Here is a 121896-nt window from a genome sequence, read left to right as displayed (position 1 = left end):
ATTAGTGAGGCAGAAATCTGCTTTAGAGGAAAGTATATGTAGTATTCAAATAGATGGAAAACTTCTGGTGTGTGTGTGTGTGTGTGTGTGTGTGTGTGTGTGTGTGTGTGTGTGTGTGTGTGTGTGTGTGTGTGTGTGTGTGTGTGTGTGTGTGTGTGTGTGCGTCTGCATGCGTGCGTGCGCGTGCGTGCGTCTGCGTGCGTGCGTGTGTCTGCGTGCGTCTGCATGCGTGCGTGCGCGTGCGTGCGTCTGCGTGCGTGCGTGTGTCTGCGTGCGTGCTTGCTTGCCAGACAAAAATAGTAAATTACATCAGTTATTTGGCTCTAGAAATAATTGCAGGCCGGTGGGCCCTTATTGCGTATCATAATTTTCTAGATACTGCAAGGCCCCATTTGTCAATCATTTCACCCTGAAAACAAATGTCTGGAGAACATCTTACAAACGTCCTAACATGGTCCTCAATTATGTCCTTTTAACTTGCAGGGAACTAGACAAAGGTCCAACAGAGAACGTTCCCTTGGGACCATCACGTCCTGACATGGTCCTCAGTGATATCCTGGTAACTTACAGGGAACTAGGCAAAGGTCCCCCAAAGAACGTTTCCCAAGGACCATCAAACCACGTCCTGAAGAGTAGTAAAATGAAAGTCCTGAGAACGTCCTAAAAAGGTCCTAACATGGTGCTCAGTGACTGACATCCTGGTAACTTACAGGGAACTAGACAACAGTCCCCCAGAGAACGTTCTCCCCATACACTTAACCTAGCACCTCGCCCATGCTAAGCTTAAAGCCTACCTAACCCTCTACACATCGTTGTTTCCACATAAGCTACTGTAAGCTTGCTTCATAACTAAGTAACTTTGCAACATCACCAGGTACTATAGCCTATGAGTATGCCTTTATAAAATCTCAGCGTTAGGCATGGCCATTTAACTATGGGTTTCACCTCTATAATTTTATTTTGGCTAATGATATAGGCCTACATTTTAACCTGTGGACTAACATTGTTTTCATTCGAAGAAATCTATTCAGAGATGCCAGACATCTCCAAACTGTGCATGTCTGTCTGATGCACACTGGTGCACCTGTAACTCTGAAACCGAGGTCACAAAATTAAAAGGGCGACATAGACTCAATACTATGCCCATTCTATGTGGACTGAATTAGGCGCCTTTATTCTCTCCTCCCATCCCTGGCTAAATTCCTCTCCACTCTCTCACCGTGCGTCAGTCTCAGTTTCCAATGCTCCGCGCAGGGAGCGCAAGCCTACCTCCGTTTGCCGGTATTGCAGTGTTGCAGCGGGGATATTAATTGAACGGATTCATTTTCTTTGCCCCGTGGGTATCTTGCACATTCTGAGATAAATAGCCTACATACTCCTATGCCGGGAAATATAAGTTATATGTCTTTGTAAATAATTGTCGGCGTAATGTGGTCCACTGAGGAACAGCAATAGCCTATGACTGAAATGTTTTTTCAGGACGCGGATCTTGGTGGAAACTAACTGCAAAATTCCTCAATGTTTTTTATTGGCATCTTCGGCTCTGTGTGATATGTGTTTCATGTGTTTACGCGCAACAGTGAGGTAGACTTCTCTTCCATTCCGTTTTGGAAACGGATGCGAGGGATCCGGACCTGGGTGATTTATTTGGTGGTGCGGGGGCAGGGACCCGTGTCTGAGCGCTGCATGAGCAGCGAGTGGCAGGGCATGATGTGTCAATTTTTTCGTAAATGGAAGTCCGTGCGGCGCGTTTGGATTATTTCCCCAGAGATGCTCCTGCTGCCTATGTTTTGGTTTTTATCTCAGGCTCGAGCGGCACCCTCTCTGACGGCTGAGCAGATGGACATGGGGGTGGTAAGAGCCTATAGTCTTTCGACACTTTTACAATGAATCTTTGAACCTAGGCAACTGCAGTGGACACACATTTTTATGGGTTAAAAACGTAGCCTACGCAGTTTCTGGAATAATATAGCTGAACTTTTATCCACATAGGCCTACATGTAGGGCTGTTGAAATTAACTACCTCATAGTTCATCATCAGCATATCAACATGATGCCATCTTTGGTGTGTAATTGTAAACTAACTCCTGCGCATTCAGTAAACATTGAGAAATCAAATAGGTTGCTTTATAGTCCATGGCATGGCAGTGATGGGGAAACGTCGCATTTAGTTGTAACCTAGTTATTGTCTTCAATCATTTAGAAACAGAAGTAGGGAAGATAATGCATAATTGGGAGTGAGTAGACTATCGTGTGTCCTGTAGTTTCTCCGGTGCGTTTGCCTAATATATACTAAATAAATGTTCTGTGAAACCAGTCTCACTTTGGGTACATATTTTATGGTAGGCTTATGATAATTATTTGGGCATACTTCATGGGCTATTCTATGTGAGCGATTGCTCCCTTAATGTCTGTCAGTGGTCAATGTATAGGCTAGATGCCAAGCTCGTTTGAGAGAAAATAGCTCTGCATGGTTCTCTATAGCACTGTACAGTTTGTAATAAATCTTAAAGTAAGGATAAATACAGGAATTACGTATAAATCCATCCCAGTATTTATCCGTGTCCACTTGCACAATGTGATGTATCCTACAATTCCTGTGTCATAATTATATGTAACCTGGTCTCAGAGCATTTTGTTTCACTCTGTATGTAATTTCGAGTATGAAATGTACCTTTGTATGGGGTTTATTCATTTGTGTATGTCCATCATCCATTCCGTATCATATGTGAAGAATAACAATTCATATGATATGGTACGAATTTGCAAAACATACAATATGTTCCTATTTGCAAAACATATGATAGGTTACGAATTCCCATTTGTTGTGGCTAACGTTAGCTAGGTGGCTAAAGCTAAAGTTTGCTAGCTGGCTAAAGTTAGCTAGGTTAGGGGTTAGGGTTAAGGTTAGGCATTAGGATAAAGGGGAAGGGTTAGCTAAAAGGGTTAAGCTTTTCCCAAACTCGTTCCTTGGGACCCCAAGGGGTGCATGTTTTGGTTTTTGCCTTAATGCTACACAGCTGATTCAAATTATCAAAGCTTGATGATTAGTTGATTATTTTAATCAGCTGTATAGTGCTAGGGCAAAAACCAAATCGTGCACCGAGTTTGGGAAACCCTGGGTTAGGGGAAGGGTTAACTAAAATGCTAAGTAGTTGCAAAGTCGCTAAAAAGTAGTAAGTTGTTGAAAAGTTGCTAAAATGCTAAAGTTGTCCTTGATGATATTCAAACATGCAACCTTTGGGTTGCTAGACGTTCGCATTATACGCCCACACATCTGTCTTATGTAACTATACCAAGCGTAGCATATCATACTAATTTGAGTGTCCCGGATGTAGTTTTATATGTTACGTCTAGTCTATGAGACCCTGCTGTGTGGACACATTTATGCACATGCCACATAACCTTGTATGAATGCTTTGAAGATTTAAAGACACAAATCAGAATCATGACTGTCACATCGCCTTAGGGTGGAGAGGTGAGAGAAGAATTTGCTACCAAAATGTTAGCAGATTTCAAACACAATATCGCCCAAGTGTGTAATCATGGAACCATAGGCTTTTGGGGCTCATGGAGAAGTGACCCCTGAAGACATGTCTTACTGTGTGAAATTGCATTTTAGTGAGTGGTTCAATATTTCTGCTCGCCAGAGGAGCCACGGATGATGGTGAAACGATGGCGAGGATGCTCATGCCTCTCAGGTAGTTGACAAAAAATCAACCAAATAATCTGTTTATAGGTCATTTACACTAATAATCAAAGCATTGAATTAGTTGAGAGTTGAGAAATTCTCTAAATGGCCCTCATTTACCCATTAAAGAAGTTGCCCAAAGCTATTTGATTTAGACTGTATTATCAGAGTAAAATCTATATTTTCTCATTCAGGCTTGTATTCAATAAACACTATCCAAGCTTTATAATGATTGCCCATTCTATGAGAGGATTATTATCATCCCCAAAATACTTTTGTACAGCATTACAGTAATCTGTCCTGCTCCTACCCTACCCTACCCTACCCACCCCACCCCACCCCAAACACCTCTCTCTCTCTCTCAATTCAATTCAATTCAAGGGCTTTATTGGCATGGGAAACGTGTTAACATTGCCAAAGCAAGTGAAATAGATAATAGACAAAGGTGAAATAAACAATAAAAACGAACAGTAATCTCTTTCTCTCTCTCTCTCTCTCTGTCTCTATCACTCTCTCTACCTCATGTAAACTCACAACACACAATATGTAGCTGTTCCTCCCTAGTTTTCAAAGTTAATTCTCTAATATGGAGGCTGTAGGGGCAGAATATGATATTTTCTCAGGGATAGCCCATAAACAAGGGTCACACAAAGGTTTTTTCTTGTGCTGACCTCCACATGACCCTCTTGGAGCCCAGTGAGTGGTGTAGGTGCTGTAAGATCGCACATTTAGCAAAGCTGCTCCGTGTAGCTGACACATTAAACACAGTGGAAACTCTAATTGCTCAGGTGTTACTGTGTGGACCAGGGCCTGCTGGCACCATTGCTGGGATGTGTCAGTGCAGAAGTTGACCAGCTCAGCGGGTAATAGGTTGGCAAATGACTGAACCTTATCAGTGTGGCACAGCAAGGAAGCAGAGGGTTTAGAGAGGGGATCAATCTGCACAACCAGTCCATCCACAACACATGCTTTACAGCAGAGATGTGATCAGGTGATTACACAGACGATTTAACGTACAATACGTAGACGTTCCCACTACAGGAGGATGTTGGTCAATACCCTGACAGACAGTTTGAAAGACTTCTGTCCCCTGGAATGCCACCCCATCTCGCCTCCTTCTGTGGCCGGCTGGGTTTAAAGTAAGGTTTGCATGGGGCAGGTGGGTGTGTTGCTCACTGAGAGGCCATTTCCCCTGCTCAGCAGAACCATGTCTGAGACTACAATGCACCAGGGGCTTGGGGTGAGCCCCCCTTCAGACAGCCCCCCTTCAGACAGCCCACCAGAGACACACTGTCTCGATGTCGGGATTATTGTAATTGTACATCACATGCACAGTCCAATATGCAATTTCACAACATACTTCAAATGGACACATAAAAGGTCTAATCAGCACTATATGCTTTCTGCCCATCATATAATTTTTCCAATATGGTTTTCAGTCTGCTGGTACTGAGAGCCCTAGCTCCCCAGGGGACAACTCTCACAGCTCTCAGACTTCTCTTTAGATGGCATATAGTCCAGTTGAGGGAGCACTGCATTTCTAATCAGCCAGCAAATCACTATTGTATAGGACATGTATTCACAATGAATTGCAGTAGAGAGAAAACAACCTCTTTTGCAAAACTGGAGTTGTTATCACACCCTAAATTTAGTCACAGCTCTTATGAGAAACAGTGTGAAATGGTTCTGGCTGAAATGAGTGAAATGTGTGAAGATATGAAGTGATACTGTTTGACTCTTTTATCCTGTTTGGAGATAGGCAGGATGGTAACGACCATACCTCACCAGCTTGTCTCTGTCCTAAAGTGGAGAATCTCATTTTGCTGAAATTTCTTTAATATGACAGCACCATCTGGTCCCATCTTCAATGGAGTGGAGAGGATAGGAGGATACCACTCCCAGAAATATCTCACACAGCCCCGCCAGGCACACCAGCACAGCCACCCTCATTAGGACACTCCCCCCTTGAGCACCACACAGTCCAGCCGTGTCACTTTCTCTCAGCTCACTCTGTCCCACCTATAGTGCTTCTCCTCTGGAACTCTATAGATAGGATGCATTCCTTCACCAACACCTGGCTGTTCCAATTAACCAGAGATGCGTCGTCAAGAGAGGGATGGAAAATAGGGATTGATTGACGGGTTAAGGAAAATGGGTAGGAGTTAGTGTGGCTCTGAAAGGAGCAATCAAACAGAGGCACAACAAAGTGCACACCAAACAAAAAAAGCTGTCTCACCACTTAGACAAGGGGCCCACATGAAATCAAAATTGTCTCTGCATCTGGGAAGGAACTGTCTCTCTGGACTAATGCTTTGGGGAGAGATTTGCACCTGTGGAGAGGAGAGAGAAGTTTTTATTTAATTGTCCTCGTCAGCTGTAGTCGTGACCAACATCAAATCAAATCAAACTTTATTTGCCACAAGCGCCGAAAACAACAAGTGTAGACTTTACCGTGAAATGCTTACTTACACGCCCTTAACCAACAGTGCAGTTCAAGGAGAAGAAAGTATTTACCAAGTAGACTAAAATAAAAAAGTTATAATAAAAAGAAACAAAATAACAATAACGAGGCTATATACAGGGCCTACCGGTACCAGGTCAGTGTGCAGGGGTACAGGCTAGTTGATGTCATCTGTACATGTAGGTGAGGGTGAAGTGACTATGCATAGGTAACAAACAAACAGCGAGTAGCAGCAGTGTACAAGGGGGGGGTGTTGATGTAAATTGTCCGGAGGCGATTTTTATAAATTGTTCAGCTGTCTAATGGCTTGGGGGTAGAAGCTGTTGAGGAGCCTTTTGGTCTTAGACTTGGTTCTCCGGTACCGCTTGCCGTGCTGTATCAGAGAAAACAGTCATTAACTTGGGTGACTGGAGTCTCTGACAATTTTATGGGCTTTCCTCTGACACCGCCTATTATATAGGTCCTGGATGGCAGGAAGCTTGGCCCCAGTGATGTACTGGGCCGTTCGCACTACCCTCTGTAGCGCTTTGCGGTCAGATGCCAAGCAGTTGTCATACCAGGTGGTGATGCAACCGGTCAGGATGCTCTCGATGGTGCAGCTGTAGAACCTTTTGAGGATCTGGGTGCCCATGCCAAATCTTTTCAGACTCCTGAGGGGGAAACATTTTTGTCGTGCCCTCTTGGTATGTTTGGACCATGATAGTTCGTTGGTGATGTGGACACCAAGGAACTTGAAACTCTCAACCCACTCTGCTACAGCCCCATTGATGTTAATGGGGGCATGTTTGGCCCTCCTTTTCCTGTAGTCCACGTACAGCACCTTTGTCTTGCTCACATTGAGGGAGAGGTTGTTGTCCTGGCACTACACTGCCAGTTCTCTGACTGTATACACAACATGTAATTGATGGGATTGGAACCAGGTGTGATGGAAGACAAGACAAAACCAATGGAAAATGAAAAATGGATCAGCGATGGCTAGAAGGTCGGTGACGTCGACCGCCGAACACCGCCCGAACAAGGAGAGGGAACAACTTCGGCGGATGTCGTGACATTAACACTATTAACGTTTCCCTTTACTGTGGGAATTGTGATCGAATCAACGCAAAATTAGCCACTTTTAATGCAACATACCGAAACAAAACAAACAATGCAAGAGATTTTGTTGTATGCAGAACGCATCAGAGTAGGATTCTGTTGCATTGACACACAGTCGTCCGTGTCAATGCAATAGAATACTACTCCGATTCGTTCAGCCCATACTCTACAGACCGGTGCGGCATAACCAATCAGAGCTGCAGTAGGCCTACAGTATTTGGAAATAGACCATTGCCCAGTGGTGGAAATAGAACCCAATTGTCAAACTTGAGTGAAAGTAAAGATACCTTAATAGAAAATGACTCAAGCAAAAGTGAAAGTCACCCAATACAAGTAATTGGTTTTAAATATACCTAAGTATCAAAAGTAAAAGTTTGAATAATAAAAAAATCCTTATATTAAGAAAACCAGATGGCACAATTTTCTTGTTTTTTAAATTACGGATAGCCAGGGGCACACTCCAACAATCAGACATCATTTACAAACAAAGCATTTGTGTTTAGTGAGTCTGCCAGATCAGGGGCAGTGGGGATGACACCCTGGTCAGGGAAAATGTATGGAGTAAACATTATTTTCTTTAGGAATGTAGTGAAATAAAAGTACAAGTTTATAAATAGTAAAGTAAAGTACAGACACCCCCAAAAAATACTTAAGTAGTACTTTAAAGTATTTTTACTTAAGTACTTTACACTACTGCCATTGTCATATATACATCTGTGCCATTCACAGTGCCATCTGGGCAAGAGAGGTCGTGAGTAGATGCACTTGTTTTGAGATAAAAGCGAGAGCTGCATGTAGCCATGTGTGCACATTTTATTCATATCCTTTACTAGTTAGTGAGTTATTAGCCCAGTTATAAATAATTTGTAGTCAGCAATGGGGGAGTGATTGCTTCCTACAAGAGCACAAACATGTACGTTTGTAGACATCTTTGAAAAGTGAGTCGGATAAAGAGCTTTTTTTCATCTTAAAGGGGCAGTGTTGTATTTTGAATCAGGCTTGAATAAGCTAAGTAGCAATAGGCAGAGGGTAGCATAATTTGTCTGATTCTCTGTAATAATGGTATGGGAATAATAATGCATTTTATTTTGTAAAGTGGTTTCTTGCATCAAACAGCACAACATTTTCAGTCACCTTCTTGTCGGAAGGACAAGTAGATAAACAGGTTAATGTCAAGCCCTGCGTGTTTTTTCAGAAGTCTCATGGAATGTAGGCCTACATTGAACACTACACATTGGCTGCTACTGTAGGCTGAATGATAGAACAGCTATTTCCATGTTGAAATGTTATGGGATGCATTTTCTCCATCGTTTTTTGATGGTAGGCCCCTCTGGTAGGCCTACATTATGATCAAATAGCCACAGTAGCCTACTAGGCCACTGTTAAAACTGTAACTTAAGCACGTACAGCCTCCGTGTTCACAGTAAACTCATGCCGGATGTTGCAAAGGAATTTTCACAAGTTTGCTCTCAGCAAACCTGAAATTTGCTGTGTCGATCAGAATTTGAGGGAACATTGGTCTTGACTAAAGTGTGTTGAGTTATGTGACTAGGTCAAAATTGTGTGGCATTTTAATAATAATAGTCTGGTCTGCCTTTTCTTTCTCACAATCCTCTGGTTCCAATGCAGTCCACTTTTAGCACCTCTGTCCTACTTTCAGGAGGCACTGTGGATGCCTGTGACCTCACATCCATTGCACGGTAACGTGGGGGCTCAGATTTGGGGAATGGAGATTATTTCAGGAACAATGTCTAGGGGGAGGAGGCCACAGTGCAAGAGAGAATATTACGGTACGGAGAAAGAGGGAGAGAAAGAGAGAGAGGCACTCAGATGTGTGATATAGTACAGCCATACCCACTCAGAAAGAAAGTGAGATCTAAGACAGCCCTCCAATCCCTCCATATCCAACCTGTCATCCCTTCCTTGTTCAAGTGTATTACGGTGCCGACTGTAGGTTCTTGAGGATATTGTCAGATTTGCTGAAGGGTTTAGGACAGCATTAAAGGTCCTATCCGTGAGGTTTTGCAGATCCTGACACCTCATTGGCAGGAATCCCAGCTCTGCCTTCTGGGATTCCTGCTTGGCGGCTGTGCTGACCTCATCCTGACCCTGTCAATCAACATGAAGACAGACATATACAGACCCTTGGTAGATCAAGATACTTTGCAGTATAAGATAACAAAATCAAGAAGTTTGTTCTTGTGAAGCGACCACACGCCGAACAGCCACATAAGCATACATACATTTACACCCACCAAATTGGATTATCTCATAATATTCCGAGCAACATTGACTATGATCAGAGAAACAATACTTCACTGGCCAGAAAGCTGTTGCAATCTCTAGATTTATTGCAAGCCATTGTAATCTTGAATGCATCAAAAAAAGAGATGTTCAAGGAAATTCCAAATTCCAGAAAGGATGGCAGACAGTAGTAATGGATCACATTGTGTGGGTGATGGAACGGGATTTACTTTTCTCTGCAACAGAGCTGCAATCAATCTCTGTTTTCTCCATTCGCTCACAAGGATTTTTTAAACTGAGGTTTACGAACAAAGCTGCTCCACTCCAAGGCAACCATATTGAAAACCCCAAATCACCTCCATATGCTACCCTGTCTTATGTTATCCAAAGGGGTCCCCCCTCTCCCTGTCCCATCTCAGATCAAAGGAATAGTCACCATCACCATCCAAAGGACCACGGAACTCTTGTAATTACTGTGGTTTCTGGTGTTGCGCTGGCTTGCCTGTCGCAGCTCAAAATAACCCAGAGGCCAGCCAGCCATTCTGGCAATGCATAACCTTAAAGCACTATCAAGGAAATGCCAAAGCAACAACAGAGGTCCTCTTAGATTGCTTGCAGAAATTAGCAGAATAAAGAAACTGTGTGTATTTGGAGTATATGCACATGTCCGGGTGTGTATATGTGTGGTATGCATGCATAATACGTTCATGTGAAGTCAGAACAGTCAGTAAAGCAGTCACTTCCCACTCTGAGGAAGCAGGCCAAATGAATGTAAAAGCCAACCAGTTGTGGATGTGGTTGACAGCCCCCTTTGGCTTTTAATACGTTTGTTCATTTTCCATGTTGTTCTGAGCCACGCAGCAGGTTATCCTGCCGTTTGGCTCTCATTAGCATTTGTCAGTTATTAACAAGATGAAGGAGAGGAGATAAAAAATGGAAGGGAAAAAGCTTCTTCAGATGCAAGGAACGTCAGAGAAATCATTTTGGTGAGTTTGATGTGCACGTCTTCCGTTTAATGTTCTCATGACGAGACCCCATTCCTCTGCTGGTCGTTACGGAAGAATGAAGGAAGGACCAGGCTGGGTTAGCTAGCAGCTTGTTTTCAGAGGTCTTCTAGTGCTAATGGAATTATGTTTCATTTACAAACGTGAGAGGCTGATGGGATCAGGGAATGGAATTGTATTGAGTTATTAGGTGAGAGTAATCAGTCTGTGATGAAAATCATCTTAACCACACATACAGTATTGGAGAGTAATTGTTACATTCAAGGTTGCATCTATAGGTCCTCATTAGTGCAACAATTAGTTATTGACAGGATTTTCTCTCAGCAGAGCCCGTGGGAGACAAAGAGAGGTGAGTCTATTCTCTGTATGAATGTCTTAATGAAAACGTAATGAATTAAAGTGCTGTGTAAAAGAAGTTCAGAAGAAAATAAGTTACTCCTTGATTGACACTGCTTCTCTAGATTTCTCACAGCCCATTCAAAGTGCAAAACCACCACGTCACAAACCTGTATCAGTCTATGAGAAATGTTCTAGGTGGAGAAGGCAGGCAGGATCCCTGTGTGGACTGGGTTGGCTCAGTAGGGAGCCAACTAAAGGTAATGCCCCTCGCTGTGTCCTTGATATGGACTCCTCACCTCACTGGCTTCAGTCAAAATGGATTTTCAATAAATGGATTACTGCCTCTGAGTAAGACAACAACATTGTAAGTCACACTGGAAAATGTAATCTGCTCAGAGAATAGTGTATATCAGCAGGGATAGAAATGGGCTTATGCTTTAACCTCTTCGCTGCTTGTGGCTTTTAGGTATTCCTGTACTCACATACATTTCACTGGCTTTGTAGAAAAGTCCACAGATCTGCTAAAGAGCTCTTCCCTTCAGATGGAATGGGATGGTTAGTTCCCAAAAGCCAGAGCCGAAGCTGAAGATGAGCTTATTCACAGCGACAGAAGCGGCATGATTTTTGTTTCCTGATTGGTTCATTCTCTGATCTTTATAACAGTGTTGCAGTCGATTATAGCCCTATACAGGGGGTCGGTATAAAATGTTTGATGTAGACACTATGTTATGTTGTGATACAAGAGGTGCTCAATATCTTACTCTCATTCTCTCTTTGCCATCTCGTTCTTCTCCCACTCTTTCTCAACTCCCTATGACTTTCATTTAAATAACCTGCACTTCCCTTTTTCTTCTTCTCTCCCATTCTCCCCACCCTCTTTCTCTCAATCCCCTCTATGGCTTTGGCACAGAAACTCATCCCTGGGAAGATGCATAGTGATGCAACTGGAAGCCGGTTGGCATTTAATAACCCAACAAGTCAATATGACCTCTATGGTTGGCCGCTCATTAAGTAATGTGCCGCGTCATCAGTTCCATAATTTTTTTTGCGCCATTATTAATTTGATTTCAGCCTGGCGCTGATCTCAGGGGCCGTTATTGGTACATCGACCAGGCGTAATGGGCCGAGCCCAGCTAGAATGAAGCTGGTGCACTTTATAGCAGGGTCACAGTAGGGTGTCTTCTATGTTTATATACAGCCGTGGTTCCCAAACTTTTTATAGTCCCGTACCCCTTCAAGCATTCAATCTCCAGGTGCGTACCCCCTCTAGCACCAGGGGCAGCGCACTCTCTAATGTTTGTTTTTTTTGACACCACACACACACTATACAATACATTTATTAAACATAAGAATGAGTGTGTTTTTGTCACAACCCGGCTCGTGGGAAGTGACAAAGAGGTCTTATAGGACCAGGGCACAAATAATAATATAATAATAATCAATCATTTTGCTCTTTATTTTGCCATCTTACATATTGAACCTTATTTGTTCATTAAAAAATGGAATAACTCACCACAGGTTAATGAGAAGGGTGTGCTTGAAAGGATGCACATAACCCATAATGGGTTGTATTGGAGAGAGTCTCAGTCTTAAATCATTTCCCACACACAGTCTGTGCCTGTATTTAGTTTTCATGCTAGTGAGGGCCGAGAATCCACTCTCACATTAGGTACGTAGTTGCAAAGGGCATCAGTGTCTAAACAGTGCGATTTGCCAAGGCAGGATACTCTGAGCGCAGCCCTATCCAGAAATCTGGCAGTGGCTTCTGATTAAAGAAAATTTTCACAGAACCGCTTGTTGCAATTTCGATGAGGTTCTCTTGTTCAGATATCGGTAAGTGGACTGGAGGCAGGGCATGAAAGGCATAACGAATCCAGTTGTTTGTGTCATCCGTTTCGGGAAAGTACCTGCGTAATTGTGCACCCAACTCACTCAGGTGCTTCAATATATCACATTTGACATTGTCCGTAAGCTTGAGTTCATTTGCACACAAAAAATCATACAATGATGGAAATACCTGTGTGTTGTCCTTGTTAATGCAGACAGAGAAGAACTCCAACTTCTGATTCATAGCCTCAATTTTGTCCCACACATTGAGTATAGTTGCGGAGAGTCCCTGTAATCCTCGATTCAGATCATTCAGGAAAGACAAAACATCACCCAGATAGGCCAGTCGTGAGAGAAACTCGTCATCATGCAAGCGGTCAGACAATTGAAAATTATGGTCAGTAAAGAAAACTTTAAGCTCGTCTCTCAATTCAAAAAAACGTGTCAATACTTTGTAAAAGCGTTATGGTCGCTGCCCATATTGCAGAAAATACACAAGAGTTCAGGGGCCTTGCTTTGACAAAGTTAACCATTTTCACTGTAGTGTGAATCACATTTTTATTTGGCGTACCCCAGTTTGGGAATAGCCCATGTGCAGTATAGGAACGGAAATATGAGCAGCACAATAATGCCCTTAAAGTGACCAAGAGTCCTTCCTTACACAAAGACACCTTAAGAGCATGTTTTTATTTATTTATTTTGCAAGGCAAGTCAGTTCAGAACAAATGTTTATTTTTAATGATGAACTAGGAACAGTGGGTTAACTGCCTTGTCAGATTTTTACCTTGTCAGCTCGGAGTTTCGATCTTGCAACCTTTCGGTTACTAGTCCAGCACTCTAACCACTAGGCTACCTGCCGCCCCAAAGAGATCCTATTAAATGACTATTATGTAATTCCAGGATGTAACCTATGTTCAGTATTTTGTTCCTGTATTCATGCATGCACTGTTCCATTTGGTAAACAAGTAAAACCTTGCCATGTTCAGCTCTGCAATATCCAATTTTCCTATCTATTACTGAACAAAAATCTAAACGCAACATGTACAATTTTGGTCCCATGTTTCATGAACTGAAATAAAAGATTCCAGAATTTGTTATCCATCCAGCTGACAGGTGTGTCATATCAAGAAGTGCATGTGCACCTTGTGCTGCGGACAATAAAGGCCACTCTAAATGGTGCAGTTTTGTCACACAACACAATGCCATAGATGTGTTACGTTTTGAGGGAGCATGCAAATGGCATGCTGACTGCAGGAATGTCCACCAGAGCTGTTGCCAGATAATTGAATGTTAATTTCTCTACCATAAGCCGCCTCCAACGTCATTTTATATCATTTGGTAGTACTTCCAACCGGCCTCACAACCACAGATCACTTGTAACCATGCCAGCTCCGGACCTCCACATCCGGCTTCTTGACCTGTGGGATCATCTGAGACCAGCCACCCGGACAGCTGATGAAACTGAGGAGTATTTCTGTCTGTAAAGCCCTTTCATGGGGGAAAACTGATTCTGATTGGCTGGGCCTGGCTCCCAAGTGGATGGGGCTATGCCCTCCCAAGCCCAACCATGGCTGCGCTCCTGCTCAGTCATGTAAAATCCTTTCATTAAGTCTTAAGGAATTTACTTCAATTGACTTATTTCCTTATATGAACGGTAACTCAGTAAAATCATTGAAATTGTTACATGTTGCGTTTTTGTTCAGTATAATTACCTCTGCATCTAAAAAGAAGAGTTCGGAGAAAGAGAGAGAGGTTCTGTTCTTCCGTGTCTTTTGTGGCATGACTGTTCCTTTTCCTTCCCCAGTCCAAGAATATGGGGACCCAGCTGAATCCTCTACTTTTGTGTGCTCTCTCTCATTGTTCAGTAGAATCTTATGATGGACTAAGTCAGGATTTTCAGCGCAAGGTGAAGATAATAGAGAACAGGCTTACTGTGCTCTGCGTCGTGTTATTCTCAATTTCTCCAGATCAATTGTCTCCTCCATCTGCCTGTGGTTTGCATCCCGCAGCCCTAACCACCTTTTCCACTTTACCAATACACTGCTTTAATGAAATGGTTCTGTTTCACCATGTGCCAATATGTCAGACTATAAATACATTTGACCGGGAGACAGTCCCACAAAAAAATCCTCCGGATTCACACGAAAATAAACACTCAAGATTTTCCCTGTTTTTGTGGAACGATCTGAAGTCGATGAATATGGTTTGCGATAACTTATGGAAGTGTGTAAACAGGCCGTGTGAAGTGTTAAATTATATATTTATAATTGAACACATAAGCAGACATTCTATTAATTTGCTAGTCGCATTTGTCATAGAGTCCCGTAGCCCACTGCTTTCTGCTGCCAGACTGCCATTCATGAATGTTACATTCATGTTTCTGTCCTCTTAGATCTCCCTGCTCTGCCTAGGGGTAAGTGTCTGGGGCTGGGGTTTGACAGCAGGCCCTGCAATAAGGCGAGCCCCATGGTCCCAGTGTGGCGTCACAGACTCATATACATGAAGACGGGATTTAGGGAGAGAGGAGACTGAATAGCTAATTAACAGTCATTAGTCTCATTAGTGAGATGGCTACTGTGATCAGTGGGTGCTGCTGTGTGGGGTGGTATCACTACCCACCCTTCCTACCATGCCAGCTAAGCTCTATATGGGCACTCCTCCTCACCATCCAGCATGGCAAATGAGATCTAATTTAGCATGAGCCAAGCAAGAGGAACTCACAGGCCACTGCATACATTGGATCACTGACACACACGCACGCACACATACACACACGCACACTTTCACACACGCACACATACCCACACTCACACATGCACACAGTGCTGTAATGCCACAGTATGTGGGTTATTTGAGTCCAGACCATTTTATTAATGGGAGTGTTGGTGGAGTTTGAACTTTGGCACAATTTCTAAGAACAATCCTGTCTAGGGGTGCCAGGTAGCAGCTAGTGTCCCCTCATTCTCCAACCAAAACACAATCTCCTGCCTCACCTTATTTCTTCAGAATTGGTTGTCCATTTTCAATTTAAGAGTTTTTTGCTTCAGCAGTACTTGTTTTAACTTTGTTCATTCAAAAGTCTTTGGTGAAGTCTTTGCCTCTGAAAATAGCCTTTTCTCCATCACTGGTTGACGGTGATTCACAGTGGGACATTGTTGTGCTGTTTCATGGCCATAGGTGTTGTGTTCTCTCCATTTCTCTCCATGAACAAGACACACACTATCTAGACTATGTAGACTGTCTTCGGCCCTGCCATTCTAGCGCCCCCTGGCATTCCACCCACTCTGAAAGCTGCTGGCACAGTCCCTGTACTCAGGTAACACAGGAAAACTTTATGTCACAGTAAGTCCTCGTCACCCAACACTGTGATGCACTTTTCACCACCCGGGGCAATTCTGAAATGTTGTTTTCATTGTGTTATTGTGATGTTCCACTTCCTACCTTTTCTGGGGAAACTGCTAGTGTGTCTAATGCAGTTTGTTGCAGCTAGGGGTTGTAACATCCTTGCGTGTGAAAATAGCAGTAGAAACTTTCACACTGTCTGCCTTGCAGGATGAAAAGTTTGTTTATCCTGTGGCATGATGGGGCTTGTAATATCCATTGTCAGGATTTTTTTGTATGTGGTTTAAGTGTGTGTGGGTTCAAGGCCAGTTGGTTGTGTTACTCAATGTGTTGTCAAGGAGGCTCACAGCTTAAACTATGCCACTAGTCTTTACCTTCCTGGCCATGAATTACATACAGACACATACATAAATACTCACACACATAGTTGTACATACACATACACACCAAAATATAAGCACAACATGTAAAGTGTTGGCACCATGTCTCATGAGCTGAAATAAAAGATTACACAAATGTTCCATACAAGCTTATTTCTCTCAAATTTTGTGCACAAATTTGATTACTTCCCTGTTAGTGAGCATTTCTCCTTTACCAAGATAACTCATCCACCTGACAGGTTTGACATATCAAGAAGCTGATTAAACAGCATGATTATTACACAGGTGCACCTTGTGCTGTGGAAAATAAAAGGCCACTCTAAAATGTGCAGTTTTGTCACACAACACAATGCCATAGATGTCTCAAGTTTTGAGGGAGCGTGCAATTGGCATGCTAATTTGCCAGATAATTGAATGTTAATTTCTCTACCATAAGCCCCCTCCAACGTCATTTTAGAGAATTTGGCAGTACGTTCAACCGGCCTCACAATCGCAGACCTTGTGTATTCACGCCAGCCCAGGACCTCCACATCCGGCTTCTTCACCTGCGGGATCGTCTGAGAACCAGCCACCCAGACAGCTGATGAAACTGAGTTTTTCTGTCTGTAATAAACCCCTTTTGTGGGGAAAAACTAATTCTGATTGGATGTGGGTGGGCCTATGCCCTCCCAGGCCCATCCATGGCTGTGCCCCTGCTCAGTAATGTGAAATCCATACATTAGGGCTTAAGGAATGTATTTCAATTGACTCATTTCCTTATATGAACTGTAACACAGTAAAATCATTGAAATTGTTGCATGTTGCGTTTATTTTTTTGTTCAGTATATATACACATACTGACACTCAACCTCATTCATTTAAATAGTAACAATAACACTTAGACCTACACAAATAAATGCATATGCATACAGTCACACTAACACACCCTGGCTAGTACACACAGTAATAACTCACAGACAAACACAAACCACTCACCTATTCAACCAGCCTGAGGATTTGCATTCTCCCCGGCACGCACACACAATTTCATAGTGTCCACACACACACACACACACACACTTAGGGATTCTCCATAACACTGGATGGCGTTTAACAGTTATGCAGGTGTTCCTTGGCAGGTCTGGTGGATGGCAGTCAGTCTATGTGTGTCACTGTGCATGTCTTTCTCTTCCCTCAGTGACATATGGAATAAATATCACAGTAGGGCACCAGGCCAGCTTTATTCAATCCTTTAGTGTGTGGCGTTTGGCACGGCACCATGTCAAATTGGTACCCAAAAGAGATCCAACATCAAATGGTTCTAGAGGTTTGGACCCACTTTGGCAGTTAAATAAAACTACTGTTTTAGAGGGTCTCCAAATTGGCTCCGACATCACAGTTTGTTTATTTTCTAACTTGAGCTGACTTACTTACCGTGCGTGTTCTCCCTGGCGGGGTTTAATTCAGAAGTACACATATAAACCGCTGACTAACTGAGAGCCTCTGATGTGGGATTTGGTCTTTATTTTCAGTGTAAATACTTGCCAAGGGGTGATGGGGCCAGAAATGGGTACTTCCTCCACCACAGTGAAAAGGTGCCAATGATGGGATGGATTATATCTGTTATCAGAAGCTGTATTTAGGTGCGCCTTCGCCTCCATCACTGTCACGTTACCACTGGGAATCAGTCTACAGCTAGGCCTCCTTCGAAAAAATAGCACGCCAGAGAAACAGCTGCCCTCCGGAACAGCCCCATCGCTCCCCCTTCACACACAGACGCACACTTGACCGGTCCAATGCAGATCGCTCTCATCGAGCTGACAACAGTTACCATTAACCGGTCGAGGTAAGCCCCACACAGAGGGCCAGTGTGAGGGATCTGCCATATTGATCCCCCCCTTCTCTCTCTCTATCCGTCCCGGTAGGTTTGAATGAATCACCTGTCCTGTGTCTATGAGGGGTGACTTGCCTGTTCAATAGAGTCTGATACCCATTAGCCTCGTGTCACTGATGTACCTGCTGGGACCATGCTGACTGTCTCTTGATTTCCCTCGGTCTCTCTCTCCGTCTCTGTGTCCTTGTCTCTCCATTTCTCTTTTTCTATCTCATTTTCTGTCTCTCCCCCTCTATTTCCTCCCTCTCCCTTCCACCCCCTCTCTCTCTCCACCCAAACCCTCTCGCTCTCCTTCCTCCCTCTCGCCATCTCTGTCAGCAGCCAGTCCCTCATCATCAATTCAAATTAAATCAGATTATATTTGTCACATGTTACCTTACAATGAAATGTTTACTTATTTGCAACAATGCAATTTAAGAGTTAAGAAAATATTTACTAAATAGACTAAAGTAAATAATCGAATAAAAAGTAACACAATAAAATTACATAACAATAACGAGGCTTTACAGGGGATACCGGTACCGAGTCAATGTGAGGGGGTACAGGTTAGTCGAGGTCATTTGTAGGTAGGGGTAAAGTGACTTTGATTGGATAATAAACATTGAGTAGCAGCAGTGTAAAAACAAAGGGTGAGTGTCAATGTAAATAATCTGCTGAACAATTAATAAAATGGTCACCCAATCTTATAGCTTTCCAGCAGGTCAGTTCATCAAATTTCTGTCCTGCTTGAGCTGCCCCGGTCAACTGTAAGTGCTGTTATTGTGAAGTGGAAACGTCTATGAGCAACAATGGCTCAGCCTCGAAGTGGTAGGCCACACAAGCTCTCAGAATGGGGACCGCCGAATGCTGAAGAGCGTAGCACATAAAAATTGTCTGTCCTCAAGTTGCAACACTCACTACCGAGTTCCAAACTGCGTCTGCAAGCAATGTCAGCACAATAACTTTTCGTTGGGAACTTCATGAAATTAGTTTCCTTGTGGCTGAGTGGAAGCAAGAAGAGTGGAGGCTGTTATAGCAGCAAAGGGGGGTCCAATTCCATATTAATTCCAATGATTTTACAATCAGATGTTCGACGAGTAGGTGTCCACATACTTTTGGTAACTTAGTGTATACTGTGCAGTACCCTGTCCTTTGTGCACTTCTACAGTAGTACTCTAATGAAGATGGCATGGATGAAGACACAAGCTACTGCAGCAGAAACATTGTATTGAAGTAGTGAGATATATTGAAGCACTTGGGAGAAGCATTATACAGTGTTTTCTTTCCTTCTTGACTCCCTGTGTAGAGAAACCCCTAGTCATATGAATGTAGTCATTTATCATCAGGTCTCTCTCTCTCTCATAGTGCGGTAGATGATATATAGTGAGGAAGCAGTGGGCTTTAATCCTCTCATTATCTACAAAGCCCATTGGAATGATTAAGTGTGTAAATATCCCCTGTACCTGTTTTTCCTCCATGTTAAAAGCTCTTATAAAGAGGATGTCTCTGCTTCGTGTGCATATTATCGCTGCGTCCCAAATGGCACCCTATTGCCTATACAGTGCACTACTTTTAACTAGGCCCATCTCTGGTCAAAAGTAGTGCCCTAAATAGTGAATAGGGTGCCAATTGGGACGAAACCTGTGTGTGTGCTGTGCATAAACATGCCGATGTAATGTAATGTAGGGCCTTCGTCTGGATGGGCACACTTAATGGACATGTTATCGCAATTTATTATGCATCCTCTTCTAACATCCACATTATACGCACCTCCGAAGATGCATAAATTGTGTTCTCCATTATGCACCATGCAGCAGCATACCTTTCAGTGGTGTTCTCCATTATGCGCCATGCAGCAGCATACCTTTCAGTGGTGTTCTCCATTATGCACCATGCAGCAGCATACCTTTCAGTGGTGTTCTCCATTATGCGCCATGCAGCAACATACCTTTCAGTGGTGTTCTCCATTATGCACCATGCAGCAGCATACCTTTCAGTGGTGTTCTTCATTATGCACCATGCAGCAGCATACCTTTCAGTGGTGTTCTTCATTATGCGCCATGCAGCAGCATACCTTTCAGTGGTGTTCTTCATTATGCACCATGCAGCAGCATACCTTTCAGTGGTGTTCTCCATTATGCACCATGCAGCAGCATACCTTTCAGTGGTGTTCTCCATTATGCACCATGCAGCAGCATACCTTTCAGTGGTGTTCTCCATTATGCACCGTGCAGCAGCATACCTTTCAGTGGTGTTCACCATTATGCACCATGCAGCAGCATACCTTTCAGTGGTGTTCTCCATTATGCACCATGCAGCAGCATACCTTTCAGTGGTGTTCTCCATTATGCACCGTGCAGCAGCATACCTTTCAGTGGTGTTCTCCATTATGCACCATGCAGCAGCATACCTTTCAGTGGTGTTCTCCATTATGCACCATGCAGCAGCATACCTTTCAGTGGTGTTCTCCATTATGCACCATGCAGCAGCATACCTTTCAGTGGTGTTCACCATTATGCGCCATGCAGCAGCATACCTTTCAGTGGTGTTCACCATTATGCGCCATGCAGCAGCATACCTTTCAGTGGTGTTCTTCATTATGCACCATGCAGCAGCATACCTTTCAGTGGTGTTCACCATTATGCGCCATGCAGCAGCATACCTTTCAGTGGTGTTCTCCAAGTGACTGCATTGTCTATGTGCTTGTTGTTGTACTGCATTATTAATAGATAAAGGGAAAAAGTGTGGTGGTGTAATGATTTCTATATAATCTGACTGTTTGAACATCTAAAAGCAATGTTCTTGTTCATAGCAGACAACCTTTGACTAAGCTGCCTCCCAGTGTAGAAAGTGTCCTCTGGTAATACCACATTTTGGGAGAAGTTTGACTGGGATGCATTGGAGATCTGTTTGAACAGACACGGAAGGCAGGAGGATAAGAAAAGGTAAAAGTATTTTCACAAAGTGTTTGCATGTGGACATGCATATGTTTAAATGCATTTGTATTTGATAAAGTGTGTGTGTGTGTGTGTGTGTGTGTGTGTGCGCGTGTGTGTGTGTGCGTGTGTGTACTCTCCAGTAGTGGATGGCTTTCGTCTGCTAGATGATCGATCCCCCTCCTGTGGTGTGTATTAATGTAATTCTGTGTTGAATGCTAAGAGGTGCCATTGTATTGATCGACCTAGACCTGTTTGTTTGTGCTGCCACCAGCTTCCTGAATATGGATGTACTGGAACAATGGAACTGGCAGCAAGGAACACCCTCTCTTCTCTTGTTCTTCCGCTCTTTCTCTCTCCCTCTCTCTTTCTGTCTCTCTCTCTGTCTCTCTCTCTTTCTCTCTCCCTCACTCTTTCTGTCTCTCTCTCTTTCTCTCTCTCTTTCTCTCTCCCTCTCTCTTTCTGTCTCTCTCTCTTTCTGTCTCTCTCTCTTTCTCTCTCCCTCTCCCTTTCTGTCTCTCTCTCTTTCTCTCTTTCTCTCTCTCTTTCTCTCTCCCTCTCTCTTTCTGTCTCTCTCAATCTCTTCATGCGGTTTATTGTTTTCTCAGTTGAATGTTTTATGGTTAAGTTTGATAGGAACATAAAGCATAATCCTGCATCTATCTTGGCTTGTGGTCCCCTGGAGAACTTTGCTACTTTGATGGAAGTTACATATAAAGCACATCTACTTTAAGTACCCCCTCTTTATTTTAAGTACACCTATTTTATGTCACTTCTCTATCTGTCACTTTCCTCCACCCTTCGCTAGTCAGTACTTTGTCCATCCGATGGTGTTAGATGGAGTTGAGCGTTTGGACTGCTCGCTAGCTGGGTTTCCATTCCCTGCTTCACTTGTTTTGATGGTTAAATCCCCTCTTTCCCTTTATCTCCTGTAGCTGTTTGTGTGTGTGTGTGTGTGTGTGTGTGTGTGTGTGTGTGTGTGTGTGTGTGTGTGTGTGTGTGTGTGTGTGTGGGTGTGGGTGCGTCAGTCTCGCTGGTGATTGTTATGGCCCAGGTCCAAAGTATGCCCTCCACAGACTGCACACAGCACAATATGGGAATGAACCAGCTGTCAGTCAGTTGATGTCTAGCATACAGTATATACGCTCCATAGCCTTAGTTAAAGCTGTAGGGTCATGTTTGGTCCTTTATTATTTATTCAGAACTTGACAGGACATGCATTTTTTTACATTGAAGCTGATCTTAGATGTGTTTTTACTGGCAACTTTTAGCCAGAGCCGACAGCTGCAGTCAGCATTTCATAAGTGTTTACTGTTTTTTCCAGTTATCAGCCTAAGAGACAATTACATCTTTCCTGGGAATTTGTTCAACTGAGCGAGTTGTGTTTGATAAGGAAACTTTTGATTAACACCAGGATGATATGGGAACAGAGACCGTTGGAGACCTAACCTCCCCCTAACAACCCCCAGTCCCCAGAAACACAACTCCTTCTGTATTTTGAGAGAAGAGAAGATAGAAAAAAGCATCAAAGACGCAAGATAGCATCAAGACAGGGATTCATTTAGCTCACTCATAATCCACAGCACATCTGGTGTTGGATAAAATGTCTGTAAGATTCTGAAACCCTCCAAGCGTCGCCTGCACCTCTCTTCTCCATCTACTTCTCTTATTCTCCTCCCTTGCTCCACTCGTCTATTTCCACAGGTGAGCTCATCCCTCACTAAACTCTGTTTACTCTCAAAGACAGTGTTTTGCTTCTCGACTCCTCTCCTCAGCCAAGCTCAGAGCACATTAATGTTCAGAATTCCCCCGTCGATATATCACAGACACAAAGAAAGCCACATAAATCGTTTCTCTGAGATTATAGGGCTTTTGATCGGAAATGGGGAGATGTAACTGCTTTGGCGAACGATAAGAAGTTTTTGGCTGTAATGTAAAAGGATCTTGACAGTTTTTGAAACTACCCGGCTTCGTTATTTAAAAAAAAAAGTTGATGCTGTGATGTAATCTCTCGATCAGGAACAAAGAGCCTCTCTGAATATTATGAACAGGAACAGTTGTGACTATGTGTGTAAGTGTGTGTGTGTCTCCGTAGGAGTGTTTTTTGTTGTTGGCCTTCTCACAAAATATGCTAAGTAAAATCAGCCTTTCTTCGATATCAGATGTGCTACTTTTCTGTTTACACTATCCTTTAATTAGCATTGGATGTGGTGTGGCCAAAGCCACGTTCACACTTCATTAGACTTCATATCGTGGAGGAGCATGGTATCAGCTCATCTGATCTAATCTGACCTGGCCCTGCCATGAAATAGCTGTGTAAACACTATTTGGCCAACCCGGGTACTGAGGGCTAGGAAGTACTATGAGAGACAGAGGGGTCAGGGGTTGAGTCTGGATTGATGATTCACTTCCTGTCAATAAGGCAGATGAGGGAGCCCTGGTCTGCAGCTGGTCCTGAGGGCCCCACAGAGAGGAGCATTGTGGGATGGAGAAGGTCATCAGAGGGGGACACAACAGGTCCCGCTGTTCGTGGCGGGTGTGGTGGCATGGTGAGTAGGACCAGCTGACTAGTTACAGTGGGATGGCAGGACGGAGGAGGAAGGGGCAGGGTTGTGCACTTTGACCTCTCGGAGCTCAATGTGAGAGTCCTCCCTTGTTGTCCAATGGAATCTCCCTGCCTCATCTGACAACGTGTTAAATGTGATCCTGTCAGTGTCCGAATCCACACCAGGAGGGACTGGAACTAACTTTCTTTCTCTCTCCTCCTCCCCTTTTCTATATATCTCTCTGTCTTTCCCTCTGTCTCTGTCTCTCTTTATTTATCTCTCTATTGCCTCTACCTCTCTCCCTCTTCTCTATTTACTCTCATTTCTTCTAAATGTTCCCTTCCCTCTCTCATGGGGAGCGTCACTAATTATGACATCACTCTTGTTTATCAGAGCATGCCAATATACATGAGACATCCAGCAGATGTGCAGCTGGATAGAGGGATAAAGAGAAAGAAACAAGCACTTTTCCTTTTCCTTGTCTGTTTTGGGTCCCTACTGTATCATGCTCCGCTGCATGTTTTTAGACGATTAGGATTACTGTTGGTGACTGGTGAGATTAGGGATTACACAGAGAAAAGAGGGAAAGTAGTTTTATTTTACTCTCACAGTGGAATAAAGGAAAAACCTATAACTCCAAATATTACATTCTGTGGATACTAATCTGGTGACTGAAACTCCACATGGGAGTGTGTGCGGGGATGTGTGTGTGTGTGTGTGTGTGTGTGTGTGTGTGTGTGTGTGTGTGTGTGTGTGTGTGTGTGTGTGTGTGTGTGTGTGTGTGTGTGTGTGTGTGTGTGTGTGTGTGTGTGTGTGTGTGTGTGAGAGTGAGAGTGTTCTCACAGCCAGGTGCTAGTCTGTGTCCCCTGCCTGCTCTGAAGCCCACTCTGACTCTGTGGTCTAAAGCATGTCCAAGGTCTCAGAACAACCCGGGGGAGCACAGTATCCACCAGTATTCTCTACAGACCTTCTTGGTGTCCCTTTAAGCCATATGCTCCCCTAATCTGACCCTGAAAGTGAAAGGGTCCAGCAGTGTCGAGCCTAGCTGGCTCTCGGGGGGATTGGGAGTTTAGAGGGAACAGGGAAGTGTTTCCTCTCCAGTGTGTGACTGGAAGTCTGAGACGTGATCAGAGAGCTAGGACAGCAAGACATGCTCTACCAGCCCTGCCTCTGCCTCACTATACTGCTTCTCAACACCTGTTTTATACATACTCTACCAGCCCTACCTCTGCCTCACTATACTGCTTCTCACCTCCTGTTTTATACATACTCTACCAGTACTGCCTCTGCCTCACTATACTGCTTCTCACCACCTGTTTTATACATACTCTACCAGTACTGCATCTGCCTCACTATACTGCTTCTCACCTCCTGTTTTATACATACTCTACCAGTACTGCCTCTGCCTCACTATACTGCTTCTCACCTCCTGTTTTATACATACTCTACCAGCCCTGCCTCTGCCTCACGATACTGCTTCTCACCTCCTGTTTTATACATACTCTACCAGTACTGCCTCTGCCTCACTATACTGCTTCTCACCTCCTGTTTTATACATACTCTACCAGTACTGCCTCTGCCTCACTATACTGCTTCTCACCTCCTGTTTTATACATACTCTACCAGTACTGCCTCTGCCTCACTATACTGCTTCTCACCTCCTGTTTTATACATACTCTACCAGCCCTGCCTCTGCCTCACTATACTGCTTCTCACCTCCTGTTTTATACATACTCTACCAGCCCTACCTCTGCCTCACTATACTGCTTCTCACCTCCTGTTTTATACATACTCTACCAGCCCTGCCTCTGCCTCACTATACTGCTTCTCACCTCCTGTTTTATACATACTCTACCAGTACTGCCTCTGCCTCACTATACTGCTTCTCACCTTCTGTTTTATACATACTCTACCAGTACTGCCTCTGCCTCACTATACTGCTTCTCACCTCCTGTTTTATACATACTCTACCAGCCCTACCTCTGCCTCACTATACTGCTTCTCACCTGTTTTATACATACTCTACCAGCCCTGCCTCTGCCTCACTATACTGCTTCTCACCACCTGTTTTATACATACTCTACCAGCCCTGCCTCTGCCTCACTATACTGCTTCTCACCTCCTGTTTTATATATGCTCTACTTTATCTGGTCTTGTATGACAAATAACATGAACAAATAGTATGTAAAAACACACACATGTTGCCAAGGGGCTGGAAAAAGACAAACAAATAGGCAGTAGGCAGGTCCTGCACAGTTACAGTACAGCATCCGATATCTCCATAGACATGGAAGACATGGACCGGTTCCCCCAGAGGGCTCAGAAAACTTCCCCATCTCACTCTCCTTTTCCCCTTCCCTCCTTCCCCCTGCTCCTCTCATGGCTGCTAGGCATCTCTGCCAGGAAAGAGGGGGGCCAGGGGAGCGAGGGGGGTATAAGGGGGACGAAGGAGGTTGCTCAGGACAGACTAACTGTTTCTGAGATAAGGTCTGAGGCCTAGCTGGTAGACTGACAGTGTTGCCACTGGAGCTCATCACCGGGATCAGCTGAGATGCTGAGATGGGATTTTTGGAATTCTGGCCAATGTCTCCTCTCTCTCTCTGGGTTCTTTACATTAGTGAATCATACAGACCTGAAAAAGGAAGAGGTGTGTTTCAGAGGTGTGTTTCTGCAGCCAGGACTTATTACTCTGAGACTGTAACAGGGTTTGGTGTTGTTAGCACCTCCTCGCTTGCCCATCTCCTTTCAGTGTCAAACCTCAGGGGTGCTCTTTCACTCTACATGCAGTAGGCTGATGGATGGATGATGCTCTCTGTGTCTCTCCCCCATATCCAATCTGCATATTAACCTTTTACTGCATCAGGTGGCACAGAGCCAGACATCATGCCAGGTACAAGTGGCAGACAGAGAAGACAGTGGGAAGGGAGATATTGTAGGATAGTGAGAGAGAGAGAAAGGGAGAGAGAGAGAGAGAGAAGAGAGAGAGAGAGAGAGAAGAGAGAGAGAGCGAAAGAAGAGAGAGAGAGAAGAGAGAGAGAGAGAGAGAGAAGAGAGAGAGAGAGAGAAGAGAGAGAGAGAAGAGCGAGAGAGAGAGAGAGAGAGAGAGAGATAGAGAGAGATAGAGGGATGTAAGGGAATGGTAAAATAGTGGAAGACAGATGCAGAAGGTAGGATAGATCCCAGAGGTCAAATGAGATTCCATAAGGCAACAGCAGCAGCCAGGTCTGAATAAAATACTGTACACACTAATCACACAAGGACAAAGACACACACACATCTTTTTGTTTTGGCCTACAGCTAAACGCTTTTTAAGTCCAATCAATTATAAACAACCATCAAAATTGCTGTTGGTTTTTGATGCGTTGTCTACAAGGTTGTCTGGGGGTCAGGCTCCCTCTCTCTCCACCTCTGATCTGGCTTTTGTGCTTATTAGTGAAGACATACCCATCACTTTCTGAGATTTTGTGCGCACACACACACACACACACACACAGGTAATCACAGTCACCCATACGCCTCACTACCACCTGACAGTTAGATAGATTACATCGTTCAGGATTCCTGACACTGCACAACACTGACCTTCCTCTCTGCCCACACACACCCACAGACACACACACACACACACACACACAAACACACAAACACTTGGACTGCTGGTATCTTACTGTAAGTAACCCAAGGAAAGTGGTTATTGGGCAAAGTGCCTGTCTGTCCCTTACACTGATTTGTTGGAAGATGGTTTTCTCATTGCTTGACTGATGGACTGATGATATAAGGTGAAATCATCTGTGCTGTGATTGAGTCAAATCCCATATCCAGACAGGCATTATATTCGTATTCCCTTTATCAGTCCAGTGGTGTATAACTCTGATTCTCAAGGGTGTATGCTGGTGTTTGTCCTAGCCTTTCAATCATAGGCTTTTTTAGAGCTGAATAAGCAGGTGTGAGGACTGTTGCAGGGTAGGTGGTCTGGTATTGTGTGTGTGTGTGTGTGTGTGTGTGTGTGTGTGTGTGTGTGTGTGTGTGGGTGTGGGTGTGGGTGTGTGTGTGTGTGTGTGTGTGTGTGTGGCTGTATTGTGTTGTAGCTGGTGAGAGGGATCTCATCTTCCACTTCTTAAAGAGCCACACTGGAGTTGATAACTGTGCCAGGGCAATGCCACGGAGTGTGCTATAACTCGTCATGCATCGATTTCCAAGCCAGCGGGAGGTGGAGAGCTCACATGCACACACACACACACACACATGCAAACACATGCACAGGATTCAGCAGGTGTAAAACAGTACAGTGAAATGTTTATCTTGCGAGCTTTTCCCAAACAATGCACAATAGAAGGTAGTAATACAGATAAAACACATTAAATAAAATGTGTGAAATAAATGCGAGAGTAGAAAATATGAAATAAAAAGAAACAGGAGAATGCAGTTACTGTATGTACAGGTCTTATATGCAGTGCACTGCCAGATCCATTACTTCAATGTGCTACTGGAGTGATTGAGGAAGGAATGTACATGCCAACAGGGGTTGAAGTGGCTTGACCAGGATAACTACTTATGGTGATAATAATCGTAATAAAAATATAGCATAATCGAATGGTAATATTAATCACTATAATCAATCTAGAGTGAATTAGAATATAATCAATTACTCACATAGAAACACGAACATATGTGCACACACACAAAGAGAGTGAGCTCTCTCTCCATACAGAGACACAGCTGAAAGCTCAGTTAACACACAAACAGTGTAAGCAGGGAGTGGAGCCCAGAACAGTCAACATGAGACTGGGATGAGAGAAGAGGAGAGGAGAGTTGTCACTCTATCAGTCCTGCTGGTTTGTTAATATGTCAACATAACCAGGAAAGGTGACCTGCCATGGAAAACATCTTGACCCTAACGTGACATCCGTCCTGATATCAGTATGTCTCCACAGATGGTAACATATGTCCAGTCGTTGTTCATAACAGTGTGGTTTAACTGTTGTATGATCATGTCCTCCTCTGAGACTGTTGTGTTGATGGTCAGTGATTAAAGAGTCGTGCCTCCACTATCTATACCAGGCCTGGGCAACTCCAGTCCTCGGGGGCCTGATTGGTGTCACACTTTTCCCTCATCCCTAGCAAACACACCTGATTTAAACTAATTGCATTTTTAACTGAAGATGTTGATTATTGGAGTCAGGTGTGTTAGCTGGAGCTGGGGCAAAAGTGTGACACCAATCAGGCCTCCGAGGACTGGAGTTGCCCAGGCCTGATCTATACTGTCCTCCTGCTGCGTCATCAAAGATTTATACACAGTGTACTCTCACACACACACACACACACACACACACACACACACACACACACACACACACACACACACTCTCACACACACACACACAAACCCCTGTCACGAACTCGGATACCTCCTGCGCCTCGACCTGTTGCTTCCTAAGTTTTATTTTGTTCATAAGTGTTTGTGTCAAAACCTGTTGCTAGCTAGGTTGCAGTAGAGCCCATTTTGCCTGCAATAGCTCCTGAAAGTTTCCAGCGCTGTATAATCTGTGTTTATTACTCTCTTGTGACAATATTGACAATCTGTAGTTCCAGTGCAGCTTGCGTAGGATTACAGGAATGAGGTGGCTATCCTTAGCAAGCAATTCTGTGTGAACTTACAGGGAAAATGCAAATTGGAACTTTCTTTGTTCTCAACTCCTGTGGCCGGACAGCACTCGGGCTTGATGGATGTATCCCGCCTTATCATCTGTCCCTATCCGAATGGCCTGTGCTACCTGGAATTTGCCTGCCAAGGAAGTCGAAGCTGATGTACCTGTGCCTTCATTGCTGGGACTGCCTCCAACTACGCTGACTCCAGCAGCAGCTTCGTCTATTTTCGTCTCCTTTCCCTCTCTCTGGATCTGACAGGGCTCTGCCTGCTGTGGGAGGACTGGACCTATTGTCAGGAGCTGCATGTGCACGCTACCCTGCTTCTCTTGGGCTCGTGAAAGGTTCCACAAACTGTGTGAGGGGTAGGAATGGGCGGATTTCTCCATCCCCTTCTCCGGCCATTGTATTGGGCAGTTCAATGGTGAGAAATGTCTCAGTCCCTGGAGCAAAAACGTATCCAAGAGCATGAGTACAGGTCATCAATAAGCTGCTCCCAAACATTTTAAACCTGCATCAGGAAAGTGAGTCTATCATAGTTCATGTGGTATTCAATGACATTATGAAGGTCAACTCAGAACAGTTGAAGATGGATTTTAATGAACTAATTGGGCCTCTGCTTGACACCAACAAAGGCCCATAATATCTGGCCCTGTGCCATCTCTAAATTGTGGCATTGAACGTTTCAGCAGACCTTTAGCCCTTTATAACTGGCTACTTGACTATTGCAGCTCTGTAACATTTATTGACCATTTTGATACCTTCTGGAAACAAAGCTCATTTTATAAGGAGGATGGGATCCACCCAAATTATTTGGGTTCCTGGATCCTTTCACAGCATTATAAGGCTGCATTGAAACAATGACTTATCAATGACCCAAGCCCAGCTCAGTTAATCACAACTATTGGGTTGCTGAGTTGTCATAATGCTTCAGCAAATGTACATTATCCCAGGGGCTTTGGTAGACACAATGTAAGTAACCAAATGTATGTCCCTCTAAATGCCCTAAATGCCTCTGCTGATCCTACAGCTATTGAATGCAGTAATCATGTGTATGAACCAGAGTTATGCTGTTAGCACTGAGGTGGTGTGCCCTAGTAGGAAGTCCACTGTGTGCAGCTCACCCTGCACTATCAGCTCAAACATAAATAACATGAGAATATCTACTTCTGCTAAGCTTCCAAGTAAAGTAATGAAAACAATCAAGCATCCCAGAAAAGTGCTAAAAATAGCCCGCATTAACATATGTAGCAAGGTTCATGAAATCAATAATTTGCTAGTAACAGATCACATTCATATTCTGACAATCTCTGAAACTCAGATAATACCTTTGAGGATACAGTGGTAGCAATACATGGTTGTAACATCTATAGAAAAGACAGAAGTGCCAATGGTGGAGGTCTTGTTGTTTATATTCCGAACCACATTCCTGTAATATGACTACAGTTTCATCTGTCTCACCTTAAGCCCATTCTTGTGTGAAGCTGCTATACACCACCAAGTGCTAACAGTCAGTATCTGGATAACGTGTGAAATGCTTGATAATGTATGTGACATCAACAGAGATCTATGTTTTCTGAGTGATGTAAATATTGACTGGCTTTCATCAAGCTTCCCACTCAAGAAAAAGCTTCAAACTGTCACTAGTGCCTGCAACCTGGCTCAGGTCAACCTATACGGGTAGTTATAAACAGAACCACATCACGGACACCGACATCTTACTTCCAGACAAACTAAACACCTTCTTTGCCCACTTTGAGGATAACACAGTGCTATCTAACCGGCCCGCTACCAAGGTCTGTGGGCTCTCCTTCTCCGTGGCCGACACGAGTAAGACATTTAAACGTGTTAACCTTCGCAAGGCTGCCAGCCCAGACTGCATCCCTAGCCGCGTCCTCAGAGCATGCACAGACCAGCTGGCTGGTGTGTTTACGGACATATTCAATCTCTCCCTATCCCAGTCTGCTGTCCCCATATGCTTCAAGATGGCCACCATTGTTCCTGTACCCAAGAAGGCAAAGGTAGCTGAACTGAATAACTATCACCTCGTAGCACTCACTTCTGTCATCATGAAGTGCTTTGAAAGACTAGTCAGGGATCATATCACCTCCACCTTACCTGTCACCTTAGACCTCAACCCTGCCCTGTGCGATTGGGTCCTGGACTTCCTGACGGGCCACCCCCAGGTGGTGAAGGTAGGAAACAACATCTCCACTTCGCTGATCCTCATCACTGGGGCCCCACAAGGGTGCATGCTCAGCCCCCTCCTGTACTCCCTGTTCACCCATGACTGTGTGGCGATGCACACCTCTAACTCGATCATCAGGTTTACAGATGACACAACAGCAGTAGGCTTGATCACCAACGAAGATGAGACAGCTTATAGGGAGGAGATGAGGGCACTCGGAGTGTGGTCTCAGGAAAACAACCTCTCACTCAACGTCAACAAAACAAAGGAGATGATCGTGGACTTCAGGAAACAGCAGAGGGAGTACCCCCCTATCCACATTGACGGGACACCAGTGGAGAAGGTGGAAAGTTTCAAGTTCCTCTGCATACACATCACGAACAAACTGAAATGGTCCATCCACTCAGACAGTGTGGTGAAGAAGGTGATCAGGAGGTGATAGAAATCTGGCTTGTCACCTAAAACCCTGACAAACCTCTACAGATGCACAATTGAGAGCATCCGGTCGGGCTGTATCATCGCCTGGTACGGCAACTGCACCGCCTACAACTGCAGGGCTCGCCAGAGGGTGGTGTGGTCTGCAAAACACATCACCTGGGGAGACTACCTGTCCTACAGGACACCTACAGTACCCAATGTCACAGGAAGGCCAAAAAGATCATCAAGGACAACAACCACCTGAGCCACTGCCTGTTTACCCCACTATCATCCAGAAGGCGAGGTCAGTACCGGTGCATCAAAGCTGGGACTGAGAGACTGAAGAATATCTTCTATCTCATGGCCATCAGACTGTTTAACAGCCATCACACACACAGAGAGGCTGCTACATACATACTTGAAATCATTGGCCACTCTAACAAATGGATCACTAATCACTTTATTAATGCCACTTTAATAATGATGTTTACATATCTTGTCCCAGATGTATATACTATATTTTATTAACTATCAAAATAAAGAAAGTGGTAGATACCCATTAAATTGCTGGGAGATTATACATGGAGGGTGCAACTTTCTTTATTTTGATAGTTTATAGTTTATTCGCCGTTAGTCAGCACCTCCACACAAACTATTATTCTGGGTGTGCGCCAGCTCATGTTTAAAAGAAAAATGTATATAATATATTTTATATAATCTATCTCGTCTATGCCGGTGGGTCATGGCCCATCCATATATTTATATGTGCATATTCTTATTCTATCCCTTTACTTAGATTTGTGTGTATTAAGTAGTTGCTGTGGAATTGTTAGATTACTTGTTAGATATTGCTGCACTGTCGAAACTAGAAGGACAAGCATTTCACTACACTTGCAATGACATCTGCTTACCATGCGTATGTGACCAATACAATTTGATTTGATTTGACAGCACAGGAATGAAATCATCAACATGTTTATTTGTTTTATTTATTTATTTCACCTTTATTTAACCAGGTAGGCTAGTTGAGAACAAGTTATCATTTGCAACGGTGACCTGGCCAAGATAAAGCAAAGCAGTTCGACACATACAACAACACAGAGTTACACATGGAATAAACAAAACATAGTCAATAATACAGTAGAACAAAAGAGAACAAAAAGTCTATATACAGTGAGTGCAAATGAGGTAAGATAAGGGAGTTAAGGCAATAAATAGGCCATGGTGGCGAAGTAATTACAATATAGCAATTAAACACTGGAATGGTAGATGTGCAGAAGATGAATGTGCAAGTAGAGATACTGCGGTGCAAAGGAGTAAGATAAATAAATAAATACTGTATGGGGATGAGGTAGGTAGATAGATGGGCTGTTTACAGATGGGCTATGTACAGGTGCAGTGATCTGTGAGCTGCTCTGACAGCTGGTGCTTAAAGCTAGTGAGGGAGATATGAGTCTCCAGCTTCAGAGATTTTTGCAGTTCGTTCCAGTCATTGGCAGCAGAGAACTGGAAGGAAAGACGACCAAAGGAGGAATTGGCTTTGGGGGTGACCAGTGAGATATACCTGCTGGAGCGCGTGCTACGAGTGGGTGCTGCTATGGTGACCAGTGAGCTGAGATGAGGTGGGGCTTTACCTAGCAGAGGTTTGTAGATAACCTGTAGCCAGTGGGTTTGGCGACGAGTATGAAGCGAGGGCCAACCAACGAGAGCTTACAGGTCGCAATGGTAGGTAGTGTATGGGGCTTTGGTGACAAAACGGATGGCATTGTGATAGACTGCATCCAGTTTTTTGAGTAGAGTGTTGGAGGCAATTTTATAGATGACATCACCGAAGTCGAGGATCGGTAGGATAGTCAGTTTTATGTGGGTATGTTTGGCAGCATGAGTGAAGGATGCTTTGTTGCGATATAGGTAGCCAATTCTAGATTTAATTTTGGATTGGAGATGCTTAATGTGAGTCTGGAAGGAGAGTTGACAGTCTAACCAGACACCTAGGTATTTGTAGTTGTCCACGTATTCTAAGTCAGAGCCGTCCAGAGTAGTGATGCTGGACGGGCGAGCAGGTGCGGGCAGTGATCGGTTGAATAGCATGCATTTAGTTTTACTTGCGTTTAAGAGCAGTTGGAGGCCACGGGAGGAGAGTTGTTTGGCATTGAAGCTCGTCTGGAGGTTAGTTAACACAGTGTCCAAAGAGGGGCCAGAAGTATACAGAATGGTGTTGTCTGCGTAGAGGTGTACCAGAGAATTACCAGCAGCAAGTGCAACATCATTGATGTATACAGAGAAGAGAGTCGGCCCGAGGATTGAACCCTATAGCACCCCCATAGAGACTGCCAGAGGTCCGGACAACAGGCCCTCCGATTTGACACACTCAACTCTATCAGAGAAGTAGTTGATAAACCAGGCGAGGCAATCATTTGAGAAACCAAGGCTGTCGAGTCTGCCAATAAGAATGTGGTGATTGACAGAGTCGAAGGTCTTGGCCAGGTCAATGAATAAGGCTGCACAGTAATGTCTCTTATCGATGGTGGTTATTATGTTGTTTAGGACCTTGAGCGTGGCTGAGGTGCACCCATGACCAGCTCTGAAACCAGATTGCATAGCGGAGAAGGTAGGGTGGGATTCAAAATAGTCGGTAATCTGTTTGTTAACTTGGCTTTCGAAGACCTTAGAAAGACAGGCTAGGATAGATATAGGTCTGTAGCAGTTTGGGTCTAGAGTGTCGCCCCCTTTGAAGAGGGGTGTGACCGCGGCAGCTTTCCAATCTTTGGGAATCTCAGACGATACGAAAGAGAGGTTCAACGTGCTAGTAATAGGGGTGCAACAATTTTGGCAGATCATTTTAGAAAGAGAAGGTCCAGATTGTCTATCCCGGCTGATTTGTAGGGGTCCAGATTTTGCAGCTCTTTCAGGACATCAGCTATCTGGATTTGGGTAAAGGAGAAATGGTGGGGGCTTTGGCGGGTGGCTGTGGAAGGTGCCAGGCAGTTGACCGGGGTAGGGGTAGCCAGGTGGAAAGCATGGCCAGCCGTAGAGAGAAATGCTTCTTGAAATTCTTAATTATAGTGGATTTATCGGTGGCGACAGTGTTTCCTAGCCTCAGAGCAGTGGGCAGCTGGGAGGAGGTGATCTTATTCTCCATGGACTTTACAGTGTCCCAGAACTTTTTTGAGTTAGTACTACAGGATGCAAACTTCTGTTTGAAAAAGCTAGCCTTAGCTTTCCTAACTGTGTCATGACGTTGGCCTGGGGGTAGGTTTATGACAGTCATAAATACCTCTTCCCCTCTTTTTCCTCTCTCTACCCTACTGATGTTACATTTGCAATTGCTTGGTTAACATAGAGATTCTGGGAACATCAGAAGGTGGGGGGAAATGAACTATATTCTGGTAATGCGACCAATTGAACATATGCAGTGGTACTTAATGAATATGATGTCAGTTCGGTTGTCATCTGAGACATTCTCATCAATGATAAGATGACAGAAACTCTACAGTGGAAAGTCTACACATCAGAGTTATAGGATTCACATGGAATTGTTGTTCAATTTAAATGTTTGAATATAAAATTATTCGTGATGGGATGAAATGTGATTTTAGCTTCTAAAATGTGAGATTTGGGTTTTCATAAGATAGGGCTCTGCTCAATCAGTGGCCCGCCCCTGTGAAGGGACATGGGCTATAAAACTTTTCAGACACGCAATCCTCTCCCTTCCTATATAAAGTCTTGACGACAATGTAACCTCCTGTTCCAAGGACGTGAGGACGAATGGTTCAGATAATAACTACAGAACGAAGCCAACATCAGCGTGAGCTTTGGTTGCGAATGGTATGAACTTTGAACTCTTATTCACTACAGAAGTGATACCTCCTAGCTGTTGAGTTAGCCACCGCAGCTGCAAACGCGGGCTAGGAAAGAACAGACAGAGTATCCTGTCTACCACACAACGACGTTACTACAACGTATTCAATTTACCAGCAGAGACATTCTTCAAAGGACGAAGGACTCGGTTGGGCAACGCGGCCTTCCATCTACCACCAACCTACCGAAGCGCAGCTCAGAGTAAATATTTATTGCATTTTCCTTTTCCAAATGGGCGGTAATTTAGAATGCATAAGATACTGTATTTACGATAGCACAGTTTCGCCCTTTGTTCCTCAGTCTTCCCGCTCTTTCACTCAAACCCAGCCCCTTTTCTTTTGTGTAACAAGCTGTCATATATTTTTCGCCCGCTAGGGACGTTTTCCTTTATGACGTAATTTGTAATTAAGTTATGATTTAGTTATGTGTATATGTAATTCTGTGTGATTAGTTAGGTATTTAGTAAATAAATAATTAAACCCAATTTTGTATTGCTGGTTCAACTTGTTAGCCAGGGTTCGTGCAGATAACCAAGAATTTACAACTTTCAGATGAGACTGAATTAAGATGACAATTAATATTGACTGCTATTGATGTCAAATATTACTCGGCCTTTAAGAGTTTATTCGGAAGATAACAGCTCTATAAATATTATTTTGTGGTGCCCGACTCTCTAGTTAATTACATTTACATGATTAGCTCAATCAGGTAATATTGATGACGGATAAATTATTTTATAGAATAGCATGTCATATCACTTAATCCGGCATAGCCAAAGACACGACAACTGCCTGTGTATATTTGTTCCTACCTTCCCTGAAAAGTTGCATATCACGGGGGCTATTCGATGCTAATGCAGAACGCCACAGGATGTTTTTGTGCTGGTCAAGGGCAGACAGGTCTGGAGTGAACCAAGGACAATATCTATTCCTAGTTCTACATTTTTTGAAAGGGGCATGCTTATTTTTATTTATTTATTTATTTTTTGTTGAATTTTACCCCTTTTTCTCCCCAATTTCGTGGTATCCAATTGTTGTAGTAGCTACTATCTTGTCTCATCGCTACAACTCCCGTACGGGCTCAGGAGAGATGAAGGTTGAATGTCATGCGTCCTCCGATATACAACCCAACCAAGCCGCACTGCTTCTTAACACAGCGCGCATCCAACCCGGAAGCCAGCCGCACCAACGTGTCGGAGGAAACACCGTGCACCCGGCAACCTTGGTTAGCGCGCACTGCGCCCGGCCCGCCACAGGAGTCGCTGATGCGCGATGAGACAAGGACATCCCTACCGACCAAGCCCTCCCTAACCCGGACAACACTAGGCCAATTGTGCGTCGCCCCACGGACCTCCAGGTCGCGCCCGGTTACGACAGAGCCTGGCGCGAACCCAGAGTCTCTGATAGCACAGCTGGCGCTGCAGTACAGCGCCCTTAACCACTGTGCCACCCAGGAGGCCCGGGGCATGCTTATTTAAGATGGTGAGGAAGGCACTTTTAAAGAATAGCCAGGCATCATGTACTGACGGGATGAGGTCAATGTCATTCCAGGATACCCCGGCCAAGTCAATTAGAAATGCCTGCTCGCAGAAGTGTTTTAGGGAGCATTGAGTAATGATGAGAGAGATATAGTCTCTAGAGACGCTTAAACCAGGTTTAAACCAGGTGATGTCATCGCATTTGTAGGAGGTGGAACAACATGGTTGGTTAAGGCATATTTAGCAGGGCTAGAGGCTCTACAGTGAAATAAGACACTAACCAGGACAGTAATGGACGAGGCATATTGATATTAGAGAGAGGCATGCGTAGCCAAGTGAACATATGGGTCCAGTGAGTGGTTGGGCTGACTGGGGACACGGCAATTCAGACAGTTAGCAGGCCGATGCTAACACGCTAACAGTTGTTTGGCCAGGGCTAAACGAGCTAGCAGTTAGCAGACCGGGTTAGCAAGCAAGCAGTTAGTAGGGGCTAGCAGTTAGCAGACCGAGGCAGGCAAGCTAGCAGTTAGCAGATCGGGGCAGGCAAGCTAGCAGTTAGCAGACCAGGGCAGGCAAGCCAGCAGTTAGCAGACCGGGGCTAGCAAGTTAGCCTATGGGGGACGTCGCGAAGGGAGGTAAGTATTTTTTTGCCTCTTCGTGCGGTGACGTCGATAGACCAGTCGTGGAGTTAGTAGGGTTCCAAGTAGCTCTAAGTAGCTGGCCTAGCAGGTTAGCAGAGTGGGCCTTCAGCGGGCATCGAACCTGAGGGGCCTGTTGGAATCCTCGGGCAGATTATGTCGGTATTCCAGTCGTAGAGGATCGGTGGGGTTCCGTGCCTCGTACCGGCAGTAGAAGGGGTCCAGATATTGTAGCCCAGGAGTGAGCCGGGAGATGGGTCTAGCATGGGCTAGCCCCAGGCTAGTTGGTGCTAGCTCCAGGACGGAAACGTTAGCTAGGAGTTGTTAACCCGGGTTGCGGTTAGCTAGCTGGGATGATCCAGATGAAAAGGTTCAGAGTTTGTGGTAGGAATTTGGGGATATGGAGAGAAAAATAGGTCCGGTTTGCTCTGGTTTGAAACGCGTTGTACGAACTGGCGAGAGCTTTCCGAGCTAAAGGTTAGCTGATGACTGCTAGCAGTGGTTAGCTGACTGATAGCTGGTAGCTAGTTAGCTAGCTAGCTTCAGTTGAGGTATTCCAGTTCGGAGGTAAATGGAAATACTTTAGGGGAGAAAACAGATCTACACCACATTGGGTGAGGCGGGTTGCAGGAGAGTATTTTGAAGTTGAGGTTTAGGAAACATATTAAAAAGAACGCAGAGAAGAAAAAGATATACACATGGGACGAGACAAGACAAAGACTTCTGACTGCTACGCCATCTTGGATTATAGAGTCCTAATGTATTGATCACATCTTTACTAGTTCTGCAGAAATTTGCTTTAAAGCAATATTTAAAGCTATTGGATATAGTAATCACAATATTGTAGCCATATCTAGGAAAACCAAAGTTCCGAAGGCTGGGCCTAATAGTGTGTAAGAGGTCACACAATAAGTTTTGTGGTGATTCCTATGTTGCTGATGTAAAAAATATTTGTTGGTCTGTGGAGCAACCAGAGGCTAAACTTGACACATTTATGAAATTGCTTATTGCAGTTACTAATAAGCATGCACCCATTAAGATGATGACTGTAAAAATTGATAAATCCCTGTGGATTGATGAGGAATTGAACAATTGTATGGTTGAGAGGGATGAGGCAAAAGGAATGGCAAACGTACTGACTGCACATCTGATTGGCAAACGTACTGCAAATTGACAAATCATGTGACTAAAATGAATGAAAAGAATAAGAAACTTTACTATGAAACAAAGATAAATGGTGTAAAGAATTATAGTAATAATCTTTGGAGCACCTTAAATGAAATTTTGTGCAAAAAGGCAAACTCAGCTCCATCATTATTGAATAAGATGGCTCATTCATCACAAAGCCCACTGATATTGCCAATGACTTTAATGATTTTCTTTATTTGGGAAGATTAGCAAACTTAGGCATGACATGCCACTAACACTACACATCCAAGTATAACTGATCTCATTATGAAATAAATATTTTGAATTCTGTAAAGTGAGTGTGGAAGAGGTGAAAAAATTATTGTTGTCTATCTAAGCCTTCTAGAAAGTGTGTGCCTTCTGCCCTGGAGTGAAGCAAAAGTAATTCCGCTACCCAAGAATAGTAAAGCCCCCTTTATTGGCTCAAATAGCCGACCAATCAGCCTGGTACCAACCCTTAGTTAACTTTTGGGGGAAAAAATTGTGTTTGATCTGATACAATGCTATTTTACTGTAAACAAATTGACAACAGACTTTCAGCACGCTTATAGGGAAGGTCATTCAACAAGCACAGCACTTACACAAATGACTGAGAGAAATTGATGATAAAAAGGAGCTGTTTTGTTAGACTTCAGTGCTGCTTTTGACATTATTGATCATAGTCTGCCGATGGAAAAACGTATGTGTTATGGCTTTACACCCCCTGCTATATTGTGGATAAAGAGTTACCTGTCTAACAGAACACAGAGGGTGTTATTTCATGGAAGCCGCTCCAACATCATCCAGGTAGAATCAGGAAGTCCCCAGGGCAGTGACATGCCATTGGCTTTGAGTAAAATAAGTGTGTCTATGTATGCAGGTGACTCAACACTATACACGTAAGCTACTACAGCGAGTGAAATCACTGAAACACTTAACAAAGAGCTGCAGTTAGTTTCAGAATGGGTGGCAAGGAATAAATATTTCAAAAACCTAAAGCATTGTATTTAGGACAAATCATTCACTAAACCATAAACCTCAACATAATCTTGTAAATAATTATGTAGAAATTGAGCAAGTTGAGGTGACTAAACTGCTTGAGTAACCCTGGATTGTAAACTGTCATGGTCAAAACATATTGATGCAACAGTAGCTAAAATGGAGAGAAGTCTGTCCATAATAAAGCTCTGCTCTACCTTCTTAACAGCACTATCAAGAAGGCAGGTCCTACAAGCTCTAGTTTTCTCGCACCTGGACTACTGTTCAGTTGTGTGGTCAGGTGCCACAAAGAGGAACTTTGGAAAATTACAATTGGCTCAGAACAGGTTAGCACGGCTGGCCCTTAAATGTACCCGAGAGCTAACATTACTAATATGCATGTAAACCTTTCATGGCTCAAAGTGGAAGAGAGATTGACTTCATCACTTCTTGTGTTGAAATGGGTGAATGCACCAAGGTGTCTGTTTAAACTACTAGCACACAGCTCGGACACCCATGCATACCCCACAAGACATGCCACCCATAGTCAAGAACAGACTATGGGAGGTGCACAGTACTACATAGAGCCATGACTCCATGGAACTCTATTCTACATCAGGTAACTGATAAAAGCATTAGAATCAGATTTTAAAAAACAGATACAAATACACCTTATGGAACAGCGGGGACTGTGAAGCATCACTAACATAGGCACAGAGACATGTACACCTGATAAGACACACAGTCTACACACATGTACACATGGATATTGTATTGTAGATATGTGATAGTAGAGCAATGACCTGAGGGAACACACTTAATGTTGTGACTGTGCCTTTAAACAGCTTGGAAAATTCCAGAAAATTATGTCATGGCTTTTGAAGCTTCTGATAGGCTAATGGACATAATTTGAGTCAATAGAAGGTGTACCTGTGGATGTATTTCAAGGCCTACCTTCAAACTCAGTACCTCTTTGCTTGACATCATAGGAAAATCAAAAGAAACCTCAGACCTCAGAAAAACAATTGTAGACCTCCACAAGTCTGGTTCATCCTTGGGAGCAATTTCCAAATGACTGAAGGTACCACGTTCATCTGTACAAACAATAGTACGCAAGTATAAACACCATGGGACCACGCAGCCGTCATACCTTTCAGGAAGACGCATTCTGTCTCCTAGAGATGCGAAAGGTCAAATCAATCCCAGAACAACATCAAATGACCTTGTGAAGATGCTGAAGGAAACAGGTACAAAATGATCAATATCCATAGTAAAACGAGTCCTATATCGACATAACTTGAAATGCCGCTCAGCAAGGAAGAAGCCAGTGCTCCAAACCTGCCATAAAAAAGCCAGACTATGGTTTGCAACTGCACATGGGGTCAAAGATCGTACTTTTTGGAGAAATGTCATCTGGTCTGATGAAACAAAAATAGAACTGTTTTGCCATAATGACCATCGTTATGTTTGGAGGAAAAAGGGGGAGGCTTGCAAGCCGAAGAACACCATCTCAACCGTGAAGCATGGGGGTGGCAGCATCATGTTGTGGGGGTGCTTTGCTGCTGGAGGGACTGGTGCACTTCACAAAATAGATGGCATCATGAGGACGGAAAATTATGTGGATATATTGAAGCAACATCTCAAGACATCAGTCAGGAAGTTAAAGCTTGGTTGCAAATGGGTCTTCCAAATGGACAATGACCCCAAGCAAACTTCCAAAGTTGTGGCAAAATGGCTTAAGGACAACAAAGTCAAGATATTGGAGTGGCCATCACAAATCCCTGACCGCAATCCTACAGAATATTTGTGGGCAGAACTGAAAAAGCGTCTGCGTGAAAGGAGGCCTACAAACCTGACTCAATTACACCAGCTGTGTCGGGAGGAATGGGCCAAAATTCACCCAATCTATTGTGGGAAGCTTGTGGAAGGCTACCCGAAACGTTTGACCCAAGTTTAACAATTTAAAGGCAATGCTTCCAAATACTAATTGAGTGTATGTACACTTTTGACCCACTGGGAATGTGATGAAAGAAATAAAAGCTGAAATAAATCATTCTCTCTACTATTATTCTGACATTTCACATTCTTAAAATAAAGTGGTGATCCTAACTGAACTATGACAGTACATTTTTACTATGATTATGTAATGGTCTGGATGTAGCTGGTGCAGAGGAGTCAGGCGCAGGACAGCAGAGATGAGTAACAAGAGTAACTTTACTCAAATATTCCAATAACATATACATAAAACAATCACGCACAAAAACCATGGGGAAAACAGAGGGTTAAATAAATAAAAATGTAATTGGGGAATTGAAACCATGTGTGTAAGACAAAACAAATGGAAAATGAAAAGTGGATCGCGATGGCTAGAAGGCCGGTGACGTCGACCGCCGAACGAACAAGGAGAGGGACCGACTTCAGCGGAAGTCGTGACAGGTTAAATGTAAGGATTTGTGAAAAACTGAGTTTAAATGTATTTGGCTAAGGTGCATGTAAACTTCCAACTTCAACTGTAACTGCCTTAATGTTGCTGGACCTCAGCAAGAGTAGCTGCTGCCTTGGGGATCCTTAATAAATACACATTGTTGCATCTGTCTCTCTCACTATGCTTTCACTTTCCTTTTTCTCTCGCCCCCTCACTCTGACTTTCCCTTTCTCTTATTACCTCTTTCCTTACTTAATCCCTCACTCTGTTTTCTCTCTGATGACGTGTTGTCCTCCTTTAGGGTCTGTTCTCTCAGTACTGAGCACTGTCCTCTCTCCATCTCTCTCTCACCATCTCTCTCTCTGGGTATTAGGAGTCTCTTAGAGGCAGAATGATGAATGCCCAAGCCAGTGTACAGTATGAACAGACTTATATAACAGGCACTCATAGTTCACCGAATGCGTTATTCTACTGAATCCAATCCATTAAAAAACTGGGGAGTGTGGTGGCAGTTGGACTATTGGGCGACACAGGACCTACCAGCTCAGCAGAACCGCCCCGAATCATAACAAAACCCCTCGGCCCACAATCTTCCATTCTCTCCACTCTCCAGTCAGTAGACGACTGAAATGCTGATGTCTTCATTTTTCTAAATCAGCTGCTATAGATGTCAAATTTCCCCATTTCAGTTCTTTCTCTAGTAGCTTTTGCAGCTATCAGATGTGTTAGATTGGCTTCCATAAATCAGACAGTAAACAGAATCTCTGGGCCAGTGGCTGTGTGTGAATGTCCACATGTGGTAAGAGTGATGAGTTTTCAGCTAGCTGCTGAGTTAAGCAAGCAGGAAGTCAGAGTGCTTTGGTTTGGTTTGACAGAACTGTTAAGGTGCAAACACACTGCTTACAGCTGCCTCCTTCGCAGAATCAATGCTTTCAGAAGTGTCACTTTTCTCTTTCACACTCCAGGATTTGAGATGTCAAACATACACTTACGCACAGACACACACAGACACACACAAACACTCACACTGATTAGTGTAGTCCAGGCGACTCACTTTATAGTTTTGTTCATTCGGGGTAGTTGGTTTGAATCTGATTCATTTAGTTTTTTTACAAGGTAGGAGGAGTTGTACATTTTGATAAAAAAAACGTAACTTGATGTGTTTCTAGTGCAAGTTAGAGTCCCTAAAACTTAGCCAGAAAGTTTTTGCAGTTTGGAGCACTGAACTCTAATAATTCCATGGACGGGGAGGCACACATCATCGGTAGAATTGTGGTGTCAGCACAAAGCAATTTGACTAATGGAATATGTGGAGTGTTGTCAATAGAAGGGGGGGGTTCCTGGCTATCGATCCAAGTAATTTATCACTCAACGCTGATCAAAAACCCATTTAAACCCAAACCAGCTCTGACTGCATGCTCAGAGATGAAGGAGAAAATGCTTGAGTGGATCTGACTGTTTAAGAGAGGAGGTCAGAACTCTCATTAGAGCCAGACATGATTAACTCTCTGGAGATTTATCTCTCTAGTCATCAGTGTTAGGTGCGAGTAGTGTGCATTTACTGGAAACACACGCACACACATATGCAAGCTCAAACACAGGGACGCACAAACACACACACTCATTGTGGGCCGCAGATACGTTTATACTTTGGTTATCTGTTCATAGCCACCTTTTCCACACATACACGTACACACCAGGGTTAGCTGGCAATAAATAAAAGACTATAAATAAATGGGAAAGAAATCCCATTGCAAAATAATGCTTTTTATTTATTTTTATCTATTTATTTAAATACATTTGATCGTCATGCTTATCGGTCTATAGGTTAATTAGTGGAATTAAATTGGCCTATGTGTATTTTTGTTAGTCATCATGTAGCCTATCTTATTTATCCAACAAAACTATCACGTGCACAGCAGATAGAACCTATGTTGAGTGGGATTTCTCCTGCAACTCCTCAGCTGTTTGATGCTAGAGCAGGGGTGTCAAACTCAAATACCCAGTGGGCCAAAATGTAAAACCTGAACAAAGTCACGGGCCAACATTGAACAAATTAACCTTTTAATATGGACCCAAACAAGTTTTGCTTTAACATTGAATATGGAACAAGCATCGCTTATTACCATACAATATATAATTTAATAGTGGAGACATGCAAAATCGAATTTCAAATGAAAAAACACATCAATGGCATTCATTTATTAAATAAATAAAATTTAAATAAAAATTGTATGCCTCTTTTCTATTTGCAGCCTTCTGATTTAAATACCAAAATACACTTTTTCCACTGGCTAATAATTTTACAAATAAAATGATAATAAATCAATCAACCATTCAAGCCCATGCCTTGTAGCAAGAAAAAGTGCATAAAGAAAACGTTAATTATTGCACACTGGTCTAATCTGATGTGCCCAAGCCAGATACCTGGCATCTCTTCTTGGATGCTAGTTCATCAATGTCTGGGCTCAAGCTCTGAGCTGAAGAAATCCTCAGTATCGAGCGAAGATGTTCATCAGTCAGACGTCTCCTGTGAGTTGTTTTGGTCATCTTCATCGAGGAGAAAAGTTGCTCGCATAGATAAGTGCTGCCGAACATGGAGAGCATCTGAGCAGCTTGGGTGCGGAGCTGAGGCATTGTGTCAGGGATGAACCGTGGAAACTGTGCGGCGCCCACAGCATCATACTTTGACTTCAGCGTGTCGTTGCACTGGAGTTCAATCAGCTCCATTTGGATGTTGGTTGGTGCATTTTCCACATCAACTGCAAAGGGATTACTAAGCAGTTCAAACTTGCATTTCTGGGCATCGAAGTCGGCAAATCGCCGGCTAAACTCAGCGGCGAGAACACTGAGTTTTTCAGCAAACTGTGCGCATGGGAACACGGCGGTAGAGATCTGCGCTTTTATGGATTGGCAGCAGGGAAAATGGCAAGGGTTTCCTTGCAGCATCTGATTCTCCCACAGGCACAGTTTAGTTTTGAAGGCCCTCACTGCAGCGTACATGTCTGTGATGATGCGCCTGAAGCTGCAGGTTCAGCGCATCGAGATGGCTCGAGATGTCACAGAGAAAGGCCAGCTCACACAGGAACTTTTGCTCCCGGAGCTCTGCTGTATCCTTCCCTTTGGTTTCCAGGAATTGACATATTTCCTCACGCAGCTCGAAACATCTGTTCAGTACTTTTCCTCTGCTTAGCCATCTCACCTCTGTGTGATACGGCACGTCTGCGTTTTCCGAACCACACTCCTCCAGAAAAGATTTAAACTGGCGGTGATTTAGACCTTTGGCTCTTATAAAGTTAACTACCTGTGTTACTGTGGTCATAACATGTTCCATCTTTAGGGCTTTGGCACACAGTGCTTCCTGATGTATGATGCAGTGGTAAACAGTTAGCTCACCTGCACAGTTCTCTTCCCGCATCTTCTCCCGAACCATGCCCACCAGTCCACTCTTTTTACCGCACATCGCTGGCGCACCATCTGTCGTTAATCCAACGAGTTTATCCCACGGCAGCTTTATTTCAGTTACACATTTGGAAACCTCCTCAAAGATTTCCTTTCCTGTGGTTGTGCCATGCATTGATTTGAATCCTAATAGCTCCTCCGTAACACACAGATTTGAGTCCACTCCACGGATGAAGACTGACAGCTGAGCAGTATCAGATGCGTCGCAGCTCTCATCCACAGCGAGGGAGAACGCAACAAAATCTTTTCCCTTTTCCATCAGCTGGTCATACAGATTGGTGGCAAGATCACATGTGCGATCAGCTACTGTGTTCCTGCTCAGGCTCACGTTTGAAAATGCTTGTTTTTTCTCTGGGCATACGAGGTCACAAACCTTCATCATACTTTTTCATGAACTCTCCCTCATTAAAGGGCCGGGCTGATTTTGCGATCTCTGCTGCCACTATATAACTAGCCTTTACAGCAGCCTCGCTTTGTGATGTGGCTTTTTTAAACATATTCTGTTGTGAAACCAAACTTCTTTTCATCTCCTCTACTTTCTGGCTCCTTTGAGTCATGTCCAGGTCCTTGTATTTGTCATGGTGTTTCGTTTCATAGTGTCGTCTAATGTTGTACTCCTTACTTACAGCCACGTTGACTCCACAAACAAGACAAACAGGTTTGTCTTTTACATATGTAAACAGATATTCTGCCTCCCACTTGTCCAGAAAGCTCCTGTTTTCTGCCTTTCTTTTCGCCATTTTTGGGAAGGGTTAGCTCGCTGACAGTTGTAGCGTCTATGTTGCTATGACTACTGTCACAGAGGAGAGAGCGTTTCTGGGTCCTGTCCTGATTGGCGCGCGAAAACAGCAGAGCATTATGGGATTCGTAGTATTAGTGGTGAATGCGCTGTATAATACCGGCGGGCCAGCTCTAGTAGTAATTTGGTATTGTCTCGCGGGCCAAATATAATTACCCCGCGGGCCAAATTTGGCCCACGGGCCAGAGTTTGACACCCATGTGCTAGAGTAAAACATGTGCTTGTATAAGCCCATCCCAATTCTAAATGCAATCACATGTTAAAACCTGTTTTGGTGCACGATTAAAAAGAGCTACGCCTACTATTTTGATTTCTCAACTGGTAATTGAAGCACGCCTCCCATTCACCATTCAAGTGCAGGCAACAGGCTATCAATGCGTCACCACCACTTTACAATGTGAGCTGAAGGCAGTATGCATTTTGAAAACATAGCCCCACTTAATTGTTTGAAACCTGAATGTTTTACTTCATATTATGAGACATATCTTACCTTGCTTCAAAGTAGCTTATAGGCAAATCCGACCATAGAAACATGGAGGCAATTATTTTATAAAGACTTCATAGGCAGTGAGTGAATTTGGGGAAGTTTGGAGAAGCTTACAATTTATCCTAACATTACTACCAGTCTGTCTACATGCCAGTTATGATTTTCATATGCACATTTTTGTGGAACATTTTGATTTCAATAATAATGTTTTAGTTTCTCAAAATCATTGTCACGTGATTAATCATAAAAATCTGAATTAAAATTGTAAAAATTGTAAAGTTCAAATTCAACTAATGCGAGAGCACCAGGTTCCGCCGTATGGACACATTGATACACTGTGATCGATTGGCTATTAAAGAAAGGAGTGCATGGAACTCAGCCTGTAGACCTATAACTTCCATTGTCATCTAAGTCAAAATACATAAAGCAGACAAAATAAAAACAGTAGAAAATATCATAGATTCACGTTCTTTAAATGGCATTAATCTCTCTACTCAGCCTTTCTATATATCTTGACTTGAGCTACTCTTTATTTCAATTCCACATTACATATATTTACTACTTGTGATATATGTCATGGGGAGTTGATCAAAAATAAACAATCAAAGGGCAAACCATTCACACAATGAAACAGTGAATGTGCAAGAATTAGCGGTAGACAGCTGAGCCATTCTGGAGAGAGACTTTCCTATGTCTTCGCCACACACCCCTCCCCTTCTTTTGACTCAATTTTGAATTATACTCAAGACACTATCTTCACACTTATTTGAAATGCTTTTAACTAACAGACGCAACTTAATAATCAGCTAGGCCTATTGCCACGCGTTCTGTCCAAATTGCAGGCTTCCCAAATAGGCATACAGTAGGCCTACAAGCTGGTGATTTGAAACAATCGATAGCCTTAAAAAAAAAATTGATCCTCGATTCCTCTGTGGCTAAGTCATGCTTTCTGGTGAAGTATTTTTTAGTTTTTTTTCTGTATAGGCCGGAGTAATTATATTATTTTGGCAAATTTATTTAAATTGACTTCCCTAGCCTATTCGAAGTGCCACCTATGAAAGACTTCCTAGTATGCCATTTCTCTCCTGTGCTTTTGGTTTTCATATCAACTTTCCTTCGTTGTCCAGAAGCCAAAGGCATAATCCTAGTCATATTAGCAAACAATCCTAGTGTTAGCATCTTTTGTTCCCCCTCTTTCTAAGTTTCTAACAGAGATTTTCATTTCGGTCAAATGTGAAACTGCTCTCATCAGTTTTCCAGCGAATTGCATTCTGGCAAATGTTTGAAAATGATGTTTTATTGTCCGCTTCATTACAGGAGTAGAATGTCCTGTTAAGATGAATTACCATAATTGAAATGTGATTTCTGTCATTCTGAGCACCGTGGGTGGACAGCACCACAACAGAAACCCTGCAACACACATAAACACTTTCTAACAAACAACAACTACATTCATTCAAACATTCACACATTCACAGGAATGATTGGAATGGTTTTTAACACTTCCTGTTGTCTCTTCCAGGATTGGCTGAGTAAGTATGGGTACCTCCCGCCCCCTGACCCAGTGACTGGACAGCTCCAGACCAAGGAGGCCCTGACCAAAGCCATCAAAGCCATGCAGAAGTTTGGAGGACTGGAGGAGACTGGGGTGCTAGGTGTGTGTGTGTGTGCGCGTGCGCGTGTGTGTGTGTATGCGTGTGTGCTAGGCTTGGGCGATATACCATATACGGGGGTATTTTTGGGGGGCTGCGTGCTATGCAACTGCTTATAAGTTAAGTATAACTATAAGAAATCTAAGATGTGTCAAATAAGTTATATCCTGCTCAGAGCTCCAGCTCTGCATTTGGTTTCCTAACTTGCTAGATAAGTGGCTAGGTGTCAAGATCAAGCTTCTTGGTTACAGCAGTGACATTCAATCCCCTCCGGGATCAAGATCACTGTTGCCTAAATAGATTCATTTTTTTAATAGTGCCCCTTGTGTGCACATTCAGAAATACCGTATAACCCAGAATGGTACAGAAACGGTATGACGGATATCACCAAACCAATGTTCTCTCAAATAAAATTTTCCACTGAGCAAATTGCAGGTTTGCTGAGCCCAAACCTGAACATTGTGAAATTTCTGTTCAACTTCCTGCGCACTTTTACTGTGAACACTGAGGCTATACTCGCTTTCAGTTTCAGTTTTAACAGTGGCCATGTAGGCTATTGGGGCTATTTGATCATAATGTAGGCCTACCAGTGTGTCCTACCATCAAAAACAATGGAGAAAATGCATCCCATCATTTTTTATTACGTAAATTGCTGTTCATTCTTCATTCAGCCTACAGTAGCAGCCAATGTGTGGTGTTCAATGTAGGCCTACATTCCATGAATCCTTTGAAAAAAAACATGCAGGGCTTGACATTAACCTGTTTATCTACTTGTCCTTCAGACAAGGAGGTGACTGAAAATGTTGTTGCGTTGTTTGATGCAAGAAACTACTTTACAAAATAAAATGCATTATTATTCCCATACCATTATTACAGAGAATCAGACAAATTATGCTACCCTCTGCCTATTGCTACTTAGCTTATTCAAGCCTGATTCAAAATACAACAGTTTTTCAAAGGTGTCTACAAATGTATAGGTTTTGTGCTCTTGTAGGAAGCAATCACTGCCTAATTGCTGACTACAAATGATCTATAACTGGGATACTCACTAACTAGTAAAGGATATAAACAAAATGTGCACAAGTGGCTACATGCAGCTCTCGCTTTGATCTCAAAACAAGGGCATCTATTCACGACCGCTCATGCTGTAAACACAGTCCAGTTCAAAGTAAATGGCACAGATCCATATATGGCAATGGTCTATTTGCATAAAGCCCTACTGCAGCTATGATTGTTTATGCCGCACCAGTCTGTGTAGTGCGTGTCTCCGATGCGTTCTGCCGACAATAAAATCTCTTGCATAGTTCATTTTGTTTTGGTATGTTGCTAATATTGTACAGATTCAATCACAATTGTCACAGTAAAGGGAAACGTTAATAGTGCTAACAGGGAAAGCTCTAGGACAGTGGGCACCAACCTTTTCTGAGTCAAAATCACTTTGAGTCAAAATGCAAGCCGAGACCTGCCACTCAGATTTTTTTTTACATGGCTTAAAAAGCGTAAGCCAGCCTCCCGGGTGGGACAGTGGTCTAGGGCACTGCATCGCAGTGCTAGCTGTGCCACCAGAGACTCTGGGTTCGCGCCCAGGCTCTGTCGCAGCCGTCTGCGACCGGGAGGTCCGTGGGTCAACGCACAATTGGCTTAGCGTCGTCTGGGTTAGGGAGGGTTTGGTCGGTAGGGATATCCTTGTCTCATCGCGCACTAGCGACTCCTGTGGCGGGCCAGGCGCAGTGCACGCTAACCAGGTTGCCAGGTGCACAGTGTTTCCTCCGACACATTGGTGCGGCTGGCTTCCGGGTTGGATGCGCGCTGTGTTAAGAAGCAGTGCGGCTTGGTTGGGTTGTGTTTCGGAGGACGCATGGCTTTTGACCTTCGTCTCTCCCGAGCCCGTACGGGAGTTGTAGCGATGAGACAAGATAGTAACTGCTAACAATTGGATACCACGAAATTCTGGAGAAAAGGGGGTAAAAATAAATAAATAAATAAATAAAATAAAAAAGCGTAAGCCTATGCAACATTAACCAATTAAAAACAGTACTGTAACAATGAGGTTTGTGCAGTAAGCTATAGGCCCAATACATTATCACCGCATGTTGGCTTTACTTGAATTTCCCAATGCACTGTAGTTCTGGAGATTTTTTCAAATAATATTTAAACATTTGAGGTAGGCTATATGATCACACCGATAATAGATCCTTTGTAGCATTACTTGTGAAGCACAGCTGAGTGAGCATACATTTAAATAATTTGCTTTTCATTTTTATTTTACTGGGCTGATGGTCATCTGATGATCAGTCTCAGAGGAAGGAGAGAGCAGCAGACTGGGGGTCCACCTCTCAACATCCCTCTGCTCTCCTTTTCCTCCACTGACAATGATCAAAAAGGAACACTGTCTTCCAGATGATGACGAAACTCAAGTCGCACCGCATTAAATTTTCCGATGACACAACAGTGGTAGGCCTGATCACCGACAACAATGAGACAGCCTATAGGGAGAAGGTCAGAGACCTGGCTGTGTGGTGTCAGGACAACAACCTCTCCCTCAATGTGATCAAGACAAAGGAGATGATTGTGGACTACAGGAAAAAGAGGACCGAGCGCACCCCTATTCTCATCGACAGGGCTGCAGTGGAGCAGGTTGAGAGCTTCAAGTTCCTTGGTGTCCACATCACCAACAAACTAACATGGTCCAAGCACACCATGACAGTCCTGAAACGGACACGACAAAACCTATTCCCACTCAGGAGACTGAAAAAAATTGGCATGGGTTCCTCAGATCTTCAAAAGGTTCTACAGCTGCCACATCGAGAGCATCCTGACTGGTTGCGTCACTGCCTGGTATGGCCTCCGACAGCAAGGCACTGCCTGCTCGGCCTCCGACAGCAAGGCACTACAGAGGGTAGTGCGAACAGCCCAGTACATCACTGGGGCCAAGCTTCCTGCCATCCAGGACCCCTTCCTTCAGAGGAAGGTCCTAAAAATTGTCGGTTCTCTCTGCTACCACACGGCAAGCAGTTCCGGAGAGCCAAGTCTAGGTCCAAGAGGCTTCTAAACAGCTTCTACCCCCAAGCCATAAGACTCATGAACATCTAGTCAAATGGCTACCCATTTGCATTACCCCCCCTCTCCACACCACTGCCACTCTCTGTTGTCATCTATGCATAGTCACTTTAATTAACTCTACCTACATGTACATACTACCTCAACTAACCGGTGATCCCCCGCACATTAACTCTGTACCAGCACCCCCCTGTATATATTGTTATTTTTTACTGCTGCTATTTAATTACATGTTACTTTTCTCTTAGGGGCTCATAAGGAAGCATTTCACTGTCATTTGTTTTTGTTGTGTTTGACACATGTGACTAATGAAATTTGATTTGATTAGATTATTTCTGCCTCATGGACAAATTCATGTTGTTACTCTATTAACAGAGATGAATGAAATATGAAATATTGAAATATTCCTCGATATTAAAAAAGACCCAAGCCACTAATAATAACACCAACGCATGCCTGTAGACACACGGTCCTACTCATTCATTACTGCTGCAGTGCTTGTTGTAGCACTGAGTGGAAATAGGAAGAACGCACATTTTATGGCTCATAAAAGTGTTGAATACAAAGTGTTGACAGTGCTGAGTAAGAACTTAAACATGAACTCACATCTCTTTGCTGTATTCGTTGACAGTCTCTCTCTAGTCAAGGTTCTTAACGTTTTGAAATCTCACAGTATTAACTTTGCTGTAGCTTTCTTTTATGCCTGCTACGTTGCTGCAGACACAGTCATCTGAGCCATTCGATTGGCCAGCGGTAAGCCTATAGTGCACCTGATTTATTCTCTGGGCCCGCCGGGAAGGCAGAGTTTGTACCTTCAGACACATGAAATGGTTCAAAATGGAAACTGTTCACCTGTTCACAGGGCAACTGAATCGAGTGCACCTACCGCCAAAAACCCGATTCAGTTGTTTTAAATTCAAATGTTTGGCGATCGACTAGGAATTCCTTGGAGATCGAGATCTCCTTGGAGATCGATCACGATCGACAGGTTGGTGACCACTGCTCTAGAATCTCGTAATTCTGTCTGTGGGCTGATATTTCTGCCAACCCTAGTGTGTGCGTGTGTGTTGAACACATTGTCTTTGCCTTTGTTGTTTTCGTTCTGCTAAAACAATATAAGAAATGTAATGGATGGACATGCTCACTAGTTTATGACTCTATATGAATGTGTACATCTGTTTCGGTTCCCCTGATCAGACCAAGCTACCCTGGGCCTGATGAAGACCCCGAGGTGTTCTCTCCCAGACCTGTCTGAGACGGAGGTGATGGTGGGCCGCAGGAGACGAGCTCTGGTCGCCCAGAACAAGTGGAACAAGAGACACCTCTCCTGGAGGTATAGTCCCTGTCACAGTTTCTGTGTTATTTGATTGTTGTTTCCTTAGATTACCGCTGGAGGGCACCCTTACCCTGTTTTCTAGTTTCCAGGATACCCTGATTATTACTTTTTAGATTCACATGTGTTTAATTACCTTCTCTGTTCACCTGGTTGCCTTGTTTCTGTTAAGACTCTAAGTAAAAGGTCTGGATTACCCTTACCTCTGCTTGCTGTGTTTTTCTGCGCCTGGGTTTGAGTTCGTACTAGCATTATTGCTACAGTAGACCTAAGCCTACAATGGACCCATCAGAGATTCCTCAGTCGTCCGAGGAACATTCCGAACTCCATTTATGGTCGGCTCTCACACACCATGGAACTGTGATTGGTCGCCATGAGGCGCGGCTGCAGACATTGTCAGAGGATTTAAGAACTCTTGTGTCTGCTCTGCAGACAGGACAGGCGGGAGCAACTGCTGCTGCACTGTGGCTGTTTCTAATCCTCCACTCCCTACCAGCTCAGCATCTTCCTACCTTCGGGAGACTCATCTCCCGGCACCGGAGAGCTATGAGGGGCATCCTGGGAGGTTTCGTGGGTTCCTGCTCCAATGCTCGCTGGCCTTTGAGCTGCAGGCATTAACGTTTCCGACCAAGCGTTCCAGAGTGGCATATGTTATCTCCTTGCTCTCAGGACTAGGTCTGGCCTGGGCCACCGCCATATGGGAGCAGCAATCAGACATTTGTTTTAATTGGCAAAGCTTCACCCAGGAGATGAAGAGGGTTTTTGATCACCCCATCAGTGGCAGGAACACTGCTCAAAGACTCATTGTGCTTTGGCAGGGCTGCCGGAGCGTAGCTGATTACACCATTGACCACTGAGAGTGGTTGGATGCACCAGACTTTCCGCTCTGGAGAGAAGGCGCAGGATTAACAAGCAACGTTGTCTTTACTGTGGACAGTCTGGAGATTTCCGTGCCTCCTGTCCTGAGCTGACTGGAAACAGGATGACTCATCAGTAGACGGGAGAATACTGGCGAGTCAGATACAGTCTCCAGCTTCCGACACGGTACGCACCTTGCTTCCAGCCAACCTGCGGTGGGACAATGGGCAGTTGGACATTCCTGCATTCATAGACTCTGGGGCTACCGGCTGTTTTCTGGATCGCATATTAGCTCGCCAACAGGGGCTGCCACTCACTAAGCTGGACATTCCGTTGTCGGCCACTGCGCTGGATGGTCAACCCCTAGGGTCTGGGAAGGTGAAGCAGCTCACCATGCCTATTCAGCTACGAGTTCTGGATTATCATGTGGAGTTTATCCAGTTAAATTTGGTGACTCTCCTGAGGTTCCCCTGGTTCTTGGACATCCGTGGCTTTCTATCCATAATCCTCAAATTGACTGGCCCTCGGGAAGAGTTATGGGATGGAATCCTTCATGCCAGTCCACCTGCCAGCAACTCTCTCCACATCTTTCCGTCCCTGCTCGTCTGGAGTCTTCCGATTCTCATGTTTCCCCGACTGAAATGACAAGCCTGATCTTTCCCGCGTACCTCGGGATTACTGAGATCTGTGTCAAGTCTTCAGCAAACAAAGGGCCAGTGAAATCCTTCCTCACAGGTCCTACGATTGTGCCATCCACCTACTGCTCGTCACCACTCCTCCGAGAGGAGGGCTGTATTCTCTCTCAGGTCCAGAGACTGTTAAATAACATTACCATCAAGAACCGTTGCCCTCTTCCTCTTATGTTGTCAGCCTATGAGAGACTCCGGGGAGCTGTTTTTCTCTAAATTGGATTTACAGAACACGTACAGTCTGGTGCGCATCAGACAGGGAGACAAGTTGAAGACAGCGTTCAACACCCCAAAAGGACATTATGAGTACCGTGTCATGCCATTTGGACTTACAAATGCTCCAGCCATTTTCATGCCCTGTTTATTGATGTGCTGCGCTACTTCCTTCAACAGTTCGTGTTTGAGTACCTGGATGACATCCTCATCTTCTCCAGGTCCATGGTTGAACACATCCAACATGTTTGCCATGTTCTTCAAGGACACTCACCACTTGTGCCTCAGTGCTCTCATCACTTATTCATGAAGGCCGAAAAGTGTGAGTTTCACGTTCCTCAGATCTCCTTCCTGGGGTACATCGTGTCTCAGGGCTGTGTACGGACGGACTCCCAGAAGGTAGAAGCAGTGGTCAACTGGCCGCGACCCAGCACAGTCAAGCAAGTCCAACGTTTTTGGGGTTTTGCTAATTTGGTGGAGATTTGTGAGAGACTTTAGTTCGGTGGCTGTGCCATTGACAGCGCTCACAAAGGGCTCGGCTGGGCATGTAAACTGGACCCCTGCTGCTGAGAGGGCGTTCCAGGGCCTGAAACGTCAATTTTCTTCTGCACCCCATTCTAGTTCATGCATATCCTTCTCTTCCCTGGGTGGAGTACGCACACAGCACTCTCAAGTGTTCCTCCAACGGCCTGTCACCATTCCAGGTTTTGTACGGATACCAGCCTCCTCTGTTTCCACATCAGGAGATTGAAGTGGAGATTCCATCCTCTCAACATCTCTCGTTGCTGCCGGACCTGGAAGAAGGCTCGGTCAGTGTTCCTGAGGTCTTCAACTCGGTTTCAACGTCAGGCCAACCGTCATAGCCGTTCGAGTCCTCTCCTGCGTCTACTATTCTGCCTCTGCACGTGGAATCAAGGACGTTGGCACCCAGGTATGTTGGGCCATTCAAGGTTCTACGGCGTATTAATCCAGTGGCCTATCGCCTTCGTCTTCCCCGGTCCATGAGGGTTTATCCCATCTTCCACATCTCCAGACTCAAGCCTGTGGTGTTCAGTCTTCTGGTTCTGGACACTCGGCCTCCACCTCCACCACACATGATAGCGGGACAGCAAGCCTACACTGTGCGACACATCCTCTCCAGTCGCCAGTTCCGGCGTGGGACTCAGTATCTCGTGGACTGGGAAGGTTCCGGTCCTGAGGAGCGATCCTGGGTTCCGGCATGGGACATTCTGGACCCCGGACTCATTCGGGACCCCGGACTCATTCGACGTTCAACTACCCCTGGTGGATCGTCAGGAGCCGTTCCTTGTGGGAGGGGTCCTGTCACAGTTTCTGTGTCATTTGATTATTGTTTCCTTAGGTTACCGCTGGAGGGCATCCTTAACCTGTTTTCTAGTTTCCAGGATACCCTGATTATTACTTTTTGGATTCACCTGTGTTTAATTACCTTCTCTGTTCACCTGGTTGGCCTGTATCTTTGCTTAGGTCTCATGCTTTATTACTGTGTTCTTGTGTGGTTGCCTTGTTTCTGTTAAGACTCTAAATAAAAGTTCTGGATTTACCCTTACCTCTGCTTGCTGTGTATCTCTGTGCCTGGGTTCGAGTTCGTACTAGCATTATTGTTACAGTACCTATACAATAGACTAAACACACGAGACAATATCAGTCTGTCTATCAATGTGAAGCTGACTGGGGATGGAGATGTAGGGTGGACATGGTATGGTAGAGAGTACGGTACTAGGATGGTATAGAACATGTACATACCTGCTTTGCATACAAATGTAGGATCTTAGTTTGTTCACTTGTTTGTTACTGAGAATTTTCCTGCACTACAAGAAATGCAAACTTGTAGTTTATTCAAGGTTTAAAAAGGCTTCTAAAGTCTGTAATTTACACTTTAAAATGTCAGACTTGATTTCCAAAAATAATCTATTATTTATAATCGACATAATAATTCACATTTCCTGTTGCTGCAGGGTTATTTTTCTGCTGCAGCAAACTGGCTCAAGATCCTACATCTGTAATACAGTCTAGTCCATGGCTGATGATGCACATGATTTTGAGAAATGTGTATTGGATAGCAGGGAGGATGCGGGTTGGATGTGTGGGGTTACTTTCAAAATGGGTGAAACATTGCACGAACACCTGCATGTGGACTTCTGTGCTGTTGGATGTGTGTGCAGGCCAGGTTCATGGGGAGGGGAGGATGATACCATAACTAGATTGCGTGGTAATGGACAATTGGACAGTTAATTAGCCAATGAGTTGAGTCATAGTGTCATGAAAGGGGTCATCAATGGGTTAACAATGGGTTGACAGCAGCTCGTAACATCTGTCCAATATGTACCTTAACCCAGACATAGGGTTAGTAAAGAGAAGGGGAGTAGGTCTGCCTTTATGGTGATATAAGCATGCTCTGAAGCTTAACCAGCAAGAGCAGGAGGTAGATTGGATACTGAGCTGCTGTAAGCTGGTTTGTGTCAGTGTGTGTGTGTGTGTGTGTGTGTGTGTGTGTGTGTGTGTGTGTGTGTGTGTGTGTGTGTGTGTGTGTGTGTGTGTGTGTGTGTGTGTGTGTGTGTGTGTCTGTGTGTGTGTGCGTGTGCGTGTGCGTGAGTGCGTGCGTGAGTGCGTGCGTGCGTATGCACGCGCACGTGTGCATTAGAGAGCTGAGAGAGATGGAGGGTAATGTTGCTGACAGCTACATGTCTTTATCCTCTCTCACGCGCACACATACTCACTCACACACACACACTCTCTCTCTTGCTCTCTCGCCTGCGTTTTAGTGCCAATCATATGCCTTGCTCCTGTCTGCTTGCTCCTGCTCTCCTCTACTGTCTGTCTGCCGAGACCAGGGAGAATGTGTTTTTATACACACTAGTACTGATCTGCACTGTACAAGAGTCCTGTGCTCACTGGATGGAGAGCTGTAGTTTTCCTTCCCACATTTGTTGGTTTGGGCTGTAGAGCTCAGAGAGGAAGTATATATTTTCTATGCTTCTTTACCTGGGGGGGGGGTTGCATTGTAAAGTAGCACCCATTGATTATCTATTGACTTATATCCAGTCTGACCTCGCTGCATGGTGCAAATGAAAGCATCCCAGAAAATATATTAAATCCATGTACCCTTCAGTCATCTTTAGTCAAAAGGTGTTGTTTAAACAGGTGAAGTTCTCTCACAGGCAGTTCTTCTCTCCTCTCTCAGTCACTGACTGGCCTCGGGGTCTACTAGCTCCAGTGAGAGTAAGGTCAGGAGTCAAATACTTTAACAAGGTTCCTTAATGGTTTGTTTGAGAGCGCTGGAGATAAGAGTCTGGAGTAGAGCAGAGGGTCATGGGGCAGAGGCTTGGCTGGGAGTGTAGTGGGCAGAAATATTTGATATGTGTATGATATATATTATATACACATCACATGCAACTGGTAATTAGACTAAGCAATTAGCCTACTAAATGTTTATCTGACTCTATAAAGATAATTAAAATAAACAAGCAAGCATTTAGGCAATGAGTTGATGTTCACTAGCAAGAATTGGTCTGAGAATTGTCTATATCATAGGCTAGATATTCAATTAATATTGTACAATGAATGGATTCACATACAAGGTATAGAGCTTAAGTTACAAGGAATTAACAAGCATTACAAGGCATTATTCTAAGCATATACAGTTCCATTCAAAAGTTTGGACACACCTACTCATTCAAGGGTTTTTCTTTATTTTTACTATTTTCTACATTGTAGAATAATAGTAAAGACATGAACATTATGAAATAACACAAATGGAATCATGTAGTAAACAAATCAAAATATATTTTATATTTGAGATTCTTCAAAATAGTCACCCTTTGCCTTGATGACAGCTTTGCACACTCTTGGCATTCTCTCAATCAGCTTCACTTGGAATGCTTTTCCAACAGTCTTGAAGGAGTTCCCACATATGCTAAGACCTTGTTGGCTGATTTTCCTTCACTCTGCAGTCCAACTCATCCCAAACCATCTCAATTTGGTTTAGATTGGGTGATTGTGGAGGCTAGGTCATCTGATGCAGCACTCCATCACTCTCCTTCTTGTAGAAAATAGTAAAAAATAAAGAAAAAACTTGAATGAGTACGTGTGTCCAAACTTTTGACTGGTACTGTAGATCCTACAGTTAACTTACAGGACAAAGAAGCCTAGGAAATGAGAATTGATCATACAACCTTCCTCTATGCACTGGATACAGGACAAGAGAGAAAACAAAGGCATTTAATTAAATTCATAACATCTGAAGTTATAACCTTTCAACCCAAAACCAACCACCATTGACCAATAAAACAATACAAAGTTTACAGCAACCTTAACACTCCCAGGCCCAGTGTGTCACAGTATTACAAGGCTTGTGTGAGAGATGAGACCTGAGAGGACAATAACTTAGAGAATAACTTAGAGTTCACCTTGTACAGATACAAGTTACCACAGAGATCATACATCCATATAGATAGCATCAGAGTTATCCTTAGTGAACAAGTTTCACGTAGATACCAAACATGTATAGTATAGTATTATTCTATCACATTGAATATTCAGTCCTCTGAATACTGTAACAGAGATATTTACATGTTGGCCCCTCAGAGGAAAAAGGGCTGACTAGTCCTTGGGCATTGTACTTTGTTCCTGAAATATTAGCCATGCAACTCCTGGTGTCAGAGAGCACATAAATTAGGGCCATACCTACAGGAGCTGTGTTGGGAGGGACACACACACTCAGTTAAGTACAGCAGAGTCCACCCTGCAGAGTTCCAGAAACCCCAGTACATAACAATGGCTAACTGTGAACTTTAACACCTCACAAAGCAACTCTCTTGATGATTCAGAGGTTGTTGATTCTGCTCGCCCCAAGACTTTATCAAATCAAATGTTATTGGTCACAGACACATATTTAGCAGATGTTAGTGGCCAGTGATTCCAAGTCTATGTATATAGGGAAGCGGCCTCTAAGGGTCAGGGTTGCGTAACCGGGTGGAAGCCGGCTAGTAATGGCTATTTAACAGTTTGATGGCCTATAGATAGAAGCTGTAATTTTCCCCCTCTGGAGAGCCTTGCGGTTGCAGGCGGTGCAGTTGCCGTACCAGGCGGTGATACAGCCCAACTTGAAGCTTTCCACCTTCTCACACTTGATTGATCAGGATCCGGCAACTCTCCTTCTTGGACTGTTTCGTTACGGAACCTATTTGGCCAGATCTGGTCCATCTCGTGGCATGAAAAATAATGTTCACTTTTTGCAATGTAAAAAATTATAATTCTACGCACGTAGCCGTGGCCGTGGCCGTAGCCGTGGCCGTAGCCGTGGCCGTGGCCGTAGCCGTGGCCGTAGCCGTGGCCGTGGCCGTAGCCGTGGCCGTGGCCGTAGCCGTGGCCGTGGCCGTAGCCGTAGCCGTGGCCGTAGCCGTGGCCGTAGCCGTAGCCGTGGCCGTAGCCGTAGCCGTAGCCGTAGCCGTGGCCGTGGCCGTAGCCGTGGCCGTAGCCGTGGCCGTAGCCGTAGCCGTGGCCGTGTGAGAAGCTCGCCTGTATCTCTCAAAGAACTAGAATGAGACTTTCTTTCTATGATCTCTCTGCTGTGATAGACATGAGCCTGCAACTCGCATCTCTCCAGCGTTGCACTTCATCATTTATTACCTTATAGAATAATAGACACTGGAGTACCTAAATTTGCCAACATTATAGAATTACTGCTGTCTGTTCAGAAATAAATTAAATAATTCAGAATATCCTATTACATTATGAGAAGGCCCATAATTTAGCCACAGAGGATCAATAGCTTTTTTCTTTAATAGCCTAGCTGTGGATTGTGTGTAGCCAATAACAAGGCATAGCCTACAGTCGGGAACGTGCAGCAAATCTGTCAGTGAACAAACAGCATGCAGACAAAACAGGCCTTTGGCAATATTTAAAATCCAATTGCACAGGTTGGAAAACAAATGGCTCCTGCTGAAAAGAGAAGACTTTAATCTGTCTGCTGTAGGCTTTTGATCATTTGTGCGGTATTAAAAAAGATTCTGCCAAAGTCTCCAGTCATGTAAAAGTACATAGAATTGCATGAAATGCATTTATAAAAAGGCCACATTTTCCTGGACCCTAGGCTACGAAAAAATGTCCAAAGCTGAAGAACATACCCACATCCAGGTACTTTACGCAGGTGCTGGAGTTGTAGGAAAACTCATGGAAAACAGAAAGGAAAACGCTGCACACTGCTGCTCATGCTCCCAGGTGAAATTTATTCATAACAATGTTTCGACCCTTAGGTCTTCATCAGGCATCCAAATCCCAGGAGTGGGTGAAAGGTTTTATATATAGTGGCACTACTCGGTGACATCACTTCCTGAAACAGCCTTATTCTAAAATGCATTAAATAAATACAAATCCTCAGCAATCTATACACACTAACCCATAATGACAAAGCGAAAACAGGCTTTTATAAAGTAAAATAAAACAGAAATACCTTATTCAGACCCTTTGCTATAAGACTTGAAATTGAGCTCAGGTGCATCCTGTTTCCATTGATCATCCTTGAGATGTTTCTACAACTTGATTGGAGTCCACCTGTGGTTAATTCAATTAGAGAAAAAACCAAGCCATGAGGTTGAAGGAATTGTCCGTAGAGCTCCGAGACAGGATTGCATCGAGGCACAGATCTGGGGAAGGGTACCAAAAAATTTCTGCAGCATTGAAGGTCCCCAAGAACACAGTGGCCTCCATCATTCTTAAATGGAAGACGTTTGGAACCACCAAACGTCTTCCAACTGGCCACCCGGCCAAACTTAGCAATCGGGGGAAAGGGCCTTGGTCAGGGAGGTGACCAAGAACCCAATGGGGTTCCACAGGGTTCCCCTGTGGAGATGGGAGAACCTTCCAGAAGGACAACCATCTCTGCAGCACTCCACCAATTAGGCTTTTATGGTAGAGTGGCCAGACGGAAGTCACTCCTCAGTGAAAGGCACATGACAGCCCACTTGGAGTTTGCCAAAAGGCACCTAAAAAAGATTCTCTGGTCTGATGAAACCAAGATTGAACTCTTTGGCCTGAAAGCCAAGCGTCACGTATGGAGGAAACCTGGCACCATCCCTCCGGTGAAGAATGGTGGAGGCAGCATCATGCTGTGGGGATATTTTTCAGCAGCAGGAACTGGGAGACCAGTCAGGATTGAGGGAAAGATGAATGGAGCAAAGTACAGAGAGATCCTTGATGAAAACCTGCTCCAGAGCGCTCAGGACCTCAGACTGGGGAGAAGGTTCATCTTTCAACTGGACAACGACCATAAGCACACAGCCAAGACAAAGCAGGAGTGGCTTCGGGACATGTCTCTGAATGTCCTTGAGTGGCCCAACCAGAGCCCGGACTTGAAAATGATCGAACATCTCTGGAGAGACCTGAAAATAACTATGCAGCAACGCTCCCCATCCAACCTGACAGAGCTTGAGAGGATCTGCAGAGAGGAATGGCGTCATACCCAAGAAGACTTAAGGCTGTAATTGCTGCCAAAGCGGCTTCAGCAAAGTACTGAGAAAAGGGTCTGAATACTCGTGTGAATTTGATATTAAAGTTTTTAATTTTTTAACAAATTTGCAACATTTTCTAAAAACCCATTTTTGCTTTGTCATTATTGGGTATTGTGAGTAGATTGATGAGGGGGAAAACTATTTAATCCATTTTATAATAATAGGCCAATTTCAGACCTGAATGGCGTAAGGATAAAGATTGATTGGCTGGTGAGAGCAGGGGTTGGTGGACCCAGCTGTTGAGACATGTACCCGTAACAGCCCCAGCATTAGTCAGACAGATGACACAGCCTCCTAATCACACTGTTAGCCCAGTTCATCACCCAGAAGACTGCCTCCTGCTCGTTAGCGGCTAGATTAATCACCTAAACAGATAGGTGGGGAAAGCAGCGGAGCCTCCCTCCCTCCTTGTCTGTCTGTCTACTGCTCTAATTCACTTCCCAAAGGATCCTTCTGGCTGGCTGGCTGGCTAGCTGTCTAGCTAACTGACTGGCTGGGTTAACATGCTGCAGTGGAAGAAGGAGACACTCGTGATAAGCATCAGTAACTCTGTCAACATGACCTTACTGTACCCTCTGATTCCTATCTGAACCGACTTTCAATAAAATGAGTACAATAGAGCTGAGAATAAGCATGGATAAGAGTGATAGGTTAGACACAGTATAGGTTGTCCACAAGTGTCCAGCCAAGATAGGTGTTAGGGATACAGTATAGGAGAGGAGAGAGTCGGGTGTATGTGAACCAAAGGACAGACCAAAATAACCTAAGGAAGCCCCATCACATCAGCATTATACCATAGCTGGGTGATCCAATGATGAGGCTGTCTCCATAAAGAGATACCTATAAAAAGGGGACACCACATCAATCCCTCCCCTCTCCCTGTGCTGCCATCATTAGAGCTGTGATTGACAGCTGAGATAGAGGAAGAGGGACCTCACTCCTGACAAATAATGGAATATTATCCTACTGAAGGACACTGTGTCTTTAAATCCCATAAATTCACAGATATGTAACTTTGCAATTAGCTTTTTTACCTCTCAGTTGTTACTCAGCCCAGTGTGTCAAAGTTGAAGAATAAAGGCACTGTTACGTTCCTGTGTCAGCGGTCACTGAGGTGTGAGGATAATTCTTAGAATTTTCTCTTCATCCTAGACAGTTTAGCAAATCAAATCAAATCACATTTTATTGGTCATGTACACGTGATTAGCAGATGTTATTGTGGGTGTAGCGAAATGCTTGTGCGTCTAGCTCCGACAGTGCAGTAATAGCTAACAAGTAATATATAACAAATTACACATCATATACCCAATACGCACCAATCTAAGTAGGAATTAATTAAGACTATATACTGTATATATATGGATGGGCGATGTCAGAGCGGAACGGACTAAGATACCGTAGAATAGTATAGAATACAGTATATACATATGAGATGAGTAATGCCATATATGTAAACATTATTAAGTGACTAAGATACCGTAGAATAGTATAGAATACAGTATATACATATGAGATGAGTAATGCCAGATATGTAAACATTATTAAAGTGACTAAGATACAGTAGAATAGTATAGAATACAGTATATACATATGAGATGAGTAATGCCAGATATGTAAACATTAAGTGACTAAGATACAGTAGAATAGTATAGAATACAGTATATACATATGAGATGAGTAATGCCAGATATGTAAACATTATTAAAGTGACTAAGATACAGTAGAATAGTATAGAATACAGTATATACATATGAGATGATTAATGCCAGATATGTAAACATTATTAAAGTGACTAAGATACAGTAGAATAGTATAGAATACAGTATATACATATGAGATGAGTAATGCCAGATATGTAAACATTAAGTGACTAAGATACAGTAGAATAGTATAGAATACAGTATATACATATGAGATGATTAATGCCAGATATGTAAACATTATTAAAGTGACTAAGATACTGTAGAATAGTATAGAATACAGTATATACATATGAGATGAGTAATGCCAGATATGTAAACATTAAGTGACTAAGATACTGTAGAATAGTATAGAATACAGTATATACATATGAGATGAGTAATGCCAGATATGTAAACATTATTAAAGTGACTAGTGTTCCATTCCTTAAAGTAGCCAGTGATGTCTAGTCTATACCTATAAGCAGCAGCCTCTAATGTGCTGTTTGGCTGTTTAACAGTCTGATGGCCTTGAGATAGAAGCTGTTTGTCAGTCTCTCGGTCCCAGCTTTGATGCACCTGTACTGATCTCGCCTTCTGGATGATAACGGGGTGAACAGGCAATGGCTCGGGTGGTTGATGGCCTTGATGATCTTTTTGGCCTACCTGTGACATCGGATGCTGTAGGTGTCCTGGAGGGCTGGTAGACTGCCCCCTGTAATGCGTTGAGCAGACTGCACCACCCTCTGGAGAGCCTTGCGGTTGCTGGCGATGCAGTTGCCGTACCAGGCGGTGATACAGCCCGACAGGATGCTCTCAATTGTGCATCTGTAAAAGTTTGTGAGGGTTTTAAGTGACAAGCCAAATTTCTTTAGCCTCCTGAGGTTGAAGAGGCTCTGTTGCACCTTCTTCACCACACTGTCTGTGTGAGTGGTCCATTTCAGTTTGTCAGTGATGTGTACGCTGAGGAACTTGAAGCTTTCCACATTCTCCACTGCAGTCCTTCGATGTAGATAGGGGGGTGCATCCTCTGCTGTTTCCCGAAGTCCACAATAATCTCCTTTGTTTTGTTGACATTGAGTGAGAGCTTGTTTTCCTGACAATACACTCCCAGAGCCCTCACCTCCTCCCTGTAGGCTGTCTCGTCATTGTTGGTAATCAAAGTACATTTTTATAGTTTACTTCGCCACTTAGTCATCTCTCTCTGCTCTCTCTTCATGCCTCGTTCCACACAGACCTAGCCCCGCCCCCTGTCACTCAAGGAGCGCATTTGTTGTTCTTCAACCACGAGACACTTGGGTTCAGTCTGCATGGTCAATGCAGCACATGCAACAATGTTGATGACAACGTGATGCTGTTTTCACTTTGCTTCTTAATATCAATTCACTAGCGTTCTATAATTACACTATGCGTTTGTGTTTCTTATATCTGCAAACAGCTAGTTTGTCTTTTCTTGTTAGCTAATGCGAATCGCTAGTTAGCTGGCTAGCTAGCTATTAAATGTACTGAACCATAGCAAACGTAATTAGCTATACAGCCTAATAATGCCAGTGATGGTGTAGACCTAAATCAGCATGTTGTTTGTGCAACAGTATCTTCTGAATCAAAGAGGAATACGTGAAGCATGGAAATGTTAGCTACATGAAGTAGCTAAGAGAAAACGTTCAATGTAGCTAAAGATTATATGGTCCCCTAGGAAACACTTTGGTTCCTACCCTGTCATAATAACTCCTCCCTGGCATTTTAATTTGTTGTCATGTCGAACAACACTATTCTATTATAGAATTAGAATAAGAATTATATTTCCATGATTCCTACAGTTCACCCAAGTGTTTTGCTCTAAATTGCAAGTAAATTGCAACATTTGGTTAAAAATAAGGCCTAGGTTGTTTGCCAATATCGTGCAACCCAGTGTTGAAATGATCTCAAATTAGTGCAGGCAATTGAGAAATGTAAAATACTATAAAAATTATAAAACAATCAGAATGGAGAAAGACTCACTTAGAATGTATGTGTTGCAACTCTAGGGTCACTCACTACTCATGACGTTTTTATTACTTTTATTATTAAAGAACAAAAAATAGCATCAAATATCGTCATTACATACCGTGATGATATGATATTTCAGCCATATCACCCAGCCCTAGTGTGCTTTAGCATTTAGATTTTGTTCTGGAGAATAATGTGTGTGTCTTGCGTGCATGCGGGTGGAGTGTGTGCATGCCTGCATGCGGGTGAGGTAGGTGTGTGCATGCGGGTGGAGTGCGTGCATGCATGTGGGTGGAGTGTGTGCATGCGGGTGAATGGAGTGTGTGCTTGCGGGTGGAGTGCTAGTGTCGTACACCCTCTTCCAAAATTATACTACTGTAAAGTCCCTCAAACAACAGCTCAGGGTCAATTATCCCTTTGTGTGTCACAACCTTATGTCTCCACAAGGATTTACAGTGCTCACGCACACACACACACACACACACACACACAAACACACGGATAGCCTCCAGTTGCCATGCCCTGTCAGCACAGCCAATGATAATGACACCATAATGGTTCCAGACTCGTCCAGGCTGGTGAAAGAGTCAGAGCCAGAGTCAAGGCCTGTGGTCGAAACAGCAGTCTGTCACACACAGAAAGGTTACCTCTGTCTGTCTTAAGTTTCCAAAGGTTCTATCGGTTCTCAAGGTTCTATCGTCTATTACTCACCTCCAAGAATTGGAAAATGTTTTGTTTGTGCTGTTTGCTCTTGCTTTGTGCACTTACATTGTGAATGTCAAATAAAGGTTTCACAATATTACTAAAGTATTTATTCATTAAAAGGTTTTTATCACACACACACATTATGTTGGACTGCGCCAGCGGGTATAGAAATTCTCAGCGTAGCAATCATATTTCCTACTTAATGCTATTCCTAGACCGGCTCCAGGGCCATGATGGTCAATGTATTTTTAATGTACTTGCTCAGATAGCGGGTGTGAACACAGCCAATGTCATGGGATTCTAGAGCTCATCTGTGATGCAGGGGAGGCTGCCTCTGACCTTGGCTAGCAGGCTGCTATTACCCACCCCTCCACTATTCCCCCACTCCCTGTCTTCACTGCCCTCCCCGTCCGTGCATCAAAAGCTATTGAGCATGTGAACTATCTATGGGTTCCTTTAGCCATATACACTGAAGAAAAATATAAACGTAACATGTCAAATGTTGGTCCCATGTTTCATGAGCTGAAATAGAAAATCAGATATGTTCCATATGCACAAAAAGCTTGTTTCTCTCAAATTTAGTGGACAAATTTGTTCACATCCCTGTCAGTGATTAATTCACCTTTACCAAGAGAATCCAACACCGACTTCATTGGGCAAACGCTCACCTTCGATGGCCACTGGCACACTGAAGAAGTGTGCTTTTCACAGATGTATCCCAGTGGTGCCCCATGATGGTGGTGGAGTTATGGTATGGGCAGGCATAATCTACAGACAACAAACACAATTAAATTTTATCGATGGCAATTTGAATGCACAGAGATACCGCGACGAGATCCTGAGGCCCATTGTCGTGCCATTCATCCGCCGCCATCACCTCATGTTTCAGCATGATAATGCACAGCCCCATGGCCTGCATACTCACCAGACATGTCACCCATTGAGCATGTTTGGGATGCTCTAGATCGACTTGTATGACAGCGTATTCTAGTTCCCGCCAATATCCAGCAACTTCGCACAGCCATTGACGAGTAGTGGGACAACATTCCACAGACCACAATCAACAGCCTGATCAACTCTATGCGAAGGAGATCAATCTGCATGAAGCAAATGGTGGTCACACCAGATACTGACTGGATTTCTGATCCACGCCACTACCTTTTTTATGTATCTGTGACCAACACATGCATATCTGTATTCTCAGTGAAATCATGTGAAATCTGTAGTTTAGGGCCTAATGAATTTATTTCAGTTGACTGATTCCTTATATGAACATTAATTCAGTAAAATATTTGAAATAGTTGCATGTTGCATTTATATTTTTGTTCATTGCACATATTGAGTAGCCAGCAACCTTGGCTAATGGTAGTTATATGACTCTGGTTGCTAGGAAATAGAAAGAGGAGAATGGAAGAGAGAGGGCGAGAGTATGACTGCCCCACTGTTTATTCAAATCCTATTACTGCTGTAGCAGAGGGAGAGACAGAGATACGAGGGAGAGAGGGAGAAAGAAAGTGAGAGAGAGAAGGGAGGATAGTGCCTCGAAAGCTATTCCTGAAAGCTCATTTTGTGTCTTTCTCCTCTCTCTCATCTCTCCGCAACTCAGTTCAAAGATGTTGATGCATTTGAACGCTATGGTCAATCTGTTTTCCACTGCGAGGACTCACCAAGCCATGAAATGGAAAAGGAGATACAATCAGTGTGTATCTGCAAATAAGCCCTATACTCATTCATGAACTGACAACCTGTTGAAATTTGTTGACCAGTGAATGCAGCTCTGCCAGTGTACTTGTACAGTATTCTAATTTTGACCTTTCCTCTCCCCCTCTCACTCTCTCCTCCTCTTATCTTTTTTCTCCTCTCTCGCCCTCTTTTCCTCTACTCCTGTTCCTACTTTCATCTGCTTCCACTCTACTTGTCTCATCCTCTCCTTCTTCCCCTCTCCTCTTCTCCCACTTGGTCTCTTCCTCTCCCTCTTCTCCTCTCGTTCCTCTCCACCTCCAGGATACGTACCTTTCCTAAGGAGTCTCCTCTGTTGGGTCGAGATACGGTACGGGCTCTCATGTACTATGCTCTCAAAGTCTGGAGTGACATCTCCCCCCTCAACTTCCATGAAGTGGCGGGCAACGACGCAGACATCCAGATCGACTTCACCAAGGCTGACCACAACGACGGGTACCCCTTTGACGGGCCGGGGGGCACTGTGGCACACGCTTTCTTCCCCGGAGAGAGGTTCACAGCAGGGGACACCCACTTTGATGATGATGAGGCCTGGACCTTCAGATCACCAGGTGAGTGGTTGGTAGTTTACTGTGTCTTCAGTGACTAGTGTGTATTGTACATGGATTGTATATGTGCTATACTGTTCATTTATTTGTATGAAGTACATTTCCAGAAGTTTGTGTGTGTGCGTGTGTGCGTGTGCGTGCGTGTGTGCATGAGTGCGTGCTTGCGTGCAATGCCCAGTGACACCTCACGGCTCTAGCAGTTGGTTGGTCAGCCATGGGTCACTCAGTCTGACTAGCCGCTCCCAGAATCACAGATGCTCTCATTAATCATTAAGTCCGCCTGCTGCTGCTAGGCTGATCGACTGCCCACCACTTCCCCCTCTCCCATCTCCCATTCTCATCTGCCTGAGTGGACTCAAGGTGCCCCCCTCCATCTCTCCCTTCCTGTCCATCTCTGATGGAGAAACTAATGCATTTTCTGTTATGTCCTGCCTGAGACAGAAGGAGGAAGAGGATAGCAGGTGAGCATAGACAGTGTTGGGTAAAAGAGAACGAGCTCCCCCTTCATCTCCCCACCTATGATGAGACTAGAACTACTGAGAGCACCCAGAGTCATATTCCACTCTAGCCAAGCCCAATACCTCCACATCGCTTGCCTTGATAAAGATAGCAAGACAACCAAACACATCTGGAAAGGTGAAGTGATGTAATGTGTGATGTATGCTGACCCCATGACCTCTCTGACAGGACAGATACAGTACATCACTCTCCCAAAGATACATCAAACCAGACCTCAGTGTGGGGGGAAGGAGAGGAGCAGGGCTGCGTGATGCAGACTGACCCAGCTGGTGTGCCGTGTTGATGGGGCCAGGCCGCCAGGCCGTGCTCTGGTCTCCCCCTGTCCTGCAGGAGGCCTCCTGGACAGCTGCTCAGTCTGCTCCAATTAGGGCTCCCTACCGGCCAGACCAGGCAGGCAGCAGATGCTTACACGGCGCCTGGAAGGTGGAGTACAGAGGGAGGGAGGGGAGAGACGGTGGTGGTCAGGGGAATACACCAGAAGATGGGCGGATAGAGTGGTAGATTCACTGATGTGGGAGAAAATGGAGGAAGATTATTGAAAAATCCATCTTTTCTCGAAGAATCTCACATCATTGGCACATTGCATGAATAAATTATGATGATGAGGAGGAAGTGAAGGATAATGGTAATGATGAAAATTATGATTTACCCTTCTCAACCCACCCAAGGAATGAGATCGCTCCAGTATTTGCTTATGATATGAATCCTTTAACTGAAACTATTGAATGCCCCACACCACCATCTAGATTCCTAGTATAATTTCATTGCTTGGATTGAACAAGGAATTTAGTCCTCTATTTATTTGTGTTTGTTTGCCTTGACTCTCTGGCGGGAGACGTGAGTCGTCGAGGCAGAGGAGCCAGTTAATTAAACAGCTCTTAATTTCTTCTCAGCTTCACAGTCCGTCGGGTGGTCACCACGGCTCAGTAGGCTGTGCTAACCACGAAGCTCACTTACTAAAACAGACACCAATGCCTTACCTTGGTGAGTTTTTTTATGTGTTGTATGGTTAATGTTGTGTTTACGACACTGAAGGATTGTGTTCTTTGACATGCGTACCGAAAATGTCGTTGGTGCTTTGGGTTAGATAAGAGAGTTAAACGTTAACTAGTTGTTCCTAGTTTTCTGTCGTCATAGCGAGCCATACAGGTGATTCTTTCATCAAGGTGCTTTTTAGTCAGTCTGCAACAGGATTCAAGGCCTGGCCTTGGATCTCTTCCCTATCCCCTTTTAGATATTGGAGTGGGTTGTTGTTCCTGCAACTTTCGAACAAGAAGATAATCTTTGGAGAAGTTGTAAACTTGTAAGGTCAGGAGCTAGAAGTGAAACACGGCAGTTCAGCAGATTTCTGGGGCCCTAATCTTCTTAAGAAGGATGGACCTTATCAGAGGAATAAGGATTCCAGTAATTGCTTTCCCTCTCTCCCTTCTTTTCTCTCTCCCCTTGCCTATTTTCTGAAAACTTATCCCAGTGTATTGTTCTTGGCAGAGCCTTAGAACATTCCCCCCTATGAGGGCCATCTGCTAATGTGTTGTAATTAGCAATGAATTGAAACTGGGCGTTTGGAGAACAGCGTAGCTAGCAGAATGCTAAATGCTCCATTTAAATTTGCTAGCGTTCTGCTCTCCACTGGTTGATTGACAGGGGAGACATCCAATGGGGTGGCCTGGGCAGACTCTCGGGGTCCGGGTCACATAAGTGGAGCCAGGGAAAGGCTGTTTTTGTTTTGACAGCAGGCAGATTGCTTTAATTAATTATCTCTCCGCTGGTTGCTCACTAATGCGGAATGATTATGCTGGCCGAAACAAAAGGCTCATTAAGCAGGTGTGTTTTGATGACATTCGCAATTTGGCTTTGGTTCGCAACGTGTGTGCACACGTCAGTGTGTTCATGTTTGTGTTAGAGAGAGAGAGAGAGAGAGAGAGAGACAGACAGACAGACAGGCAGGCAGGCAGGCAGGCAGACAGGCAGGCAGGCAGGCAGGCAGGCAGGCAGGCAGGCAGACAGACAGATCGTGAAAGAGAGAGAGAGAGAGTGAAATGATAGTGTAGAGGGGAGAAATTGCGCCACACTGCTCATCCACAATATCAAGCTGTCAGTCAGTCACTTAGTCTCCCTGCTCTGGCTGACTGGCTCCTCAGCTCCTCAGGGACGAGGCTGCACACCATGGCCAAAACGGCTGTACTCCATCACCACCACCACCACAGAGGAACAGCAGCCCTCTCTTGAGGAATGAAGAGAGACATCAGAATGGAGCGCTATTCATATATGGAGATGGAGTAACAGGGCATGGAGTCAGAGTGAACTAAAGCGTCCCTCTCTCTCCCCCGATTATCTCAGGTTCCACAAAGCTGATAGCATTTTGGCTGAGTAAACAATCACAGGGCTGAACCAGATGTAGTCTAAAGGGAATATGGTATGTTCCTCTCATCACACACACAGCCTTTACTATCATCCTCCACAGACCTCCTAAAGCCTACCAAGCAGGACCCTGGCCAGCTGTGGCTTGCTTATAGAGGGTCCCCATCCCCAAATCTGATGGGACAGACAGACTCCATCTGGCCTGCACTCTTTCTCTCCCTCTCTCTGCACCTCCTGCTGCTAACCATCCCAGACCAGACACCTCTTTTACCAACAGGGTCCAACTGAATGAATACAGCATTTAATTGAATCTAGAACATCAGCCAAATCTCTGTTTGGCAAGGTTTGACACAGGCAGTCAGTCTGTTGTGTAGTCACAGGGATGAACACCACAGTGACTCTGTGTAAAATAAATGGTGCCGTAGATACCATGACCTCCCTGCTTCCCTCCCCGTCTCTCCCATCCTCTCTTTCTCTCATCCTCCCTTCGTCCTCCACCCTGCATACTCCTTAAATTAAATGGTATCATAACCTCCCTCCCTCCTTCCCTCCCTTCCTCTCATACATACTCCATTTCTCCACTCCATTTCTGCACAATGTGCTCCTGTAGATTAGGACATGTATTGGGCTTTCAATCACCCTGGTGACTAACCAGGAGGGAATATACCAGCACCTCGCTCCATTGTCTGTGTTTGAGTATGACATTGAGGCGCAGCCAAGCCTGTGCTAATCTAAGGCTAGCCATGCACACCGAGACAGGGAACCTAGCTAGCTGTGGCATGCTGACACACACACTACACCAATGAGTTTGGTGGATGGTGGAGCCGCAATCTAAATCTCTTAGCCGCAGGTTTGAACTCTTAGTCTCGCTTAGCAGAGCCAGACTAGCAGGTTTTCTTTCTTTTTTTTTGCAAATTCCGCCGAGGAGGAGGAAGAGGTGTTTTTAGCCTGCTGTAGTCGCTCCAGGTGTCACTACATGCTCTGTGGATGACAGCTTGCGGCTCAGACTGTATTTCCATAGCTATCTCTCTATGCGTTGTGCCTAAAAGCATTACAAGCGTTTGTGCCTGTCTGCTTCTCCTCTTAACTCTGACAATATGGAGATGTGTTCAGAAGTAAGAGAAACACACTCTGCAATCCACACACTTGATAGTAGAGGTGCAGTAGGTCAGTCCAACACTCAAAATGGAGAGTTGAGATAGTAGTAATAGCATTCTTCTGTCTGTCAGTGAGGTGTGTTTTCATGATATGGAAGCCATATCAAAGCTTTTCTCTGCTCCGATGGATGGAGAAATCTCATTGTTATCTTTCTCACGTCGGTCCTCCCTCTCTCTTTCTCTCTCTCTCTCCCCTCAGACTCTCACGGGATGGATCTGTTTGCGGTAGCAGTGCATGAGTTTGGTCATGCTATTGGCCTGGCCCACACTTCAGCCATAGAGTCCATCATGAGGCCGTACTACCAGGGCCCTGTGGGGGACCCACTCAAGTACAACCTCCCCTATGAGGACAAGGTCCGTGTCTGGCAGCTCTACGGTAAGTACCTCAAATCGCCTCATCATCATGGGAAAAAGACTGCTAAGGGGTATACAGTACATAGCGACACAACACCACAGCTGTTTCTTACCCCGCAATGTTTCCCAACACTGTGACTAATAACTACAGTGCATTCAGAAAGTATCCAGACCCCTTGACTTTTTCCACATTTTGTTATGTTACAGCCTTATTCCTAAATTTATTAAATCGTTTTTTTCCCTCAATCTACACGCAATACCCCATAATGAAAATGCAAAAACAAGTTTTTAGATTTTTTTTGCAAATTTATAATAAAAAAACTCAACTGAAATATCACATTCACATAAGTATTCAGACCATTTACTCAGTACTTTGTTGAAGAACCTTTGACAACGATTACAGCCTTGAGTCTTCTTAGGTATGACACTACAAGCTTGGCACACCTATATTTGGGGAGTGTCGTGGAAATTTCCTCTATTTACCTAATCATGGGAGCAAACCACACACACAAGTCAGAGTTAGTTATAAAAGTCCATCTTTAATTATGAGCTCTATCACAACCCTGTGACTCTCAGATCGATTCAGTGTCTAACCATGAATTCTCTGAGAGCCCCCTTCCACATTTCAAATGAGGTCCTTTATAGTAAAGACACACACACAGGATAAGACAGCATAGACATAACTCATCGTTCAGCTTTGTCTCCTTTCCCAAACCCGTGAAACCATAAACCAAATCCTCCATATCAACAGGCATATATCAAATTGTCATTTATATACAACCCACTCTAAATACAAACTCCTGGACAAACTCACGGAGAGGAGGGTGAGGCTATAGTTTAAGATAGAAACAACACTGCAACCCTTCTTTCCCCACTTGAAAAGGTAGGGAGTAAAAGATATGTTTACACATGATGACACTTTGACCTCTCCCCTCTCAGCGGCCCAGGCAACTTAGTTTTGACATAGAACAGATAACTGCAACCTCACCACAGAATTACACAAAAATACCATTCTGATGAGAATTAACTTACACCCATTTGATAAATATAAAACATCTAACATATGTTACCAACAAATTCTGAATCTTCCCTAACAGGAGTTTCTCCGATTCTTCTCTGCAGATCCTCTCAGGCTCAGTCAGGTTGGATGGGGAGCGTCGCTGCACAGCTATTTTCAGGTCTCTCAAGAGATGTTCGATTGGATTCAAGTCCGGGGCTGGTCGGGCCGCTCAAGGATATTCAGAGACTTGTCCTGAAGCCACACATGCATTGTCTTGGCTGTGTGCTTAGGATCATTGTCCTGTTGGAAGGTGAACCTTCGCCCCCAGTCCGAGGTCCTAAGCGCTCTGTACTTTGCTCCGTTCATCTTTCCCTTGATCCTTACTAGTCTACCAGTCCCTGCCGCTGAAAAACATCCCCACAGCATAATGTTGGTACCCTTCCCCAGATTTGTGCCTGGACTAAAAACCGATTCAACATCTCTGGAGAGACCTGAAAATTGCTGTGCAGCACCGCTCCCCGTCCAACCTGACAGAGCTTGAGAGGATCTGCAGAGAATAATGGGAGAAACTCCCCTAATACAGATGTGCCAAACTTGTAGCATCATACCGAAGAAGACTTGAGGCTATAATTTCTGGCGAAGGTGCTTCAACAAAGTACTGAGTAAAGGGTCTAAATACTTATGTAATTGTGCATTTTCAGTTATTTCGAAAAACCTGTTTTTGCTTTGCCATTATAGGACAATGACCCCAAGTGTGTAGATTGACGAGGAGGGGGGGACAATTTAATCCATTTTAGAATAAGGCTGTAACGTAACAAAATGTGGAAAAAGTCAGAGTCTCAATACTTACCAAATGCACTGTATATATACCTGCCTATTTATCTACCTCTCCCATTCTCTCTCTCTCCACCCCCTCTATCCACTGTCTTGACGTTGGCCTGGGGGTAGGTTTATGACAGTCATAAATACCTCTTCCCCCCTTTTTCCTCTCTCTACCCTACTGATGTGACATTTGAAAACTCCTTGGTTAACATAGAGATTCTGGGAACATCAGAAGGTGGGGGGAAATTAACGATATTCTGGTAATCCGACCAATTGAACATATGCGGTGGTACTTAATGAATATGATGTCAGTTCGGTTGTCATCTGAGACATTCTCATCGATGATAGGATGACATAAACTCTGCAGTGGAAAGTCTACACATCAGAGTAATCAGATTCACATGGAATTGTTGTTCAATTTAAATGTTTGAATATAAAATTATTGGTGAAAAGATTAAATGTCATTTTAGCTTCCAAATGAGAGATTTGGGTTTTCATAAGGTTAGGGCTCTGCTCAATCAGTGGCCCGCCCCTGTGAAGAGACATAGGTTATAAAACTTTTCAGACACACCCTTCTCGCTCCACTATATAAAGCCTTGACAAAAATGTAACCTCCTGTTCCAAGTACGTGAGGTCTGCAGCCTCTGCGTTAAAAGGACTAACATGTCAACTACAGAACTAAGCCAACCTCAGCGTGAGCTTTGGTTGGCGAATGGTATGAACTTTGAACTCTTATTCACTACAGAAGTGATACCTCCTAGCTGTTGAGTTAGCCACCGCAGCTGCAAACGCGGGCTAGGAAAGAACAGACAGAGTATCCCGTCTACCACACAACGACGTTACTACAACGTATCCATTTGACCACCAGAGACATTCTTCAAAGGACAAAGGACGAGGTTTGGCAACACGGCCTTCCATCTACCACCAACCTACCGAAGCGCAGCTCAGAGTAAATATTTATTGCATTTTCCTTTTCCAAATGGGCGGTAATTTAGAATGCATAAGATACTGTATTTACAATAGCACAGCTTCTCCCTTTGTCCCTCAGTCTTCCCGCTCTTTCACTCAAACCCAGCCCCTTTTCTTTTGTGTAACCCGCTGTCATATCTCTTCCGCCTGCTAGGGACGTTTTCCTTTATGACGTAATTTGTAATCAAGGTATAATTAATTCTTTGTATATGTAATTCTGTGTGATTAGTTAGGTATTTAGTAAATAAATAATTAAACCCAATTTTGCATCGCTGATTCAACTTGTTAGCCAGGGTTCGTGAAGATAACCAAGAATTTACAGCTTTCAGATGAGACTGAATTAAGGTGACGATTAATATTGACTGCTATTGATGTAAAATATGACTAGGTCTTTAAGAGTTTATTCGGAAGATAACAGCTCTATAAATATTATTTTGTGGTGCCCCGACTCTCTAGTTAATTACATTTACATGATTAGCTCAATCAGGTAATATTAATTATGGAGAAAGGATTTTATAGAATAGCATGTCATATCACTTAATCCGGCATAGCCAAAGACACAACATAATTGGTGCTCCCGTGCGAGGAATCTAAAATAGAATGAAGCTTTCATTTTGATTCAGCCTGTATAAAATTGAAAAGCAGATTACATAATATACCAAGTTTATTGTACACATTTTTGGAGTGTTAGAGACAAGCATTATTGGGTGTGTGTGTGCTGAAGATTCCCCGCCTCCGTGTTGTTCTTTGATGTAGTCAGTGGGTAACGTAAGCGAATACATTTCTGTATGAGAGCTGATAAAGCTAATTATAGACATCTGAGAAATAAAGCATTTGGCCAAGCGCAGGGCTATTTCTGCCTTGCGCGTTACAAACGTGGATAGGCTCGGTCATTATTAATTTCTCGAGCGAGGACAAATTCAGGAGATATAAGCTTGACCAGCGATAGATATCCCTGTCTCTCTCACGTTTCCTCGCGAGTAGACCACGGTGCATTTCGTTGTTTGCCGCGTGTTCCGGTTAAAACATTGTAAAAAATTGCCGAAAAGGGTTTGAACATAATATGTTAGAAGTAAAACCTTTCCCTTGCCAAGGGAATCCTATGTGCTGCAGTTTCAGGCAAAATGTAGGGTTAGCTTGCACGAGGTGCTAAAGCTAACAAGGGAAAATAGCCATTTTGTTTTCTTGTGCCACGTTGAAATCTTTTAAATAGTATCCAAATTGATGAGTTTCTAAATAAGACATTGTAAACTTTTTCCAAACTAACCTAGATGAAACAACTTCTCAGGTTATTTAAAGTTTAAATCCCAAATAGGTCTTATTTATCATTAAATTGATCAATCAGTAAAATTTGTTTTTTGCAAAACCATTCAGTAATCCAGTACTGACAGAAGCCCCGCCCCAGCGGGAATCCCATATGGCTTCGGCCTTAGGGAGAAGTGTACCACAGTGTTGAATGTTCCCAACATTTGATCTACTGTTTACACTTATGATATCCAATCAATGGAGATTGTATGGATTATCGTCTCATTCAATTTAATTTAAGTTAAATTGTTGAACATACCTTAATGTTCTTCCAATCAAATGAGACACTTTTCAACTTCTTATATTAACCTGGATGAAGCAACATCTCAGGTTAATTCAAGTTTAATACCCAGATAGCCTACGCAGGTAGGATTAATCATTGGCATTGATTAATTAATTCAATTAGCTTTTGTAAATTCATTCACGTCCAACTTCCACATTACTGGTATGGTACTGATGGTTCGTCAACATCTATAAATCGATTAAACTTGTCTTTGCAGCTTCCAATGAATTCCAAACCCAAATTTTTCTAATAATGTGCAAGCTATCAAAAGAGGTGGTCACCACTCCTCCGTAATTAGTGAACCTCCACCCATAAAATAATTGATCTCTGACCTCAGCAGCGATACCAACCCTAATTATGCCATTAGCGAAAAGACAGCCGAAATTGCGAACGCTCTCCAAAATCAACCATCAAACACAGGCTTTGTGACGGTTCTCCCCACTTTTGCACTGATGTATCGCCATAAAAATGTGGCATCGGTCCAATACCACAGTGCACAGCCGAAGCACGTGCCAGACATGGCTAACATGAGGGGACAGGTGGAGAGAACTGAGCAACTATTGACAAGAGCAGGAAATGAAAACATTCTGCTAGTCGAGGATCTGCGTTTGAAATCTGAACAATTAAAAGTAATTGCAAATACTTATGACGATGAACGAACACAAACTCTTCAACAAAATCGTTGTCTCCAGGAACAACTCGATTAAGCCAAAACTAAATACGATGTAGTCCACTCCAAACTAGATAAATCTGTCGAGTTATCTACAAACAGGAGCACGCAATTTGATAACATGCAGGCAGTTTTGTCGAATGTTACACAAGGTAACAATGTTCTACTCCAAATTCTGCAGACCAAAGACAACGAATTAGTGAACACAATGACTAAGTTGGATGACAAATCAGCAGAACTCATTGAAGTCGCTGACCAAATGAATGATGAGAGAACTTGGGTGATGAAGATGGAAATCTTGATTTCTAAGCAAGCGGAAGAAATCTCATCACTGAATCTCTCGCTCCGTACTCAAGACCTCTATCTGCAAATCATAAGATAAGTTTGAGACCGAAAGGAGCAAGTGTGACACTCACGTGTCCAAAATCAGTATTCTAAGCACTCAAGTGGACTCTGCAATGCAGCAGAATACCACCCTTAGGTACGATCTGGAGGAAATCTAGAATGGTCACGCTCCTCCGCGTGACTACCCATCCCAAGCAACCATTGCCCTGTACTCAAAGGAGTGAAGACGATAGGTTTCAGACATTGCCTCCATTAAGTGTCCCTCAGTCTTCTCCTCTTGGCCATTCGGCACTGAGTAATATGGCGCCTCTTGGCCAACAAAGCCAAAGCTTGGCTTCTCCTCTTGGCCTTTCGGCCCCAATTTCCCCACAGGATGAAGCCAACCCTCTCCGCTCGCTTGACGCGGAATACCTTGACAAACTCGTCAAGAATTTCCCCAACTTTGACCCCGTTCCAGGTCAGCCAAACAATACTGAGACGTTTCTAGCTGACATAGAGGACGCGTTGGATGGCTACCCGAACGTTACGGGTTCTGACAGGGTTTACCTGTTGAAGCGAATGTCGAATAGACACGCGACAAGGTTCATTCGCCTACAACAGCAACACGTGCTAAATGACTATGCTAAACTTGCCACAGCTTTGAAATTAGAATTCAGTGGTTCTGCAACTCGCAAACACGATAGCTCACTGGCTAAAACGGTCAAACAAGGAATGATCACGCACAAGCTTACTATCGCACAAGCTTACTATCTATTATAGGCTTCTTTCAGCTTACTTTGGCCTACTCGCTGAAACAGGCATGGAAGACCTGTTACCATTTAAACAAATGCTCCTGTCAAACATGTATCCCACCTTCATTACCTACTTGGGCCCTGCAGCCCACATTGGCTTGCCTATCTTACAACTCAGAGAGCTTGCAAGCACAGCTTTTGAGGCATCAAAAGCTTGCAATGCTAAGAGCCCTGACCACTCTGTTTTGAAGTTTGACCAGGAGCACTCACTCCAGTTAGAGGGTGCATTATCAGGTATTGGAGCGTTAAGAGATGATGCATAACAATAGTTTCTACCACGAAACCATGATTCCAATAACCTCCACGGTCTAAATAACTGTAAAGTACGTCGCCATCAAAACGACTACCGCTACAATCGACCTGTTCACTACGTTCCTGCACCCAACCCACACAAAGTGTCAGAGCACAAGAGTAACAAAGGGTTGAAGGAGGATCAAAACGTAGACCAATGTTCTCCAGAAGTTCCACTACGTGAAGAACTAAAGCGAGAAACATTTGAGAAAAGAGTAAAAGATAAGTCACAAGGACTAGACGGGGAATTACCGGACAACAGGTCCGCAGGAATTAACACCCTTAGCAAGGACGTTAAAATTCGAATCTCTCCCGCTCTCACTCGAGACCCTATCCAGGGCCCGCTTGATCAAGAAACAAGCCCACGGGCTTTGTCTATAGACTCTGATACAAATATTGCGAAGAAAAAGATAAAACGCTTCGTTAAAGCCAAGCCCACTCAAAATCTGAAAATTCGATCTGGTTCCACCTTGAACAGAAATGACACATCACGTTATTGCGAACGACCACTCCACTTTGTGGGGAATATGTCCAGTAAACACAAATCGAAACGACCATCTGGAGGACATGCGCTAATTGATTCGGGTGCGACAATATCACTCATCTCTCAAAAATTGTTTGATGATCTAAAAATGGCTTTGAAGCCAACTAAACGTTGGTTATTAAAAGTGGAACGATGCGACACTACACTTCGAGGGGTCACTCAGACTACCTCGCCTCTCACATTGAGAGTCATGCTGAAACTACACTTCCAGGACGTCTCGCTCGTTCACCCTGTGTATGTTACCAGCCTCGAAACTGTACCCCTACTACTTGGAGCAGACTTGATGGATCGGTTACTCCCATTGATGGATTGGTAAACCAACCAGGTATGGTCACAGGCTACAGTGCCTTCTCCACCGACCACACTCTCTTCCCCTAACTCTAGCTGCAACGCAGTCATTCACGAGGGGTATCTGTCAAAAGCACCCCTTGGGAAAAGACGTTTAGAAACCTCTTGGTGCAGAATCCGATCCAAGGAGATATTACGATATCTCGACACATCCATCAGCCGATCTGATTGACCATTCTTTTCATGATTTCGAGCCAGCTGTCTCTGTGAATGAGCAACTTCCCTCCTCCTTGCAGTCGTGCAATACAGTAGTTCAGATGAACTTCTCTTGCCCTTCGGACACTTCCGCAAGCACTGCGGTCGTTTCAGCAAGAAAAACATTGATGCGCAGAGTATACTCTGCTTCAGATGACACATCTTCCGCTTTGTGGGGGACTGTCAACCCTTACAATGACACTAATGGCGTCAGTCCAGCAACTGACCCGATGACTCCCACTGGTGTAACACTTTGCGATTACACAGACCGATATCCTCGTCTCAGTTCGCAGGTACTGAAGAGGTTGCCACATGCGGACGCGGTGGTGACTGACAGACCTCGACAGCCACTGAGGGTGTTGAAGCACAAACACCAGGAGATTTGGTTGAAAGGTTACAGCCACTCTCATAATAACGCGGCCACTGACAACTCGGACATAGGGTGTGAACATTTCGTTTGCACCTCGGATACCAACACCACCCGCTGGTGGGGGGGTCCCAAGACACAAATTGGGGGAATAGTAGTCCAGACCCATGATGAGCCATATCGAGGCCGGTGGGGGGGTCGAGACTATGGACAACACCGTATGAGGCCGCCAGAGCATAAATCAAATCTAGTTGTAAACTCCCATTTGAGAACAGTGAGGAGCAGACAGGCCCCTAGACGGGGATTATCTTAGAACACATCTAAGATAGTACTGAGGTGTACCACACTGGTCGTAAAGGAAGTCCAGTGGACTTGTCCACCTCCAAAACAAATGGCAACAATAATCATTCCTTGCCATGTGTAGTAGTCACTACAAGACAACTAGTAAAATGCTCTAATCATGTATTCCTGTAGGATAACATTTCAGAATAAATCGGTAGGACAACTGGACCCCTTGAGTACCAGTACCACAGTCAGTCCAGCAACACTCAGTAAGAGGATTAGTAACCTCACAAGTTAAATTGCTATTGATAATAGCAACATAGGAGTCACACGGGGAAGGGAATCTCCATTGCACTCTTCCAATGATTACACACGCTACTAATAAATAGAACCGTTCAGGAGAAAAGTTATTAGGAGTCATGAACCACGATCACACCACGTACGACTGGTCTACTACTTAGAGTACTTCCGTCATGAGGCTAGCTCCTCCGTGGATAACCTAGCTATGAAGTAGACTTCTTCCTACCTACCGCCACTACAATAGTGGAAGACAGTGACTGGTAGTAAAACCACTACAGACTCCCTCGACACCAATTCTGACTGACCTCCAGGCATTGACCTGAAAATTACCTGACTACGTCAGACTCATTCTGAACAAGTTGTAATCTGCCAGGATACTTGGTTTCCTACCCTTGACATGTGCACTTGCGTAAGCATAAACGCGCTTGCACAACGAAACATCCAATTAGGATTTATGCTAGAATCACTTAAGGGTCCGAGCAAAATACCAGCCTTAGTAAAGTCGAACATTTATTTTGAGGCCTTTAACTCTACCGCTACAGTACTCTCCAGTTTTCTCCCCAGAAGTCCATAGGTAATCCCTGTAGACTGCCTAAAACTAGTGCCTTACAGCTGTAGACTTAACATATAGTTATCAACTTAGGATAGTACCCTAAGCAACACCCCGCAAATTAGGAAAGCCCTAGATATGACATTAGACAATGCCATGATAGGGTCATTTTGCCAAGACCATGGACGTAGATGGAATACAGTCCAATTAGATGATTAAGGGGGCATAACTATATTTTGTTTTGTTTATGCTTTCATTAATTTTGTTTCATTTTCTTCGGCACGTAGAAAGTGACAGAGCCATAAACAACTTCCCCATACAACCATCAGTTAGTACCACAACGCCGCTCATTTGGGAGGAAATGTAATGATATATTTAATGAGTGTGTGTGCGTTGTTAACATCTGCCTAAGTACCTGCCCAGATCTTCCAGTCTGGACGACCAGACGATGGGTCCGGAATGGCGATCCCAATCCGGACATCTGCTGCCCAGCCATGGAGCGGACTTCTTCATTTGCAGACACCCTACCCGGGTCGACCACACCAGAGGGGGGACTGCAACAGCGATCACCAATTGGACATCTGCTGCCCAGCCATGGAGCGGAAACCCTACCCGGGTCGACCACCAGATGGAGACCACAACGATGGTCCACAACCAGGACTACCCACGGTCATTTTTATGTTGGTTTGCAACATGCAGGTTAATCGCAAGATTGAACCCAACATTGGGGGACTGTCATGACGTTGGCCTGGGGGTAGGTTTATGACAGTCATAAATACCTCTTCCCCCCTTTTTCCTCTCTCTACCCTACTGATGTGACATTTGAAAATCCCTTGGTTAACATAGAGATTCTGGAAACATCAGAAGGTGGGGGAAATGAACGATATTCTGGTAATCCGACCAATTGAACATATGCGGTGGTACTTAATGAATATGATGTCAGTTCGGTTGTCATCTGAGACATTCTCATCGATGATAGGATGACATAAACTCTACAGTGGAAAGTCTACACATCAGAGTAATCAGATTCACATGGAATTGTTGTTCAATTTAAATGTTTGAATATACAATTATTGGTGAAAAGATTAAATGTAATTTTAGCATCCAAATGAGAGATTTGGATTTTCATAAGGTTAGGGCTCTGCTCAATCAGTGGCCCACCCCTGTGAAGAGACATGGGTTATAAAACTTTTCAGACACACCCTTCTCGCTCCACTATATAAAGCCTTGACGAAAATGTAACCTCCTGTTCCAAGTACGTGAGGTCTGCAGCCTCTGCATTAAAAGGACTAACATGTCAACTACAGAACTAAGCCAACCTCAGCGTGAGCTTTGGTTGCGAATGGTATGAACTTTGAACTCTTATTCACTACAGAAGTGATACCTCCTAGCCGTTGAGTTAGCCACAGCAGCTGCAAACGCGGGCTAGGAAAGAACAGACAGAGTATCCACACAACGACATTACTACAACGTATCCATTTGACCACCAGAGACATTGTTCACAGGACTCGGTTTGGCAACACGTCCTTCCATCTACCACCAACCTACCGAAGCGCAGCTCAGAGTAAATATTTATTGCATTTTCCTTTTCCAAATGGGCGGTAATTAAGAATGCATAAGATACTGTATTTACGATAGCACTGCTTTTCCCCTTGTCACTCAGTCTTCCCGCTTTTTCACTCAAACCCAGCCCCTTTTCTTTTGTGCAACCAGCTGTCATATCTGTTCCGCCCGCTAGGGACGTTTTCCTTTATGACGTAATTTGTAATCAAGGTATGATTCATTCTTTGGATATGTAATTCTGTGTGATTATTTAGTAAATAAATCATTAAACCAAATTTTGTATTGCTGATTCAACTTGTTAGCCAGGGTTCGTGAAGATAACCAAGAATTTACAACTTTCAGATGAGACTGAATTAAGGTGACGATTAATATTGACTGCTATTGATTTAAAATATTACTAAGTCTTTAAGAGTTTATTCGGAAGATAACAGATATTCTTTCGTGGTGCCCCAACTCTAGTTAATTACATTTACATGATTAGCTCAATCAGGTAATATTAATTACGGAGAAAGGATTTTATAGAATAGCATGTCATATCACTTAATCTGGCACAAATCAGAACACCTCTTGCCTAGCTACTCCTCTATGATTATTTCATACCCGTCCCTCCACACGCCTACCTCACTTATACTAGACATACATCAATGGACTGGCATTCTGCCATCCCTTCCATGTGCATATACTGTGCAGAAAATCCTAGTGGTACTGTATACATTAACTGTCTAATCTACAGGCGCAGACCGCCCCACCACCACCCCTCAAACCTCTCAATGCAAATGTCTCCTAGAATTACCCATGATTCCTAATGGGACGTGTCCGCCCATCCCTTAATGCAACATGGCGGTGTAGAGCATGAAACCCAAGGCCTCGGCACAGGAAGCAGAATTGATTAGTTTGTATGCAGTGATAATGTATTTAATTAATTATTAGTGGAGATATTACTTTAATTGGTCATCCCTGTGGCACAGACCCTGCTTATCACTGTGTGCCATGCTACTGAGAGAGGGAGGAGACGAAGACGGATAGGTGAGGGGTGATGAGAAGAGAGGGAGGAAAGGAAGACTGATAGGTGAGCGGGGATAAGTGGCTGGGGGAGAAGAGAAGAGAGTGGAGAGGTAACAGGCAAGGTAGGACAAAGAATAGAGAGAGAGGTGAAATAGAGGGAAAGGAAAGGATCTAGTGAGAGGTGAGATAGGAGACAGGGAAAGGAAAGAGAGAGAGAGGTGAGATAGAGACAGGGAAAGGAAGGGAGGGAGAGAGAGGTGAGATAGGAGACAGGGAAAGGAAAGATAGAGAGAGGTGAGATAGAGACAGGGAAAGGAAGGGAGAGAGAAAACATGTTGAATCATGCTGCCGCTGTATAGTGGGGCTGTATGCTTGGAATGTGTGTATGTGAATGTGGGGTTGTGTGTCTCTAAGTACAGTTGAATTGACCCTTGACCTCTCGTCCTTCCCAGGGGTGAGCGATTCAGTGTCACATACGGCCCAGCCAGGTGACCCCTCCCAGACCGCTGACCCACCTGTACTACTGGACCTCCCTGAGAACAGATCTACTGTCCCGTGAGTCACACCCACACAAACACACACACACACATACACCTTAGCACTCCATATAATATATCTGCTGATACACATACACTCACCCACTCACATACACTCACCCACTCACATACACTCACCCACTCACATACACTCAGAGGACAGTTTATTAGGTACTTCAGGTACTTTCACGAAAATGGTTCACCCCTACAGACAGTGAGTCAGGTGGCTGTGGCTTGCTATATAAAGCAGGCAGACAAGCATCATTGAGGCATTCAGTTACTGTTTGATTGAACTATAGAATGGGAAAAACTAGTGACCTAAGCGACTTTGAGCGTGGTATGATCGTCAGTGCCAGGCGCGCCGGTTCCGGTATCTCGGAAACAGATGGCCTCCTAGGCTTTCACGCACGACAGTGTCTAGGGTTTACAGAAAATGGTGTGACAAGCTAAAAACATCCAGTCAGCGTCAGTCCTGTTGGCGAAAACAGCTCGTTGATGAGAGGTCAAAGGAGAATGGCAAGAATCGTGCAAGCTAACAGACGGGCCACAAGCAGGAAAATAACTACGCAGATCAACAGTTGTGTGCAGAACAACATCTCGGAATGCACAACTCATCTATCCTTGTCACGGATGGGCTATTGTAGCAGACGACCACGCCGGGTTCAGTTAAATACAAAAATAAGTAGCTCCAGTGGGAACGCTATCACCAACACTGGACGATTGAGGAGTGGAAAAATATTGCCTGGTCCGACAAATCACGGTTCCAGACGGAAGAGTTAGGATTTGGCGCAAGCAGCATGAGTCCATGCCCCCATCCTGCCTGGTGTCAACTGTACAGGCTGGTGGTGTTGGTGCAGTGGGGAACGTTTTCCTGGCAGACGTTAGGACCCTTAGTACTGTACCAATTGAGTAATGTTTCCACTCCCCGAAGAATTCGGGCTGTTCTGGAGGCAAATGGGGCCTGACCCGGTACTAGATGGGTGTACCTAATAAACTGTCCACTGCGTGTATATACACACACCCATATACACCCATTCTCTCTCCCTCTGTTTCCAGACTGTTCTGTAGTTCAGCGAGTTTGGACATTGTCACAATGCCGCGGAGAGAGATAACAGTCCTTGTTTCCAAGGGTGCTCAGTATTAAATTTGTATGTTTATACCACACCACGTCGCCAGTGTTCACACACCAGACTACACAGCACTCAACAGCAAGTGTCAGAACAGAAGCCCTGAGAAAATAATAGATTTTCATACTTGGCTGGTAGCAAGTGGATACTTTGTCCTCTTTTTTGTTATTTTTCCCCACTCCTCTCTGTAGCTTTCCCTTATAATTTCTCGTCCACTCCATCTTGCAGGATGATGTGTGTGTGGACAAGGTGGATTTAGCCTGACAAAGGTCACTAATATAGTCCTCTCTGCGCTCCTCTGTTAATACTCCCTGAATAGAGATCTTTGTTAATAAGGAGCTAGGCGAGTAGCGTCTCACAAAAGCAGCCCTGTTGTGGTAATTGCCTCGCCATTTGCAGCCCGGACACGTCAGGCGCTTAAAGTCAGTCATTAGCACTGGGATAATGCATGTGAAGACCTCGGTCTCCTGCGTCAGGACGATAACATCTCCCCGGATGTTTGGCCTGTTTTTTAAGTGACACACACACAATGGTTTAAGATGGGATGACACTGATTTAGACTGGTATAGTGACTGGGGATAGAGAAGTGGTTTGGTGTACATTCTGTTTTAGTTTCTTTAATTAATTCCCCCCCCTCTCTCTCTCTTCCTCTCTTAGGCCAGCACGAGATTCCCCTGACAGGTGCACCAGTCACTTTGATGCAGTGGCCCAGATTCGCGGGGAGGCCTTCTTTTTTAAAGGTACAGAGATGGGCCAAAGGGAGAGAGAACAGTTTGTGGCGTTGCCTGCGATCAATATAAAAGGCAGCCAAGCATCTCTCTCAGAGTTCCACACACAACTTCACACTCAACAGACGGACAGATAGACAGACCCTGGAGGGGCCCATGGTCCCATGTTGACTGTAAAACTATATGGTTTGAATTGAGGAGATTCTTACTTAACATATGTTAACCTCAAGAGATCTCCATGGTAATATAAAATGTTTTATTTGGTCTGTATGTTATGGACGATGTTAATAGCTTGTAGAGCTGCAGATGAAAAAGTATTATACAACGGGTGGGTCTAATCTTGAATGGTGATTGGTTAAAACCTAATTCTAGCCGGTGTCTTTTCCACAAGTTACCACCGGCTAAATCTATGACGCTGAAATGCCCATTTACCCCGTCCCATCTAACTGCGCAGCCAGGCAATTTATGAACTTGATCTCCAGTATCTCACATTTCTTTTAGACCAGCATTTAGATTTCAACAGCAGAGGTTTGTTTAAACATCGCTGTCTGTCTCCGACATTTGCAACATTGTTTCAATATGCAAATTCAATCTCCAGCTGTCCCATAGTAATGAACTTGTCGGGAGTCGGGATGAGACAGAAAGGCAGGCAACTTTTCTCAGCCATTCGAAATCATGAATCAGCATCATTTTTATGGATATACACAAAGAACTATCAATAGAAAACAGGCCAAACGAAACAAAGTGCAGCTAGTTTGCTGTCTTTCCAGCTTCAGTTTGAAGTGATTGTGTTAGCTTTATTGTTGACTAGCTCCTCTGAACAACTGTGTCTTGACGAGAGAGCACATTTTCTCCGCCAGGTGAAATCGTGCATCATTAGCTCATTGTTAGGATGTATCCAAATAAATGTCACTAGAAAACAGCTTAAACAAACGCAAATGTAGCTACTTTGCTGTTATTCTGGCTGCAATGTTTGACGTGACTGTAAGTTAGCTGTAGTTGGCTAGCTAGCAGGCAAGGGATAAGAACGTTGTCAGGCAGTATGGCAATGAAACGACTGGGTCGCGTCCAGAGATACAGAACAAAAAGACTGAACGACTGGGTCGCGTCTCTGGCAATTGAACCTATAAAATGAATGACCAGCTGGCTTGGGTAGCAACCCTAGATTTGTGTCAGGACTATATCTTGTGGTAGGATGAAAGTATGAATACATTTATCTAAATATTTTTTTTAATGAAAATATGTCAATCACTATTTGAATATATTGGTAACACGTTGTATAAAAGTGATAATGACATTGAAACCGGTGTTTGGAGGATATATCGGCACAGTTTGCCGGCCCTCAACTTTTTCTTGGGCCTAACAACAGCCGTGCCAATTGATCCTCCAAACACCGGCTCCTCTGGCATTATCACTTAAATAATACAGAGGCTGTGACCCAACTCAGACAAACTTAGACTAAATGTGTCCCACACAGATACTGGAAGCCAGGCTGAATCTGCCTCTCTGTGTTCGCTTGGTTGGTTCAGCCAGTTGAGTGCCTAACCGGGTAAAATCTCCTCTGCGGCATCCACACATGTTTGTCCTGTGGACCATTTGAATATGGACAACAGCGTAAACAAGCACACTCACAAATAAACATTGACACATGGGATGTATACAAACACACACTTTTCACTAGCGTACACACATACAGTACACTCCCACACATACACAAGTGCGTACACACGTTCACACAAACACTTACACAAACGCTTAATCAGACCGCGGGGCCAGACAGATTACCAGGACGTGTACTTAGAGCATGAGCGGACCAAGTGGCAAGTGTCTTCACTGACATTTTCAACCTCTCCCTGACTAGTCTGTAATACCTACGTTTCAAGCAGACCACCATAGTCCCTATGCCCAAAAAAGCGAAGGTAACCTGCCTAAATGACTGCCGCCCCGTAGCACTCATTTCGGTAGCCATGAAGTGCTTTGAAAGGCTGGTCATGGCTCACATCAACACCATCCTCCCAGAAACGCTAGACCCACTCCAATTCGCATACTGCCGCAACAGATCCACAGATGACGCAATCTCAATCACCCTCCACACTGCCCTTTCCCACCTGGACAAAAGGAACACCTATGTGAGAATGCTGTTCATTGACTACAGCTCAGTGTTCAGCACCATAATGCCCACAAAGCTCATCACTAAGCTAAGGACCCTGGAACTAAACACCTCCCTCTGCATCTGGATCCTGGACTTCCTGACTGGCCGCCCCCAGGTGGTGAGGGTAGGCAACAACACATCTGCCACGCTGATCCTCAACACGGGGGCCCCTCAGGGGTGTGTACTTAGTCCCCTCACTGTTCACCCATGACTACATGGCCAAGAATGACTCCAACACCACCACTAAGTTTGTTGACGACACAACGGTGGTTGGCCTGATCACCGACAACCGATGAGATAGCCTATAGGGAGGAGGTCAGAGACCTGGCAGAGTGGTGCCAGGACAACAAGCTCTCCCTCAACGTGAGCAAGAAAAAGTAGCTGATTGTGCACTACAGGAAAAGGAGGGCCGAACACCCCCCCTCCCCCCCATTCATATCGACGGGGCTGTAGTGTAGTGGGTTGAGAGTTTCAAGTTCCTTGGTGTCTACAACGCCAACAAATTATCATGGTCCAAACACACCAAGACAGTCGTGAAGAGGGCACGACGTCAACTTTTCCCCCCCAGGAGACTGAGAATATATGGCATGGGTCCCCAGATCCTCAAAACGTTTTACAGCTACTCCATCGAGAGCACTTGTTGCATCACGCTACTACCCCCTGTATAGCCTCGTTATTGTTATTTTATTATTGTACTTTTTTTATTTTATTTTTTACTTTTAGTTTATTTAGTAAATATTTTCTTAACTCTATTTTCTTAAAACGGCATTGTTGGTTAAGGGCTTGTTAGTAAGCATTTCACGGGCATTTCACCTGTTGTATTCGGCGCATGTGACAAATAAGATTTGATTTGAATAACTTTGTACCCGTCCTCCTTTACCTATTTACCTACATTTATTTTCTTCCTACTTTCTCTCTCTTCCTCCTCATAGGGAAGTATTTCTGGCGTCTGACACGGGAGAAGCACCTGGTGTCTCTGCGTCCGGCTCAGATCCACAGGTTCTGGAGAGGCCTGCCTACCAACCTGGACAGTGTGGACGCTGTCTACGAGAGACCTGGGGACCACAAGATAGTCTTCTTCAAAGGTACCCGACCCAGAAACCCAACCATGGTTGTGGTGGTGGCAAGGAGGTCAACCATATTTTTTTATTTTTTTATTATTTTTTATTTTTTTACCTTTATTTAACCAGGCAGGTCAGTTAAGAACACATTCTTATTTTCAATGACGGCCTAGGAACAGTGGGTTAACTGCCTGTTCAGGGGCAGAACGACAGATTTGTACCTTGTCAGCTCGGGGGTTTGAACTCGCAACCTTCCGGTTACTAGTCCAACGCTCTAACCACTAGGCTACCCTGCTGCCCCGGCCCGCCCCATAGTTGATGTAACTATGTTACATCAACTATGAAAGGGAGTGTTGTGATGTAATTTAAAGGTTTTTGATTTGTCGAGGAGACTGTTATGACTATTATTTTGAAGTGTCAAGGCTGTTCAAATAAATGTGAAGGTGTTCTGAGAAAGATATGAAAAGAGGTCCATCAAGTGATGTGTCATTATGGGCTTTGAACTTTGTTAACATTTTTATGGATGATAGAGGGCTTAAAAATGCAATCAACCTTACAAAAGAACAAAAACAAGGACATCTCTCTTACACCTCTTGGTAAAATGTTTCTTTCTCTGTCTGTATTTCAAGGTCAATTGAATATTTTCATCACAAAACACATGTATTTTTTATTTATTTTTTGAGCCTACGGCACCTGGTATTTCCAGGCGGTCTCCCGACCCAGTACTGACCAGGTCCGACCCTAAACAGGTGTGTTCAGGGTGGTATGGCCACAAGCGTATTTTTCTTACCCCGTTTTCTCCCTGAATTTGGTCCCTTGGCTCATCTCTGTAACTCTTCAATGGGCTCGGGAGAGGCCAAGGTGTTTTCTGAAACATGACTCCCCTGGCCACCTATTTCTTATCACATTGCTCTCCAACCCGGATGTCAGCTGCACCAATGTGTCGGAGGAAACACCTTTCGACTGACGACCGGAGTCAGTGTACAGACGCCCGGCCCAGTCACAACATAATCCAGCCTCTCCAACAGAATCCAGGTAGAATCAGGAATTCCCCAGGGCAGCTATCTAGGCCACTTACTTTTTTCAATCTTTGAGTAAAGCCAGTGTGTCTATGTATGCAGATGACTCAACACTTTACACGTCAGCTACTACAGCAACTGAAATGACTGCAACACTTAACAAAGAGCTGCAGTTAGTTTCAGAATGGGTGTCAAGGCATAATTAGTCCTACGTATTTCATTGGGAAATGTATTTGGAACAAATCATTCACTAAATCATAAACCTCAATTAAATCTTGTAATAAATAATGTGGAAATTGAGCATGTTGAGGTGTCTAAACTGCTTGGAGTAACCCTGGATTATAAACTGTCATGGTCAAAACATATTCATACAACAGTAGCTAAAGAGTACAGAGAAGTCTGTCCGTAATAAAGCCCTGCTCTACCTTCTTAACAGCACTATCAACAAGGCAGGTCCTACAGGCCCTAGTTTTGTCACACCTGGACTACTGTTCAGTCGTGTGGTCAGGTGCTACAAAGAGGGACTTAGGAAAATTGCAATTGACTCAGAACAGCGCAGCAAGGCTGGTCCTTTAATGTACACCGAGAGCTAACATTAATAATATGCATGTCAATCTCTCCTGGCTCAAAGTGGAGGAGAGATTGACTTCATCAATACTTGTATTTGTGAGAGGTGTTGACATGTTGAAAACACAGAGTTGTCTGTTTAAACGACTAGCACACAGCTCAGACACGCAGGCGCAGACTTTGGGAGGCGCACAGTACTACATAGAGCCATGACTCCATGGAACTCTATTCTACATCAGGTAACTGATAAAAGCAGTAGAATCAGATTTTAAAAAACAGATACAAATACACCTTATGGAACAGCGGGGACCGTGAAGCAACACTAACATAGGCACAGAGACATACACACACATATGATAACCGACGCACTATACACACATACACATGGATTTTATGTGGTAGTGGAGTAGGGGCCTGAGAGCACACACTTAGTGTGTTGTGAAATCTGTTATGAATCCATTGTAATGTTTTTAAAATTGTGTAACTGCCTTAATTTTGTCAGACCCCAGGAAGAGTCAGCAGTTAATGGGGATCCATAATAAATACAAATACAAATAAATACAAGTAGTTTCTAGAGCACGATGAGCCAAGGAAAGCACCACCGTCAAACCCTCCCTTATCCCGGATGGCCAATTGTGCGCCGTTCTATGGGGCTCCCTATCATGTCCGATCTGCGCCACCCAGAACCCTCAAAACACATTTAATCACTTTCAGTTGGTTGAGTTATCAAATTAGTTGTTTTTTTCTTCGGTTTGATGCTATTTTCACAAGTATGTGGTGAATGCCCCCTATCTTATGTTCAGAACCTTTGATTGGGCATTCATTGGGGTTTCACACATCTTTCACCCCTGAGTCATTCATGCGAGTGTTTTCTGTTAAATGCCATGAGAACATTTTGTTTAGTCACCAATACATAAGATAATGTTAAGCTCACCATTTAGTCATTTTAACTACCATTAAATCCAATAGCTAAAAATAAAAGATACACATTTCAAAACTGAATAGTAGATTTCCATATAGAATTTGGCTATAACTTGACATGCACTATTTTTTAAATAATTTGTATCCAATGGCAGGCTGTGAACATGTGGAGAAATGTCAGGCCCTGTGATAGACTAGCGCCCTGTCCAGATGGTGTACTTGTACATCAAACAGCCTTGCCCAACAGAAACAGGAGATAGGCTTCTGCTCCGATGAGTGGCGGCTCGCACAAGCCAAGGCTACTTTTACAGTTTCATTATTCTTATGCAATACATACGTAGGAAAAACCATGACAAATAGGGGTATTGTAAAGCAGTTGGCTATTTTAAAAACATAGCACAATGTTGTAGGCCATTTCTTCCCCATGCAACATTGTCAAGTTCACCTTTTCTATGTGACTTGTCAACTGATACAGAATCGCCTGTCTCTCTGCTTGAAATTCATCAGCTTACAGTGCAACAATGAAATTCAGATGAGTGGAATACTGTATATGCAAATCAAATATTAATTGTATTAGTCACATGCCCCGAATACAACAGGTGTACGTACACCTTACAGTGAAATGCTTACTTACGAGCCCCTAACCAACAATGCAGTTTAAAAAAATAAGGATAATAATAAGAAATAAAAATAACAAGTAATTAAAGAGCAGCAGTAAAATAACAATAGCGAGACTATATACAGGGGGGTACCGGTACAGAGTCAATGTGCGGGGGCACCGGTTAGTTGAGATAATATGTACATATAGGTACAGTTATTAAAGTGACTATGCATAGATGATAACATCAGAGAGTAGCAGCGGTGTAAAGGGGGGGGGGGCAATGCAAACAGTCTGGGTAGCCATTTGATTAGATGTTCAGGAGTCTTATGGCTTGTGGGTAGAAGCTGTTTAGAAGCCTCTTGGACCTAGACTTGGCGCTCCGGTACAGCTTGCCATGTGGTAGCAGAGAGAACAGTCTATGACTGGTGTGACTGGAGTCGTTGACAATTTTTAGGGCCTTCTACAACCCAGGTAAATCAGTGCATTGTATAATACACTATAATTCCAAATGGTAGCACATGGTGCCTATTTCCACTTTGTCCTACTGAAGCACCCTGGCTGATGGAGAAGAATGGTTTTACCTTCCAACACAAATTCATGTCAAATTAATACATTTATGAGGTGAAAATATATAATTTTACAGTGTTCAGCAGAATCAAACTATATACGTTAACTAGGCAATTCATCATTGTGGTTCAGTAGTTATCAGTTTTGAGTAGTTTAATTACTGTAAGTGATAGTTTATTGTATTGTTAACAAATTGCAAGAAAATCATATCAAAAGTAAGGTAAATATAGCATTTTGAAAAGCAGATACATGTACTTAGAAAGAGTGATTTGTTGCAGTGAACAAGTGACTTTGCGAATGTATTTATTGTATTCAGTCTATTGAAAATGTGCTTTGAGTTTTGAAACATGAGCCATTTTGATGACCTGTTTAGATTTTTGTGATTAGAGTTGTGAAAATGTACCGCGTACTTCTGAAAAATTGCACCAAAGTGATTGAAATAAAATGTAAACAACTTATCCAGTTAACTCTCGTTGATTGACGTTCCTTTGTCCCTCCTCCTCAGGACTAAAGTATTGGATATTCAAGGACAACAACGTGGAGGAGGGTTATCCTCGGCCAATCAGTGACTTTGGCCTGCCCATGGAGGGCGTGGACGCAGCCTTCGTGTGGCTCCACAACGACAAGACCTACTTCTTCAAGGACAACCACTACTGGCGCTATGATGACCATCTACGGCGTATGGATCTGGGCTACCCCAAAGACAGCACACTGTGGAAGGGGGTCCCGCCCCAACTAGACGACGCCATGCGATGGTCGGATGGTGAGTATTAGACAAATGCAGACACACACACAGTTCCTCTGCGTCCACATCACCGAGGACTTGACATGAACTAACAACACCACCACTCTTGTCAAGAGGGCGCAACAGCGTCTCTACTTCCTAAGGCGGATTAAGAAATTCGGTCCTGGGTCCTCTCCAAATACTACCGCTGCACCATAGAGAGCGTCCTGACTGGTTGCATTGCGGCCTGGCACGGGAATTGCTCCGTCCACGACCGCAAGGCACTCCAGCGGGTGGTGAAGACGGCCTAGTACATCACTGGGAACATGCTCCCGCCATCGGAACAGTGAGGAAATCAAGGACCCACACACCCCAGTCATGAGCTGTTCACTCACTTACCGTCGGGCAGACACTTGAACTGGACTGACCACCTGCACTGATTCTCCGCATCTTAGCACACATACACTCACTCATGCAGACAGACATATACACTCACTGGCCAGTTTATTAGGTACACCCATCTAGGACTGGGTCGGACCCCCTTTTACCTTCAGAACAGCCTGAATTCTTTGAGGCATTCTACTGAAATTTTCCACAAGGATGTTGGTCCATGCTGAAGCGATGGTATCACTCAGTTTCTGCAGATTAGACGGCGGTGCATTCATGCTGTGAACAGCCTGTTCTCTCATCCCAAAAATGCTCTATTGGGTTGATGTCTGAGGACTGCACGGGCCACACAAGTAAGCTGAGCTCGCTGTCATGTTCTAGGAAATATTTTTCCACTCCTCAATTGTACATTGTTGGTGATTGCATGCCCACTGCAGCCGCTTCTTCTTGTTTTTAGCTGATGAGAGTGGAAACCAGTGTGATCGTCTTCTGCAATAGCCCATCCATGACAAGGATCAACGAGTTGTGTGTTCAGAGATGCCGTTCTGCACACCACTGTTGTATTGCACTGTTTATTTGTCTGTTTGTGTCTCACCTTTTCACTTGCACGATTCTTGCCATTCTCCTTTAACTTCTCTCATCAACGAGCTGTTTTCAGCAACAGGACTTCAACTGAATGGATGTTTTTTGTTTCTCACAGCATTCTTGGTAAACTGTTGTGCGTAAAAATCCCAGGAGGGCAGACGTTTCTGAGATACTGGCTCCGGCGCGCCTGGCACTGACGATCATACCACGCTCAAATACGTTTATGTCATTCGTTTTGCCCATTCTAACGTTCAATCGAACAGTAACTGAATGCCTCTGCCTGTCTGCCTGCTTTATATAGCAAGCCGCGGCCACGTGAATCACTGTCCGCAAGAGCGATCCATTTTCGTGAACAGGGTGCCTAATAAATTGTACCTAATAAATTGGTCGCTAATTTTACATTCATGCTACACTCGTCACAGCTGCTTCTACCAGACTTATTATAGTGCTCAGTTTTTACACTGCCCCCCATCTCCCCCTTCCCCAATGCATGTGTAAATATTGGACTATACATTGTGCCTTCCTGTACTATACTTATGATAAAACAATTATTTTATTCTACTACTTTTCTATTCTTATCTTTTATTATTTATTATTGTCGACAAGGAACCTGCAAGTAAGCATTTCATTGGATGATGTATACCGTACAAATCCCGTATGACTAATAAAACTGCTGAGGGGAGGACGGCTCATAATAATGGCCGGAACGGAGCAAATATAATGGCATCAAACACATGGAAACCATGGAAACCATGCGTTTGATCTATTTGATACCATTCCATTAATTCCACTCCAATCTTTACCGTCCTCCCCAACAAAGGTGCCACCAACCTCTTGTGACACACACACACACCAACAAGCTAAACATTCACATACTGTATACTCTCACATACACACTCCATATACACACGACACTCACTTCTAAACACTCACGCAATACAAGCTAAATACTTACACATACAGTACTGCACTAACACAAAAATAACAAGCGTTTGTCAAAGAGAATGCAAAAAGAATGGAGTACCTCACTGTATTTTATTCATGCTTGCCCTTAGGGTACTGACAGAAGGTTTAGTTCCATATCCACTATATTAGCCCACACTGCATACTTTTTCTCTCCACTCCCTCCTGCTTATAATATAATAATAATAAATGCTATTTAGCAGACGCTTTTATCCAGAGCCACTTACAGTCATATGTGCATACATTTTATGTATGGGTGGATTTGAACCTATTATCCCGGCATTGCAAACGCCATGCTCTACCAACTGAGCTACAAAAGACCAGGGCCCGTAGGGCTCTGCTCTGGTCAGAAGTAATGCATAATAGGGTGTCATTTGGGACAACCATAGTGTTTGGGTGAATGGGGCTGGCTGGTCCAGGAAGGAGAGCTAAAGTAGCTGAGCTGAGTCTGTGTTTTCATTGTTGGGTCGTCATGGCAGCGAGCGCCTGCAGCTGGGATGTGTGTGTGTGTGTGTGTGTGTGTGTGTGTGTGTGTGTGTGTGTGTGTGTGTGTGTGTGTGTGTGTGTGTGTGTGTGTGTGTGTGTGTGTGTGTGTGTGTGTGTGTGTGTGTGTGTGTGTGTGTGCGTGCGTGCAAGAGAGCAGGATGGTGCTAGGGCATCATGTCTCGGCTCATGCACAGCATTCTCAGCAGTGAGCTCCTTATTCATGCCTATCTCAGAGTCAGACCCTTAATCATGGAGGGCCAGTCTACCTGCAATTAAAGTACACTCACCGCCTTAAACACTGGGAAATATTGGGAAATCATTTACATAAATCATATCACACCAAAGCACACATGCATTATACTCACCTCTCCATATCTTTCATACAAACTCAAGCCCACACACACACAAACAAACAGTCAAGCCTTCACTGTAGCTTCGTAGTACACACGCATATCAAATAGCTTATCAAAATTCTTCAGTAAAGGCATTACACACACACAAACATGGCACGAGCCCAGTCTTCACATGAACGCTACCCTCATTCAGGGTCTGGGCTCTTTACCACTTCCAGCTCCAAGGTCCTGCTCAGAGCTGATTAATGTGTGTGTGTAAGCACAAGCCAAGTATAAAAGCAAGAGTCCCCACACAGCCTAAGCTACCAGAGTGGAAGCACACACTCATATACACACACACAGACCTGTGGGCCTGGGAACTGGAAGCACGTCAGAGAGCTCTCTCTCCAGGCCTATTCCATCACCTCAGGAAGAGAGAGAGCTGTGGCGACAGGGATGGAGAGAGAGGGAGAGATAGTGCTAGGGAGGATGAGAGCTAGGGAGGGAGGGAGAGTGAGGGAGAGAAAGCGGCTGGGAAGGAGGAGACAGATAGACAGGAAGGGATGGCGAGAGGGGGAAAGACAGATAAGGGAGGGAAAAAATGACATGCGAGAGAGGGAGAGTTTATTTTGTGTAAAAAACGAACTGGTGGATAGAGAGAGCAGCCTGATAGGAAAACAGTGTGACAGAATCAAGCGACATTGATGTATTACCATAGCAATAGCAATCATCATCACAGTCCCCTTGTAATCCTCATGCAGCCTCTGTCTTCTTCCTCTCCTTCAGATTCCTCATACTTCTTCAAGGGGAAGGAGTACTGGCGCGTGGTTGGCAGTGATATGGAGGTGGAGGCTGGGTACCCACGGCCCATAGGAAAGGATTGGCTGGTGTGCACAGAGATGCAGTCGGACTCCCCAGCCACAGAGGCCAATAACACAGCTAACACGCGGCTACATGGGCAGCACCACGCCGACCATGCCGAAAATGGCTACGAGGTATGCTCCTGCACTTCTGACTCTGCTTTACCCCTGGGAGCCCGGCCCTCGCCCTCCCCCCTCTGGCTGCTCACCCCTCTCTTGACTCTCTCAGTGGTACAATCCTACATCCCTCTATGATGTAAGTAGAGGTGAGCAGCCTCACTCTGTGACATGAAGTACAGCAGCCAATCTGATGAGAGTGGGGAAGTGGCTTAAGGGGTACTGTCAGACCAGCTCCACTGTCCGACAAAACGATGACTGAAGGAATTAGCTGTTATTGTTATTATTATCTTAATTGGGATCCTCGGTGTTTATTCGTTTTTTTGTGTTTTTGTTATTTATTATATTCAATGGATCAACTTGCTTTTAAACTATTTATGTTAAAATTATGATATTGGATTGAATTAGAAATGTGATAACATGACAAATGGAAATAGTTTGTCAATTTGATTATAGTTATGATAAGTTCACAGCAAATTAGTTCCTCTGTGACTAAGCAGTCTAGCAAGAGAGTGGTACTCTGGGATGACGCACGCCCTGTCCCCTTGTTCCTGCAATCACTATAAGTGCTTTAAGAACCCTCGCACATACACAGACCACTCCATGTGCGGTTTCTATGGAATGAGCTAGCTGGGAAATAATGTTCCGTCTCTGCTCACTCGCTCAAATGGTAATGTCTGGCCGGATGGACACTACGCTCTCATTGGACAGCTTGCTCTCTCACTGAGTTTTTAATGTCAAGACTATCTGGATGGAATGGACACTACTTCCTGTAATGACACTGACTGTCCTTCCTTGACTGCACTCACGTGCCCTTTTGTGACCTTTGCACCTGTATCTTTCTTTTTTTTTCTCAGCTCAGTAACAGTAGCACCTCCTGCCGTTATCAGAGAGGGTAACCTGTTAGTATTGATTATTAGGACGTATTTTTGTAATAAACACAGAGGGATTGTGGTTGAGCCCTACTCGGGGATGTGCATGATGTGGTTTTCATAATGCCTTGGTCTTGTCTGGTCTGGTCAGTGGTCACCACAGCGATCAGCGGTCAATAATAACCAACAGTCACCCAGGGACACTGTTCTCCTTCTCCAGTGGACATCTCTCCTAACATTAACTTTCTCTAAGGATAGGGGGGATGCCTGTGTACAGGGCAGTGACAGGACATGGATATCCACCAGAGACCTGCCTGCTTAGAGGAGTGCACCCACTCACTACACAACTGGATTTATTAATATTACTAAGATATATTTACTTACAGTCTATATATATATATATATATATATATATATATATATATATATATATATATATATATATATTGAATATAAATTGAACTTTTCAGCTCAAATATATCTGTATATATTTGAAAATATATCTGTGTATATATATATATATATACAGATATATTTGAGCTGAAAAGTTCAATGGCAGTTGCCCAAAAACAACATGTACATTTTAAGCCATCTTTTCTAAGATGAAATATTTTTGTAGGAAAATAAAGAGGGGGTAATAGAGAGAGTGTGTGCTGGGTTGTGTAATGATTTTGTGTCACAGGGAGCCCAGGTGGAACAGGGAGAGGAGGACACGCAACAGCTGCAGTCACACAGGCTGGCAGCTACTTTCTGGTTTGAGTTGTTGGGAGCCATGTTTCCCATGTACAGGCAGGTTATTGTTTCCTCACTCCAAAACCATGCTAATCAAGATGTGCTCTCCTGGTAATAAGACATCTTCTTCTACATGCATTCCTTGTTTCAGATCTGTTTATTCAGGATTATGTGTATACATAATATATTATGTGTATGTATGTTTTGTCATAGGAATCAGTGACTTTTGAGAGGAAGACTGAACAATGTTGACTTAGTAAATAGAGACCATAAAACTGCAGATATTATTGACTCAAGGAAAAATAAATGTGAGGCAGACACTCAGGAAGCAGACACGCACACAAACAATGCATGCCGTGAGTATTTTTCAGCATTAAAACCTGTTAGATGTAAAGTCCCCTGTTTTGGGGACCTGCGTGGTTCTGGTACCGGTTCCAACCAACATTTCTGCTTATAAATCATTATGTGGACATCGTACTTTAGATTGAAAAGGCTTGCATTGAGCGGTAGCCTTAATTCTCAGGGACACGGGAGTATGTCTCTTCTGCCTGTGTGACGCAAGATGTAAAATCTGACACCAATTGAAGCTGGGATGTCCTTCCTACCATTTAATTCGCTCTTCCAACTGTCCATCAACTCCTGGCTGAACCCTATGTTACAGCCACTAACAGATATGCCTGGAATCCTTAAATCATAACGCAAAGGGAGAAAGTGGTTTTGTCACTGTAGCACATTCAGAGATTGATTTACAACCAGTAATCTAAAATAATTCATAGATTTTAAACAAAAAAACAGTTTCTGTTTGTCAAAGACTGACAATATTAATATGAGATGAAAGGCAAGTTCCTAGCCAAGCTCGAGCTCTGTGAGACATTCACTGTAGAACAGGTGTGTACTGTAGGTCAGGTTTGCACTGTAGGACTGGTGAGCACTGTAGGACCGATATGACGTGTGAGTGTGTGTAGTGTATGAGGTTGTGTGTGCATGTATGTGTCTAACCTGTGTGTTTGAGCTAACCTCAATCCCTACTCAGCCAGAAGACCGCAAGACTTTGGACCAAGCCGCAGACGGACCAGGTTTAACCAATCCATCACCCCCAGGGGCTCACAATGCCGCCCACATCCAAGACCAGAGAAAATGCTTACAGAGTGCAGCATCTGCTGGTATTGATAGCAATGATAGGAGGTGGTGTTGTGATGCTTACGGCAGGTTACACCACCTGCACTGAGGGGAGATTCTGACATGAAAATACACACCGGATGTGAGAACCGAACAACCACTGAATCTTAGTATTTTCTACATTGTATGCAATGTTATATACATGAGCCATGTGCCACTGCCCGCACTCATGCTGCATTTGTCAGTCTGATTTTAGATGTATCTTTTGGCCTTGTTCCTCTGCTGATGGTATATTTGACACACAAGCACACTTCTTTAATAACCCTTTCTGATGTGCCTCCTAAAGGCACTGTACAACAACTACATGTCACACATTCCACACATGACACATGACATTGTTCACCACACTGACTATTGGAACAGTTAAAACCTTACACTGCTCTGGCTCTCTAATCTCAATTTCTCAAGCCACCTGCTCCTCTACACCCAACCTGCCCTTTTTTTAACCTTATTTAAACTAGGCAAGTCTGTTAAGAACAAATTCTTATTTTTAATGACGGCCTAGGAACAGTGGGTTAACTGCCTTGTCCAGGGGCAGAACAACAGATTTTTACCTTGTCAGCTTAGGGATTTGATGTTGCAACCTTTCGGTTACAAGTCCAACACTCTAACCACTAGGCTACCTGTCACCCCAAGGCAGAGCCTAAAGAGGCTGCAGTGCTGCTGTCTGGGAGTTTATCGGGACAAGAATGGCTTTGGCATGTATAGCAGTCGTTTTACGGGCTCCTAACCAATTATGCAAAAAAATTAATTAAGCTGATCTTAGCTTTTTTTTGTACATAGCCTTTCCGCCATATTTTCCTATGACCAAAAATAGCTTCTGGACATCAGAATAGTGTTCTAACCTCAATTTCTATGAAGAATTATACTTTAATGACCCGGGACCAGGCCCTAATCCCAGACACTAGGAAAAGAGGAAAAGACGACAAAATAGAGCCCAACGTGGGGCAATCTGATGAAACTACGAAATAGAGACCGACGTGGGGCAATCTGATGAAACTACGAAATAGAGACTGACGTGGGGCAATCTGATGAAACTACGAAATAGAGACTGACGTGGGGCAATCTGATGAAACTACGAAATAGAGACTGACGTGGGGCAATCTGATGAAACTACGAAATAGAGACTGACGTGGGGCAATCTGATGAAACTACGAAATAGAGACTGACGTGGGGCAATCTGATGAAACTACAAAATAGAGATTGACGTGGGGCAATCTGATGAAAAGACAGCGGCAAGTGAATAAACCGCCTCGATCCCCCCGACCCCCCCGTCTCAGCCTCCAGTATCTATGTTACAGTAGTCTATGTGCCGGGGGGCTCCTGTCTCATCTGGTGAAATTCTCCTGTCTTATCTGGTGTCCTGTGTGAACTTAAGTATGCTCCCTCTAATTCTCTCTCTCTCTCCCTCCTTTCCTGGAGGACCTGAGCCCTAGGACCATGCCTCAGAACAACCTAGACTGATGGCTCCTGGCTGTCCCCAGTCCACCTGGTCGTGCTGCTGCTCCAGTTTCAACTGCTTTGCCTGTTCTGCCTGACTCCCCCCCCTCTCTCTCACTTACTCTCTCTACCAAACCTGCTGTCTCGACCTCTGAACGCTCAGCGATGAAAGCCAACTGACATTTACTCCTGGGGTGCTGACCTGTTGCACGCTCTACAACCACATTATTTGACCCTGCTAGTCATCTATGAACGTTTGAACATCTTGAAGAACAATATGGCCTTAACGGACATGTATCCTTTAATCTCCACCCGGCACAGCCAGAAGAGGACTGGCCACCCCTCAGACCCTTTGTCCTCTCTACGTTTCTTCCTAGGTACCTGCCTTTCAATTGAGTTTTTTTTTCTTTTTATTGTTGAATGTACAATCACTGGAGAACAAACTAGACAAGCTCCGTCTGAGACAATCCTATCAACGGGACCTGAAGAACTGTAATATCGTATGCTTCACAGAGTCGTGGCTTCACAGAGTCGTGGCATAGATACATCTAGCTAGTTTATCTATGCATCGGCAGGACATAATGGCAGCGTCTCGTGAACTCAAGGGCAGGGTGTGTGTCTCTTTGTCAACAACAATAGGTGTACGATCTCTAATATTAAAGAAGTCTCAAGGTTCTCCTCGCCTGAGTTAGAATACCTCATGATAAGCTGTAGACATTACTATTTACCATACTATTATTTTTTATAGCTGTCTACTTACCACCACAAACTGATGCTGCCACTAAGGCCGCACTCAACAAGTTATTATAGGGCAATGAGCCAACAGGAAAACGCTCATCCAAAGGCAGTGCTCCTAGTGGCCGGTGATTTTAATGCAGGAAAACTGAAATCCGTTTGACCTAATTTCTACCAGCATGTCACCTGTGCAACCAGAGGGAAAAAAGCTCTAGATCACCTTCACTCCACAGAGACGCATATAAAGCTCCTCCTCGCTCTCCATTTGGCAAATCTGACCATAACTCTATCCTCCTGATTCCTGCTTACAAGCAAAAACTCAAACAGGAAGTACCAGTAACACGCTCAATTCGGAAGTGGTCCGATGAAGTGGATGCTACACTACAGGACTGTTTTGCTTGCAGAGACTAGAATATGTTCCGCGATTCATCTGGTGGCATTGAGGAGTTCAGTCACCGGCTTCATTAATAAGTGCATCGATGACATCGTCCGAACAGTGACCGTACGTACATACTGTATCCCATCCAGAAGCCATGGATTATAGGTCAAATAAAAAAATAAAATAGCAAACATCTGGACAGAGCTAAAGGCTAGAGCTGCCGATTTCAAGGAGCGGGACACTAACCCTGACACTTATAAAAAAATGTGCTACTCATCATACACTGAGTGTACAAAACATTAAGGACACCTGCTCTTTCCATGATATAGACTGACCAGGTGAATCCAGGTAAAAGCTATGATCCCTTATTGATGTAACTTGTTTATTCCACTTTAAATCAGTGTAGATGAAGGGGAGGTTTAAATAATGATTTTGAAGCTTTGAGACAATTGAGACATGGATTGTGTATGTGTGACATTCAGAGGGTGAATGGAAAGACAAAATATTTAAGTGCCTTTGAACAGGATATGGTAGAAGGTGCCAGGCGTACCGTCTGTGTCAAGAACTGCAATGCTGCTGGGTTTTTCACGCTAAACAGTTTCCCATGTGTATCAACAATGGTCCACCACTCATAGGACATCCAGCCAACTTCACCCAACTGTGGGAAGCATTGGCATCAACATGGGCCAGCATCCCTGTGAAATGCTTTTGACACCTTGACACCCTGACAAATTGAGGCTGTTCTGAGGGCAAAAGAGGGTACAACTCAATATTGGAAAGCTGTTCCTAATGTTTGGTATACTCAGTGTACATACATTGACTTATTTACTTGTGGAACAGCGCATACAGTGCAACATGAAATAGATGCATAATAAATGCTATCAAGGTCGACTTCAAATACTGTACCAACATCAATGTGAAAGTAACCAGAGCATAAAACAGTTGACTGGCAATGCCATATCAGTTTAAAAACAATGTAAAAAATATATATTATAAAGCCCTTTTTTGCTTTCTTGATTAAGGCATCTCCAAAATGTAGGTGTTTCAGCCTAGCTCAGTGCTTTCTGTGGTGGTGGGGCAGCCAGCGGAAAATACAGAGCGTCGGGGTTGGTAATGTTCTCTAGTTGCGCCGTGATTGGCTCAGTGTTCTGTCACTCATGGGGACACTACGTCACTGCAAAATCTACGGGGAGAGCTCGATAATTCAAGCCCCTTGGGTGCTGCCATAGAGTTACATTAGAAGTGCCCATCCAAGAAGGTCACAGATAAAATTACGTCAAATCACCTCATATGTACCGTAGCTTAAATTGGAAACTGATAATGTCAACATCCTACTTTCTAAATCTTAGCTGGCAAGTTAGCAGTCATCATCATGAATCAAGTTGACAATCTACTGGCAAATCATTTTATTTTCAGTGGAGTGGGTGTCCAAGTCTGGGTTTAAGGGTCTCTTTTCCAAGCTTAAAAGGATAAACATTCAACACTGGCCATTCTGTCAATCCAGCATGACTTCTCGGAGCTGGGAAATCTCAGACTTCAGTGAGTTCAAGACAACTGGGACCTCCGACTGGGAAAATACGTTTTGAACGGTAATCCAACTCGGAATTCCAAGTTGGGAACTCTGGCTTCTTTCTAGAGCTCGGAACTGAAGATCACTGATGTCATGATTCAACCTTGATTTTTTTTCTTCAAGTTCCCAGTTGTCTTGAAAGCACCATAAATCCAGAGAATGGCAGACTTTGATGACAAAATTAACGACAAAGGATCGCTGCACCACCTTCCTGTTCAAGTGAGTCCAAAATTGTATTGTATGCTGCTGCATAAATGATGTAACATGACAGGGAGATATGTATACTATAGCTAAGAAAGCAATACCAAGTGTATATTGTGTAGTAAGCTCTTCGTAGCCCATGTGCCTCACCCTAATAATTTTCTCCCTTTTCACCTAATAACTTAGCCTACTTTTCTGACTTGGTGGCACACATTTAGCCTATAGTCTGTATTAGAGAAATGCCATCATTGAATATTGTAAGAGCTTTCATTGTCTGCTTATATGCCCCCTTTATTTATCCCACGGTTCTGACTTGGTGTAAAGGGAGAATACAGTCAGAACGGCCCATGTTCTGAATTCTGTTGCGGTACATTTTAAAAGTGCTGAACAACTAGTTATATTGAATACGTCCGTCCTAGCTCGCTCATTAACGTCTTCATCTAAATTATGGATTCCTTCCTATCCGCTCATTATCCCCTTATGCCATAGTTTGTACATCCCAATTGTCAGTAGAAACCCCATTTGTTTAAGCAAGTCAGTCATATGAGCTATGTTTTTTTAAGGCAGTAAATGAGACTGAATGAACTGTTTTGCTGCCAGAATAGGCTGCGCTGATAGCCAGGTGTAGCAGGCGTTGGGACTGCTGTAGGACCTAACAGTTTGTGGGCACAGTTTGACACCGTTATAGTGCAATTCATGTATTGTTTAGTGTTGTGTAGTGGCTGTGCTGGCATGCCCCACCAAGAGTTACATGCTAAAATCGCCACTGATTGTATAAACAAAGAAGACGGCTCTGAGAATATAAAAACATTTTGTATCAACAAGGCAGCGAGAATATTAACATTGCAACATAGTTGCCAACAAGGAGGAGGACCACACAAATGTTTCCCCAGGACAGCTTGTCTCTGTCTGATTATTGTGGTGCCTACATTGCATTTGCACTATCTGGGTGCTCATTATATTTACTTAGCAATATTTAATGATGTTTTGCCAGCAATATTAATCAGTTAGAATATGCCATTTTAATTCAGGAAGATGGGCAAGCAAGACTGATCGAGTGAGAGGTGGAAATGCATTATACCAGAGGCAGATAGGCTTCAGGTAGGGATTAGGGATGCAGGCAGAGGATGATGATGAACTAGGCCTACAGCAAGAAGTTAAAAAGTTAGCCCAACTAAATCATTAATGATTTGCATTTCCTCAATTATCGTTCTGTCACTGCAATGCAATGCACATTTGTTATTGCCTACCATTGCTATTGTATTTGAAGCCAAAAACAAGACGTGTTTAGGGGAAATGCTCTAAATTGCAAGTTGTTCAGTTCATACCAATAGGCCTACATGAAACCAAAATTGCACTAGCCTATTGGGCAAATAAATTAAAATAACAATTTTGCTTACAGCTATCACAACTTATATTTTAATAGCAATAAAGCAGTTTTTAATTTTGAATGGTCCCCACCTCTCAATTCCCAGTTAAATTAACCCCTGGCTATCAATTTACATTATGTTCAAATTACATAAAATTCAAAGCAATAGGTGCACTGCCCTCAGCTTTCTAAAACAGTCAGAAAAGGCGCACAGACTGGCTGCTCTCCGAGCAGTGCTCCCATGGTCCTAAAGTCAACCACAATGCAAAAATGCCGTTGCATTTTAATCGGAATTGGAATTATTTTTACTTTTTGTTGTTGCCAACTTTAAAGGAATACTTTTTTGGTCTTTACCTAGGGTATGGGGACCCAACTAACGCCCCCGCTGACAACTTTTTGGTGTCACTCATCTGCAGTACATCATCTCTAGCTTCCGTGTCCTCACTTGGGAAGACCTGCACTGTCCCCTAGTGGTGAAAAGAAATCAAATACTATTGTGATAACGTGCGAAAAATATTTTTTATCTTCGTAATATAGGACTTTTTTTGCACTTGCAAAAAAATCCGACATTCAGAAGATAACGGTGGAAAGATGATAATCCTATCCTAAGGAATGAAGGTTGAATGTTGGTGGAGAAGACAGGAAATAGACTGTGTCTGAGTAGGGGGGCAAAGTCTGACAAGGAGGCTAAAGCATAGACAGCACTCTGGGGCCAAAGTCTGTAGCGAAACAGAAAGTAAGGTTCGTAATGGGCAACCAAAGTCCGAGTAGGAGGGCAAAGTCTGAGTAGGAGGCCTAATGTGACCACCACAAGAGAGCTCGAAGTTGCTTTACTGACCATATTGATACTTTTGATGATTGACCAAATTATAAAACACAAATTAGCATGAATATGAATTAATAACTACAAAATTGGCTAATTACTTCAAATCAAATTGTATTTCTCGCATACACATATTTAGCAGATGGATGTTATTGCGGCAGTGGGGGCTGGTAGAAGGAGCTATAGTAGGAGGGCTGACTGTAATTCCTGGAATGGAATCAATGGGACGGTATAAAACAGGAAACGACATGTATGTATGTATGTATGTATAAATATCTAGTACCAGTCAAAAGCAGTCAAAAGTTTGGAACCATCTACTCATTCAAGGGTTTTTCTTTATTTTTTTTACTGTTTTCTACATTGTAGAATAATAGTGAAGACATCAAACTATGAAATAACACATTTGGAATCATGTAGTAACCAAAAAAGGGTTAAACAAATTCTTCAAAGTAGCCACCAGGTGAGGTAGTCACCTGGAATGCGTTTCAATTAACAGTTAAGTTGTGGATTTTCTTTCTTTCTTAATGTGTTTGAGCAAATAAGTTAATGTTGTGATAAGGTAGTGGGTGGTATACATAAGATAGCCCTATTTGGTAAAACACCAAGTCCGTATTATGGCAAGAACTGCTCAAATAAGCAAAGAGAAACGACAGTCCCACATTACTTAAAGGTGACATGAAGGTCAGTCAAAGCGGAACATTTAAAGAACTTTGAAAGTTTCTTCAAGTGCGGTCGCAAACACCATCATGAAACAAGTGGTGTAAAGCACTTAAGTAAAAATACTATAAAGTACTACTAAAGCAGTTTTTAAACCACTACTAAAGGACACCAATAAGAAGAAGACATTTGCTTGGATCAAGAAACACAAGCAATGGACATTAGAACAATGGAAATTTGTCCTTTGGTCTGATGAGTCAAAATGTGTGATTTTTGGTTCCAACCTCCATGCCTTTGTGAGACACAGAGTAGGTGAACGGATGATCTCTGCATGTGTGGTTCACACCGTGAAGCATGGAGGTGGAGGTGTGATGGTGTGGGGGGGCTTTGCTGGTGACACTGTTTGTGATTTATTTACAATTCTAGGCACACTTAACCAGCATGGCTACCATAGCATTCTGCAGCGATACGCCATCCCATCTGGTTTGCACTTAGTGGGACTACCATTTGTTTTTCAACAGGACAATGACCCAAAATACACCTCCAGACTGTGTAAGGGCTATTTGACCAATGAAGGAGAATGATGTAGTGCTGCATCAGATGACCTGGCCTCCACAATCACCTGACTACAACATAATTGAGATGGTTTGGGATTAGTTGGACCACAGAGTGAAGGAAAAGCAGCCAACAAGTGCTCAGTATATGTGGGATCTCCTTCAAGACTGTTGGAAAAGCATTCCTCATGAAGCTGGTTGGAAGAATGCCAAGAGTGTGCAAAGCTGTTATCAAGGCAAATAGTGGCTACTTTGAAGAAACTCAAATATAAACTATATTTTGATTTCTTTAACACTTTTTCGTTACTACATGATTCCATGTGTGTTAGTTCGTAGTTTTGATGACAAATTTGGGAAAAATAAAGAAAAACCCTTGAATGAGTAGATGTGTCCAAACTTTTGAATGATACTGTGTGTATATACAGTGGGGCAAAAAAGTATTTAGTCAGCCACCAATTGTGCAAGTTCTCTCACTTAAAAAGATGAGAGAGGCCTGTAATTTTCATCATAGGTACACTTCAACTATGACGGACAAAATGAGAAAAAAAATCCAGAAAATCACATTGAAGGATTTTTAATGAATTTATTTGCAAATTATGGTGGAAAATAAGTATTTGGTCACCTACAAACAAGCAAGATTTCTGGCTCTCACAGACCTTCTTTAAGAGGCTCCTCTGTCCTCCACTCGTTACCTGTATTAATGGCACCTGTTTGAACTTGTTATCAGTATAAAAGACACCTGTCCACAACCTCAAACAATCACACTCCAAACTCCACTATGGCCAAGACCAAAGAGCTGTCAAAGGACACCAGAAACAAAATTGTAGACTTGCACCAGGCTGGGAAGACTGAATCTGCAATAGGTAAGAAGCTTGGTTTGAAGAAATCAACTGTGGGAGAAATTATTAGGAAATGGAAGACATACAAGACCACTGATAATCTCCCTCGATCTGGGGCTCCACGCAAGATCTCACCCCGTGGGGTCAAAATGATCACAAGAACGGTGAGCAAAAATCCCAGAACCACACGGGGGGACCTAGTGAATGACCTGCAGAGAGCTGGGACCAAAGTAACAAAGCCTACCATCAGTAACACACTACACCGCCAGGGACTCAAATCCTGCAGTGCCAGACGTGTCCCCCTGCTTAAGCCAGTACATGTCCAGGCCTGTCTGAAGTTTGCTAGAGAGCATTTGGATGATCCAGAAGAAGATTGGGAGAATGTCATATGGTCAGATGAAACCAAAATATAACTTTTTGGTAAAAAGTCAACTCGTTGTGTTTGGAGGACAAATAATGCTGAGTTGCATCCAAAGAACACCATACCTACTGTGAAGCATGGGGGTGGAAACATCATGTTTTGGGGCTGTTTTTCTGCAAAGGGACCAGGACGACTGATCCGTGTAAAGGAAAGAATGAATGGGGCCATGTATCGTGAGATTTTGAGTGAAAATCTCCTTCCATCAGCAAGGGCATTGAAGATGAAACGTGTCTGGGTCTTTCAGCATGACAATGATCCCAAACACACTGCCCGGGCAACGAAGGAGTGGCTTCGTAAGAAGCATTTCAAGGACCTGGAGTGGCCTAGCCAGTCTCCAGATCTCAACCCCATAGAAAATCTTTGGAGGAAGTTGAAAGTCCGTGTTGCCCAGCAACAGCCCCAAAACATCACTGCTCTAGAGGAGATCAGCATGGAGGAATGGGCCAAAATACCAGCAACAGTGTGTGAAAACCTTGTGAAGACTTACAGAAGACATTTGACCTCTTTCATTGCCAACAAAGGGTATATAACAAAGTATTGAGATAAACTTTTTGTTATTGACCAAATACTTATTTTCCACCATAATTTGCAAATAAATTCATAAAAAATCCTACAATGTAATTTTCTAGATTTTTTTTCTAATTTTGTCTGTCATAGTTGAAGTGTACCTATGATGAAAATTACAGGCCTCTCTCATCTTTTTAAGTGGGAGTACTTGCACAATTGGTGGCTGACTAAATACTTTTTTGCCCCACTGTATATAGAGAGAGAGTTGAAGTCGGAAGTTTACTTACACCTTAGCCAAATTCATTTCAACTCAGTTTTTTACAATTCCTGACATTTAATCCTGGTAAAATATCCCTGTCTCAGGTCAGTTAGGATCACCACTTTATTTTAAGAATGTGAAATGTCAGAATGATAGTAGAGAGAATGATTTATTTCAGCTTTTATTTCTTTCATCACATTCCCTGTGGGTCAGAAGTTTACATACACACATTTAGTATTTGGTAGCATTGCCTTTAAATTGTTTAACTTAGGTCAAACATTTTGGGTAGCCTTCCACAAGCTTCCCGCAATAAGTTGGGTGAATTTTGGCCCATTCCTTCTGACAGAGCTGGTGTAACTGAGTCAGGTTTGTAGGTCTCCTTGCTCACACACGCTTTTTCAGTTCTGCCCACAAATTCTCTATAGGATGGAGGTCAGGGCTTTGTGATGGCCACTCCAATACCTTGACTTTGTTGTCCTTAAGCCATTTTGCCACAACTTTGGAAGTTTTCTTGGGGTCATTGTCCATTTGGAAGACCCATTTGCGACCAAGCTTTAACTTCATGACTGATGTCTTGAGATGTTGCTTCAATGTATCCACATAATTGTCCTCCCTCATGATGCCATCTATTTTGTGAAGTGCACCAGTCCCTCCTGCAGCAAAGCACCCCCACACATTTTTTTATTTTATTTTATTTTTTTATTTCACCTTTATTTAACCAGGTAGGCATGTTGAGAACAAGTTCTCATTTACAATTGCGACCTGGCCAAGATAAAGCAAAGCAGTTCGACACATACAACAACAGAGTTACACATGGAGTAAAACAAACATACAGTCAATAATACAGTAGAAAAATAAGTCTATATACAATGTGAACAAGTGCGGTGAGATAAAGGCAAAAAAAAGGCCATGATGGCGAAATAAATACAATATAGCAAGTAAAACACTGGAATGGTAGATTTGCAGTGGAAGAATGTGCAAGGTAGAGATAGAAATAATGGGGTGCATAGGAGCAAAATAAATGAATACAGTAGGGGGAGAGGTAGTTGTTTGGGCTAAATTATAGATGGGCTATGTACAGGTGCAGTAATCTGTGAACTGCTCTGACAGCTGGTGCTTAAAGCAAGTGAGGGACATAAGTGTTTCCAGTTTCAGTGATTTTTGTAGTTCGTTCCAGTCATTGGCAGCAGAGAACTGGAAGGAGAGGCGCCCAAAGGAAGAATTGGTTTTGGGGGTGACCAGAGAGTAGTACTGTTTCTTATCGATGGCGGTTAAGATATCGTTTAGGACCTTGAGCGTGGCTGAGGTGCACCCATGACCAACTCTGAAACCAGATTGCATAGTGGAGAAGGTATGGTGAGATTCGAAATGGTTGGTAATCTGTTTGTTGTCTTGGCTTTCAAAGACCTTAGAAAGGCAGGGTAGGATAAATATAGGTCTGTATCAGTTTGGGTCAAGAGTGTCCCTCCCCCCTTTGAAGAGGGGGATGATGCCGGAAGCTTTCCAATCTTTGGGAATCTCAGACGACACGAAAGAGAGGTTGAATAGGCTAGTAATAGGGGTTGCAACAATTTCGGCAGATAATTTTAGAAAGAAAGGGTCCAGATTGTCTATCCCGGCTGATTTGTAGGGGTCCGGATTTTGCAGCTCTTTTAGAACATCAGCTGACTGGATTTGGGAGAAGGAGAAATGGGGAAGGCTTAGGCGAGTTGCTGTGGGGGGTGCAGTGCTGTTGACCGGGGTAGCCAGCTGGAAAGCATGGCCAGCCGTAGAAAAATGCTTATTGAAATTCTCAATTATAGTGGATTTATCGGTGGTGACAGTGTTTCCTATCCTCAGTACAGTGGGCAGCTGGGAGTAGGTGTTCTCATTCTCCATGGACTTTACAGTGTCCCAGAACTTTTTTGAGTTTGTGTTGCAGGAAGCAAATTTCTGCTTGAAAAAGCTAGCCTTGGCTTTTCTAACTGCCTATGTATATAGACCAACTGTTCGATGCTAATGCAGAACGCCATATGATGTTTTTGTGTTGGTTAAGGGCAGTCAGGTCTGGAGAGAACCAAGGGCTATATCTGTTCCTGGTTATACATTTCTTGAATGGGGCATGCTTATTTATGGAAGGCATTTAAAAAAAATAACAGGCATCCTCTACTGACGGGATGGGATCAATATCCTTGTAGGATACGGCGGCCAGGTCGATTAGAAAGGCCTGCTCACTGAAGTGTTTCAGGGAACGTTTGACAGTGATGAGTGGAGGTTGTTTGACCGCTGACCAATTACGGATGCAGGCAATGAGACATTGATCGCTGAGATCTTGGTTGAAAACAGCAGAGGTGTATTTAGAGGGCAAGTTGGTTAGGGTGATATCTATGAGGGTGCCCGTGTTTACGGCTTTGGGGTGGTACCTGGTAGGTTCATTGATAATTTGTGTGAGATTGAGGGCATCAAGCTTAGATTGTAGGATGGCTGGGGTGTTAAGCATGTTCCAGTTTAGGTCACCTAGCAGCACGTGCTCTGAAGATAGATGGGGGGCAATCAGTTCACATATGGTGTCCAGAGCACAGCTTGGGGCAGAGGGTGGTCTATAGCAGGCGGCAACGGTGAGAGACTTGTTTTTAGAGAGGTAGATTTTTAAAAGTAGAAGTTCAAATTGTTTGGGTACAGACCTGGATAGTAGGACAGAACTCTGCAGGCTATCTTTGCAGTAGATTGCAACACCGCACCCTTTGGCAGTTCTATCTTGTCTGAAAATGTTGTAGTTAGGGATGAAGATTTTAGAATTTTTGGTGGTCTTCCTAAGCCAGGATTCAGACACGGCTAGAACATCCGGGTTGGCAGAGTGTGCTAAAGCAGTGAATAAAACAAACTTAGGGAGGAGGCTTCTAATGTTAACATGCATGAAAACAAGGCTATTACAGTTACAGAAGTCATCAAAAGAGAGCGCCAGGGGAATAGGAGTGAAGCTACGCACTGCACCTCTACATCACCAGGGGAACAGAGGAGGAATAGGTTAAGGGTACGGCTAAAAGCTATGAGAATTGTTCGTCTAGAACGTCCGGAACAGAGAGTAAAAGGAGGTTTCTGAGGGCGATAAAATAGCTTCAAGGTATAATTTACAGACAAAGGTATGGTAGGATGTGAATACAGTGGAGGTAAACCTAGGTATTGATTGATGATGAGAGAGATATTGTCTCTAGAAACATAATTGAAACCAGGTGATGTCATCGCATGTGTGGGTGGTGGAACTGAAAGGTTGGATAAGGTATAATGAGCAGGGCTAGAGGCTCTACAGTGAAATAAGCCAATAAACACTAACCAGAACAGCAATGGACAAGGCATATTGACATTAAGGAGGGGCATGCTTAGTCGAGTGATCATAAGGGTCCAGTGAGTAGTGAGGTTGGTTGGGGTCACGGCGATTCAGACAGCTAGCCGGGCCATCGGTAGCAAGCTAGCATAGGATGTAGGTATTTTTGAAGCCACCTCGTGCGTTTCCGTTGGTAGATTAGTGGGGTTCCTTGTTGTAGAGAGGATCAATCCAATTGGAAAAATAGATATAGATATAGTTATAGTGACCCAAGAAAAATTGTCGGATAGACCTATTCAGATAGCAGCCGATAAGACAACTAACGATTAGCGGGCCACAGATGGGCGTTCAGGTAACGTCGCGACGGAGGGGCCAGTTGGATAACTCCCTCGGGCAGATAACGTCGGTAGTCCAGTCGTGAAGGCCCGGTGGGGCTCCGCATCGGCAGTAAAAGATTGTAGCCCAAGAGTGGCTGATGGAACTCTTCAGCTGGCTAGCTCTGGAATAATTGATGTTTGCTCCGGGATCGACGTAAGCCAATAGTCACACGGATAGCAACTAGCTGCGAGATCTAGGTATAAAAGTCCAGAGCTTGCGGTTGAAATCCGGGGATATGGAGAGAAAAATAGGTTTGGTATGTTCTAGTCTGAATCGCGTTGTACAAAACTGGTGATAGCTTTTTGAGCTAAAGGATAGCTGATGACCACAAACCGTGGTTAGCTGAATACTAACGTTAGCCAGTAAACTGGCTAGCTTCTGGTTAGCTTCTGGCTAGCTTCTGGTTAGCTTCTGGCTAGCTTCTGGTTAGCTTCTGGCTAGCTTCTGGTTAGCTTCTGGTTAGCTTCTGGATAGCTTCTGGTTAGCTTCTGGATAGCTTCTGGTTAGCTTCTATTGTGGATTTCAGATTTAAGGTAAATAATACTTTTTTCAAAATTGGTGAGGCGGGTTGCAGAAGAGTGTTTTGAAGTTGAGTTTTTGGAAAAGAAAATATATAAAAGATATGCGAAGAAAGTTGTAAATATATATATCCACGGGACACGACGAGGACAAAGGACGTCTGACTGCTATGCCATCTTGGTATGAAAAACTGATGCTGCCACCCCTGTGCTTCATGGTTGGGATGGTGTTCTTCGGCTTGCAAGCCACCCCCTTTATCCTCCAAACATAATGATGGTCACTGTTTCATCAGACCAGCAGACATTTCTCCAAAAAGTACAATCTTTGTCCCCATGTGCAGTTGCAAACCGTAGTCTGGCTTTTTTATGGTGGTATTGGAGCGCTGGCTTCTTCCTTGCTGAACGGCCTATCAGGTTATGTTGATATAGGACTTGTTTTACTGTGGATATAGATACTTTTGTACCTGTTTGCCCCATCATCTTCACAAGGTCATTTGCTGTTGTTCTGGGATTGATTTGCACTTTTCTCACCAAAGTACGTTCATCTCTAGGAGACAGAGCACGTCTCCTTCCTGAGCGGTATGACGGCTGCATGGTCCCATGGTGTTTATACTTGCATACTATTGGAACGAAGGGGCCTAGCCCGAACCATGAAAAACAGCCCCAGACCATTATTGCTCCTCCACCAAACTTTACAGTTGGAACTATGCAATCGGGCAGGTAGCGTTCTCCAAACCCAAATTTGTCCATTGTACTGCCAAATGGTGAAGCGTAAGATTCATCACTCCAGAGAACATGTTTCCACTGCTCCAGAATCCAATGGCAGTGAGCTTTATACCACTTCAGCTGATGCTTGGCATTGCGCATGGTGATCTTATGCTTGTGTGCAGCTGCTCGGCCATGGAAACCCATTTCATGAAGCTCCCAACAAACAGTTATTGTGCTGACGTTACTTCCAGAGGCAGTTGCAAGTGAGCGTTGCAACCAAGGACAGACGTTGTTTCGCACTATGCGCTTCTGTACTCGGCGTTCTGGTTCTGTGATCTTGTGTGGCATACCACTTGCTCCTAGACATTTCCACTTCACAATAACAGCACTTACAGTTGACCAGGGCAGCTCTAGCATGGCAGAAATCTGACGAACTGACTTGTTGGAAAGGTGGCATCCTAAGACGGTGCCACGTTGAAAGTCACTGAGCTCTTCAGTAAGGCCATTCTACTGCCAATGTTGCATGGTTGTGTGCTCGATTTTATACACCTGTCAGCAATGGGTGTGACTGAAATACCCAAATCCACTCATTTCAAGGGGTGTCCATATACTTTTGTATATATAGTATATGCAGTATATTTGAAGAAAACGTAGGATAAAATAGTATGTGTATGGCAACAGTTGAGTAGGAGGGTCTTGACTAGAATACAGAATACAGAATACTTTTTCCACATTTTGTTACGTTACAGTCTTATTCTAAAATGTTTTTTTTTAATTCATCGGCAATCTACAAACAATACCCCATAATGACGAAGCAAAAAACTGTTTTTTAGAAACATAAATACCTTATTTAAATAAGTATTCAGACCCTTTGCTACTGTCATTTATGAACATTTGAACATCTTGGCCATGTTCTGTTATAATCTCCACCCGGCACAGCCAGAAGAGGACTGGCCACCCCTCATAGCCTGGTTCCTCTCTAGGTTTCTTCCTAGGTTTTGGCCTTTCTAGGGAGTTTTTCCTAACCACCATGCTTCTACACCTGCATTGATTGCTGTTTGGGGTTTTAGGCTGGGTTTCTGTACAGAACTTTGAGATATCACCTGATGTAAGAATGGCTATATAAATACATTTGATTTGATTTGCTATGAGACTTGAAATTGAGCTGTTCCTGTTTCCATTGATAATCCTTGAGATGTTTCTACAACTTGATTGGAGTCCACCTGTGGTAAATTCAATTGATTGGACATGCTTTGGAAAGGCACACACCTGTCTATATAACGTCCCACAGTTGACAGTGCATGTCAGAGCAAAAACCAAGCCTTGAGGTCGAAGGAATTGCCCATAGAGCTCCGAGACAGGATTGTGTCGAGGCACAGATTTCTGCAGCATTAAAAGTCCCCAAGAACACAGAGGCCTCCATCATTCTTAAATGGAAGAAGTTTGGAACCACCAAGACTCATCCTGGAGCTGGCCGTCCAGCCAAACTGAGCAATCAGGGAAGAAGTACTTTGGTCAGGGAGGTGACGAAGAACCCAACGGTCACTCTGACAGCTCTAGAGTTCCTCTGTGGAGATGGGAGAACCTTCCAGAAGGACAACCATCTCTGCAGCACTCCACCAATCAGGCGTTTATGGTAGTGGCCAGACGGAAGCCACTCCTCAGTAAAAAGCACAACAGCCCACTTGGAGTTTGGCAAAACGCACATAGACTCACAGACCACAAAAACAAGATTATCTGGCCTGATGAAACCAAGATTGAACTCTTTGGCCTAAATCACAAGCGTCACTTCTGGAGGATTTTATTAAAATTTTTATTTAACTAGGCAAGTCATTTAAGAACAAATTCTTATTTACAATGACGGCCTATCAAAAGGCAAAAGACAAAAAGACCTGCGGGGACAGGGGCTTGGATTAAAAAATATATGTAACATATAAATATAGGACAAAACACACATCACGACAAGAGAGACAACACAAAACTACATAAAGAGAGACCTAAGACCGCAAGGCAGCAACACATGAAAACACAGCATGGTAGCAACACAACATGACAACAACATGGTAGCAAAACAACATGGTAGCAGCGCAAAACATGGTACAAACATTATTGGGCACAGACAACAGTGCAAAGGGCAAGAAGGTAGTGACAACAATACATCATGCAAAGCAGCCACAACTGTCATTAAGAGTGTCCATGATTGAGTCTTTGAATGAAGAGATTGGGACAAAACTGTCCCGTTTGAGTGTTTGTTGCAGCTCGTTCCAGTCGCTAGCTGCAGCGAACTGAAAAGACGAGCGACCTAGCAATTTGTGTGCTTTGGGGACCTTTAACAGAATGTGACTGGCAGAACGGCTGTTGTATGTGGAGGATGAGGGCTGCATTAGATATTTCAGATAGGGGGGAGAGAGGCCTAAGAGGGTTTTATAAATAAGCATCAACCAGTGGAGCGATTACGATAGAGGGAACCAAATCTAGATTTCACTTTAGCCTGCAGCTTTGATATGTGCTGAGAGAAGAACAGTGTACTGTCTAGCCATACTCCCATGTACACGTATGAGGTGACTACCTCAAGCTCTAAACCCCCCGAGGTAGTAATCACACCTGTGGGGAGAGGGGCATTTTTCTTACCAAACCACATGACCTTGGTTTTGAAGGTGTGCAGAACAAGGTTAAGGGTAGAGAAAGCTTGTTGGACACTAAGAAAGCTTTGTTGTAGAGAATTTAACACAAAATCCGGGGAGGGTCCAGCTGAGTATAAGACTGTATCATCTGCATATAAATGGATGAGAGAGCCTCCTACTGCCTGAGCTATGTTGTTGAGAGTGGGGCCTAGGACTGAGCCTTGGAGTACTCCCTTGATGACAGGCAGTGGCTGAGACAGCAGATTTTCTGACTTTATACACTGCACTGGGTTTGAGAGAGGTAGTTAGCAAACCAAGCCAAAGACCCCTCAGAGACACCAATACTCCTTAGCCAGTCCACAAGAATTGGAATTGTCTACCGTATCAAAAGCTTTCACCAAGTACAATAAAAATAGCAGCACAACATTGCTTAGAATCAAGGGCAATGGTGACATCATTGAGGACCTTTAAGGTTGCAGTGACACATCCATAACCTGAGCGGAAACCAGATTGCATACCAGAGAGAATACTATAGACATAAAGAAAGCCAGTCAGTCAAGTTTTTCCAAAACTTTTGATTAACAGAGCAAAATAGAAATAGGCCTATAACAGTTAGGATCAGCTTGATCTCCCCCTTTAAATAAAGGACGAACTGTGGCTGCCTTCCAAGCAATGGGAACCTCCCCAGAAAGGAGAGACAGGTTAAAAAGGTTGGAGATAGGCTTGGTGATGGTAGGGGCAGCAACCTTAAAGAAGAAAGGGTCTAAACCATCTGACCCAGATGTTTTTGGGGGGTCAGGTTTCAGGAGCTCCTCTAGCACCTTGGACTCAGTCACTGCAGGGGAAAAAGAGGGAGAAGCATCAGGGATAGTCGCATTAGAGAGATGGGAGATGAGGAAATGTTGGACGGGCAAGGAGGCATGTCTAAGTCAAATAGGAATCCTGACTTAATGAAGGAAACCTGGCACCATCCCTATAGTGAAGCATGGTGGTGACAGCATCATGCTGTGGGGTTGTTTTTCAGCGGCAGGGACTAGGAGACTAGTCAGGATCCTTGATGAAAACCTGCTCCAGAGCGCTCAGGACCTCAGACTGGGGCAAAGGTTCACCTTCCAACAGGACAAATATCTTAAGCACACAGCCAAGACAACGCAGGAGTGGCTTCGGGACAAGTCTCTGAATGTCCTTGAGTGGCCCAGCTAGAGCCCAGACTTGAAAATAGCTTTGGAGAGACCTGAAAAATCCAACCTGATGGAACTTGAGAGGATCTGAAGAGAGAAATGGGAGAAACTCCCCAAATAGAGGTGTGCCAAGCTTGTAGCGTCATACCCAAGAAGACTCGAGGCTGTAATCGCTGCCAAAGGTGCAGGGGACATCAGGGGTATGGGGGTCATCACTGGTCAGGTAGGGGGATTCTAGCCTACTTTTAAAATAAATATCCAAAATAAAAATTCTTAGTCCATACATTATTTGGCTCTGGTATTTGTAAAAAAAAAAAAAAAAACACTTTTAATTAAATAGAAAAGAATGGCAAACAAATATCATCATGAGCCAACTTTTGCTGTTTTTAACCAAGTGGGAGTAAATACCAGTTGGATGCACTCTTGTGATTTGAACTAGTTGAAAAATGTTAATTGGCTAATGGCCAACAAGCTGGCTCTGTAAACAATAAATTAAAGTATGGATATCATGCTTGTAAACAAATGATAGTGTTCAAAAACTATATTACTAATAGATTGATTTTCGTAAAAAATGTTTTGTTGTTGCATTTAACTGCTGAAAATACTGTTATCGAGGTAATTTCCTTGGTAGATGACATCAGAGGTCAGCATATGGGAGCTCAGTATGTAAGACAAGTTTCCCACTCATAATGACCTGTTAGAGGGCCATTCAAGTGGATTTTTCCCAGTCGTGTGTGGTCAATTCCCATTTCCCACTTGGTTACAAATGCAGCATTAACCTGCTGTGTTGGTCTACATTTGGCTGTTCCTGATGTTTTGTTCTGTATGTCCTGTCCTCTATGTTGTTTGTTATGTGTGTACTGTGTAGTCTTCTAAGTACTCCAATTCCTTCAAGGGAAAATAAATTGCATCGAATTCAATTGAAATACTGTTTGTTAGTCAGTATGTCCCTAGAATGTTGGAAACACTGTCTACTACAGAGTAGACAACATTCTATTCTCACATTCTATTATATTGTGATGTCAAGCCTTATTATTACATTTTGTTTTGTAGCCGTGATAAAACACTCAGGACAACACATATGTCCTTTTTAATCAATTAAATTATTAAAGCTCTCGAGTGGCACGGCGGTCTAAGGCACTGCATCTCAGTGCTAGAGGTGTCACTACAGACACCCTAGTTTGAATCCAGGCTGCATTGTAACCGGCTGTGATTGGGAGTTCCATAGGGCAGCGCACAATTGGCCCAGTTCTTAACTGACTTGCCTTGTTAAATAAAGGTTCAATTAAAAAACAGCTGTACTTTAGTTCAGTGGGCAGCTAGCTAGTGTTCATCATAATGGCCCTTTAATATTCAATAATGTAGCCATTCATATTTAAAACTATAATAAGTAACTCATAAGTCTGTGTACATATACACACACACGCTTGCACAGACGGGTATTTGGGATGTGTATGACCCTCACTCAACACTGATTTATAACACATGGTGCCATAATGTTATTATTACACTTGTGTTATAAGATTCCATAAAATGTGTGCTTTTACTATAATAATAATAAGACCCATAATAACTCGACATCAGTTCTGCTATCAAAGACAACAGCCTATTGTAGTCTAACTACTGGTATTGGCT

General features: G+C 43.7%; 2 protein-coding genes across 2 annotated transcripts; one reads left to right on the top strand and one right to left on the bottom strand.

Moving 5' to 3' along the window:
- The first annotated feature begins 1224 nt into the window (after positions 1-1224).
- LOC139409916 (matrix metalloproteinase-17-like) lies at positions 1225-99965 on the top strand. The gene is made up of 10 exons (XM_071155329.1): positions 1225-1854; positions 48785-48917; positions 53172-53307; positions 68974-69260; positions 73494-73670; positions 85731-85833; positions 87599-87681; positions 90754-90906; positions 95063-95320; positions 98821-99965. Exons 1-10 carry the CDS (start codon positions 1618-1620, stop codon positions 99147-99149), a joined length of 1896 nt encoding a protein of 631 aa, XP_071011430.1. The 5' UTR covers positions 1225-1617; the 3' UTR covers positions 99150-99965.
- On the bottom strand, positions 59429-67910 carry LOC139409609 (holotricin-3-like). Its single transcript, XM_071155035.1, has 5 exons — positions 67895-67910; positions 67638-67737; positions 61218-61239; positions 60351-60611; positions 59429-59455 (listed from the first exon to the last, which is right to left on the bottom strand). The coding sequence occupies exons 1-5, from the start codon at positions 67908-67910 to the stop codon at positions 59429-59431; spliced, it is 426 nt and encodes a 141-aa protein (XP_071011136.1).
- Positions 99966-121896: the final 21931 nt, after the last annotated feature.

Source organism: Oncorhynchus clarkii, chromosome 5 (genome assembly GCF_045791955.1).
Source record: "Oncorhynchus clarkii lewisi isolate Uvic-CL-2024 chromosome 5, UVic_Ocla_1.0, whole genome shotgun sequence".
Lineage (NCBI taxonomy): Eukaryota > Metazoa > Chordata > Actinopteri > Salmoniformes > Salmonidae > Oncorhynchus > Oncorhynchus clarkii.
Note: the sequence above shows the minus strand (reverse complement) of the source record. Positions and strands in the feature narration are given on the sequence as shown.

Bases quoted from the DNA above. Each gene is read 5' to 3' on its own strand.
- LOC139409916 (XM_071155329.1), top strand. From the start codon at position 1,618: ATGCGAGGGATCCGGACCTGGGTGATTTATTTGGTGGTGCGGGGGCAG. The intron at 85,834-87,598 runs GTGAGTCACACC...TTCCTCTCTTAG, and splicing joins GAGAACAGATCTACTGTCCC to GCCAGCACGAGATTCCCCTG. The intron at 95,321-98,820 runs GTGAGTATTAGA...CCTCTCCTTCAG, and splicing joins CGCCATGCGATGGTCGGATG to ATTCCTCATACTTCTTCAAG.
- LOC139409609 (XM_071155035.1), bottom strand. The intron at 61,240-67,637 runs GTGAGCGTTTGC...CTACAACTCCAG, and splicing joins TGTGCCAGTGGCCATCGAAG to CACCTGCGTAAAGTACCTGG. The intron at 60,612-61,217 runs GTGGGTATGTTC...GTTCTTTGAGAG, and splicing joins CCTGCGTAAAGTACCTGGAT to ATACAGGCGAGCTTCTCACA.